The following is a 144,179-nucleotide window of genomic DNA, read 5'->3' on the forward strand; positions in this document are numbered from 1 at the left end:
TGCATTTATCGTAGAGAATATTGGACTGATAGAGTGAACCACGTTAAACTTTTCGCCGATTTAGGGCCGGTTCACACGCGGCTTATTTTGCGCGCTCGAATCCGTGTCAATGCGGGCGCGCGGCACGCGAGGTCGATGCGGTCGCGATGATCGTGCTCTTCTCTTTTTCGATCACCATCATGGCACACTGGAAGGGCTCCGCATATTAACAGCCTGAGTTGTTGGTTTTGGTTGCTTGGTAAATGCCAGTAGCGCAACCAAAAAGAAATGACCTAAAATTCAATCAAAACAAAAAGAAACTCAGAACACCATGGTATGTATCACCTTGGATACATACCGTTCAATAGTATGTTTAATTAGGTATACGCTATTTGCACCTAACAGAATGTTATTATGTTTAATTATGTTTAAAGTATGTTCATGCCATTTGCACTATGGGCAGTGAATACGCCACTGTCTGTGGCGTGTCTTACTGCTCTATTGCTTGTTGCCTCTTGTTTTTATTTATATATCTTTTATTTTTTATTTTTTTTGCACTATGTTGTAACGGAGCCTACAGCACAAGAATTTCACACGTGATACTTGTACTACGGAGTGACAATAAAAAAAATAAAAATAAATCTTGAATCTTGAATAACATTCCTCAAATGATTCTGAGAAACACACATGCCACACTGACACATGGAAAAAGATTGGTGTTGTACAGACAGTAGGCCTATTTGGCAATTCATTCTTTGAGGCCTGGAAGCACCTTTCTAAATTGTGAAAAAATGGTGTCTGAATAAGTGTTTAAATGGATATTGTGGAGATGAATCTGACAGGGATGTAACTATAGGCTCGGATGAAAGCCCAGATCCCGGATCAAGTAGAGATTGTGAAAATTGCCATTGCTACAGTAAGGTGCTGTATCTCAAATCAAGAGCCGCATGCATCAAGGGGAATTCTAAAGTCATCTTGCTTTTTAAAACCCTGCTCTATATCAGCGTTTGGAAATTACATTTCATGAAAAGGCAGCGTGAATAACTCCCTGTGCCTTTAGCTGATCACTTATCTTTCTTTATATACTTGCCATACATCTTATCTGCCCGTTTGATTTGCAAACTGAGCACACTTTTACCTCAAATAATCTTAAACAAATAACAGTTGTTGCTTTCTGCAGGCTCCGTTCGTTCTCTTTTCACGGGTGAAGTTGACTCATAAAGCTCAGTAACAAGCAGAGCCTTGGCCTCCTTGGTCTCCTCGTGTCCTCGGAAGAAAATCTGAGTGGAAAAATTACGTTTACAATTTGTGCAGCAGCACAAATAATTCAAAAATAACTGGAGTATTACTGGAGTAATACAAATAACTCCAGTTTATGACAGGATTTGGTTTGTCCCAGACCTGGAAGGACAGTCAGAACCGTAGGTCAGAACAGGCTTAGTGCCATAGGTTGAGGCCACGTCTCGTCATAGACAGTCCGCATGTCTGGGAACGCCCACAAAATGTTAAACGGCTGGCGCGCGAGTGGGGTAAAACCGCCCATATATCTCATGGGCTGACTCACCAAAAGACGGTGCTGCGGCTCTAAACTACAGGTTTTTGGGGGTTCTAGAGCAGAAACACAAGACGTCTGCTCAGATGTGCGTTTACTGTGGTGGTTAAATCCCCCGATCGTGTCTGCCTGGGCTGGGCTATCAGCTAAATTATAACTTTGCTGAATGGATAGAATGGGGGGGATTTACCCCACCCTGACCCCGCCCCCAGGCTAACCCAGCGTGTATTGTGGGCGTCCCTGTATGGGCGTTCCCAGACATGCGGACTGTCTCTATGATCTGCTCCCTAATCAATAGCATGACCCCTGGATGTGGATATATAGTTCTTCTCAGATGATATAGCATTATAATGATTCAAATTATTCATAGATAACGTAATATTTACATTGGAATGTCACTGGTTCCAAGCATTTCAAGTCTTCCCACATGCCTGCCAACTGAGCCAGACAGGGGCCAAACAACTCCTGCACAAGCAAAGACAGCTTATGAATAAGAGACAAGTGTATGGGCCATGGCATACGTGATGCTCTCCACATATTCTGACTCCTCTGCTCTGATAGAGACACTGCATGAAATAGGCCACGCCCATCACGGGGGAAAAGCTCCGTTCATTTCCACACACCAGCGTCATTTTCCTTGAATTAAACATAGCTAAAAGCTGTTGTGTGGTGGGGTTTCTGAATGATGACGCGTTACGCAGTGTCTCTATGGCGATTGCTTTCGAGTCTTGGCAGAGGTAAAGATTGTGGGATCACCCGGGTGGTGCATCAAGTCAAATGAGTTCTGTATGCTTACTGCTCAGCTTCCAAGTGTTGTGATGCTGTCCAACATCATGTCATGTTTGGGTTACTGGGTCAGCAGCATGTCCCACTCATACTGACTGTTGTCCTACTTCACATTATTATTATTATTTATAATAATAATAATAATAATAATAATAATAATAATAATAATAATAATAATATTATTATATTATTATATTATTATTATTGTTATTATATTTGGGTTACTGGGTAACTTTTGTGTATGTGAGTGGAGCCCATTTCATACAAAATAACATTTTAAAAACGTGGGCCCTAAGCTACTCTCGCACCGTAATTATACGTACAATAATTAAACGCATTATTGTATTTTTTAAACTGTAGTAGGTAATGCCAGTCCTAGGTTGAAAAAATAACTCACTCCCTCTATTTTAGAGGGACTGAATAGTGAATTTCAGGTAATTAGGTGATTATTTTCCAATTGATGATACACAGTATTTTTACTTTCTTATACTGTCTTTGGTTGGAACAGAAATAAATGGGCTATATCTGTAAGACTGGCAGTTACAGTAGGCCCTTCTTTCTCAAATAAGCGGTTGGAGAGTTATTTTGGATCTGAGCAGACGCTGCTCGATCTGGCCCAGCAGTTGTGGAAGGAAATGGGGTCATCTCGTTGTTGCCGTTATCAAACCCTCTCTTTGTCGACTGAAGATAGAACAGACCAGAGCCCTGGCTGAGGAGCATCTCCCAGCATGCATCTCTCTTTGTCGACTGAAGATAGAACAGACCAGAGCCCTGGCTGAGGAGCATCTCCCAGCATGCATCTCTCTTTGTGGACTGAAGATAGAACAGACCAGAGCCCTGGCTGAGGAGCATCTCCCAGCATGCATCTCTCTTTGTGGACTGAAGATAGAACAGACCAGAGCCCTGGCTGAGGAGCATCTCCCAGCATGCATCTCTCTTTGTCGACTGAAGATAGAACAGACCAGAGCCCTGGCTGAGGAGCATCTCCCAGCATGCATCTCTCTTTGTCGACTGAAGATAGAACAGACCAGAGCCAGGCTGAGGAGCATCTCCCAGCATGCATCTCTCTTTGTCGACTGAAGATAGAACAGACCAGAGCCCTGGCTGAGGAGCATCTCCCAGCATGCATCTCTCTTTGTCGACTGAAGATAGAACAGACCAGAGCCAGGCTGAGGAGCATCTCCCAGCATGCATCTCTCTTTGTCGACTGAAGATAGAACAGACCAGAGCCCTGGCTGAGGAGCATCTCCCAGCATGCATCTCTCTTTGTGGACTGAAGATAGAACAGACCAGAGCCCTGGCTGAGGAGCATCTCCCAGCATGCATCTCTCTTTGTCGACTGAAGATAGAACAGACCAGAGCCCTGGCTGAGGAGCATCTCCCAGCATGCATCTCTCTTTGTCGACTGAAGATAGAACAGACCAGAGCCCTGGCTGAGGAGCATCTCCCAGCATGCATCTCTCTTTGTCGACTGAAGATAGAACAGACCAGAGCCCTGGCTGAGGAGCATCTCCCAGCATGCATCTCTCTTTGTCGACTGAAGATAGAACAGACCAGAGCCCTGGCTGAGGAGCATCTCCCAGCATGCATCTCTCTTTGTCGACTGAAGATAGAACAGACCAGAGCCGGGCTGAGGAGCATCTCCCAGCATGCATCTCTCTTTGTCGACTGAAGATAGAACAGACCAGAGCCCTGGCTGAGGAGCATCTCCCAGCATGCATCTCTCTTTGTCGACTGAAGATAGAACAGACCAGAGCCGGGCTGAGGAGCATCTCCCAGCATGCATCTCTCTTTGTCGACTGAAGATAGAACAGACCAGAGCCCTGGCTGAGGAGCATCTCCCAGCATGCATCTCTCTTTGTCGACTGAAGATAGAACAGAGCGAGCCGGACTGAGGAGCATCTCCCAGCATGCATCTCTCTTTGTCGACTGAAGATAGAACAGACCAGAGCCGGGCTGAGGAGCATCTCCCAGCATGCATCTCTCTTTGTCGACTGAAGATAGAACAGACCAGAGCCCTGGCTGAGGAGCATCTCCCAGCATGCATCTCTCTTTGTCGACTGAAGATAGAACAGACCAGAGCCCTGGCTGAGGAGCATCTCCCAGCATGCATCTCTCTTTGTCGACTGAAGATAGAACAGACCAGAGCCCTGGCTGAGGAGCATCTCCCAGCATGCATCTCTCTTTGTGGACTGAAGATAGAACAGACCAGAGCCCTGGCTGAGGAGCATCTCCCAGCATGCATCTCTCTTTGTCGACTGAAGATAGAACAGACCAGAGCCCTGGCTGAGGAGCATCTCCCAGCATGCATCTCTCTTTGTCGACTGAAGATAGAACAGACCAGAGCCAGGCTGAGGAGCATCTCCCAGCATGCATCTCTCTTTGTCGACTGAAGATAGAACAGACCAGAGCCCTGGCTGAGGAGCATCTCCCAGCATGCATCTCTCTTTGTCGACTGAAGATAGAACAGACCAGAGCCAGGCTGAGGAGCATCTCCCAGCATGCATCTCTCTTTGTCGACTGAAGATAGAACAGACCAGAGCCCTGGCTGAGGAGCATCTCCCAGCATGCATCTCTCTTTGTGGACTGAAGATAGAACAGACCAGAGCCCTGGCTGAGGAGCATCTCCCAGCATGCATCTCTCTTTGTCGACTGAAGATAGAACAGACCAGAGCCCTGGCTGAGGAGCATCTCCCAGCATGCATCTCTCTTTGTCGACTGAAGATAGAACAGACCAGAGCCCTGGCTGAGGAGCATCTCCCAGCATGCATCTCTCTTTGTCGACTGAAGATAGAACAGACCAGAGCCCTGGCTGAGGAGCATCTCCCAGCATGCATCTCTCTTTGTCGACTGAAGATAGAACAGACCAGAGCCCTGGCTGAGGAGCATCTCCCAGCATGCATCTCTCTTTGTCGACTGAAGATAGAACAGACCAGAGCCGGGCTGAGGAGCATCTCCCAGCATGCATCTCTCTTTGTCGACTGAAGATAGAACAGACCAGAGCCCTGGCTGAGGAGCATCTCCCAGCATGCATCTCTCTTTGTCGACTGAAGATAGAACAGACCAGAGCCGGGCTGAGGAGCATCTCCCAGCATGCATCTCTCTTTGTCGACTGAAGATAGAACAGACCAGAGCCCTGGCTGAGGAGCATCTCCCAGCATGCATCTCTCTTTGTCGACTGAAGATAGAACAGAGCGAGCCGGACTGAGGAGCATCTCCCAGCATGCATCTCTCTTTGTCGACTGAAGATAGAACAGACCAGAGCCGGGCTGAGGAGCATCTCCCAGCATGCATCTCTCTTTGTCGACTGAAGATAGAACAGACCAGAGCCCTGGCTGAGGAGCATCTCCCAGCATGCATCTCTCTTTGTCGACTGAAGATAGAACTGAGCGAGCCGGACTGAGGAGCATCTCCCAGCATGCATCTCTCTTTGTCGACTGAAGATAGAACAGACCAGAGCCCTGGCTGAGGAGCATCTCCCAGCATGCATCTCTCTTTGTCGACTGAAGATAGAACAGAGCGAGCCGGACTGAGGAGCATCTCCCAGCATGCATCTCTCTTTGTCGACTGAAGATAGAACAGACCAGAGCCGGGCTGAGGAGCATCTCCCAGCATGCATCTCTCTTTGTCGACTGAATATAGAACAGACCAGAGCCCTGGCTGAGGAGCATCTCCCAGCATGCATCTCTCTTTGTCGACTGAAGATAGAACAGAGCGAGCCGGACTGAGGAGCATCTCCCAGCATGCATCTCTCTTTGTCGACTGAAGATAGAACAGACCAGAGCCGGGCTGAGGAGCATCTCCCAGCATGCATCTCTCTTTGTGGACTGAAGATAGAACAGACCAGAGCCCTGGCTGAGGAGCATCTCCCAGCATGCATCTCTCTTTGTCGACTGAAGATAGAACAGACCAGAGCCGGGCTGAGGAGCATCTCCCAGCATGCATCTCTCTTTGTGGACTGAAGATAGAACAGACCAGAGCCCTGGCTGAGGAGCATCTCCCAGCATGCATCTCTCTTTGTCGACTGAAGATAGAACAGAGCGAGCCGGACTGAGGAGCATCTCCCAGCATGCATCTCTCTTTGTCGACTGAAGATAGAACAGACCAGAGCCGGGCTGAGGAGCATCTCCCAGCATGCATCTCTCTTTGTCGACTGAAGATAGAACAGACCAGAGCCCTGGCTGAGGAGCATCTCCCAGCATGCATCTCTCTTTGTCGACTGAAGATAGAACAGACCAGAGCCCTGGCTGAGGAGCATCTCCCAGCATGCATCTCTCTTTGTCGACTGAAGATAGAACAGACCAGAGCCCTGGCTGAGGAGCATCTCCCAGCATGCATCTCTCTTTGTCGACTGAAGATAGAACAGACCAGAGCCCGGGCTGAGGAGCATCTCCCAGCATGCATCTCTCTTTGTCGACTGAAGATAGAACAGACCAGAGCCCTGGCTGAGGAGCATCTCCCAGCATGCATCTCTCTTTGTCGACTGAAGATAGAACAGACCAGAGCCCTGGCTGAGGAGCATCTCCCAGCATGCATCTCTCTTTGTCGACTGAAGATAGAACAGACCAGAGCCCGGGCTGAGGAGCATCTCCCAGCATGCATCTCTCTTTGTCGACTGAAGATAGAACAGACCAGAGCCCTGGCTGAGGAGCATCTCCCAGCATGCATCTCTCTTTGTCGACTGAAGATAGAACAGACCAGAGCCCTGGCTGAGGAGCATCTCCCAGCATGCATCTCTCTTTGTCGACTGAAGATAGAACAGACCAGAGCCCGGGCTGAGGAGCATCTCCCAGCATGCATCTCTCTTTGTCGACTGAAGATAGAACAGACCAGAGCCCTGGCTGAGGAGCATCTCCCAGCATGCATCTCTCTTTGTCGACTGAAGATAGAACAGACCAGAGCCCTGGCTGAGGAGCATCTCCCAGCATGCATCTAACACACACCACACCAGTGTGTTATTATATCCCCCCAGCACCCCTGCACCCTGCACCGAGGAAAAGCATTAGGAACAGGAAGTCAATTTCATCTCAAACTGACAGAGTCACCCAGCCAGGGAATTGAACCTGCGGCACCTTGCATTAGCGGTGGATCAGAATGCATTAGGTGAACGCTGCAGCGGAGCATGTGAGATCAACTTGCTCTTACCGTGTTAAAGTCAGGAGATGCCGGCTTTTGGGATTTCCCCATACTACTTGTTGCAACATTAAATGCTACAACTACATTTTAGTGTTGCTCCTAAATAAATATGACATCTGTTATGTACTGTCATATTCCTCAATACTAACAGTAAAAAGTGAGGTTAAAAAACCCCCGATATACAGTATGATGATGCAACCGTGTGATCTTGTGCATCTATGACTACAGTGAAGCCTGCTGTAAATTGACTCTACTTGGACTTGAGCACTGATGACAGACTTGGACTTCATGTATTGGGACTCGGAAGTTGGAGTCGACGACTCGGACTCGCAACAAAACGACGCATTTCTGAGCTGGTTTTCAATGTAGGGGTTTGGTCTCTCTCTCTGCTCTCCTATGAACATAACGTTTCTATGATCATTCAATCATTTCTATAATGATCTAATTACAGTATTAATTCAGTAGGCTGATAGTAACCCCCCCACTCACCCCCCAAAAAAGAAAAAAAAAAAGAAAAGCTGTGTTCACACCGAGATATTTATTTTTCTCTCTGTCGCTCGATTCAACCCTTTGGAATCGCTCTGTCACTCTGTTTAAATCGCTCGTCAACAGGCACACGAATTGACGGACATCTGGGGGCTATAACGTTACGCAATGTCATGATGTTTGTCCACTACGAGCCACCGTAGTTGTTTACAAGCTAAGCCTATCAGCGTGCTCCTAACCTGAGCTCTATACCGGTAGTGCAGACTTCACTTCATGTCAGCTGTCAGCCTGTCAATCAGCTGTCAATGTGGTTTGTTGCCACACATTAAACCAGCGGTTTGTTCCAAGTAGTGATGCGTTGGTCACCCAGAACCCGCCGGGTCCCGCGGGCTGGGCCGCCCCGCAGGCGGGCTGGGTTGGCAAATTATGAAAATATCGCGGGTGCGGGCGGGGCAGGCTCAGAACGTGACAAAGCAACATTATTAAATAATTTAGAGCAGCGAAACACGCAGAGTAATTAACCTTAAAGACGTTAACTCTCTCTCACACGTAGGTACACACAATCAGACAGACTCTTGCTGCACTCTCTATAGCCTACATGGAGTAAAGAAACGCTTCAATGAGGTAGCCTATGTGCTCTCAAAACAAACATTTTGGAAGGATTATTCGCTGTAATTATTATTTGAAGTGTCCATATAATGCCACCGCAGATTTTCTGTTCTGGACTCGACTGTGATCTATTTGTCAACTTTACTGCAACGTGAGTAGGCTGTGAACAATTGAGTGCGCATGAGGTAATTAAAAGAAATCAGACAGTGAGTCTGAAGCCGTATCTGCAAGCCGTGTGCGCACCTGCTGCACTACGTTTAGTAGCCTACTACTGCAACATGGCCAATTGAGAGCGCATGAGGTAATTAAAAGAAATCAGACAGTGAGTCTGGCCGTATCTGCAAGCCGTGTGCAGTGTGCGCACCTGCTGCACTACTACGTTTAGCCTACTACTGCAACATGGCCAATTGAGAGCGCATGAGGTAATTAAAATAAATGGGGTTAGGGTTAGAAGAATAAGAACTGTTTCTGTAGCCTGCCTAGTGCCTACCTCTACCTGCTACCTCCATTTGAAACACTGCGCGGTCACGCCATCCGCACTTTGGGGAAGCCTAGTCGGTCGCGCTATCTGAAGACCATGGATTAATTGAAGAAAGACCGACATGAAAGCAGCAGCGCAACTCATCCAGAGCAGGCCTAGGCTACAACTGTTGTCGCGCAGGCAGCATGTGAGTGTCTGTGTGTGTGTGTGTGTGTGTGTGTGTGTGTGTGAGAGAGAGAGGGGAGAGAGACAGAGTTAGTAGCTACTTTGCACACCTTGGAAGCTCTGCTGTGCTCCTCCTGAGTCCGGAGACATACATTAAATTGGCCGTTGCGGGCTGCTGGGTTGGGCTGGGTTCGGAATTTTCAGATATTTTAACGGGGCGGGCGGGGCGGGCTGGCTCCAATGATGGGTTGGGTTGGGGCGGGCCTTAAAAAACCCTGACCCGCGCATCACTAGTTCCAAGCCAGTGTGATCCTTGACTCACTCTCACACGGCAGCCAATCAGCGTTGAACAGCGAGCGACTGATGCCAGCGTAATTTCGCTCGAGTTGGGATATTTCATCTCGGGCGACGAGCGTATTTTCCCCCTATCGCTCTGTCTCTGTCGCTCGGACGCCCAGCGATTTTTCTCCCGGGCGAATATACGCTCAATCGCTCGTTTGCATTGACTTTGTATGTAAACTCGATGCCAGCGAAAAACTTTAATAGGTCAGTGTGAACGCAGCTTAAGCAGCATTTGTACACACAGCCATTACATACGGCACCACTATATATATAATATATATATATAATGGCCTGACTGATGACACAGGAGGTCGGATTTATGATCTGAAGTGGGATATCCTTATTCCCACATTACTGTACGATATGGTGACAATATGCAAACGTATCTACTCCACTAGTATAACATTAGACAGGCTTGCAGAAAGACATTAATACACATAACTGTAAATATTTACTGTAACTCTCGCTCTCTCTCTCTCTCTCCTTGTGTCTGTGTGTCTGATGTCTCTCTCCCTCTATGTTTTAGACACGTCTGTAAACGTTTAGTTAAAAAAAGTGAATAATTCATGTTTTTCCATATCCGTTTTTTCTTTCCTATTGGAAAGATAAGTTATTTATTTGTTGGCTCCAAATAATCTTATTTCTCTCAATGCCCTTTGACCCCGGCATGTGGCCTTTGTGCCCTAAACATGTTTGTGACACCAGAAGCCAAAGGACCGTTGCCCCTAAAATGACGATGACTCGGCAGGAGGGCTCGACTCGCACTTTGACTTTGCTGACTCAGACTCGAACACTCGGGACTCGAGACTCCACTTGGACTCGAGACATAGGCTACGTTCACACAGCCATCCTTAGTGCTTGAATCTAATCGTTTCCGCCCCTAAGTGACTCAGGTCAGTCTTTTTCATGACTGTGTGAACAGTACAAGTCACATTGAAAGTGACTTTTTTAAAGAAGACCTGGGCTACTTTCAAATGTGGAAAAACATCAGATTCGAATCTGATGTTTTGGAATGTGACTCCGGTGTGAACAGACATCTGGCCCATATCTGACTTAATGCTTCAATGTGACTTTTACATCATTCCAGAGCGACATTCATCACTATTCTGCGCTGGCGGGAGGAGGGAGGACCAAGCGGGCAGATTGTGATTACAAACATGGAGGACAGCTGTGAGGGAGCTCAGTGGAGAGACAGTGAGGTTTTAGACCTTATAAGTATTAGCAAGAAGTAGCAGCTATTGCTCCACAGAAAGCCATCATTAAAATGTTTTCTAAAGGCTCTCTTTCTCCTCCTCCTCGCTATCATCTGCTCCCGTATTCGCTGGCTTCCACTGCACAATAACTTGTAAATTGAACCGTAAACAACAGATGAAACAACATCGTCAGCTACCACCATGTTTACTGCTGTCTTCTTCCGGGTGTACAGTAGGTAGAACAGCAGTGTGCTGCGTGTGACGTTATTGTTGTTCTTCTGCACATGTGGGTCACTTCAGGTCCGCGACCTGTTCACACTGGAGTCTGATATGGGCCACTTTTAAAAAGTCTGTGTGAACAGCCATACAAAAAAAATCAGATGTGAGCAACAAGCCAGATTCAGGTAAAGTCCCACTGATTGTCACACAATGTGTGAAATTTGTTCTCCGCATTTGACCCATCCCCTGGGGGAGCGGTGAGCGGCAGCTAACCCCCCAATTCCAACCCTTTGATGCTGAGTGCCAAGCAGGGAGGCAAATGGGTCCCATTTTTATAGTCTTTGGTATGACTCGGCCGGGGATCGAACTCACGACCTCCCAGTCTCAGGGCGGACACTCAGACCACAAGGCCACTGAGCTGGTTCAAGCACTAAGGTTTGCTGTGTGAACGTAGCCTATAGTGCAGACCTGGGCAAAAGGCGGCCCGCGGGCCACATGCGGCCCGCGAGCGCCCCCTGTGTGGCCCGCGCTAGAATTGCAAAAAAAAAAAAATTTTTTTTTTTTTTTTTTTTTACAGTGCACCTGAATGCAACATGCAAGGTACCCGCTGAATAAGTGTCCAAATGTTCATGTTATTCTGGGCAATACTCCACTTCTGTTATAACATTTCAGTCTGGTATGGAATATCTTTCAGTAATCTTTATGACTAAAAGGCTAAAAGTAATCTAATGTGTAAGAAATGACTGTTCTACATTGAAGTAAAAATGGAAATAATTAACTTGTTGGTTTTGGATTTATTTAGCTTCAAGAGTGCATTTTTGTTCGTGTGACCCTCAACACAGGCTTTGAGAATCCCGGGCCACTTACCGATACTTATGCTTAAATTAACACTCATATTCTGGTTTATTTAAAGAAAAACATTTTGGCTAGTGGAAATTCTAATTGGCTGGTAACTTTAAAATATAGCAGCCATATTGGCAGGTGGTCAAAAAAGTTAATGACATAGGAGTGAGTGAGAAAAGGATCAAATATTGGTGTTATTTCGGCCCCCAACGCTCAGCAAAATCTGGCCCTCTGGTAGCGAGGACATTTTTTTGTAGCCCTCTCTATCATCAAAGTTCCTGGGTTACGGCATGACAATATTTGTTCGGCCCCCGGCAACAATCTGGGTTTCTCATGTGGCCCCCCATGAAAAATAATTGCCCACCCCTGCTATAGTGACTCTACTACAACACTGGTCCTATTAGATAGATATTGTTGTGTACCTAACCATGAAAAGTGATAAGAAAGACAGAAAAACAGTGTGTGTTCTGTGTTATATAGAGTGCCTAGAAAATCCCCCGTAATAGTTTCTGGCTTATCCCACTGTTGTGAATGCAAATAAACAAGTACAATATGTCATGATGATGTGCTATTAGTAGACGAGACAATTTGAGTGCTTTCTCCTTCTCCCCATTAATTTTGAGTATCCCATCTATTGTAAATATCCGCACATCTTTCTGGAGAAACATTAGAGAGTGCATTTTCCCTGTGTGCGAATCCATTCATAGTTGCATGAGTGATTTGGCGTTTTAAAGGAGATGAATCTGACCTTTGAGAAAGCTTACAGTTGCTCTCTATTTAGCTTCCTGTCGTGCTGCTGTGGTTGAATACTGCCATCTTAAGGATTGCCTGTAATGTGTTTCCATTGTGCTTCAGGCTGGCATCCAACTTTTCCTTGCTTTTTGCGAGTGTGAAAACGACAAATTAAATTCAGTCAAACAATAACAACAGAGAATGATTTGAGCTTGGCCGAGGTGGGAAATCAGAATCAGAATCAGAATCAGAAAGACTTTAATGATCCCCGGGGGGGAAATTGGGACAAGTTGCAGTTGCTCGCACTCAGGCATGAAATATCCACATAACACAACATAGCATAACACAGTATCACACAGTATCTTCCTAAACGTAAAAAACAGTCAATAAAATAAAATAAAATAAATTAGGGTCAATGGGATAGTAAAAGTAAGTAGAATTGTAGAATAGCATTCAATAAGTAATACAGTTACAATTTATGAACAGTATGTGTCAAATTGCAATTATTGCACACTGGAATTAAATGTGTAGCTTTCATTGCATTCATTGGAGTAAGATCGAAATTATTGAATTCACAAGGCTTGAAAAGAACGACGACAACACATCAAGACCATTGACGTGTATAATATATGGACGACGTCGCGTCTCCACTTCCCACGGCTCTGCAAAAACAAAGCTAAGATATCTTGTTTCAGCGAGCCGCCATCTTGCTTGTTGTGTGACGTCATTTGGGGGCGGAGTCTGCACAGTAAAGTTGGGCTGAGCCCCCTCAGCCATGCCGCTGTCTGACAGAGGTTTGAGAAAACGACCTTATCAGATTTTTTTTTTTACTTGACCATACATCATACTGCTTAAAATGACAGAAACCATCTTTGGAAAAATGTATTTGATGTGTACTTTGATTGTTTCGTTTGGCTCATGTCCCGTCTGGAGGGGGCGGGACTTATGACCTATACTGTAGCCAGCCACCAGAGGGTGATCAAGATATTGGGGCTTCACTTTCTGGAAGCTGACATGTTGTCCATATTTATATACAGTCAATGAACAAGAGGCATAAAAATAAACTAAGACAGCTGGACGGACAGACGCAAGCTTCTCCATAGTCTAGGCTCAATAAAACTAATTAAAAACGTTGCACATACACTGCAGATTACCCCTGCTCTAGTCATCAGCCTATCAGAACACAGCAGATTACCCCTGCTCTAGTCATCAGCCTATCAGAACACTTTTAGCTTGTTGAAGCAGCAGATACCCACCAATGATAGGGAGGGACAAATCAGTACAGTAGTATGTTTGATTTTGCATTAAGAGAAAGCACTGCTGATATCGATACTGTTGCAAATGAGTATGTATCCGTTTCAGATTTTCCTGTGGCGATACTACCTGTTGCAAATGAGTATTGTATCGGTTTAAAAATGTTAGTATTGATACTGTTATAGTATTAATGTAATGTTTTTATGTTACATCTAATTTATGTAACATGTTTTTATGTTACATTTATGTTGATACTCATCGATATTAGTCATACTTGACGTTAGTTATGTGTTAGTGTGGGGCTTAATTATTATGACAGTGGGTTCTGTGGATATGACAACACGTTGTCCTGTTGGCATCACTGCTTCAGTGGAACCAAAGGGGAAGGCGTGTATGCCAGGATGCAGAGAAACCCACTGCCATCTTGTGTTCCCTCTTTCCATGCAACCCTTTCCCCAAGGGAGTGATTGACGGAGGCTTTACGGAGACAATCTTCCCCAAAGAACTCCACCTCTTTCTCTCTCAGCCTCAAAGCGTCTTCAGTAGTTCCAAACAGGCCTGAGTGGTTTTTTACTACAGGTATTTACATTCTGGGGCCAGCATGTGCTTTGTGGGTCTCTGGCTGAGCCTTTGTGGGACGTCTCTCGTCTAGATCTGTGGTGGCGCAGTGTCCGGCAATTTCTTTTTCCACATTAACGAGGTTCCGGGGACGCCAAGATTTCCGATGAGCATCAAACTCACGCAATATTCGGGCAGAAATTGCACATTTAACTATGGCAGAAAAACATTTAACAGAAGGTTCTCTTGTCAGTTTGGTCCAAAACGAAATTGCACAAAGTCTCAAATTAAAAAGTCTGGACTCCAAACGGTGCTAACTGCATCACTAAAACACATACGCTCGGCAAAGCAATGCAAATCGCCCAGCCAAAATCCTTTATTTGTACATGATAGAAATGTTCTTCCAAAGGCAACGAGAGGAAAATAACTTTGACTCTGTTTTATTCCCGTCTATTCAATAGATTCAAAGCTTCATTACAACCAACACGTGAGTCGACGTTATTTGAATCTTTCATCAAAAACCCAACAGACGCATGTATTCTTGGAACTAATGCCCTGTGCAGAATGCGACATTGGTACATGTTCATATACAAGGCCATCCTGGGCAAACTACCCTCATATATCTGCTCTACGTTTGTAGCGATAAACAACTCCCATAACTTAAGATCAAATAGCTGGTTGAAATTCAAAGTGCCAATTAGGCGAACAGAATCTGGAAAAAAGAGTCTCTCCTACTTTGGTCCCTGGTCGTGGAACGACCTACAGTCCCGTTTAAAACTGGTCTCTTCCATTCCTCTGTCCAGTTTTAAACATGCTCTATCTGAAGTTCTTACTGCAAGCTGCTCCTGCAGTAATGTCTAGTTTACTTTGCCCTTTTTGACCTGTTATTCTTGTATGTTTTTACGTTCTTGATCCTGTGTTATTTATTACCCTTGGATGTGGTATTTTATGATGTACTTGGTTGTCCCTGCTTTTTGAAATGTTTCAGCTCTATAGCCCTGTTTTTATGTTTCCTTTATATGTACTGTAATTTATGTTGATTGTAACCTGGCTTGTAATTGCTGCCTTCTTGGCCAGATCACATTCGCAAAAGAGATCTTGTATCTCAAATGTCTTATCTGGTTAAATAAAGGTTAAATAAAAAATAAAATGCCAAAGTGGCAGATCATCCCCTGATTGAAGATCAGCTCTAAGTGTCAGCGAGACGTTTACTGGTGCAGCGTTGGTGGCATAACGAGGAGAGAAGCCGCTCCACCTGATGCCATCATCTTCATAGTAAACACTTCACAATGCATCCTGCATTGATTAGGACGTGTCTCTCATCAATCTTCAGCGGCTCATCTCAATGGATTATTAATTAGACCACCTGCACCACAAGAAAGTCAACAGCGTTGATTAGAGGAAGGGGAGGAGCAAAGACATAGCTCTATAGGGCTCAACAGTCGCGTCACATGTCTTGCCCCGGAAGTGAGTTTCCCATTAATTTTCTCCGATTTTAAGGCTGGAACCAAGCCAACCCCGTGAACTAAGCATGTAATCGTACACAAGGAAAACACGATATGTTACCTTCTACTGAAATGAATCTAGCGTACATGTTTAAAATCACCTAATGAATCACGAGTGACGCTAAAACATTTCACTTGAGCAAAAAAAAGATCGTTTTTCCCCCCCGATGTTATTTTTAATTTTTGCTCCCAACTGAAATGTTTTATGGTCACTCACGATTCAGTAGGTCACGGGTTGGTTCCATCCTTAAAACTCGTTATAAGGTTTTTTATATAAGGATTTTTCTAAATGTCTAGGGAGAAAATGAATGGGAAACGCACTTCCGGGGCAATAGATGTCAGGTGACTGTTGAGCTTTATTGATAATGTGGTAACGCTGCCTTTTACAGTCCCCTAATAGAGCCCTGCAGGAATGAGTCCGGAAATATACTTCCGGGTTCATCAGGGGAAAAGTGAATGGGTTTTAGTATTGGGATTTCACTTATGCATAAAATAAGGTCTGTGGTTAACAAAAGTTTATGGGAGCGCGGATTGATCCACGCAAATGGGAATAACCTTTATGAAATACGTTTCTTACGTGATTTTTAGGAAACCTTTGTGAAGATTATCCTGCTGAACCCAAATTCGCGCTCCCATAAACCTTTGTTAATCACAGACCCTATTTGATGGATTTAAGTGATTAAGTCATTCTAAAACTCCATATACTTTTCAAATGACGAACCAAAATGGCGGCGATTTCTGGTTAAGCCTACAAAAATACGTCATCCCTGCGGTACTCTGTTACTATGTATTTACCTGGTATTTACCCGGTATATACTTATTTACCTGGTACTTACAGTACTGGTAATATACCTTTAATTACCACATATTTACCAGGTAAATACTTAGTTCCCCCCCCCCAGATTTTTTTATCCTATTTTTATCCCCCACTAGTGCTAATTTTAATGTATTTATCCTGGTTGCTGCTCCACCCTCTGCCGATCTGGGGAGAGCCGAAACTGGCTCCATGCTTCCTCCGAGACATGGGCAGTTAGCCAGCCGCTTCTTTTCACCTGATAGGGGAAGCTTCACCGGCAGGACATAGCACGTGGGAGGATCACGCTATTCCAACCAGTTCCCCTCCCTCTGAACAGGCGCCCTTAACGACCAGAGGAGGAACCATATAAGCAACCAGGATATTGCATGTTTTGGTGAAGGGGTTTCCTATATGAAGGAAACCCCCGGGAGGCACGGGGAGAACATGCAAACTCCACACAGAAAGGCCCTTTTGACGACCCCACCCAGGCAGTGAGCACTCGAGGACATGCGGACGGCCACGCGCTCGTTCAGCGCTCACAGCGCTCACAGCGTCCCAGGTGGGAATCGAACCCAGGACCTTCTAGCTGTGTAGCTGGGTAAATACTTAGTTATTAGGGGACTTACCGATAAGGTGGAGGAGTGAGCTGTTCAGGAACTTCATCATCCTCTGGTTCCTTTGACGATCACTATGGGGCTTGTAAGTTTGCTTGTGCAGACATTTCTATTAGTACTGTACCATGTCTGTCCGAGAAATTACACCAGACTGGCAGAGATATGCACAAGGCCAACTGTGAGATCATTTGATTTGCAGACACATTTTATTCTCACTTGTGTAAATGTTGATTGCTGCTAGGTTATTTGTGGCCTGGCATCAAATCAGGCATCACATTGGACGTTGCATCATCAAAATGTCATGTCAATCATCAATCAGCTGGAGGCGACGCAGTAGATCAGCGCTTTTCTCCCACAGTCCAACGACATGAGCAACGCAGCACAACTCCTGCTTCAGGCTCTTGTGTTATCACGCATTGACTAGTGCAACTCCCCCTACTGGCAGGCCTCCCTCTGCATGCACCTTCAAACCGCTGCTCATCTCCCTCCACTGGCTCCCAGTGGCTGCTGCCCGCATCACATTCAAAGCCTTGACTCTCGCTTACAAAACTGCAACAAAAACAGCGTCTGCCTACCTGAACAAAAATCATAATTTGTTGAAATACATTGCCCTGCTCTCTGCCCCCATAGAGACACTGCATGAAATAGGCCACGCCCATCACGGGGGAAAAGCTCCGTTCATTTCCACACTCCAGCGTCATTTTCCTTGAATTAAACATAGCTAAAAGCTGTTGTGTGGTGGGGCTGCGCAGACAACAAATGTAAAAAATCGACAGTTGAAGTTTTTTTTGTACTCCCGAGGAAAACAAGGAAGCCATTGAGAATTGGCGAGAAGAAAAATGTGGATGTTGCTGTCAATGAAGTAAGTTGGAGTGTTCATCTTCCGTATATACGATCTTTTTGTGCCACACCCGACTGTGCACGCGACATAGAAGAACCCCAGGATTGGACGAGAGTTTGTGTTTTCCCCCGTTTTGGGCGTGGTTTCTGAATGGTGACGCGCTCCGCAGTGTCTCTATCCCTCCCCCTCTTCCCCCTCCTCTTCTTGAGTGACTAGTGGTAAGAATCCGGTCTTTTGTTTGAAGAATGTCTGTCTGTGAGTGCACTTATCTGGCAAATATTAAAAGTAGATTACGGGGGCCATTGGGAGGTAAGTGGTTCCATAAGCAGAATTGATGGTGCTAAGGCGTCATCGTGGAGACTGCCTACATCACCTTGAGGGTCTCCTCCGCTTAATGATGCCATGTGCTCTGTGCTTTCCCCCGCTTGAGGAATGGCAACCGTTCTGCCGTGGGGATCGGACACACTCCACTTAAACTGCTATTCCAAGCAGTTAATGGGAGCACCAGGAGCACCGTGCAGCAGACAGCTCCAAGACGGACAGCAGGGGGCGATGTGGAGCACGAATAAAAAAAACCCTCAGCTGTCACACACGATCAAGAAGGACAAGGGCAATGGAAATGGCTTTATTCTCCTGTAAGAGGCACGTTTTGGTGGCAGTGGTTTCATACGTCAGCCTGTAGGGGTGGGGGGGGAAATCGAAACACCATAGTATCGCGATATTTTGCCTGACGATATTGTACCGATATTTGGACGCCAAGTATCGATATAATTATTTTTATTTTTTTGCAGGCCATGCCATGCCAGGCCACCGGGCATCTGCCCGAAGCGTCCGATGTTGCAGTCCGCGCCTGCAGTGGCGTATTGAGTCCAGAGAAGCTTAATAATGTAGCCTACATTTTGGGCAAAAACAAAACAAAAAAACACTGCATGTTTTACTTTCCGGTGAGGTCAAGGAAAAGGTAGGAAAAAGAGTTAGACAATATATCGAAATATCGCAATATTCAATATATCGCAATATCACAATACTATCGTATCGTGACTCAAGTATCGTTTTAGTATCGTATCGTGGGCATCTGGTGATTCCCACCCCTGTAAGCCAGTGTGTTGAACAAAGTGTTGAACATTTGTTATATCCTCACACGAAATAAATTATTCACAGACTGTCATCGCAAAGGTGGTAATTTTGCGTTAGTGCCGTACGACGATAGGGCCCTAAGAACGTTGTTATCTTGATTTTTTTTTAAATACCGTATGGAATCACAATAGTCATTGTCTTGTATTATACATAATATGTGACTTTGTTAAGATTTAAAACAAATTCTCTTTGAGTGTTTTCATTTTCAGGCAGTTTGCGAATTAATCTGAAGTTGGAAGGGAGCAAAAGAGAAGAGACAGAATCAAACTTCAGGTGGAGTTTGTGAAAGCCTTTGGTTTGTGCCCACAGCACGATTTGCATACGAGTGATGCACTCCTATAAGCCAGCTCAAGGGAAAGGTGTGGACAGCTGCCAATTCTGTGGGGTTTGGAGATGCCTTGTGCGCCGTCCGTAAAACACTGGCGTGCCGCTGCTGCTGCCAGGCCCCGGGCCGCTTCTCTCTCCCAGCCAGCCCGTCAGCCCGTCAGCAGACGAGGTTGAAAGGTGGCATTTGACCACGGAGATGCAGGGCTCCTCTTCCCTGCCAGCAAGCTTCTGAGCCGATTTGAAGGTGTGTGTCCCTGGACTGGAAAATCTTCCCTATCCGAAAAAGTCGATTAAAGCCAACAGCTGCGTTTCAGGCTCTGCCAGGTATGCCTGCAATGGACAGACAGACAGACAGACACACACGCGCGCACACACACACGCGCGCACACACACACACACGCACACACACGCGCAGACGTTCTATCCTGACATGAAGAAGGGGAGGAAACTGTCCAGCTGTATAACCTAAACATGAAGGCAACTTACACATAACCACCCTTCAACATCATGACAGGTGGATGGATGTCTGTGGCCTGGTGTGTGCAGGTTGTGTTTAGTATTTTAGTCAACTTCATCAGATTCATTAGTGAGGCACACCTGGTAGTAGCCTAGGGGTGGGGGGGAAAAATCGATACACCATAGTATCGCGATATTCTGCCTGACGATGTTGTATCGATATTTGGACGCCAAGTATCGATATTGCAAAAAAAAAAACTAGAAACTTTAGTTCCAAGGCCAGCAGTAAACAAACGGTAGCATATTTTCATTTTGTTTGAACAGTAACAGTTTTGTCATAACAGTAATTTACAAATTCCCCAGTTACTGAATGGGCTGCACAAGATGTTTTGTGCAAGTGAAGTGAAGTTGCATTGTTCAAAAACGACCTAAGTACAGTAGTCCACACACACACATCCAGTTAAGGTGGACTGTAAGTAGACTGTAACAGTTCAGTTTGTCAGGTGCATGCAACTATGACATGACTTTATGAAAGTTGTTGGTCTGTCTACTTGGCAATGTTGCTGCAATAAAATGGTTGAAGTCAGATGTACAGACTGGAAAATTGTTCTTATATAAACCAGATGTTGACAAAGTTTTCCTTTGGGGACATCATTTGCAGTTGAAAAAGTAAGAAATCGCAATATATCGAAATATCGCAATATTCAATATATCGCAATATCGGCGATATCGCAATATCGCAATACTATCGTATCGTGACTCAAGTATCGTTTTAGTATCGTATCGTGGGCATCTGGTGATTCCCACCCCTATAGTAGCCTATAGTGCTTAAATCAAATGCCCTACTGTGCACCAATTTCTTTATTGTTGGCTCTCTGCTTCTTTACCCTGGTGAGATTTCTTATCTAAATAAAGTATGAAAAATTGAGTAAAAAGAGACATTTGGGGGACTGGAATCCCTAGATGGCTCGAGTACATTTTTAACAGCAAAACCAGAAGAAAAAGTGTTTTTCCTGTGCCGAATGGGTCCGAAACAAAACCGAATTTCCTTTTCACTTTTTCATGAAAGAGTTTAAATATTGTGTAATAACGCGGTGGCAATAACTGATGACACCATGGCCTAGAGCATACATGGGCAAACTACGGTCTGTGGGCCGGATGCGGCCCGCGGGCGCCACCTGTGTGGCCCGCGATGGAATTGCAAAAAAAAAAAAAAAAATTTTTTTTTTGGATTTATTTAGCTTCAAGACTGCATTTTTGTTCTTGTGTGACCCTCAACACAGGCTTTGAGAATCCCGGGCCACTTACTGATACTTATGCTTAAATTAACCCACTCATATTCTGGTTTATTTCAAGAAAAACATTTTGGCTGGTGGAAATTCTAATTGGCTGGTAACTTTAAAATCTAGCAGCCATATTGGCAGGTGGTCAAAAAAGTTAATTTCAAGCCCTGAGAGCAGGTGGTGACATAGGAGTGAGTGAGAAAAGGATGAAATATTGGTGGTTAAGACTGAATAATGACATCACAACTGTTAATTTAAAATGAGTTATTCCTCTAAACCTGGCTTCAAATTCACCAAATTTTTCACACTGGCGCCGTTCGGCCCTCAGCAAAACCTGGTAGCGAGGACATTTTTTGTGGCCCTCTCTATCATCAAAGTTACCCATCCATGGGTTACGGCATGACAATATTTGTTCGGCCCCCGGCAACAATCTGGGTTTCTCATGTGGCCCCCCATGAAAAATAATTGCCCACCCCTGGTATAGAGCTTAAGGGTTCGGTCTATTTCAATATAATAGTTCAATAAAAAACCATGTGGCTTTTTCTGCAGCGCTCTCACTTGCAATGTAGAGTTTCAACTATTTGTGTCGGGAAATTGAACACCGGCAATGGCTCCCATTGCTCAGCAGCCACCAAATAAATTCCCATAAGGGGGATGTGAAATCGATACGTGCATTCTGTCTTCCGCCCCTTTTAGGGTCCTTGCCGACTCTCCCTTGTGATTTTGAAAGTATGTTAATGTAATTTATTGAACCTCTTACCCTAATCACACACATTGCCTATAATTACATACCTTGACGGCTGCTGGACGTCTAATTGCTAATGCTTTTTCCTGGAATTTGTCCTCTACTCCTTCTTGTATGTAATGAGTCTTAAAAGAAGAAAAAGTGCTTTGCTGCTACTTTTAGCTGCTTCCCGACTCCAAGGGCAGCGTGGTTCAGCTTGTCTTTCATGTCATTTAAGATCTTGTTTGTCACTGTTGGATGGAGAGCAGGGACGTGTGAAAGCTTTGGCTCTCTGGGGTTTGGCTTGAAGTGCAATTTCTTTAGACCTTAGCAGAAAGGAGTGTTTTTGCATATTACTCAGCTGATTAGCAGAAGTACTGGACTGATCGCTACCTCGGGTTAACTTGCACTTATACCGTAATTTAATCATCAGGAAGTACAACATTAGTGCAGCATTGCAAAGAAACACACTTAACCCGTTGATACCTGATGCGGCATTTGTGTGTGTATCCCTTTAAGACCGCGAACCGCGGTCTTAAAGGGATACGCACACAAATGAGGGATATACACGCAAATGCTGCATCAGGTATCAATTAAAAATTTGACCTCTGGCTTAGATACTTAGTTTGGAAAGGCTACATTTTGTTGAGCCGGTGTTGACTTAGCTTGGTTTAGTTGTCATTTATTAATTTATTTATTCATTCATTTATTCATTTATTTACTTTTGAACTTAAAGGTCAATTTTGCTACCTGTGATAAGAGACTAATCCATTTTCCAAATGACAACTTTATAAAATAACATGTTTAATCCACTAATCAACTTTGAATGTTGGTGGCTCCAAATGGCAGCAAGAGGTAACTTAAAAACAAAAGAAAATATCGGCAATATCCCACATAGATCCTGTAACGTGACGTCAGTAAACTAAACACACAGTCACTGCAGTTTACGACTTAGAAATTCCAGTGTTTGTGTGACATTGTTACACAGGGCCTTCAGGGAATGTTTATAACTTACTGTAATGCGGCATAGATAATAAGATAGGCCCAAATCCTAATCCTAACATGTACAAAAAAGGATACTTTGCAAGACTTGAAGACGTATTTTTCATTTTCACATTGATTAACATAACTGTTCATAACAGCATGTGACTGCTAACATGTGTTTACTTTGCAAAGTACATCTTACCGATATAAAAATGATTTGTACGGTTTGTAAACTGTGGAGCAAAACACACTTTTGATTTTGTAAGTAAAAGAATCACAAAGCCAACTGATTGAATAGGGATAAACATAATGCTTGACTGTAGGTGCTGTGATTGCCACCTATCATTTGTATGTAGCTTCCGCTGTGCTCCTTTCAGACAATATGCCAATTTCAGAAAATGTTCCACGAGACAAAAGATCCTGCCGGGTAAGACGATATCTCCCTCCTTCCTGAATCCCCCGTCTCAGTCCGCTCACCCTGCTGAGAGGCTAATGTCTTCCTCTCTGTCTGCTCCCCCCATGTGGCCCGAAACCATCCAGCAACACAATGACATCCATCCAATATGACAAACAAAAGAGCTTGTTTTTCCACACAAGCTGCCAGTACGCTAATTCTGTGATATGTTTTGTCATTTGCACTTGAATATCATTACTGCAAGAATAACTAATATCACACCACCATTTGCCTGCCCTGTTTTTATTGCACGTGTACCGCCTCCGCTAGCCAATATTTGATAAGGTGTACCTGTATCTGTACATATATTGAACATACAGTATAGCTATTCACTCTGGAGCAAAGAAATACAATTTGTCTGGAGAGGTATGCTGTGCAATCTTACATGAACTATATTTTCATATACAGTATATATATATATATGTGTGTATGTGTGTATATATATATGTGTGTATATGTGTGTATATGTATGTATGTATATATATATATATATATATATATATATATATATATATATATATATACATATATATCCACATTGGGAAATTTCCCTCTGACAATAGAAAAGAATATATATATATATACATATCCACATTGGGTAATTTCCCTCTGACAATAGAAAAGAATATATATATATATACATATCCACATTGGGTAATTTCCCTCTGACAATAGAAAGGAATATATATATATATATACATATTCACATTGGGAAATTTCCCTCTGACGATAGAAAGGAATATATATATATATATACATATTCACATTGGGAAATTTCCCTCTGACAATAGAAAGGAATATATATATATATATATATATTCACATTGGGAAATTTCCCTCTGACGATAGAAAGGAAATTAAATTAACCCGAAAGCAAACATCAGGCCTTCAGCACTGTGTTATTAGCAACGTCGGGTGATAGCCAACTGAAATGGACAGTTGATCGGACAAAATGCTGCTGCACCTCCAAGCCAAGAAGGGCTGTGAGAGCGGTCCCAGTGTTCCTCTGGTCAGTCGCCATGCACGTCTCAGCCTGCGAGCCCTGCGCTGACATGACACAGATCGATGGGACTCCCCCATCAGTGTCTCCAGCCTGCCAGATGGCTGCTGGGCTTCAGTCTCCTGACATTCATCAGTGTCTTGCAGTCAGATGCTCCCACAGCAGTGGTCGTCTGACCCTGGGACGGAGCCCAGCAGACCAGTCTTTCAAGCCCATCCATAGGAGCCACGGGGGGGGGCTTGGTCTAATGATGCCCACCGAATGAGGTGCCATCGCCTGGAAGCGGTTGGAAATTTGGCCCAATATGGCACAGCTTTCCTTCCCATACAGCTGTGCAACTCTGTTCCCTTAGTCACTCTGGTCTATGCATTTCACGGAGAGAGAGAGAGAGAGAGAGAGAGAGAGGGGGGAAAAGGTACGGCTTACAGCAGCACAGTTTCAAAGTCTGAAACTGTGGGCCTCCCCTCAGACAGTTTGGAAAAAGGTCACTCAACAATTGAGACAAGATAGCCTGATATTGCTTTTTGACATAACTTCAGACTACACCAAATACACAAAAGGTCTGTCTACTGAAGGCATTTGTTTACTTCTGACTCTGGGAAAGTGGCGAAAACAGTAAAATTCCCCAAAACTACTGTACTGTATCTCTGAACTATCTCTTTCACCCATTGATACCCTTATGCAGCATTTGTGTGTGTATCCCTTTAAGACCGCGAACCGCGTTGACACGGTTCGCGGTCTTAAAGGGATACACACACAAATGAGGGGTATACACGCAAATGCTGCATCAGGTATCAATGGGTTAACCAAATCACCCACATTTAGGCTATTCTATGCCATCTTTTGATAACTAATGTAATAACTAATGTCATGTTTTTTCACGTCCACTCACTGAAACTGTTTGGAGCACCCCTGGGTAAGCCCGCCTCCCACGTTGAAAACCTCTGGCTTACAGTAACATGTGATATTTCACGAACCTCAAGGGAGCTGGAAGGTGGGTGCTGAGGGTGCTGCAGCACCCCCTGGTGGCAAGAGATGGGATTTTCGAAATTGTTGGATTTGGCTGTCTTGTGTTTATACCACCAACAAAATGCATTAAAAAACTGTGTGCTTCCCAGCTCTAATCTTATTTCATACGATCTCTCTTCAAAAGTGTTTGATTTTCATCATAATCTGGTTTTCCATAATAATAATAATAAGTTCAGTGTTTATGCCTGTGTTGCTGTCTGTTGTAGTGTAAAACGACTAAAGGGAGAGCAGGTGCTTACATGAAAGTGAGTGAGAAAAGGAGAAGATACTGAATAATGACATATAACAGTATAATCCTAATGTTAATTTAAAATTAAATATTCCTCTAAATATGGCTATTATAACCTATTATACTCTAATATAGGCTTACTTTGTGGTCTCAGCTTCCTGCTAGACACAGTTGCATTCCCCAGCGTTATCATTGGAAACTGATGTAACCATATCCTTATGACGCGGCTAGCCGGCTCACACCGCCACGGTGGCGTCTCATGTTATTCCAGCACCTCCTCTCTGTCCACAAGTGCTCCTCTAAAAGGGAAAAGCAATCGTCCCACTAAGTGATTTCCTCCCACTCCCCAGGGTGATAGTGGCGCTTTGAAGCCCACCCACAGCAGCTTGTCCCTTAAACACCCGGCAATTCACAACAGTGGCGTTGACAAGCGAGCGTTTTTTCCCCTCAACAAGCGAAGTTAACGTCTTTTTCTAATGGACCCAACAGCACCACCGTGAAATCCAGCAAGAGCCCCCTCGGCACCACGAAATGAGCCTCGTGCAGCAGCACTGGAGAGGGAAATGCCACAAAAATGTAATTTTGTCTCATGTAAAGGGCTCTCCTGGCTCCCGCTCTTCATTCCTACTGGCATGTTATTTGTAGTCGTGCAATTCTATAAAGGTTCCCACATACTACGCATGCTATTGATCACAATTTGCTGCTGTCACATCCAGCCAACCTGTGCTGTATTCAACGTTGTATTACAATGTTTACAATCAATACGGTTGTATTTTTGGGTGTAGTTTTTTACTACACTGGACTATTTGCCTGGCGTTCTTTTTCCTCTACGAGTGGTGAAAGTCAAATTGTGCCCTCGTGATGGTAAATAATTTCCGCAAAAATGAAAGAAAAAAAGCACATACGCCTGCATTGTCGATTAATCAGTTGATTGATCAAATTATTAACAATCGATTTTTGATATCCAATAAAAATGCTAGTTTGGTTACTTCTGCATCAGCGGCGCACGTCATACTACAATGAATGATCAAATTGTCCAAAGGTAAAAAGTTAATTACCGTAAAAGCCATTTAAGTCTCCATAACGACTCTTAACTACAATTATCCTATGGTGTCTAGTACACAAATCATCACCAACAGATAAAATAATATGTCAAATGCCTCACCTATCCACCTTATTTCTAGCTTCTACCATGATGCCTGATGGGTGCTTCTTTGGTGTAATAGACTGTTTTACAGTCTATGGTTTTAACTTGACAAAAAAAACGTCTATGAGGATTTTACCCTTTTACAGCAGAGCCATTCTACTCTACAGCCGTGTCGTTCGGGTGCTGGGATAACCTAATGCATTGTGGGTAATCGGCTACTGTGGCTAATGTTAGCGGCTAGCTAGCTATGTTACATGGCAGTAAAACGCCATGTAAAACGCTTCCGTTTTATAATTCGGGTCTGCAGCCGAGTATAACAAAGCAAATGGCAAGCTGCAACAATGAGTCACGTTAAACCGGACCTTGTACCCACGATTATTTTTTACAGTGCGGCATTCAAAAATAAGGTGGATACCACACTAAGCTTCCAACGATAGACTATAAAAATAATGGACATAGCCACCGTGACATCACTCAGTGGTTTGTGGACTCCTGTTTTGAAGCCTTGCGTTTGGCATTTTGACTGTTGCCATCTTGGTTTTTTGGAGCCAGAAGTAAACAGAAGCTGCCTAGCAAACAGCTAGCAGCTAGCCACCTGCTGTCATTCAAAGCAGCCACGCCCTTAACTATGTATAACTTTAAGCCCTAATACAATTCAAATGGGTGAGTTATATTTAAATTCACCCCCTCTACAGTTTGTCATGAACGAGGAAATTAACTAAAGAGACCAAACCCGTTTTTAGTACCAGGCTGTAAACATGTTTCATTTCTGCTCTAAAGTTGGGCATTTTAACATGGGGGTCTATGGTCATTGACTCGCTTTTGGAGCCAGCCTTGTGGCCATTCGAGGAACTGCAGTTCTTGGCACTTTCGCGTTGGCATCATTTTTCAGTCCCGGAGGTTGCCGCTTGCCTCCAACATAATTGCCATAGCAGGTCTCTCCCTATATAATTATGAAGTTATCCAGGTACTGATAATGCCAGTGCCAAGCTAATCTACAATTAACAAACAGAGAGAGTTTGCAGCCTGCACACTCAAAGTGAACCATTATTTTTACCCAAAGCATCAAAGAAGCTAAACAGAGGGAGGGAAAAAGGCAGATATGTACTTGGTTTAAATTGATTTGATTCTTTTGTTTGAATATCAAGGTTTCATTCTCTGCTGTTTTCCCCCTCACTCCCCATGGTAGAGCGTATTCATTGGGATTGCTGTTCCGACCAGATAAACATTTTTTTTTTTGTTTATGGCAATTATTGCCGGAGGATTGTTTCAAATGTGACTCGACTGACAATGAGGAGGCAGGAAGGCAGGAAGGAGGGGAGATGTGATGAGAGGGAATTTAGACCAACCGCCAGAGCACATGCTGCTGTAGCTCTATGAACATCTGTCACAGATACAGTACTGTACAGTATGGCTGCTGCATATGGACTGGAGAAATATACATATTCCTATTGTGCTTCAATATTACCACTTACTATAATTGCAGGGTGGTTCTGGTCTATGTTGCAATTCATCTCTTAGGAGCACAATTTGAATTGCATTAGAATCTGTCATTTCTTGTGTTTCTTTGGGGATCAATACTAAATACTACTGTACTTGAACTATCTATATATCTATATATATATATATATATATATAAAATAAATAATATAATAAATAAATAGAAAAGGGCGCTAGGACGCTGTTTGTTTGTCCCACTGATGAGGACATGAGTGATGTCATAAATTCACTCGCACACAAAGTCCCAGTGATGATGTCATCAGTGATGTCATAAATTGTGACATCGTCAATGATGTCAGATGCATTGTGACATCATCAGTGATGTCATAAGAGGTTGTGACGTCATAAAAGCAGTAGTGACATGGACAGCTGTATGTTGCCAGCTCCAGGACAGGTGATCCAGCATCCCTGAAGTATGCCATCAAGGAGCAGCCAGGGCGAGGCCACGCAGCGGCCGAGCTGCGTATGCGAGCTGCAGGGCCAGCTCGGCGAGGTGCAGAGCAGGCGAGGCCGCACAGCGGGCGAGCCTAGTTATCGTGCCTAGTATATATATAAAATTGAGTATGTGGGCTCTGTCCACTGTTTACTGATCCGTCAGAAAATGGACAGAACAGATAGACGGATAGATTTATGTCCGTTGCATGTACAAGTAACCTACTTGTACAGCAGGTGGCGGTAAGCACCTTGAAGGTGTCAGCGACCCGCCTATAAACCGAGAGAAGAAGAAAGCTGGCGTCAGCTAGCTGTTAGCTCTGTGTGCTAGGTTACTTATGTGGCAATAAAATACCACTGAATGACCAGATTAGACGGTGTGAAATCAGACTGTGACTATCCGACCATCCGTCCATCCGATACGTCCACGCAGAAAAAGTTCATCCCTCTTGAACTTTCTGTCCATCAAAACGTTTATGCAATTTTGCTGGATACGTACGCTTCATCAGTGCTCCACGGACAGACGGACAGCTGTGTTGAAAATGAATGGAGGTGAACAGAGAAATGAACGCAGACAGACAGACACCACGGATCAGTGTGGCCGCCCGCTAAGGCTATAGTTCAGTGATGTCATCAGTGACGCCATCAGTGAGATGCCTAGTATATATATATATATATATATATATATATATATACACACACACACACACACACACACAGCATTGAGGCCAATGTACGTGACGTCACTTCCGGACCGTGACGTGCGCCCCCTTCAGCCTTTCGAGAGAATGACATTTCAGGACTGGCCTCATAAATGTCCCCATTGTGTTGGCCACTGGCTAGAAGTCATATTTGCATTAGCATCAACGTTGTGCAGCATGATGGTCCTGTTGGGACTGTTTTATGTTGCAGTACAGTTATGCAAATGGTAATCATAATATTCACCTCCACCCATCTTGCCTACAGGGGTCTGCATCTCCAGGCACAATATTGTAAAGAGTGAAAGGAACTGTTGAAAGAGGAAAGAGGTGATTTCTCTGAAAAGACCTTTTAAATCGACACTTTAAGTCAAAAACACTCAAATGCACAAACACAAATCATGTCATAATGAATGTCAGCACTTTGTTGAAGCAGATGGGTTTTGACTGGTTTGAAGGCTGTAGAGGGAATAGACTTATGTATGTTGAATCTTGAGGCAGAACCTTTAGACAGTTGCATCATTTAGGGGGGAAAAGCAGGGGAGGGGGTTGCTCTTAGAGTCCCTTTCTGTGAGAACGCCTAAGATGGTGTCATTAAGCGATACTGTAACTCACGACATGCTGTGATATATGTCACGCCCCTTAGCTGTGATAGAATGACCATAAATGACAATAATAAGAAAAAATGAAACGGACCCTAGCTGCCTGCACATAGAGTGAGGCGGTTGCTGTGCAAGATGGGTAAGTTATAGCTAGCTAGCAGCTCGAAAAGCAGGCTATCTCCGGTTTAGCTAGCCAATTTTGTAAAAAGACAATAGAGACCCTCTTCACGGGGGCCATTTTGTGTCGAAAAGGCAGAATAAACACACAGGCGCGAGCAAAACACTAATGAGGTTTTCCAAATTCCAATCATGGAAGTTTGAAACCCTCATTAGGGTTTTGCTTGAACCTGTGTTTACCCTGCCTTTTCGACACAAAATGCCCCCCCGTGAGAAGGGTCTTCCCAACAAACGAGCAACAGATTTCAAAATGAATTTTTACCATTGACTTGTACATGTTAACAAGCTAAGCTAGTGTTTTTCAGTCATTCAGTGGTGTTTTGAGAGTAGTTGCTACTACTACTAGTTGGTAACTATGAACTAGCCTGCAGCGCTGCTTGAACGATGAGTGATACTGGAGTGATACTGAATTGTGCCTCGGAATGACATCATAGCATAGTGGTATATGCTCTATATACCCTGGCTATGACATCATAGCATAGTGGTATATGCTCTATATACCCTGGCTATGACATCATAGCATAGTGGTATATGCTCTATATACCCTGGCTATGACATCATAGCATAGTGGTATATGCTCTATATACCCTGGGTATGACATCATAGCATAGTGGTATATTTAAGCAATATAGCATGAGAGCAAGTGTGTTGTGGCGAATATATCCCGCTGATAAGCTGTTATCCCACGAGGCCGCAGGCCGAGTGGGATAACTGCTGAGCAGGGGGATATATGCCACAACACCACGCAGCTCGAGTGCTATATTGCTTTTATAAAACGGTTTCCAAGTATAATAATATAATAATAATAATACTATAAGTCCGACTGGCATGGTATTCTGATAGAGTCAGTTGAAACACTACTGTAAGGCGGGACCGCAAGAACGTGCGGGTGATTTGATTGGATCGTTCTGGAGACTGAAGTTGACATTGGCCAATCCTGGCGCTTGCTGAGAAGCTGAGAGCTTTCTGGAAAGCCGACAGGCAGCTCGAGCGCAGCGCTGCATTCTCAGCGCTTGCTGAGAAGCTGAGTGCTTTCTGCAAAGCCCGACACCAACTAACGTTACAGGGTTAAATGCGGGGTTAAATGCGGGGTTAACAGCCTTTTTTTTGCAAAGAAGACATTAGCCCGCATCTATTCTTGTACAAAACATAATTTTCTGCGAAGTATTAGTAAAGTTATAAGCGAAGATCGATTCACAAGGATCTGACAGCTGTCTCCGCCATGTTTTTTTTTCTACGTTGTTATTTGAGGTAAGCCTTATTATTACTCTCTTAGTAAGAGAGTTGCCATGGCAACCAATAACCCATGGCCATGGGTTATTGAACTCGGTTACTGGAATTATACAATGGCTGTGAACCAATCAGATTGCTTGATTTGAGAGAGCCGTTTTATACTCTATATACCCTGGCTATGACCCAATCAGATCATTTGCTGTGAGGTAAGGTTCTATGCACTGTGCCTGTGGTCCTGTACCTCCTCTGTAGCTCTCCATTAATTGAACAGACGCAGCCATTCATCACCTCAAACTATTTGACCCGGCTTGACTCACTATAGCTCATTTCCACTCTGACCTCCCAGGAGTGTCATTCCAGTGCAGGCCACTGGGAAAACAGCACATTTCTCAATAATCACACTATTATAGACGCTGTTATTATCGTTCTTTTTGAAGGGCTATTTGTTACAAATGTAACAACACTATAGAGGCCATTTACACCTGGCGTTAACATGCGTTTTCTGCCATCAGATTGCATTCAGATTGTATTTTATCACTTCAGCCTGATTCCATTTACACCTGGCGTTAACATGCATTTTCTGCAATCTGATGGCAGAAATGGTTGTCCTCTCAATCCACATAAAGTTGGTGTATCCAGATTGAGAGGACACATTGCATTTACACTTGTGTTCAATGTGTACACAATGCATCCCTGACCACCTCCCGGAGGTGGTTTGGCCGATCAGATTGCAATCCTTCTTCAATGCGTTCTGGGGGTGTTTTACACCTGGCATTTCAAGTGATAAAACACAATCTGATTGCAATCTGATCACAGAAAACGCATGTTAGCGCCAGGTGTAAATGGCCTCCTAGTGGCTTCCCGGACTATTCAGTGCTGAGATCCAGACTTCTCTGTAGGCTCTACGTTTATTTTAAAATAAATACTTCGTGTTTGAAAAGCAGTTGCACAAAGCCTGCGTGACACTGTGTTAATAAACGGTTGTTATCTGGGTGCTTGTAAAAAGGGCTCCACATGTTTGACAAATGATCTGGAAGCCTTTAAACACATTCTTGACACGCTGCAATAATGACATAGAAAACACATCATTAAATCAGTGTGTTTCCCTGACATTTGTCAACCTGTCAGGACACAGCGAGCGCTGTCGCAATATGCAAAATGCAGACGCCACATGCATGTGCCAAACCTGCAATCAGATGAAAATGAAACTCCTACCTGGAACTTCTCTGTTTCTTAACCCATTGATACCTGATGCAGGATTTGTGTGTGTATCCCTTTAAGACCGCGAACCGCGTAAACGCGGTTCGCCGTCTTAAAGGGATACGCACACAAATGAGGGACATACACGCAATTGCTGCATCAGGTATCAATGGGTTAATCTTTTGATTGCATTCATTTAAAACACCCCTTCTGAAACGGCATTAGTTACAGTGTTTCCTCGAAGGTTCTCTTGTTTTGGTGAAGAGCAAATCAAACAAATCATCGAGAAAGTTCACAATAGTGGAAGCTATGATGCTCATAACAAACGCAAAACACATGGGCGATTCTGGATTCTACTGTTATAGTTTACATTAGAAACTGATTGAAAGTGCCTGAAAGGCAATGACATAATTAGACCGCCGTTTTATTTAAGCTGAATTTGGAATTGATTGTACTGTAACTGTATGTACCACCGAAGAAGCCCCAAGCCACAGGAATGCTAAATTGATTGCATCAAAATTAATTCAGCACTAAGGTGTATTCCAACACGTTGAATTGAATACAAAATTGCCTATTACTTCCCCCCTCCATTTTATCCCTATTTAAATAAACATAACTGTGACATTTAATCAACAAAGGACACTCGGTGTGAATTGGATTTCCCCCCCCCCACCGACAAAAAGGGCACAATTGCCTGTACACCATATAAGTAATATGTAAATGATGTGTATTTACATTAAACTGGTTCAATCAAAGCTGCTGAGGAAAATGTCAATGTTTTTTTTCCTCCCTTTTTGTCTCCTATTTTTTGAAAAACATTTGAATTTTGAGACGCGAGAATTTGTGGATGGGGGCTTGTGCTCATATTTTAAATAGGGATGGGGCCGATCCGATCCAATATCGGTATCGGGTGCCGATATTGGCACTAATTCTCGGATCGGATCGGAATCGGGGATTTTTTTTTTTTGCAATTCCAGCGCATGGCTGTAATTTGCCCATGTATAATAGTATCCTTCTTTGCCTTGTATATTTTCTGAATTTTGTCTGCTTTTTGCAAGGTATATTTTAAAAAAAAAATCTTTAATTGGCCAAATCTTTGCCTATACTGTATATTCAAGAAAAATATCGGTGTCGGCATAATATCGGTATCGGCAGATATCCAAATTCAGGTATCGGAATCGGATCGGAAGTGAAAAAAGTGGATCGGTGCATCCCTGATTTTAAACGCATCCACCTCTGTGCATTTGTGCTTAACACATTAAGTGCCAGAGACGACCTAACTCGTCTTACATAATCCAGCGCTTAAGTGCCAAGGACGACCTAACTCGTCTTACATGTTTTTTTGACGGTGGGACATCAATCAACCCCTTTTACATCTTCGAGATAACTATAGGAGCAAGAGCATGTGTGTACGGTAATCTATTTTACCGACCACTAAGTGGCGACAGATACAGAGAGAAGCCACAGCCACGGGACCCGTACACCAAAAGCAGCCGCCTCCCGCGGAAATGGCTTGGCGATTTTACAGTCAGGAGCCCGGAGACACACACACAGAACGGACAGAGATCCCCTCCCCCCCAGAGCCGCGGAGCAACGCGCGAACACACACACACACACACACACACACACACACACACACACACACACACACCGCGGGAGCAAGCCATTCAAGGAAATGGCTTGGCGATTTTACAGTAATCCATTTCAGACTCGTCCCCGCACGCAGGCACGCAGACAGACAGGCAGGCAGCACAACGCGCTTCTGACACGCCCGCTGTTAGGAGGAAGGAGGAGAAGACACACGGAGGGAGGAGTTTGAATGAGAGGGGTGTTTCCTGTTGTTATGGAGGAAATTACTGTTCAAAACTATTGTTTAGAATGTCTGACGGTCTTACTGATGCCAAAAATGAATGGTTAAAGTGACTGTTTCACAAAAAGCCATTTATCTCTGAATAAATTTCCAGACGCTGAAACCATGCTGTACTCAACGGCTAATATCTACATAACTACTAACTCTGCAAACTAACTCTTTTAGACAGAGAAAGCACACATTCTATTAGTTATTTTTAGATGATTGGTGTTCATGAATTCTTAACAGAAAAGAATCCTCGGCTGTTCTAATATGAGCCAGAATCGTCAAAAACACCCCTGGCACAACTTACCTACAGGAATGAAAACATGGCTGGCATTCAATGTGTTAATGTACAATCATCACTCCCGTACAGTGTTGGGAAAGTTACTGAAAATTGGTAATTAGTTACAGTTACTAGTTACTTCTCTCAAAAGGTAATTTAATTACTTTAAAGTTACCAGTTACTTCAAAGTAATTAGTTACTAGGGAAAGTAACTTTTGTGTTACTTTTAAAAGTCCACTTCGATTGTTATTAATGCACACATTATGTTGCATTGAACATTCGCTTATTGGGGAGGCTTATAGCCTATCAAGGTCATTAGCCTCTGGGGCTCTGGCTGCAGCTCTTTCCCCGGACTAGGTCTGAGGATCAGAAACTGGGTAATCCTCTGAAGTTGTCCGTTATTTTCATGTCCTAAAGTAACTAGTAACTAGCCCAGTTACTATTTTAGTAACTGTAACTGAGTTACTGAATTTGAAAAAGTAATTAGTTAGATTACTAGTTACTGAAAAAAGTAGTTAAGTTACAGTAACTAGTTACTTAGTAACTAGTTACTCCCAACACTGCTCCCGTATTATCATCGGACAAACATGAACAGCTGCTTTTGCCAGTAGTAGTATGTGAGCAGGCATTAAGCCCCCGGGATGCTTTGCTGGGCTTTGTGGCTGTAATGCCTTGGAGCTGCATGTGAGGCTACAGCACTCACTAGTCACTACTGGTGGCATCTCACTGTAAGCCAGAGGCACACTGCAGGCTTTCCTTAGGGGATTTGCATGGGGGGAAGGGGGGTGACTCGGGTTGGTTTGGTACAGTAACCCCCTGGAAGTGGCAGCAGAACAGAGAAGAAAAAGTGAAATGAAGCCATGAAAAATCTATCACCTTCCACTTTGCAATGCATATCATCATACAGTTGTGGAGGAATTGCTTGCGGTCAAGAAACTATATGGCTTTCAATATGATTCCCTCTCTCTCTCTCTCTCTCTCTCTCTCTCTCTCTCTCTCTCTCTCTCTCTCTCCTGTCTGCCTCTGTCTCTTTCTCATTTATGCACTCAGTCTCATTCCCTCTCTCTCTTATCCACCTTATTTTTTAATGCCCCACTGTAAAAAAAATAATTGTGGGTACAAGGTCCGGTTTAACATAGGGATGCACGATATATCGGCAATCATATCGGTATCGGCCGATGTTGCAATGTTAATATCGGTTATCGGTATCAGCCAAATTCTTCACATTGAGATGAAATAATAAATAATCAAATGTTTTTGAAATAAAGAAATGTATAACTTTTTCAAATTCAGTGTTTACATGTGTTTTTCAGTATGTACAAAATTTTATTATCATAGAAATGTGGTTTTATACAGATCATATCGACATCGGTAAATATCGGTTATCGGCCATAACAGCAATCTTAATATTGGTTATCGGCATCGGCCAAAATTTTCATATCGGTGCATCCCTAGTTTAACGTGACTTATTGTTGCAGCTTGCCATTTCCTTTGTTATACTCGGCTGCAGACCCGAATTGTAAACCGGAAACTGGAGGACGTTATAAAAGTTATAAATATAGTCACGTTATAAACAACTAACAATTTGGTCATTCAGTGGCGTTTTACTGCCATGTAAAGCAACTATTACGCTAGCCGCTAGCATTAGCCACAGTAGCCACAGTAGCCGACTACCCACAATGCATTACGTTATCCCAGCACCCGAACGACACGGCTGTAGAGCAGAATGGCTCTGCTGTAAAATCCTCATAGACGTTTTTTTTGTCAAGTTAAAACGGTCTATTACACCGGAAACGGAAGAAGCAGCCATCAGGCATCATGGCAGCTAAAGTCTCTCTCTCTCTCTCCCTCTCTGTCTCGCTCTCACTCTCTCACACACACACACGAACACAAAGTGCCAAAGTGATTCTTTTTGTCATTCTCCACACCATTAGCTCAAACCTCCTCCTGCGGAGGTGACAGAGGTTGGTGATGGATCGGCCGTTGTTGACATTTTGGTGAGCGGCTACTGCCCTTGCTTTCATTCCGCATGTCTGTTGCAATGGGCAGTGTGGTGCGATATAACACGGGCAGAATGCTGACTGGCTGCTGGGTGTGTCCACTGAGGATGGAGGGGGCGGGGCGTGGTGCGATACTGTAGTCCACCAGGAGGAGGAGGACCGCAGCAGCTGCTCAGATTGCATCAGCGTAGGAGCGGACGGAACCCTATCAGACAAGTCAGTGAAGGGAGAGGAGTCTGCCGTCACAGTGGGCCAGGGAAGGGAAAGTGAAAGTTAATGAACAGAATTCGGGTCACAGTGGTACAGAGAGGCAATCTCCAACAGATGTGTCAGAGGGAAGGAGTGATAGATGGGAGTTAGCAGAGAGAAAGGGGTGACCCGCTCGTTCACGGATGCTGCCGAAGGTTGTAGTCCTCAAATAAATGAAATATAATAATAATATATGAAATATATAATAATAATATATATATATATATAAATAAATAAAACACTGATTGTGTTACTGTGATTCAGAGGCTCTAACAATACTGTACACAAGAAGCTCAATACATATTGTATATCTTTAGGAATCTGTGGACAATATTTTATTTTTTGTCGTTTGTTTCTAATCTAGAGTGAACAGATCAGGACATCAGGTGACCAGCCATTGTCATTGAAATGTCAATCAAGTGCATTCCAATTTGGGGAGAGCAGAGCTCTTTCTGTTATTGGTGAGTGCCATTCATTTGAATATTATATATTTTTTTATTATTATTATGGGTGATCAACGTGGCAGTCCTCTCTGTCAATGAGACAGGAGCAGAACCATCCACTAGCAGCTGTCGACACCCGGGCAGCTCAGTACGGGAGCTCTGAGTGTGCTGATTAAAACCAACCAGGTTAATGAATTGAATTGATCAAATTATGCACTCCCTCTTTCCTCCACTGAAATCTCTGATGCTGTGGAAAAACATCACAATGTCATCCAGACAATTGTGCCCTCTTTTTTTTCTCCCATTCCAGCAGATGTTTAACGATATTGAGTGTGGTGATATGTTTTAGGGTGTATGACTGTCTGTCTGTGTGTGTGTGTGTGTGTGTGTGTGGGGGGGGGGGGGTACCTTCATTTAAAGGGTCATGTGACCGCACGTTTGCTCTTCATCAGCATTGCCCTGTTACATTTGCATAATTACAGTAAAGCACACATGATCAGTTTTCTCAATTGGATCCAATTTCAGTTTTCAAACATTTGAAAATAGAGGTTACGTATGATCAAACTGGTAACTGTTAAAAACAGCAACAACGACAAAAACACTCACTACACTACATGCAAGGCTAACAGTCCATGCTTGTGTATTTGTGTGTGAGAGAGAGATAGAAGAACAGAGAGAGAGAGAGAGAGAGATGCAGTGCAATCATAAACAGTGAGTTCCAGCCTATATATACTTCTGCAAGAACTAAGACTCATATCACATCAACAATGATATACTATCATCCTCCAGTCACACCTTTTTACTCCTACTGCACTGCACCTACTGCTTTCCTACATCTAATTCCAGGCATGATAATGCTGTGGTGCCACCCAGAGCCATGTAGATAGAAGAGTCCCGACATCTCCAGTCACTCCAATGGACCAGTTTTTTTTCCAGGAAGTAAGGTCCTGGAACTCTTGAGTAAAAAAAGCAGCACTGTCGAGTTTCAGCAAAATAGACAGTTTGTGTTGTACTTTGAAAGGGTTTTTCATCCCTTGAATCAAATTGTACATTATCAGCTTTATTTTAGCATGCAAAAGTAGCGCGAGACCCATTCCTGGCTGTTCATTGGCTAATGAGTCTCGCATTTTGGTCCTCCGCTGACGCCACTCTCTCTCTAGAGGACACTAGTGCCACCTATTCCTGCGCCTGAAGAATGCAGGAACGTGTACTTGTTTTGTTCAAGTATCATATTCACACATTCATACTGCACCTGCTACTCGCCAGGTCGTTGTGCGAAGAGTGAACGCATTCAAACCTGTGGCACGATGTCCATATTCAGTATAAAACAGATATGGAGCTATAGGGAACAATAATGATCATAATAATAATAATTACAATAATAATAATTCATAGCTATGACAAAAGCTGATATTTTTCCTTTTAGAAATGAGGTGTCACATTCCCCTTCGATTAAACAGGATTTTCAGCAGTGCTCAAAGCCAGATTGGCAAGAATTGATATCAAATTAGGCTCGTCTTACCTCCAGCTCTGCTTAGACCTTCTCATTAACTTTACTGTAGGAAGGAAATGATATCCAGCAGAAAGTATGAACACTGGTCATCATGCCAGTTATTAAGGGCATGGGTATGTGTTAGCCTACCAATGTGGGACTAGCACTACTGTAGTATTATCCAAGAATAAATATTCTCACTCTTGTTCAATAATACCCCTTAAGTAACGCACTACAAAACTGTAGTTCATAAAAGCACCCTCGAGGTTTTAGTTCAATTTACAACTCCGAGATTTGAACAGATTCAAGAAAAATCATTCATATCAAACATTGTTATATGGTATACCTTAATCTAAAACTGCTGCAATTTCAGTAAATGGCTCACATCACAGTTTTCACACAATATAGTGTAAACATTTAGTTGTTAGATTTCACTTAAACGGAAAAGAAATATAGACAATGCGATAATCTTTATTGAACGCAAGCACATTTTTAGCTTCTGCGGTTTGAGACTATAAGACATACAATACGATGACAACATCTCCACTGACAAGAAGAGAGGCACAAAGGAATATGAGCAATCAATCAATCCTCCTCATGGAGAGCAGAGCCATGCGAACGGTCTTGTGATGTCATCAGGGCACCTGCGGGTGTGATGTCATCAGGGCACCTGAGGGTGTGATGTCATCAGGGCACCTGCGGGTGTGATGTCATCAGGGCACCTGAGGGTGTGATGTCATCAGGGCACCTGAGGGTGTGATGTCATCACTCCGCATCAAACTCTACTGATGAACAGGGAGCGTTTTGCACAGTGCCTCATCTGTCGCCTGTCATATTGGCTCACCTTATCCTTTCCAAGATCAATAAAAATAGCACGTTTAATATTTGCAGTTACCCCCGTTTTCATTCAAATCGGTTTTGACCCGCGTGGGTTTTCGGATTTAATTTCAACCTCAGCACCAAAACCACCCTCGTTCCCCCTGAGCAGTGTATTTACACAATGACAAGGTCTTTGACATAACCCTCCCCGTCTGTATAAGCGATGTGTCATTGTGTGGCAGTAGACATAATGACTAGCGCTTTTCTTCTTGCTGTGCAGAGAGTCTGATGGAAAATCTCAGAGCAAAGCGTAGAGAGCCAAATCAATAATCTATTCTATTTAATGGGCTGGAGAGTCACAGTAACGAGATAGGAGTGGATGAGGCGAATCGTCCATTGCAGAATCTGAACAGAAGGTTGCACACACAGACTCTCTCTTTTCGTTTCCATCTTTACCCCTCTCTGTCTCCTGCTTCCTCTGTTTGCCATGCGCCCTCTTCCATGTATGTACACTTCCTTTCACGCACAGACACGCACATGAATACACACACACACACACACACACACACATGCACACATACACACACACACACATACACACACACACACACACACACACACACACACACACACACACACACACACACACACACACACACACACACACACACACACACACACACATACACACACACATGCATACATACACACACACACACACACACACACACACACACACACACACATACACACACACATGCATACATACACACACATACAGTACATACATACACACACACACACACACACACACACACACACACACACACACACACACACCAGTGTTGGGCAAGTTACTTTCAAAATGTAATATACTACATATTACTAGTTACTTTCATTTGAAAGTAATAAGTTACTTTACAATATTACTGTCTGTGTAGAGTAACTCGTTACCTATTACACTACTTTTGCATTACTTTCACCAAAACAACAGCAGCAGCAGAATGACATCGCCGCCCCGGAACCATCCCGACAAATAATTTCAACCACCTTGAAGTCAGTGTAAACAATCCAAAATTCTAAATGTTATTCTTTTCCTTTGTTATTGTCATCTATAGTGGTTATTTGCATTAAACAAAGTTTGATTAGGAAATTATTGTATCTTCATTTAAATAATGTGCTTTGATTAAAAAAAAAAAATTGCTCAATTTGTAACTTGAGTTACTTGACAAAGTAACTGGTATAATATTACTGAAATCCTATAAGTAATAAGTTATATTACTGAGTTACTGCTAAAAGTAATATATTACATGTAATATGTTCCCCTTTGTAATGAGTTACCCCCAACACTGACACACACACACACACACCTTCCAACTGAATCCCTGCAATAATTGTGCCTCGTTTCATTTATCATTTATAAAGCCTTATTTATGAACAGTATTGGGCAAGTTACTTTCAAAATGTAATATACTACAGATTACTAGTTACTTTCATTTGAAAGTAATAAGTTACTTTACAACTGTCTGTGTAGAGTAACTCGTTACTTATTACACTACTTTTGCATTACTTTTACCAAAATAACAGCAGTAGCAGAATGACCTCGCCGCCCCGGAACCATCGCGAAAAATAATTTCAACCGTCTTGAAGTCAGTGTAAACACTGCAAAATTCTAAATGTTATTATTTTCCTTTGTTATTGTCATCAATAGTGGTTATTTGCATTAAAAAAAGTTTGATTAGGAAATTATTGTATCTTTTTTAAATATGTGCTTTGATTTAAAAAAAAAATAACTCAATTTGTAACTTGAGTTACTTGACAAAGTAACTGGTATAATATTACTGAAATCCTATAAGTAATAAGTTATATTACTGAGTTACTGCTAAAAGTAATATATTACATGTAATATGTTCCCCTTTGTAATGAGTTACCCCAACACTGACACACACACACATGAACACACACACACACACACACACACACACACACACACACACACACACACACACACACACACACACACACACACACCTTCCAACTGAATCCCTGCAATAATTGTGCCTCGTTTCATTTATCATTTATAAAGCCTTATTTATGAACAGTATTGGGCAAGTTACTTTGAAAATGTAATATACTACAGATTACTAGTTACTTTCATTTGAAAGTAATAAGTTACTTTACAATATTACTGTCTGTGTAGAGTAAGTATTACTTATTACACTACTTTTGCATTACTTTCACCAAAACAACAGCAGTAGCAGAATGACCTCGCCCCCCCGGAACCATCCCGAAAAATAATTTCAGCCGTCTTGAAGTGTAAACCCAAATTCTAGATGTTGTCCTTTCCTTTGTTATTGTCATCTATAGTGGTTATTTACATAAAAACACACACTTTGATTAGGAAATGATTGTATCTTTGTTTAAATATGTGCTTTGGGGGAGGGGGGGGTGTAACTCAATTTGTAACTTGTGTTACTTGACAAAGTAACTGGTATAATATTACTGAAATCCTATAAGTAATAAGTTATATTACTGCGTTACTGCTAAAAGTAATATATCACAGGTAATATGTTACTTTTTTAGTGAGTTACCCCCAACACTGTTTATGAATAACATGAATTTGTGCAGTGTGTGGTGCTAAGATTTCTTACTCTCTCAATCTTAGCTGCAGCTTCAGCATCAACACACGAAACCCTCATCATCCCAATAAACATTTCACAGCTTTGAGATACAGCATTAGCATTTCACTCGTGTCACAGACACGCGCTCTCATAATATTTGAAAAGGACTGACACCCCCTGTTTACCTCCTTTGTAGCACTGAGTTTAAATAGAAAAACAGCGGCTGCTCCACTTCAGGCTCACTTGTGTTTCCAAACTCACGCATAGGGAATGTGATGACTTTGATGGCTGTTTTCCCCGCGCCACGCCGCGCTCTCCTCTTCTGCCCGTGACACGGCTTCTAAATTAATCTGTGTGATTAAGCCATACAGGGGAGGTGACACTTTCATTCCTTGTTCTACAAACAGAAGATTTACTTGTGGTTTCTCTGTCGCTCCAACTTGGCAGGCGGCGAGATATTGGCAGCACAATGATTTCATACTTGGCTGATGGAAATTGGAAATCATCTTCTGAAACGAGGGGTATCGTCTGCTGCCTCTTCTGAATGCAGGGCCACTGTCGAGCAGCGTGATATGAGTTTCAAACGGCTTCGCCTGCCTCACCAAAAGCCTGTTAGTACTATTTTTGTGAATGCCTTGACCTTTGGTGGATATTTCTGTCTTGTAACACATGAATTGCAGTGTGTTTCACGAAGCCATTGCTGGATGGTATGAAATGTCTCGTTAATAACCACCCCATAATTAACACGCAAAAAATAATAATAATAATAATCGACTAACTCTGTCCACTTGTTATGCTGAGTGGTTCTTTCTAAATAAGTCTCCATATTCAAGTGCCATTAGGAATTGGAAATTTGGAATGCATTTTGCTCTACATTTAGCGTTTTGAGTTCAGAATAGGGTTGTCGCGATACCAAAATTTTGACTTCGATACCAAGTTTAGTATCACGATACTCGATACTGATACGATACTCGATACCTAAGGGATAAGAAACAGAATGTCCACAAGGTTGATCACATTCACACATTCAAGGTTTAGTAACACCCTGAACAGTCACTGTGGGATTGAAGGACACCTTTTGAAATGTTTCTCTCATGGTGTTAGAACACCAGCATATTAACTGAATGTTTCTGTGTTAGAAGAACTAACAGAATATTTCTGTGTTCGAAGAATAACGCCATATTAACTGAATGTCTCTCTGTGTTAGAACAACGCCATAATGTAGGCCAGTGGTTCCCAAATGCTGTGCCTAGGCACACTGGTGTGCCTTAGGACAAGTCCAGGTATGGAAGAAAGAAAAGGAACAAAGAACTGGATTCTGAGAGCACACACATTTCATACTGTATATAGTTGAACAATAAACCAAATAGAATAGTTCAAATAAAGTTAAGAAATGTTCTTCGGTTCAAGCACAGCTTCTTAGGCACAATTTAATACTAATGTAATATAGATAGTGTAGTGATGTCTTAGGCCCCGTTCAGACTGGCAGGCCAAATCCGATTTGTGACCTTTTTTTGACCAATCCAGATTATATCCAGGTTGGTTTTATGAGTCTGAACAGCAACAAATCTGATTTGTGTCACTTGTCCCAAACCACATGTGGAGGTAGTTTAAAATGTGATTCCAATCTACTTTCGACTGATGTGTCTGCAGTGCGGACACGCTGATTACCCAAATCGCCTGCAGTGTGAACAGGGCCTGAAGACTACCTCCCAGCCAACGCCCGACTCATCATTGCTATGCACGCCTCCTTTTATTCATGCCTCTGCCCTGGCCATTCACAGTCACCCATGCTTTCCCTTTTTGGCAATAGCCAATCAGTTCAAGCCATTCCTTTCCCTCACTTTTCCGCTGAGCCAATCACCTAAGCAGTTGAGTATATACTTTGTTGTTACACCTCACTTACGTACTCATAGCTTCAATTTGAGATAGAATAGATAGACATGTTGAGATGTAGTCTTCGATCGATCAAGATTCATTACTGGCTTACAGCCACTCTTGAAATGAGAATTGTCTTGGTCATTTTATTGGTATACTATATGGTGCTCTTACAATAGTAAATGGACTATTCTACAAACTGGTATAATAGCTTAAATACCAAAAATGTGAAACTGTGCAACAAACGTCTGTATGCAGCCGCGCTGGAACTATTATTAAGAAGGGGGTGCTGTAAGGAATGGAATCTCGAAGAAAATTTGACGCTTTTTGGACTTTCATCCATATTTAGAAGAATATTTAATTTTAAATTAACATTAGGATTATACTGTTGTGATGTCATTATTCAGTATCTTCTCCTTTTCTCACTCACTTTCATGTAAGCACCTGCTCTCCCTTTAGTCGTTTTACACTACAACAGACAGCAACACAGGCATAAACACTGAACTTATTATTATTATTATGGAAAACCAGATTATGATGAAAATCAAACACTTTTGAAGAGAGAGTGTATGAAATAAGATTAGAGCTGGGAAGCACAAACTGTTTTTTAATGCATCTTGTTGGTGGTATAAACACAAGACAGCCAAATCCAACAATTTCGAAAATCCCATTTCTTGCCACTAGGGGGTGCTGCAGCACCCTCAGCACCCACCTTCCCGCTCCCTTGTCTGTATGTGGTCAAAATTAGTTCTGTTGATGAAGCCCTGCAGAAGGGAGTAGTTTATCATGGACGTGATTAGTTAGGATGTGGAATAAATGTTTTAATATGTGGGCTGATGAAACAAGCTTTGAAATGACTGAGTCAAAGTTCAACGACTGTACAACACAGAGCCCTTTACTTTGATTTAACCAAGCAGCACATATCATTGAATGACTCATACTCGTTACTGAACGACATCATTAGTTCAGTGGCACCTCGCTCTGCTGCAAGTTTCAATGAGAATGTCTGTGCTACAAAGCCAAAGAGGAGGCATTGCATGAATAGTGAAACTGAGAGAAATACTTCAGTGTTTATGTTTTGCGCCCCAGATTGTTGCCACAAAAGTGAAATGTATATAATTTAAAAGCTCTTAAAACCTTTGACGTTGGAGTGACAAACAGTTACTCAGCCATTGGCAGTTTGCTTTTGTACGGTGTGCGTACGCACAGTGCATCATGTGCAAAAGCCCTGTTGTCATTGAAATCACAAGGTTAGCAGGTAACAAGCGCGCACACCTTGAAGCCCACAGAGCAGTTGGTGTGGCCATTCAGCCTTATGGCACTTTTAGGCAATGTTTTGGGGTTACCTCAACAACACGGCTACCGGTAATTGTTTTCAACATGGAAAATGGTCCTATAGCCCTAACTCTAACCCACCCACATCCCCCCAGTCACCTTCCTATCCCTAGCTATGGCCCCTCTTACCTGCCCGCGGCCCGCGGGTGCCCCCTGTGTGGCCCGCGATGGAATTGCAATTTTATTAAAAAAAAATTGCACCTGAACGCAACATGCAAGATACCCGCTGAATAAGTGTCCAAATGTTCATGTCATTCTGGCCAATACTCCGCTTCTGTTATAGCATTTCAGTCTGGAATATGGAATATCTTTCAATAATCTATTATTTAGCTGCTAAATTGTCAAATACTGACGTCTGCTCGATACCCAGGCACTTATGTATGTACTTAACCTAACTAACTTAACCTAACTAACTATCCGGTGTGCACAACATTGTCAGACTAAACTCCAGCTGACACCCCAAAAACCTACAATCCGCTACAGAAAAATGTATATTGTTTGTTTATTAACTGGCCCCTGGCCTTCTATCATTTCACGAAAGTGGCCCCCGGGCAAAGCAAGTTGAGTTGAGCCCTAGGCACTCCCCCTATCCACCCTTCGATTCCCTGACTCTCTACAACCTTCCTATCCCTAGCTATGGCCCCTCTTACCTAGCCCCGCCCCCTTCACTATGTCCCCGTCCACGAGTGAGTGAGTGTCTTTGCTTTTGCATCTTCTGCCCCCGGCCTTGCCTGCTACAAGTGCCGTGGGAAAAAACATGTTAAGTTAGCACATGGGAGCAATATTTACCATTGTATGTGACATACCAAATTAAGTTAATGGAAGATAAAAAACACAGATATTTCTTTGTCTTTTAAAGTTACAGTCTGTTGGAAGATTTACAAAAATGTGTGACCTGAATGTAAACCGTTTTAGCAAAAGCACAGCAGCAGTGTGGCAGAACACTGGTACACTTCTGACTTGTGTAATAAATGTTGCAAGCACAATAGTATAGTATAATAGTATTGAGGCAGCGCGGACTGAAGCGATCGTTTTGGCGTCTGGTCTATTTTTTGTGTACAAGTGCGCTGGTGTGGAGTATGTGAAGTACAGATGCGCGGATGAGCTTTTATGGCATCCTAATCCGCGTGTATGCATGAACCATGCATCCACCCGCCATAAATCCGCGCAAATTATTTCATACTATTTATAGATCCGCGCCCGCCATGCACCCGACGCTATAAACGCTATAAAAGGAGCGAATTTACGGTTTCTGCTTCCGTTGGTGCGATCGCTGCAGTCCAAGACTCTAAATAAACTTCCATGCTGTATTATGTCCAGTGCACCACTTGCCCTCATGTAGTTTACTCGGCTAACGCTATAGCTTTAAGTTTAGTTGACTTGATTGCCTCATTGTATGGGAAAATACGAACGCGTCTTCTCTTCAAACACGTCTTCAGTGGAGACTCCTCTTTGAGGGTGACATCATTGACCATATATGGACGAAAAGTGGAGCGTAGCGACCTAGCACATGGCTATTTGGTTTACGGCCGTGGGTCCTTTGGGGGATCTACAATAGGCGACTAAGAATGTGCCTGACGAAAAATGTAGCTTAAAATACGTTCATAGACTAGAGAACGTAATTAATATTATTGTTCCTCATTAATGATACATCGTTTCAACCGCCCACCGTTTCAACCGCCCAACCCATCCGCTATTAATCAGAATGTTTATTTTTATGATCCTGCCCGCCCGCGGGGCGGGATATCCGCGGTCAGCGCGGTTATAACTGCGGCCCGCGCATCACTAATGTGAAGTGTGTTTCTTACTGGGATGGTGTGTGTTGTTGGCTTCACATGTATTAATGACAAGTATGGAAAAGCTGATCTTCAAAAAATCCAAGCCCTGCACTTACTTATATTACATATACTTCCAGGCTATGGAGTGATTCAACTTGGAGTGGAGACATTTTTTGATATTAGTTCTTCCAAGAGCATTTCCTCCTTCTCTTCTCTTGTTCCCTGGGCTAAAACTAGCAGAACAGAACAGATATGAGTGCAGTTCTTGTCAAGGTTCCGGTTACATCCTCCCGAGCCAAGGTTGCCCCCACAGTCAAATGCAGATGGGGTAACTCAATTCCAAACCTCCCTTTCATTGCATTCCATCTTATTTACAGTACCAATACAGATGACCATACATATGTTTTCATATCAATGTTCAATAACGGGGCCTTGTGGAATCGTGCGTGCGTGCATGCGCGTATACTGTAGGTATACGCATCTGCGCGTGTGGATTGGGGAGTCTGGTTGTCAGTCATGGGGAGTTGACTGCCCCTGGTCTTCCTGGGGGTCTTGTTGTGTTTCCACGTAACCTACAGTATTCATACTTAACACGTTCACTGCCAACGACGTATTACTCCGTCAAAAAAAATCCAACGGTTCACTGCCAATGACGTATTACTCCGTCAAAAAAATGATTTTTTTTTTTTGACCGTGGGATGTGCATCTAACCCTTTTACATCTCTTATATAATTATTGGAACCACCAAACGTTTACAACCCATTCCACTGACCCACTAAGTGGCGACAGTGCTCTCCTGACTAGAGGAAGGCAAGCATTTTCATGAGAATGGCTTCCTCGAAGCCATTCTCATGAAAATGGATTGGCGAAAACGCTTTCGTTTTCGCGCTGATTGCTGGCGGTGCGGGATTGCAAATTTGCATAATAGATTACGGGTGGAACACACTTTGAAACACGCAGCATAAATATGACCAGAATCGCAAAAGCTTCATCAAAGCTCTCAACCAAAACTCCAAGAAACGAGTGAGTCCATCCAGACTTCCTCAAAGAGCGGCCGCGCAGACAGGCACAGCAGCAGCAAAGCAGTGAGACTGGTGACAAGCTTGTGACACGGCCGCTGCAGCCAAGAAGAACGCCCACGGAGGGAGGAGTTGGAAGCAGAGGGGGGTTTCCTGCTGTTATGGAGGAAATTACTGTTCAAAACTATTGTTTAGATGTCTGACGTCTTACTGATGCCAAAAATGAATGGTTAAAGTGACTGTTCTATCGAATTTCACAAAAAGCCGTTTATCTCTGAATAATTTTTCAGACGCTGAAACCATGCTGTATTCAACTGCTAATGCTTACATAACTACTAACTCTACAAACTAACTCTTTTAGACAGAGAAAGCACACATTCTATTACCGTAGTTCTTTTGAGATATTGTGTGTTCACAAAATCTTAGCAGAAAAGAATCCTCGGGTCTTGAAAGATGAGCCAGAATCCTCAAAAAAAACCTCTGGCAGAACCTACCTACAGTAAAAAAAAAAACGGCTGGCAGTGAATGTGTTAATGATCTGTGTTCCATAGTAGGAATTGTAATACCTCCACTACCCATGTGTGTGTTGTGGACATCGTCAAGATGACTCTTTGGTACTTATTAGCTGATTAGGATCATGGTTAGTGAATAGTTTAGAAGATACTCCTACATGTATTGCATTTGTGATGTTGCATCGCATGAATACTTTTTGATTACAGGCAGCAATGGAACGGAAATAATTGAATAATTTTTGCTTTGAGTATGCTTAATATGCTGCTAATCATTCATAACTTGAGCCATGAGAGAAGGCAAGTTTGGATCAGGACAGTATCACCCTACTATCTTCTCGAAAAGTGAGTGATGTATAATTTAGGGCTGTCAAACGATTAACTATAGTTAATCGCGATTAATCGCATCTTTGTAACGCATGTTTAAAATGCCATTATTTTGCATTTCAAAGCATTTTTAATTAGATATTAATCAGTCTTACCAGTGTGTCGTGATTGGGAATCAAATGAATGCAAATAAATGTACTTTGTGATCTTGAATTTTAGATTTATTTTCAATTCAATAGAAGTGGAATGTAGACCGGAGGTAACAATGTCTACAAAATATATCTAGAACCGATACTTCCGGCGGCGGCGCTGTGGAGCAGTCGAAACCCAAAATGACACAGCCGAAGAAGGCTGTGTCTGAGCTAAAAACTTTGGCACTTCCATGTGAATAATGGCTCGGTATTGGAAACTGTGTATTGATAACGTGTATATCGCGTGAAGCCATTGGAGCCGACCTCCCAGTGGTTAGAGGACCCTCTGAAGGAAGAATGAGTGATGAGTCTCGCGCTAGCTAGCTGGCCGCTACTAGGCGCTAGCTACTTTTAGGTGATAGCTCAAACTCGATGTACTTCGGTGATATTTTAATTCCGTTTTACACAAGGTGCAAACTACTGCTCTCGACTTGTCCACTGTGGCACTTGGGGAGTTATTTTAAAGTAAAACGAGCCATTTAAAAGCGTATTGCTGTCGTTCTCTTCCATGCCTGCCTGCACAGGCAGGAGACAGGAAACCGAACGGCTTGACTACAAGTACGGGTGCGACGAAGGGACAAAATAGCGGCATGCGATTAACGCGATTTAAAAAAAAGCGCGTTATGGCCGGCCCTTAATCGCATCGCGATTAACGCGTTAACACTGACAGCCCTAGTATAATTGTTAAAGAAAAACAAGCACATCTCTTAACTGGCATTCTCAATTGAAGCCTGTGTAAATGGTATCAGTTCCCCATGATAACAGTGGTCAGACTTGAGGTTGGAAAACAGACTTGGGCTACATACAGTAAGTAAAATGGCTGACTGACCATGCAACTCACTGAAATGCCTGTGTGCAAGCAGCAAGCAACACACTGCCCACGAAACTCCTTTCCCTTTCTGTCAATGAAAACCATTTTTAACAGTTTTATATTATTATTATTATATTATAGTTTAGTCAAATGCTCTTGCATACTGTAGCGCGGAGGTTTTCAGAGTCTGACACTGCGGGCGTCCCCTTGGCCCGCAAGCCTGGAAGCCCCCCGCGTAGTTTACTTGTTTAGTTTCGCTTAATTCCTAGATGCCTATGGGATCGTGATTGTTAATTGATCCGATAGACACTCAATAATTGAGCCAAGATAGCCTGATATTACTGTTTGACTTCAGACTACATCAAATACATAAAAAGGTTCTGCTGAAGGCATTTATTTGTTTCTGACTCTGACTCAAACATTTCAGCTATTCTGTCATCTCCTTTTGTAAAGTAATATTTTTTCACTTCCATTTATCTATCTACACAGATAGATAGATAGATAGATAGATAGATAGATAGATAGATAGATAGATAGATAGATAGAAAGATAGATAGATAGATAGATAGAAAGATAGATAGATAGATAGATAGAAAGATAGATAGATAGATAGATAGGTAGATAGATAGACAGACAGACAGACAGACAGACAGACAGACAGACAGACAGACAGACAAGACAGACAGACAGAAGGAGGAGCTACAGACCGTGGAGGAAGACTGGAAACGACGAGCGGGTTTATTCCCTGCCACAGCAAAACGCAGAAGAAGACTAAAACAGAGCGTTTCAGACAGAGGGTGAACTGAAGGGGGCCGTGAGAGCCAGTACAAGATAAACAATGAGTTTTTTGAACTATGAATGATGCAATAAGTTACTCTAGTGGAGGCCAACAATAAAATAATAATACATTATATTCGCAAAATATGGGCCCTTTAAGAATGACAAGTGACTGGGGTTAGGGCCGACGGGTGATGGGATCCCATGCACAATATATTTTGTAAGCATAAGCACCTTATGTGGCTGGTAGAACCATGTTGGAATGCTGAATGTCCATGATGTACATGCATGTATGTTCTTTTCTTTTCTTTCTTTTCGTTTCCTGTGTCTGAGCCTGTTCGTTTCTCCCGTACGTATATTTGTTCTTGGGGGAAAAGAAGCATGGACAACAAACCACAGTCCTATTTGAAGGCAAACTGTTATGTTTATGTGGACATAAAAGTATAACACTTACTGTATATGTCGTTGTAATTGTATGCTCTTGAAATTCATAATACAATATTCTTCAGTATTTTGTCATATCGCCAAGATCGCGTTATAGCAGAAATTTCCTGAAATATCGCCCACCCCTAACACGCACGCACGCACGCACGCACGCACGCACACACACACACACACACACACCATATCAGTTTCTGAGCGGCTGTCCAGCTCTGTAGGCTATAGCTGAGGAGCGTGGTGAGACTCTGTACTGATTGACAGCTTCCATTTCTTTGGACTTCTCCTCCAGCTTTGCCATGCTGAGGTTCTCTGGGTTCTTCGCCCGTGGATCGTTCAGGACGAGGAGGTAGAGCAGCTCCGAGGTCACCTTGGCCCAGTGCCACACTACTTCTTCCCAAACTGCACAGGCGAACGAGCCAAAGCCCACACACAGACGCACACGCACACACACACACACACACACACACACAGACGCACACGCACACACAGACGCACACACACACACACACACACACAGACGCACACACACACACGCGCACACACACACACACACAGACGCACACGCACACACGCACACGCACACACACACACACACACAGACGCCGCACACGCACACTAACACGCGGCCCACATTTCACTTGAGCAGTCTTTCCTAATGAATATTATTTTCAGAGGAGTTAAAGGAACATTCCGCCCATTTTCAACCAGCTTTGTATCATTAGAACATCAGTAGTATATCAGAAAACTGTAAACGGTTTTGAAGTCTGTCATTTAATTTGACAGTTATTGAGTGTTAAAGTGTGGACCAGTGACATCACTGGTCCACACTAACTCAAATTAATAACTCATTAACTCAAATCAACTCTCAATAACTGTCAAACTATTCGTCATTCATCTAGTTTGACAGTTATTGAGAGTTGATTTGAGTTAATGAGTTATTAATTTGAGTTTACAGTTTTCTGATGTACTACTGATGTTCTAATGATACAAAGCTGGTTGAAAATGGGCGGAGTGTTCCTTTAAGGCAGGGAGCGGGTTTTGTGCCCGACGACAAATATTGATAGTTTAGATATTTAATGACGACATTGACTCAACTTTGCCTCGTTTTTGGACCGTGTAACAGTGCAACTCGATGAAATGAAACCGTGTACTGGTCTGTTAATTGTGTCTGTTGGTCTGGAGATCGCCCCAGCAGTCTTCCTTGTATACAGTAGCTTAAATTGTTTTTTTTTGATTAGTGAAACATCTAAGATGCATCATGGCTCTGAAATGGACCCACAGGATTGAAATCCATGAGTCCAAAATCCATCTTTATCACAGTGTGCCCTTGGCTCTGATTTAACCAAGCAGCACACATTTACTGAATGACTTACATTCTTTAGTGAACTGAGGGGAGAAAGTACATTGGGGCTGATATTTAAGCACTATTACTTCATTACTTTCAACTGACACTTCAATCTATTGTGACTTACAATGTGAGCCTGTGCACATTTCCAAAGCCAGTCAGTTGGTAGATTAGTCCAACAACGCGCAGTAGCCAGTATAGTAGGAGGGGGTCGTATAGTCTATTATAGCATGAACCTATTTAACTTTTGGAGAGAGAGAAGTGAGTTGCATGGCTGAGTTGAAGCCTTGCTATCAGTGAGTCAGAGGGCAGAGCAGCTGCAGACACCTCCAGCTGGTCTGGAAGCTCCGAGCAGCCAAACACTGAGGACACGTTCAGCAGCAACACAGAAGAAATCAGCCCGTTTCATCAGAGAGAAGGCAGCGGCTGAATGGCCTGGGATAAAAAATGATTTTGAAGAACTGCTGGCAATGGTGCAAACCCATTGCATACATTCCCCATTTTGCAACTCATTTCCTGCTATTTATGTCCAACAAAGACCATATTTCTAAGATTTTGGTTGGTAGCAAGAATCGTTTTTTTTTTAATATATCTGCACAAGGCAAGTTCTTTAGGCAAAAAGACAAAATCACAAAGTGCCTGCAACAGAAAAATGCATCCCATATTTGGCCAAATTATTATTATTTATATTATGAATGTGAAAAAACACATTCTTTTGAGCATTCGCAAAATTGTGTAATGTGTTAAAGGAACACTCCGCCCATTTTCAACCAGCTTTGTATCATTAGAACATCAGTAGTATATCAGAAAACTGTAAACGGTTTTGAAGTCTGTCATTTAATTTGACAGTTATTGAGTCTTAAAGTGTGGACCAGTGTAGAGCTGTCACGATTCCTCGAGTACCTCGAATAACTCGAATAATTAAATTGATCGAGGCCAAAATGATTCGCCTCGACACGCATCTGAGTAATAGAAGAGAGTGGGTAAAATAGAAATTCCGACGGAACCTTAAGGCAACACGTGAGAGCGCGTTACGTCAGTCCGTTACTCTACCTGAAACGTCAACAAACGGGAGCAGCCGAAAATGTGGCTACACTTTCCCAAGATAGACTCAGACAACACTGGTTGCAACATTTGTGATGTGAATTGCAAAGCTGGCCAGGGAAACACCTCAAACTTGAGGAAGCATGGTCAAACACAAGATATATTTACAGTAGCTAAATGCTGAAGACTGTAACGTATTACTAGATAGGCTGAGGGTGAATGAAGCAGGCAGCGCACCGCAGCTAATGTTAGCAGCACCTCCACCGCCTTGAGCTGTAACGTTGAGAGAGGCATCGACTACAACATCAGATAACGTTATTTAATTAGCTAGCGTTAGCTGGATAAGTTGTTTCACTGCAGTTGTAGTTGTTAGATAACGGGGCTTTTCACTGTCTTCACAACGACTGCAAAACAGAGATCGCTAACGTTGACGTTAACGCTAACGTTGCTGCAGTAATTGTCAAGGGTTCAACATAACGTATTTCCTCAGCCTGTATAGTAGCTATCAACATGAAATAAAAAGCATTTGACAGCTTAAACCCGTGGCTTTTTATTTGGAAGGGTTACATTTGCCGAAATCTTTATTAACATGTCTTAAAATGCATTAGAATCTTTTTATTTTTTATTTTTTGGGGTTAAAGATTTTTAAGATTTTTTTTAATGAACATTAGAGCAAATATAATACGAAAAGCCAAAGGGTTAAGCTCTCAAATGCTTTTTATTTTTATGTTTCTATGTACTACAGAGCCTGAGATATGAAGGCTTTAGTGAATACCGACCGCTCTCTCTGAGAAGTTTGGACCGTTTTCTGTGAGAAATACAAAGCTCAACCTAACATTAACGTTAGCGGCTAATTTAACAGCGTTTTGTGTGTGTGTGTGTGTGTGTGTGTGTGTGTGTGTGTGTGTGTGTGTGTGTGTGTGTGTGTGTGTGTGTGATCACACTAGCCTGTTGGTGTGTGAGAGAGAAAGAGAGAGTGAGTATGTGTGAGAGAGAAAGAGTGTGTGTGTCATGCAGCTGTAAGGTAAATGAAGGATGTAAACTAGCTAGTAAGCCATTCATTCATATTATTTAACAGTTGCTGTACACTGGAAGAACTCAAACGTCAGGTTGAAAAGATGAATGGTGCCACTGCCAGTTCTATGCAATTTAAAAATCAAAATGTTGTTTTTTCTAAGAAAGAAACTAATGTAGTTGTTTATTTGAAGAGATTTATCTTATTTTTTGGTGTATATTTACGATAAGCCTTTGAAAACACAAAAAAGGGTTCTTATCCGATTACTCGATTAATCGATGGATTATTCGGTAGAATACTCGATTACTAAAAGAATCGATAGTTGCAGCTCTAGACCAGTGACATCACTGGTCCACACTAACTCAAATTAATAACTCATTAACTCAAATCAACTCTCAAACTGTAAACGGTTTTGAAGTCATTAATCTAGTTTGACAGTTATTGAGAGTTGATTTGAGTTAATGAGTTATTACACGTGTGTGTGTGTGTGTGTGTGTGTGTGTGTGTGTGTGTGTGTGTGTGTGTGTGTGTGTGTGTGTGTGTGTGTGTGTGTGTGTGGGTGTGTGTGTGTGGGTGTGTGTGTGGGTGTGTGTGTGTGTGTGTGGGTGTGTGTGTGTGTGTGCGTGCGCGTATGTACGTGCGTGTGTGTGTGTCTGTGTGTGTACTTATGTGTACTGTGTGTGTACTGCGTCTGTTTACTGTATCTCACAGAGAAATGTAAAAAGACATAATCCTTGTCTAAATCCTTCCTTGTGGCTCTAAAGAACTTTTAATCATATTGTATCAAATCGAACTTTTCCATTTAAATGTGGTTATAATGTACATCTTGTGTTGCCCTGACTGAACATTTACCAACCAGTGAAGACAGAAATAAATGCTCTATGTGGTCTTGTTGTTTGGTACCCCCCCCCCCCCCCCCCAAATACATCAAAACAACTCTGAAATCCATTGGGAAGTGCACATGTTGCTAATTTGGACTGATAAGTGACTGATCCTGGAGTATGAAAAAATATATAAATAATATATAAATATCCTCAAAGAGTGTGGCATCAAAGTGAATGGCTCTTTCAGTTACAAGAAAGAGATTGATTGAAATGGCCCTTTGTTGGTAGGTAGAAAGAACTTCCTCAGAAGGAAGGAAGGGAACTTTAAAAGCACACCCACCATCGTTTCCTTATCTACAGCCTTCTGTTTAGAATTTCATACCAAAATAATGCGGGAGCGATTGGGGGGGGGGGGTGCATCCTCGTACAACTCCACACTGTCATTAATAAAAAAATCTTTTCACCGGGACTTTAATTTGTATTTTGAGAAAAACACCAATTAACGGGGCTCTCGCAAATTGTAATTATCTACTGTGTGCTGGAGTTCTTTGTAATTTGGTTTGAAAAGAAGGCAGAGTAAAGTACGGATTCAGGAGAGACCAAACTAATTTGTATCTTATCCATTATTAAGCAAAATGTATTTTCTTTCAACACAAACAGTAATAAATCAGTTGCTCTTCCTTTTTGTAACCTCCTTCTGCTAAAGCAGAGCAAACTCACAAGTATTATGTTGACGGGGTAAAAGGGAAGGTAATGCTGATGTTCATCTCAACCTCAGGGAATGACTCTGTGCAGCTGTTACACAGTCTTCTTTTCAGATCGTTTTCCTTTTTTAATCAGATTCATGGTATTTTATGCCTCAACAGAGGCTTAGTATGTTTCCGAGGAGCTTGGAACCATCTAAACAGTTGCTCATTGGCCTACTTTTGAATTCCATCGTACACTTAGAGAAGTAAGATGGAAAAATAGTAACCATTCAGTGCATATTGCCTTGTATTACATGTAATGGGGGGATACACAGTGCTGTATGTGTCACTTCTACTTTACCTGAGGGAGCAGCTTCGCTTGGTCGCAATGGACACCAATGCGGAAGGAAGTAAGAACTGCAGTTCCTTGAATGGCCAAAAGTGAGTCAATCCCCATAGACCCCCATGTTAATATGCCCGAGTTCACAGCACAAATAAACATCTTTACAGCCTGGTACAAAAAAACAGTTTTGGGCTCTATAGCTAATTTTACCTTTCATGACATTTGTCCGGGGGGCGACTTTTTACACAACTGTCACAGCTCGCATTAGGAGCACGCTGATAGGCTTTAGCTTGTAAACAACTACGGTGGCTCGTAGTGGACAAACATCATGACATTGCGTAACGTTATAGCCCCCAGATGTCCGTCAATTCGTGTGCCTGTTGACGAGCGATTTAAACAGAGCGACAGAGCGATTCCAAAGGGGTGAATCGAGCGACAGAGCGAAAAATAAATATCTCGGTGTGAACACAGCTTAACTCATTCCACTACACACACACACAAACACACACCACGTCATGCCCAAAAGGACCGTGAAGGTGAAGCAGTGTGAGCGCAGCATAAACACAAACAGAGTTTGACCTTTGACACCACCCCCCCCCCTTCCCCGCGACTAACTGACCAATGAAAACTTGGCCGACAAAGACTCTTCTCGTCTACCAACAGTTGGTCGACTGTTAGGGGGCAGCCCTAAGCAAAAGCACTTCTCCAAACAGTCATGCTCCTCCTTCATGAGCAAGTCTAATTGTTTTCTAGCATCTGTGACAGAACATCTGCTGCTTACCAAGGACACAATTAGCAATCCATCAATCAACTCTCGCACGTAAAGCAAAGTCCGTTCAACTCCCGCCAAAAGGCACGGGCATTAACAAGGAACTGTCGGTTCCTGGTGTCCTGGGCCACGCCGTGGCTTTGGACTCACACAGACAGGTGAGTTTGTCAGCTGTATTAGTATTGCCAATATACTGTGACTGTTGTTGTTGATGTTTTCATAAAGGAGAACGCCAACTCATTTCAGTCTTAATTTTTTTTTTTTTTTTTTTTTTATGTTTATGAAGACACCTTCCATTGTGAAAACGTTTTGCCAAACAACAGAGGATGCATTGGAAAAGATAGAAAAGGTGATTCTCACAGCACAAAGGAGTGATTTTTAGAGCATCAGACCATAATATCTCACAGCCCTGCTATTAAAGGAACACTCTGCCCATTTTCAACCAGCTTTGTATCATTAGAACATCAGTAGTATATCAGAAAACTGTAAACTGTTTTGAAGTCTGTCATTTAATTTGACAGTTGTTGAGTGTTAAAGTGTGGACCAGTGACATCACTGGTCCACACTAACTCAAATTAATAACTCATTAACTCAAATCAACTCTCAATAACTGTCAAACTATTCATCATTCATCTTGTTTGACAGTTATTGAGAGTTGATTTGAGTTAATGAGTTATTCATTTGAGTTTTAGTGTGGACCAGTGATGTCACTGGTCCACACTTTAACACTCAATAACTGTCAAATTAAATGACAGACTTCAAAACAGTTTACAGTTTTCTGATATACTACTGATGTTCTAATGATACAAAGCTGGTTGAAAATGGGCAGAGTGTTCCTTTAAGCGTATTGAGATGTTGAAGTTTAGACCAGCATTCTACAGTGTGAAACCAAAGCGTCAGAGCTGCAGTCAGTGTCGTTCAAAGTAATGATCGCAGGTCGCTTATTCCTTTTCAGTGTCAATGGGTGTTGGAACGTATCCCGGCATGCATGTGTGTGTGTGTGTGTGTGTGTGTGTGTGTGTGTATGGGCATGGGCGTGCGTGTTTTAGCAGGTTTGAGCCGCTCTCTCCATAGCATGGCAAAGTCTCGCCATCGCTAGATTGCCCATGTGGACGTGAATTCTCTTAAAATCCCTATTCAAAGAGTTTTACTTGGACAAACCAAGCGATTCAATTCTATTTAGAATCACGAGAGACACACGGCATAGAACATTTCACATGTATTGCTTTTTGTAGTTTTTTGGTCTGAGTGAAATGTCTCGTGATTCTAAATCGAGCTGAGTCGAAGTAAAAGTCTTTAACTTTACAGCGAAATGAATGAATAGGGAATGAAATCCTGGAAGAGGGCGTGACTTAAGCTTAATTTATACTTATTATAAAGTGTCGCTCAGCACATGGTCGCAGACGAAAAATAAAGTGTCGCTCATGGTGTTGCATTTATACTTCAGAGGACGTTCGCCTCGGTTCAACGGTCACGTGACACTCGAACGCAGCCAAGGCAAGAGAGGGAAGGGAATGCACAGTGAAACCACCTCGGAGGCAAGACGTAACGTACTTCGACTGCAGCCGCATATAAACAACACACAACCACACAACTCACCTCCTCTCTCTCTGGGAAATTGGTCACGACGTTCTTTGTGATTTTCACGAAGTCATACATCAAGGACAGGCTGATCAAAATTGCGGGGACACGTTCATTCATTTCAATCGAGCGAAAACTAGCGGGTGGACCTCAACCAAAACAAGGAAGCGCGTGCCGTCTATATAGCCAATCAGACTTGTGCGATACTATGACGTAGTCAGCGACACTAGACATTTCACCAGGTAGCAGACACTGCTGCTCGCCGACACTTGAAAGTGTCGACTCAAGTCCTCATTTCTGTCGGCGGCCGTTTCAAAAGTGTCGGCAGACGAAGCATAAATTGGGCTTTAGGCACTCTCGACCTTGACGACCGAAATGTGCTGTTTTTACCGGAAAGAGACAGTCTTATCACTTTAGATATGAAATTCCTGTCAATATCTTGGCATTGTCAATTTTGGTCATTTTGTTTTGCTCTACAACATCAACAAAACGGTGTAAAAGAAAATAGAAAAGGTTAAGTCAGGGATGTAAATGAGAGTAAAAAGCAAAGTTAACTCATTGAATGCCATGGACGTCCTTCGACGTCCAATTAAATAGTGACGTAGAGTGCCACGGACGTCCTTCGACGTCCAATGCGTTTTTTGACGGTGGGACGTCGATCAAAGCCTTCCGCAGCTCCTGTACAACTATAGTAGCTATTGGAGGTGTATAACCTATTTTACGGACTCATTAGGTGGCGACAGTGCTTGCTCGGTGCAGTCCAGATTAGAGACAGGTCCGAGAAACAGCCTAAAAGCCGTGGATCAAAGACAAACCGATGCATGCTCCCAGAGCCATTTGCTCTGTCGCGGGAGCTGACATTGGCTCCGAACAGGAGTCAATCCGCGCTCACAACTGAGCCCCTCTGTCCCTGTCTGTCTGTCTGTCTGTATAGTTTCTCCACCCGATTAGCAGCCAGGAAAGCAGCCCCTGACGCCAAACCATTCAGCAATCCGGGTTGGCTCTTCCCTGCTGTGGCGCTGAGAGCCGACAGCAGCACACAAACGCAGCACTCCGAAAATATAATGGTTGCGTGAGGCTGTGTGCAGTGTGGGGAGGAGTTTACGGGGGGAGGGGGGGAGGGGGGTGGTGCACGCAGGGCATCACACAACAACTACGTCACTACATCAGAAAATATTATCTTCAGACTCAGTGAATGTGCTTGAAATGCTGCATTTCACAAAAGGCGGATTATCTCAGCTAATAATTTGAAAAGCCTGAAAACGCTGAAAACAACCTATCTTCTCCGGCTCATAACTAAAGAACGGAAAATGGTATCAATAAACTTTTTTTTGCTGATGATACAATAGAGCCAGCTCGTTCTTGTGCGTGTTCGGTGTTTACATAGTAATATCACACAATATTCTGTGGGCCTCGAGAAATCACTGAAAACGCTCTGAAAACTCTGGCACTGGGAGCATCCGTTCTCCAAAAGTGGCTGGCACTCAATGAGTTAAACACAGGGGTGAGTAACCCCCCCCCCCCCCTGCCCAGACACACACACACACACACATACACACACACACACACACACACACACACACACACACACACACACACACACTCCCCACCCCTCCCACCCACTCCCAGCCTGCCAGCCCCCTGACCCAGCTCTGAAGGTGTGACCGTTGCTGTGTGTGAACTGTGCTTGTTGCAGTTGAGAGCTCCCCGGTGGCCGCGCAGAGCGAGGTCACACGGCCATCGCTCCCTATAACGCCTGGAACACAGCATTCCTCCACACCGTCACCATCAGCCATCCTGACACACCCCCTAACGAGCTCTCCAACCAATTAAGAGCCCCCCCCCCCTGGAGACAGTCCCCTCCTCTGCACCCCACTTGCATATACATACAATAAATAGCTCTCCAATGCATAAAATTGCTCTGGGGACCGAAAGATGGATTTGCTACGACTGGGTATTTTCCCTCCAGTATATTATATCCCCCCTTCGAATAAGAACGACCCTCCCCGTGACTCCCTCTATTGGGACAATCTGCAGCATGACGGAGTCCAATTATCTCCCGCATAATGTGCAGTTGGAACCCTAACCCTGTCTAAAACATGAAGGGCAAAGTGAGACCCTGCAGGACACGCCGTGACTGTGGAGAATGAGGAAGGGGGGACTACGCGTGACTGTGGAGAATGAGGAAGGGGGGACTACGCGTGACGCATCGAGCGAAAAAGCTAGCGACAATAGGCTAATAATGGAAGGTCATGCCTCTCTGCCTGACATCACCGCGGAAGAGGCAGCTGCTGCTCGTTCGGGATTTCTGCCTCCGCTTATGGTGACAGATACACAGCAGCAACATCCCAGCTACAGTTCAGCATAATTGCGGTGGTTGTCAAAACAGACGTCTTGGTGGATCGTTTAGGTGTTTTCTGGAATCTGTACAGTATCACACTAGAGTTTAGGGGGGAGCAGTCGAGCGGTGGCCCTTGCAGTAGTAGTCTGGTTTGAAGAGAAAACCTGATTTTGGCGTTAATATGTTTTGTCCTGGTGTTAGCGCTGTTGCTGTTGTATACTGGATGTGATAAAACACAATTATACAATGTTGTTCCTAATGCCATATGTATGTACATTTCCCCTGGGACTCACCTATAGTCAGAGGAGGAGTATAACATCAGATTTGATTTATTTCCTGAGAAATTGACAATCCAAAAACTATGACCGTGTTGACAATGTGGCCCCCCTGCCCCATATCCTCCTGGGGATAACCCCCCCTCTGTTCCCCCCCCCCCCCCCCCTGTTATTATTTTATTTTTTATACCACTGTAAAATTATTTCCATCACTTCAACTTAAGTGACATTTACAAATGAGGGTAAAATCACGAAGGCAGTGGATCTCAAATTGGAAAAGGCATTGAACTGAGGATAATACCACCAGACTCCATGATATCAAACCAAACGATATGAAATGTCAAATTGTCGCAGAGGAGGATTTTCTGCTCCCCGCCCTCATCAATACAGACGTGTTTATCACCTCTTTATTTGTGTAAAGGATATATTGGATATGATGTTTGAAAAATATATCCATACATTCAGCTGCAACATAAACCAACAAGGATTGGGGGGGAGATAAAAGTAAAAAAAAAGTTGGTTTATGCAAAGCTTCATTTAAGTAGTAATAGGACAATTTGGAACTCTCAGTTGAAGTAAGGGTTAATGCACGACGAAGTGCATTAACCCGCTTATACCATGGTCACTTGCCAAAGAAACAAAACAAGACCATTAATTTATATTTTCATGCATTTTGCAATCAAAATCTAGTTTTCATTACCTTGAATATGAGTTGAGAATCGACGAGACAAGATAGTCCCCTCGGCTGCTGAAGATTAGGCTATCATTGGATAAAATGGCCGCTTAGTGCACCACAAAATCTGATTTCTAAATAGCCGTTATTTTAATAAACTGAGCACACAGGGGTGTTCTAAATAGTTACTTTGTTACGTGAGTTACTCTGTTACTTTGTTAATAGTTACTAAAAAAAAATCTAAACTTATAAAAGTGCCATATTAAGCGTTAATGGTGGTATAGAGCTCAAACGGCTCTGTCGTGATCCTGGCGCATTGATATGAACGGTGAACAGACCATTTAGCTAGGTGTACATTATCACTGTACATTTTCACGTGAAACCACCTCGGAGGCAAGATGTAACGTACTTGGCTGCAGCCGCATCTAAACGACACACAACCACACAACTCACCTCCTCTCTCTCTGGGAAATTGGTCACGACGTTCTTTGTGATTTTCACGAAGTCATACATCAAGGACAGGCTGATCAAAATAGCGGAGACACGTTCATTCATTTCAATCGAGCGAAAACTAGCGGGTGGACCCCAACCAAAACAAGGAAGCACGTGCCGTCTATATAGCCAATCAGACTTGCGCGATACTATGACATAGTCAGCGACACTAGACATTTCACCAGGTAGCAGACACTGCTGCTCGCCGACACTTGAAAGTGTCGACTCAAGTCCTCATTTCTGTCGGCGACCGTTTCAAAAGTGTCGGCAGACGAAGCATAAATTGGGCTTTAGGCTACCCGTGTTATGATGGTGATGGCTATTTTTCAGTTCCCCTTCTTTCCAACGGAGCCGTTCTGTTGCTGCTCGTCACGGTCTACTTTCAGGGTTTGTTGCTGCTCGTCACAGTCTACTTTCAGGGTTTGTTGCTGCTAGTCACGGTCTACTTTCAGGGTTTGTTGCTGCTAGTCACGGTCTACTTTCAGGGTTTGTTGCTGCTAGTCACGGTCTACTTTCAGGGTTTGTTGCTGCTAGTCACGGTCTACTTTCAGGGTTTGTTGCTGCTAGTCACAGTCTACTTTCAGGGTTTGTTGCTGCTAGTCACGGTCTACTTTCAGGGTTTGTTGCTGCTAGTCACGGTCTACTTTCAGGGTTTGTTCTGTTGCTGCTCGTCACGGTCTACTTTCAGGGTTTGTTGCTGCTAGTCACAGTCTACTTTCAGGGTTTGTTGCTGCTCGTCACGGTCTACTTTCAGGGTTTGTTGCTGCTAGTCACAGTCTACTTTCAGGGTTTGTTGCTGCTAGTCACGGTCTACTTTCAGGGTTTGTTGCTGCTCGTCACGGTCTACTTTCAGGGTTTGTTGCTGCTCGTCACGGTCTACTTTCAGGGTTTGTTGCTGCTCGTCACGGTCTACTTTCAGGGTTTGTTCTGTTGCTGCTCGTCACGGTCTACTTTCAGGGTTTGTTCTGTTGCTGCTCATCACGGTCTACTTTCAGGGTTTGTTGCTGCTAGTCACGGTCTACTTTCAGGGTTTGTTCTGTTGCTGCTCATCACGGTCTACTTTCAGGGTTTGTTCTGTTGCTGCTCGTCACGGTCTACTTTCAGGGTTTGTTCTGTTGCTGCTCGTCACGGTCTACTTTCAGGGTTTGTCCTGTTGCTGCTCGTCACGGTCTACTTTCAGGGTTTGTTGCTGCTGGTCACAGTCTACTTTCAGGGTTTGTTGCTGCTCGTCATGGTCTACTTTCAGGGTTTGTTGCTGCTAGTCACAGTCTACTTTCAGGGTTTGTTCTGTTGCTGCTCGTCACGGTCTACTTTCAGGGTTTGTCCTGTTGCTGCTCGTCACAGTCTACTTTCAGGGTTTGTTGCTGCTCGTCACGGTCTACTTTCAGGGTTTGTTGCTGCTAGTCACAGTCTACTTTCAGGGTTTGTTCTGTTGCTGCTCGTCACGGTCTACTTTCAGGGTTTGTTGCTGCTAGTCACGGTCTACTTTCAGGGTTTGTTCTGTTGCTGCTCGTCACGGTCTACTTTCAGGGTTTGTTGCTGCTCATCACGGTCTACTTTCAGGGTTTGTTGCTGCTAGTCACGGTCTACTTTCAGGGTTTGTTCTGTTGCTGCTCATCACGGTCTACTTTCAGGGTTTGTTCTGTTGCTGCTCGTCACGGTCTACTTTCAGGGTTTGTTCTGTTGCTGCTCGTCACGGTCTACTTTCAGGGTTTGTCCTGTTGCTGCTCGTCACGGTCTACTTTCAGGGTTTGTTGCTGCTGGTCACAGTCTACTTTCAGGGTTTGTTGCTGCTAGTCACGGTCTACTTTCAGGGTTTGTTGCTGCTAGTCACAGTCTACTTTCAGGGTTTGTTGCTGCTAGTCACGGTCTACTTTCAGGGTTTGTTGCTGCTCGTCACGGTCTACTTTCAGGGTTTGTTGCTGCTCGTCACGGTCTACTTTCAGGGTTTGTTGCTGCTCGTCACGGTCTACTTTCAGGGTTTGTTCTGTTGCTGCTCGTCACGGTCTACTTTCAGGGTTTGTTCTGTTGCTGCTCATCACGGTCTACTTTCAGGGTTTGTTGCTGCTAGTCACGGTCTACTTTCAGGGTTTGTTCTGTTGCTGCTCATCACGGTCTACTTTCAGGGTTTGTTCTGTTGCTGCTCGTCACGGTCTACTTTCAGGGTTTGTTCTGTTGCTGCTCGTCACGGTCTACTTTCAGGGTTTGTTCTGTTGCTGCTCGTCACGGTCTACTTTCAGGGTTTGTTCTGTTGCTGCTCATCACGGTCTACTTTCAGGGTTTGTTGCTGCTAGTCACGGTCTACTTTCAGGGTTTGTTGCTGCTCGTCATGGTCTACTTTCAGGGTTTGTTCTGTTGCTGCTAGTCACGGTCTACTTTCAGGGTTTGTTCTGTTGCTGCTCGTCACGGTCTACTTTCAGGGTTTGTTCTGTTGCTGCTAGTCACGGTCTACTTTCAGGGTTTGTTCTGTTGCTGCTAGTCATGGTCTACTTTCAGGGTTTGTTCTGTTGCTGCTCGTCACGGTCTACTTTCAGGGTTTGTTCTGTTGCTGCTAGTCATGGTCTACTTTCAGGGTTTGTTCTGTTGCTGCTCGTCACGGTCTACTTTCAGGGTTTGTTCTGTTGCTGCTCATCACGGTCTACTTTCAGGGTTTGTTCTGTTGCTGCACGTCACGGTCTACTTTCAGGGTTTGTTCTGTTGCTGCTCGTCACGGTCTACTTTCAGGGTTTGTTCTGTTGCTGCTCGTCACGGTCTACTTTCAGGGTTTGTTCTGTTGCTGCACGTCACGGTCTACTTTCAGGGTTTGTTCTGTTGCTGCTCGTCACGGTCTACTTTCAGGGTTTGTTCTGTTGCTGCTCGTCACGGTCTACTTTCAGGCTTTGTTCTGTTGCTGCTAGTCATGGTCTACTTTCAGGGTTTGTTCTGTTGCTGCACGTCACGGTCTACTTTCAGGGTTTGTTCTGTTGCTGCTCGTCACGGTCTACTTTCAGGGTTTGTTCTGTTGCTGCTCGTCACGGTCTACTTTCAGGGTTTGTTCTGTTGCTGCACGTCACGGTCTACTTTCAGGGTTTGTTGCTGCTGGTCACGGTCTACTTTCAGGGTTTGTTCTGTTGCTGCTCGTCACGGTCTACTTTCAGGGTTTGTTCTGTTGCTGCTCATCACGGTCTACTTTCAGGGTTTGTTGCTGCTGGTCACGGTCTACTTTCAGGGTTTGTTCTGTTGCTGTTAGTCACGGTCTACTTTCAGGGTTTGTTCTGTTGCTGCACGTCACGGTCTACTTTCAGGGTTTGTTCTGTTGCTGCTCGTCACGGTCTACTTTCAGGGTTTGTTCTGTTGCTGCACGTCACGGTCTACTTTCAGGGTTTGTTCTGTTGCTGCTCGTCACGGTCTACCTTTAGGGTTTGTTGCTGCTCGTCACGGTCTACTTTCAGGGTTTGTTCTGTTGCTGCACGTCACGGTCTACTTTCAGGGTTTGTTGCTGCTCGTCACGGTCTACTTTCAGGGTTTGTTGCTGCTCGTCACGGTCTACTTTCAGGGTTTGTTGCTGCTCGTCACGGTCTACTTTCAGGGTTTGTTGCTGCTCGTCACGGTCTACTTTCAGGGTTTGTTGCTGCTCGTCACGGTCTACTTTCAGGGTTTGTTGCTGCTCGTCACGGTCTACTTTCAGGTTTTGTTCTGTTGCTGCTCGTCACGGTCTACTTTCAGGGTTTGTTCTGTTGCTGCTCGTCACGGTCTACTTTCAGGGTTTGTTGCTGCTCGTCACGGTCTACTTTCAGGGTTTGTTGCTGCTCGTCGCGGTCTACTTTCAGGGTTTGTTCTGTTGCTGCTCGTCACGGTCTACCTTTAGGGTTTGTTGCTGCTCGTCACGGTCTACTTTCAGGGTTTGTTCTGTTGCTGCTCGTCATGGTCTACTTTCAGGGTTTGTTCTGTTGCTGCTCGTCACGGTCTACCTTTAGGGTTTGTTGCTGCTCGTCACGGTCTACTTTCAGGGTTTGTTCTGTTGCTGCTCGTCACGGTCTACCTTTAGGGTTTGTTGCTGCTCGTCACGGTCTACTTTCAGGGTTTGTTCTGTTGCTGCTCGTCACGGTCTACTTTCAGGGTTTGTTCTGTTGCTGCTCATCACGGTCTACTTTCAGGGTTTGTTCTGTTGCTGCTCGTCACGGTCTACTTTCAGGGTTTGTTCTGTTGCTGCTCGTCACGGTCTACTTTCAGGGTTTGTTCTGTTGCTGCTAGTCACGGTCTACTTTCAGGGTTTGTTCTGTTGCTGCTCGTCATGGTCTACTTTCAGGGTTTGTTCTGTTGCTGTTAGTCACGGTCTACTTTCAGGGTTTGTTCTGTTGCTGCTCGTCACGGTCTACTTTCAGGGTTTCGGAAATGCAAATGATTTAGGTGAATTTGTGAAAAGGAGGATATAGAACGGAGCGCCCATGGGTCCATTGTTTAATGCGAGCAGTCTATTACATTGTCTCTAATGAGATCAAACAGATGAAGGCCATCGAGAATAACGTAAAGCCTCATCAGTCACAGATTAATTGAGTCCATTTGACCATTTAGTGCGTCTGAATGAAATGAAGTTTGGTCGACTGTACCCCCCCCCGCCCCCCCGCCAAGTCGACGATCTTCAGGTCGCAATCTCTCGACCCTTCGCAATCACGTGACTGCGTTTTTAGAATAATGATCGATACTCAATAACGTTTTGAAATGCATGGGTTGTCAGCGTCGTACGGACAGGCGCGTTATCTCATTAAAGGCCTCTCGACCTCACGGCCTGTGATATGTTACACAGGGTTGGGGATGAGCGGAGAATCCCGTTGTTCGAATGCATTCTGCACCCCTCCGCTGCACCCCTCTGCTGCACCGTCTTCCATTACATTTTGATTTGGAAAACCCATTCACGGTCCAGTGACTTCCATTTTCTCGTGGGATTATCGACGGGGGGGAGCCTCCGTTTGTTCTAATCCATATATTTGTCATTCAGGAATGTCGATCCCGTAATTATCTTTCCATCTTCTTTTCCGGATCTGGCTGGAAAATATCTTATGTCAAAACAGCGAGAAACCCCCGAATGTACCATTTCGGATAGTAAACGACAGAATTCACGGGAGTATTTTAACGCCTGCCATTTAGACTATCGCTGCTGTCGGGCGGAAACCTTGTATCTCCAGATTTGGCCATTTTCTTTTTATTTCATAAATGGATTTAGGGGGTACCCAAAAATAACCTGTGAAAGTTTCAGGTACTTTGGACCAGTGAAAGATGTTATTTTACTGATTATTAATGTTGTTATTACTATTACACTGTATATTAAAATGTGAATGTTTTTTCTTCCTTGTGAAAAATAGCTTTTGTGGAGATACAAGGTTTCTGCACGACAGCAGCGCTAATATGTTTTGTTTCCCCCCTCCGAAGAGAATTATCGTCACTGATATGGAGTCGGAGGCATTTTGTGGTGCAATATTCTTCTCTTTTCAGGGTCATGTATTTTGTGCTTCTTGGAGTGACTCCATGTCGTCTTCCACAAACAGATGTGCAACAACCCACGGCTCTGGAGGAGCCTTGGTGTTTGGTGATAAGAGGAGAGGTGAAGGCAGCTCATGTTTACGGCGTGGCAGTGATGTACTTCTATGTGACACTGAGGCAGATGAGCAGATGCTTCATTAAACCTCTCCGTGGATCGCCAGGATTATAACAACACATAAAGCCTTTGTGGATGCCATAAGGGAGGAGGAGTTACACTATGAACACGGACCCACGCGAGTTAGTCCGGCATCCAAAGGGGGGGAGGGGGTATATTATTACTTTTCCCACGTCACTATTCTCTGTCCGTTTCGCAATGTTGTTGCAAGTCATCGTTTGGTTGTTAAAGCAAATGAGTTTCAATTAGTGATGCACCGATATGAAAATTTTGGCCGATGCCGATAACCGATATTAAGATTGCTGTTATGGCCGATAACCGATATTTACCGATGTCGATATGATCTGTATAAAAACACATTTCTACGATAATCAAATTTTGTACATACTGAAAAACACATGTAATAAGTAATGCATTTCTTTATTTCAAAAACATTTGTAAAAGCCCATAAATCATAGATTTACTGCATTGTTTCCTCTCAATGTGAAGAATTTGGCTCATACCCGATAACAATATTAACATTGCAACATCGGCCGATACCGATATGATTGCCGATATATTGTGCATCCCTAGTTTCAATATGTAATCAAATAGAAAACATCTAGATTCAAGATCATTTAAATAGCCATAGTGAGTCATGTTACAAACGAGAATTGTTATCTCTGTGCAGTATGCATCTCTGTGCAGTATGCAGCGCAGCGAGCTCAGCAATAGCAGAAGATGGAGCAAACAGAACAATATCAAATTATAAAGTACAAAGTAAAAGTCCTTTAAAGCAGCTACGAGCAAGATTTTCGATTGTTATTAAACAGTATAATTATATACAATATACAATATTGATGCATCACATCATATCATACGTTTCTTGTTGGTTTTCCTTGACATTACTTACTTATTTATTTATTTATTTACTTATTTATTTGCACATATAAAAAAAAAGACAGAAACAAAGAAAGGAAAATAACAAAAAGCATGTGCCGGTAGAGACAGGGAACCTGGGCTTATTCTGGGTCTCTACCTCAGAAATTAAAACCAATATTCAAAATAATCCTTACAAAGCATAAAAGGGAGCATGTGGGCAATGTTTCTCTGTTTCCACTATGATGATATAATAGTGACATCACTGATGATGTCATCAGTGATGTCATAAGATGCAAAGTTGTGACATCATCAGTGATGTCATTCATCAGTGATGTCATAAGAGCAGGGGAGCCCGTACAGTGGTTGAGCTGCAGGGCGGGCGAACGGTTCAGCCTAGTATGCCTAGTATAAACAAAAACAAGAGAAAATAAACCAGCAAACATCAGCTGGTGTGATGCTGCCCTCCATATGTCCTCAACTTCATTCATCTTAGCTTCTCCTTTCTGTCAGTTTGCATTAAGCCCAGCGGCACACACCTGTGACCAATAAGACCTTGTAGTTTGTATCCAACTCAGAGCTTTCACCTGACTTTTATTGTTTTTGTAGCAGTCCCCAAAGCATTTGCTCTCTGAACCCAAAGTCCAAAGAGATCTCAATCCCAAAGGAGTAGAGAGGGACTCCGGAGAAGCCAGAGGGCAGACTATCAAAATCCAAAACACTTTTCCATCCAGAAACATAAAATACAGGCCTTGGAGAGTGTGTTGTATTAGATTTTGAGGAGGCTCTGATGAATGGGATGCGCTGTAAACATGCTCACAGGGGAACAGTATTAATGCTGGAGCGTATGACACGGGGAGGAGGCACAGACAAATGCAGGAGGTGTTGTGGAGGGAGATTCTGGTGTCGAAGGTTTTATTTTCTTCTTCTGAAGGTGCAGTGTCAGCTCACTTCCTGTGCTTTCTGCTTACAGAGCCAGAAAGACCTGGGTCACCTGGTGAGGTCGCAACAAGCCGCGCGCATTCCCTCGGTTGCATAGCGACGGCTTTCAATGTCATACCCGATGCTTTTAGAAAGGCGGCCTTGGTTTGCACATCAGCGCATCACTTAAAATCTCTCCGATAATGACCAGTGGGATAAAAGTGAAATCATTTCAACTTGCCTGAGGTGAGGCTAAATTGAAACAACATGGCGGATTTTGCGAAGAGGTCTGCACAGTTGGGGCTTGTGTGTGCATTGTACTTGATTTAAAGCAGCTACGAGCAAGATTTTCGATTGTTATTAAACAGTCTAAATGTAATATCGATGCATCACATCTTACCTCTAATAGTAGACGAGACCAACGCAGAGTAGTCTCGCTTGAACCCCGAGTGAATCGGCCAGTGTTGTCTTGACGATTAGTCTGTCTGCGGCCCGGGGCAGATCAGGAAGTGAAATGAAACGGTTTGCGGCAGCCACTTCGGCCATAACCCCCAAATAACAAAATTACTTCCAAACAAACTGTTAGAATATAACGAGAGATGTTCGCGAGAGTAGCGAGCCCCTGCATGGCGTTCTCCGTGTTTATGGTCTGTTGCTAGGCAGAGCGAAACGGTTGAAGGCAGGCAGCTGCCGTAAACCGTTTCGTTTCACTTCCGGGTTTATCCAGCTGGCCGGCAGACAGACTCGGAGAGCAATCTCCGATTCACACGGCTTTGGTCTCAGCTACTATTATAGGTAAGATGTGATGCATCAATATTATAATTATGCTGTTTAATAACAATCGGAAATCTTGCTCGTAGCTGCTTTAAGAGGTTCAACGCAATCGAATATAGACAAACATCGCGTTGCACACAATAACAGCACAGCCTGGATAGTGGATAGTGCCAATTAGAACATATTACAGGTGCTTCGACGACTACAGTATAAACACCCTCCAATGGCCCGTTTATTGAGAAAAGCCCACTTCATTTGGAAGTGGAAAAATCAGTGAAGAGGCATGAAGATGAGATATGAGGGCCTCTTTAGTCCCGAGCATAGACTGCTGATTATCATTTATGCTGCCTGCAGGACTAAACCCATGGTCCTCAGAAACATGACAACAGGCCCCATGCAGAAATGGAAATTGGGAAGTATAGCCGTTTCCAGACAGGTCTGCCTCTCTTATACAGGAGAAAGTGCAAATTCAATTACTTATTTGTGCATGTATCTAGCCTGCGGGCCGAGGCCGCACAATCTAAATGGTAATCGCGAGCCTATTTATTTTTGCAGCAGCGGTGTTATATTGGCACCTTGTGAGGAGGCTCCTCCAACCAACATATCTTCATTACCTTATGGAACGCTTGACATGATGATTATGTTTAATCCCCCAGTAAAGCAGCCATAACATAACATAGAGAGACATTTAGAGATACATTGAGACGTGGTGGTGACCATAGTTTATGCTCCAATTATTTTTGAGTTTTTTCTTCGAGTATTGGTCAAAATTTTGTTATATTCTTCACACGGTTATTGCAAAGCTGTCAGTCATCCGGTGCCGGGAAATTTTGTAACATGTTCTCTTATATCCACTCATGTTTTGTGACTCATTGAACATTCATCTTCACAACCGGGTTTGACTGAATGACAAGGTGTTCATGGATGACATAAAGAGGAATAATTGGTTTGAGGCGTTTTTTTTTTTTTTTTTGCCCCCGACTTCACCCCCGTCACGCTGAATACGCTGAGACATTGTTTTGATTTCTAAGCCCGACTACTGCCTGCATCAGATTGTCTATGGTGGGATGGTGGGGGGGGGTGGGGGTACTACGCCCTGCCCTGCAATCTCCACTGGGCTGAAGTAAATTGCTTTCATTTTGGCTGGGCTCCCCTTTTGTTATAATGTGGCACAGCTACTGATTAGACGTGTGGGAGATCAATAAACTGTCAAGCTATGTGGCTCAAAAAACCAGTGCAGGGAAATCAAGAGTGAGACTTTCGGCGGCCGCCTGTCGCATGGCTGTAGTTCACAGTCACACCGAGGCTCCAGTCTTGAGGGTTTGGCACCCCCCCCCCATGCCGACCGGTGGGAGTTCCATATAAACATTGATGACTTAACCAGTTAGCCGTGGATAATGATGTGCCGACTGTTTCAGTTGTGCTATTATTTCATCACTGTGTTTTGATCACGTTGCGTCTGTATTTCATCATTGTGCAAATAAACTCGACACGCAGAACTGGGTTTGGCAGATGTTGCTACTCTGGCCAACCTGATCAAAGTCACGTTTCAAGTGTGTAGGTGTCAGTGAGTATAGTATATTAACAATAAACGAAGATAGTGTGTAAAAACGATTTATTTTTGCAGATGCGAATAGTGCAGCACGTTATACATTTCAGTGCAGTGAGTCTTGTTTCTTGTCGTCTTGGAATGCAATTAAACTTGTTTCTTGTAACAAATCTCTCCTCCTTACTTTTTAATGGTTTACAGCAGGGGTGGCCAAACTACGGCCCGCTGCCCATTTTTAACACATTCACTGCCAGCCGTTTTTTTTTTACTGTAGGTAGGTTCTGCCAGAGTTTTTTTTTTAGGATTCTGGCTCATCTTTCAAGACCCGAGGATTCTTTTCTGCTAAGATTTTGTGAACACACAATATCTCAAAAGAACTAATAGAATGTGTGCTTTCTCTGTCTAAAAGAGTTAGTTTGTAGAGTTAGTAGTTATGTAAGCATTAGCAGTTGAATACAGCATGGTTTCAGCGTCTGAAAAATTATTTTGAGATAAACGGCTTTTTGTGAAATTCGATAGAACAGTCACTTTAACCATTCATTTTTGGCATCAGTAAGACGTCAGACATCTAAACAATAGTTTTGAACAGTAATTTCCTCCATAAGAGCAGGAAACACCCCTCTCATTCAAACTTCTCCCTCCGTGTGTGTTCTTCTTGGCTGCAGCGGGCATGTCACAAGCTCGTTGCTGCTGCTGCTGTAACCTTGCGTCACCAGGCTCACTGCTTCTGCTGCTGCTGCCTGTCTGCTGGCGGCCGCTGTGCAAGTCTGGATCGGCTCGCTCGTTTCTTGTGGTTTGTGTTGAGAGCTTTGATGAAGCTTTTGCGATTCTGGTCTTATTTATGCTGCGTGTTTCAAAGTGTGTTCCACCCGTAATCTATTATGCAAATTTGCAATCCCGCACCGCCAGCAATCAGCGCGAAAACGAAAGCGTTTTCCCCCATCCATTTTCATGAGAATGGCTTCCTCACACATGCTTTTTGCTTGCCTTCCTCTAGTCTGGGAGAGCACTGTCGCCACTTAGTGGGTCGGTGGAATGGGTTGTACATGTTCGGTGGCTCCAATAATTATATAAGAGATGTAAAAGGGTTAGATGCACATCCCACGGTCAAAAAAAAAAAAAAAAAAAAAATTTACGTAAAAACACGTCATTGGCAGTCAACCGTTGGATTTAGTTTGACGTAAAAACACGTCATTGGCAGTGAACGTGTTAAGTGGCCCGCCGTGAATTTAGCACCTTTTTTTTTTTTTGCTAAAAACGTTTTTCCGTTTTAAATTTTAAAAATGGAAAACAAAAAACAAAAAACAAAAACAAAAAACAAAAAAACTGATTACAATTTTTTTTTTTTTTTTTTTAAATAATCGATTTTTGACATTTGTGAATCGATGCAGAATCGTGCATCGCGATACTCCTGCACTGCCCTGGCAGCAGTGAGCATTGTGTGTGTGTGGGGGGGTCTTTTACCGCTGCCAAACAAAGAGCAACAACTGTAACTCGGTTAATAAGTAGACTAATAAAGTACAGTAGAAGTAAAGGGTCAAAACAGAACGGATTCCAGCAGTCGTCTGAATCTATACCATTTTCACATGTTGAATTGGCAGCCAGAACACGTGGCTGACGGTGACATGATCGATATCAAATAAATGATCTTCGCTCAGTATGTTTTTTTCTCCTTTTTTTCTGGTGAGCCACCTCAGCCGTCCACGCTTTCTTTATTGTAGGGAATGATTATCATTGACAGTGAGGCTGATAGGATGGAGCAGGTGTCCTTTTGATGTCCTCAGCACAACTCTTAACACGTCATATTGTATGTGAAAAACCAATCATAAAGGATAACAGGCAGTAATAGCTGTTGTTTCAGCATAATTGTAGTTTAGGAGCAGAGCCGCGGAGAGGAGGCAGGTGGCTGAATGAAACGCACAGCAGAGACAGGTTTGTGTGTTCGCCACCTTTGAAGATTGTCCTTATCCACGAAGGGAAATAGCATACAGGTAGCTTATTACCGTCCAATTAGGCTTGTTCACGGTGTAAAACACACACACACACACACACACACACACACACACACAGTACGGCTGAAAAGTGTTTTTCATGAATTTCCAATACTCCGCTTTAACGATAACGAGAGCGGGGATGGCTAATGAATGTCGCACGCCCAGACACAAACCACCAGGACGTAACGAATGGCCAATCACATTACAGATCTGTTTGAGTGTTTAGTTCGTTAAACCTGAAGCGTGGTGGAGCCGCTTTGACGGCATCCAACATTGTGCTCTTAACCCATTGATACCTGATGCAGCATTTGTGTGTGTATCCCTTTAAGATCTTAAAGGGATACACACACAAATGCTGCATCAGGTATCAATGTGATGGCTGTGGATCTGGGGGAGGGGAGCTTCTCTTGCTGTTGTCATTGCACAACAGGGGGTACTGTGTTTTTATCAAACATGTCTCCCAGGGAATAATGTCGGGGACTTGGATACGGTGACAAAACAAAAAATGCCAGCCATCTTGTTGTGCTCATCTGTGGTGTCTGTTCAGCCGGAAATAAATGACATCACATCAGGTACAGTGCACACACCGCCGGATGAAAAACACGCCGGTTTCTGTGCTGTCACTGTTGTCGAAACGCACAATGCTCGGAAGTGCGTAGCGTTTTGCTCGTGGCGTGTGGTTTATCGAAGGTCTTCAAGGGAAATGACAGTATGCCGCCAGAATGGCGTGGCGTATATAATGCTGTACCTTACAGATGATTCTCTTTGAGACTTAAAGAGGTGCTGATTGAAGCCACAGGGGGCCTAAGACACATCCACTTCACTTTGATCCTGACAGAACGATGGCTGCCTCCCAAAAATAGCATCCCTCCTCAGCTTGACACAGTTGTTTGCACTGAGATGCTATTGCTGGTCGAATTGGATTGGACAGTGATTTATGACATCATCTGTATTCTATGACATCAGTGACGTGGCCGTTTTAGGATGATAATGATGACGACGATGATGATGTCTTAGGTGCACATTCCACAGCAGTATTTTTTTATGATGTAATGAAACTGATAATTCGGCTATTTTCAAATGCCTCGGTATAAGGTATTATTACCTTATTACCCGCCCAACCCTACTGTCGAGAAATGAAGCTTGCGTTAGTTAGTAGGGGCACGGTGGCTCAGTGGTAGAGCTGTCGCCTCACAGTCAGAAGGTCCTGAGTTCGATTCTCGCCTGGGACACTGTGGGCGCTGTGGTTGTGTTCCCCCCCATATCTTCAGTGCCTACTGCCCAGGTGGGGTATCTCGTCGTAAGGGCCTTTCTGGTTGTGTGGAGTTTGCATGTTCTCCCCGTGCTCCCCCAGGGGGTTCCTCCGTATATAACCCCCCCCACCAAAAACATGCAGAAGATCAGATCGTCATCGTCATCCGACCAGTGACGACAACATCCGAAGTTGGTCCCCGGGCGCTGTACGAGAAAGCGACCACTGCTCCTGGCCTGCCCCCCGGAGGAAAGGACATGCCTGGATGGGTTAAATGCAGAGGACACTTTCCACCGGCCACCGTCAGCATGAGTGTGTTGTGGTGTTCGTGTGACAATAAAAGACGGGGCTTGTCCCGTTACGAGAGTTTTTTTTTAAAAGTTCATTCGAGACACAGAAGTCATGCGCTATGCTCCAGCTGTATCCAGCTGTCAGCCGCTGATTGGATCATTCATTCACCAACCACAGCCATTCTCACAATAAGGTCCGTTTAAATACGGCCTCCTCTCTCACTCTGATCTGCTCCACCCATACTGCCTCACACTGCTGCTGCTGCTGGCAGTGCTTTGCCTCCACCACCCCAGCCTCCACCTTTCTAGCTCAGAGTCTGCATGGCTCAAAGACTAAACATGTATTCTAGCTCAGAGTCTGCATGGCTCAAAGGCTAAACATGTATTCTAGCGCTAGGGTCTGCATGGCTGAAAAAGTTGAACATGTATTCCATGTTTTGCTTAGGCTCCCTCTGTTACTCACTATGGCTTTAAATTAATCTGGCATCTTGTATCCTCATGGGGGGATTTTTGCGGCCCTCCCTGCTCGGCGTAGCATGATGCTGCTGGGCCGGTTCAGGGAGGAGCATCTTCTGTAAAGAGCGGAGCCTTCAACGCCAAACATAACTGTATTTCCATTTATGCAATATTAAATCTATGACGAGAATGTTCTTGAATGAACTGTATGACATCAGTGATCACTGATTTATGACCGCCTCACTGTCCTCACAGTGATTTATGACATCATAGTAGTGACCTCTGGCCGCCAGGCCGAGCCGCCTAGAATTGTATGACATCAACAGTGATTTATACGACCTCATCAGTGATGTCATAGCAGCGTAAGCTGTGATTGGTCTATGTAAAATATTGCTGTAACGTTCCTCAGGGGCGCCCCCCCCCCCCACACACACACACCAAATTCATGCCAGAACAGTGAACAGCAAATTTTGGAGGCGATCGGAGCACCGGCACACGATTCCCTGTAGGGAAAGAAAGGTATGCTGGGTTAGTAGATTCAGAGTAGAACATGATATATGCTGCTTTGGATGCTCTTATCCAAACTGACTTGTATAAATGAGCCCAGGCAGAGTATGTCCTTTAGCTACTCTACACATTGAGCTACAACCACAACCATGAGCGTATGGATGAGCTACAACCACCACCATGAGCGTCTGGACAGTAAAGTCACTCATATTGAAGGCTGGAAGCAGATAAGAGCAGCTCTTATTCACCATGGAAGCCATAAAGTCCGTTCTGAAGCATCTAAACTGCCTGTGTCTGGGAGAGAGCTGCAGGATGTATATGACGACAGGTCCCCACCGTGTCACGACTCGAGTGTGGCTAGATCACTGACTAGATCACTGAGCCGTGTCACGACTCGACTGTGGCTACAGATCACTGAGCCGTGTCACGACTCGAGTGTGACTAGATCACTGAGCCGTGTCACGACTCGACTGTGGCTACAGATCACTGAGCCGTGTCACGACTCGACTGTGGCTACAGATCACTGAGCCGTGTCATGACTCGACTGTGTGACTACAGATCACTGAGCCGTGTCACGACCTGACTGTGGCTACAGATCACTGAGCCGTGTCACGACTCGACTGTGGCTACAGATCACTGAGCCGTGTCACGACTCCAGTGTGACTAGATCACTGAGCCGTGTCACGACTCGACTGACTACAGATCACTGAGCCGTGTCACGACTCGACTGTGACTACAGATCACTGAGCCGTGTCACGACTCGACTGTGGCTACAGATCACTGAGCCGTGTCACGACTCGAGTGTGACTAGATCACTGAGCCGTGTCACGACTCGACTGTGGCTACAGATCACTGAGCCGTGTCACGACTCGACTGTGACTACAGATCACTGAGCCGTGTCACGACTCGACTGTGGCTACAGATCACTGAGCCGTGTCATGACTCGACTGTGGCTACAGATCACTGAGCCGTGTCATGACTCGACTGTGACTACAGATCACTGAGCCGTGTCATGACTCGAGTGTGACTAGATCACTGAGCCGTGTCACGACTCGAGTGTGACTAGATCACTGAGCCGTGTCACGACTCGAGTGTGGCTACAGATCACTGAGCCGTGTCACGACTCGAGTGTGACTAGATCACTGAGCCGTGTCACGACTCGAGTGTGGCTAGATCACTGAGCCGTGTCACGACTCGAGTGTGACTAGATCACTGAGCCGTGTCACGACTCGACTGTGGCTACAGATCACTGAGCCGTGTCACGACCTGACTGTGGCTACAGATCGCTGAGCCGTGTCACGACTCGACTGTGGCTACAGATCGCTGAGCCGTGTCACGACTCGACTGTGGCTACAGATCACTGAGCCGTGTCACGACTCGAGTGTGACTAGATCACTGAGCCGTGTCACGACTCGACTGTGGCTACAGATCACTGAGCCGTGTCACGACTCGACTGTGGCTACAGATCACTGAGCCGTGTCACGACTCGACTGTGGCTAGATCACTGAGCCGTGTCACGACTCGACTGTGACTAGATCACTGAGCCGTGTCACGACTCGAGTGTGGCTACAGATCACTGAGCCGTGTCACGACTCGAGTGTGGCTACAGATCACTGAGCCGTGTCATGACTCGACTGTGACTAGATCACTGAGCCATGTCACAACTCGACTGTGGCTACAGATCACTGAGCCGTGTCACGACTCGAGTGTGACTAGATCACTGAGCCGTGTCACGACTCGACTGTGACTACAGATCACTGAGCCGTGTCACGACTCGAGTGTGACTAGATCACTGAGCCGTGTCACGACTCGAGTGTGACTAAATCACTGAGCCGTGTCACGACTCGACTGTGACTAAATCACTGAGCCGTGTCACGACTCGAGTGTGACTAGATCACTGAGCCGTGTCACGACTCGACTGTGACTACAGATCACTGAGCCGTGTCACGACTCGAGTGTGACTAGATCACTGAGCCGTGTCACGACTCGAGTGTGACTAAATCACTGAGCCGTGTCACGACTCGACTGTGGCTACAGATCACTGAGCCGTGTCACGACTCGAGTGTGACTACAGATCACTGAGCCGTGTCACGACTCGAGTGTGACTACAGATCACTGAGCCGTGTCACGACTAGACTGTGGCTACAGATCACTGAGCCGTGTCACGACTCAAGTGTGACTACAGATCACTGAGCCGTGTCACGACTCGACTGTGGCTACAGATCACTGAGCCGTGTCACGACTCGAGTGTGACTAGATCACTGAGCCGGACAAATTCATGTCTCAGGCAAGGTGACTTGTCATGTGTGTAGGGTCCTTGCATAACCCCCATTCCATTCCATACCCTTGCTTTTGTCCACACAGCCACTAACTTCATCACTGTCACCGGCCCCAGCTGTGCTTTCTGTCACCCGCTTAGCTCTCTATTCTGCTGGGCTTAATGACCCATGACGCAAAGCCTGTACAATCCTAAGGACAACCATTATTAGTCTTAGTTAGATTGCGTTTGTCAAAGTTCTAACGTGTGTCAGGATACATGTTGTCGCTAAGTGTGTGCTGTCTGTCTGTGTGTTGTCACATCGCAGCAGCCTGATTGGACGCTCTTATCGACGGCAGCAGAAGCACTCTGTTGTGATCTCTGATAATTGATTCCGCAGAGTGACTGCTGCACGCCTTCAGACGAGACACTGAGAGACATCATTAAAAAAGAACTATTCAAAAAAATAAACAAGGAAATCTTCTTTCCCCGCCATTTTTTTTTTTTTATAATCCATCGTTGTTTAACAAAGTTTTCTCTTTTTCCACTTTTAACCGTCTGGATTCTTACAATAACAAATTGTTATATTAATTAAAAAAAAATAGCCACTATGCCCCACAACCCCCTCCCCTCCCATATAAGGCAAGGAAGGAAGGAATGCGAGTGAACAAGGAGTGTGCCAGGAAGATAAGGTGTAGTCTCTCAGACCGTCTTATCAGTATCCTCTGCAGCCTTAGTACTGCCACAGCTCCAATGGGAATTGACAATAACAACCAAAATGTTTTTTTTGTTGTTGTTGCTTTTTTCACAGATGGATTTGCAGCATCTTAAAGTATGAAAGCCTTTTTCCAAGTTCTAGTATTAAACAATATCTTCTCACATTTTAGTCAGAGAGAACTCTACGGAGAATCTTACAGGTGTTATTGAGACGGACACACGAGAAGGGCATTCTGTGTTGATTATTCTTGGACTGTTCCCAGCGATTCAAAACGTAAATGTAGGAGCTGAAGTTGTGACATAATATTGTCACGGTTGAGAGAAAGGTGAAGGGAGGATAATAATAACATCACATTTCTATTCACCTTATGTAGCCACGCCCATTTGATCCGGTTGTGTGGGCGTGTCACAACTTCCGCTAAAAATAAAATAAAATGGCTGGCTGCTCCAATATCATCTAACTCTGAATTAACTAATAATTTGGCCGTTAACGCCTGCGGGGTCTTATTGACGTAAGTGGCTCGAGCGCTCGGAGGAGAGAAAACTATCTGAAGCTTTCTTTGTTGGAGTCCAGGTATGTTTTACAAGAAAGTGCTCGTCATTGTGGACGATAACGTTATCTGACCTGGCTAACAGTGGATACTCGCTTGCTTGCTGTGTACCGGCTCAAAGTAGTAGGCTACGTTCTTTGTTTTACCCCCTGCACTGTCCGCTCTAAAAACAACTCTCTTATTTTGGACCCGGAAGAATTTGGCCCACTGTAAGGTCTGAACATAAGGTGAATAAGCTTGTGTGTTACTTGTGTGCACGTTGAAACTTATTGGTTCATGTGTGAGTTATTTTACCATTACTAAGGAACATGCTGAAAGTCCCATACTGTTAAATCTGGCACAGCCACTGAGGGATATCAGCCATTAATATATGCATTCAGATGATAATGCTGAGATGCAATGTGCAATGCTGAACCAGCAGGGGACTTGATTTCATAGTGAATGGAGTAGAGCTACATTATTTAATAACGCTTTAGAATACAGCCCACAAATAACCATATAACTACAGGGTAACAAGACTGTACTTATAGTGTAACTACAGGGTAACAAGACTGTACTTATAGACTGTACTTATAGTGTAACTAACAAGACTGTACTTATAGTGTAACTACAGGGTAACATAATTCAGGCCGGGCATTAGATACCAAGCAGGCCAGGCCGATATGGGCCAACGCGCGTGAAATTTGGGCCGTTTGAAGCCAGATTTGGGCCGTTTGAAGTCCAATTTTACAATGAGATGCACCCACTTTAACCCTGAAGTGTAATTATTACTTCAGACTAATAAAGTAATAAAACCACTAGTAAACCAGTAGGCGGCGCCTGGCCTGCTGTTCAGTGAGTGGCCTGACTGCAAGCACCCAAATTTTTTTTTTTTTTTTTTTTTTTTTTTTTTAATTTGCGATTATCGATTCTGGAATAAAAGATCGATCCAAAAAATCGTGACATTAAAAATCGCGATACTTAGGCGATTTTTCCCCCCACCCCTATTAGATAGTGGAGTGCATGTGGAGCATGTGACATACTTTGGCCTACCGTCATGGCAGATACAAGCCTTGGGCACAATCATTCATATTACGACTTGTTTGTCTATAGGCCGGGCTTCCAGCGGCCCTATCCACCAGGAACATGTATACAAGAGAAGGGGTTTTGGACTGAGTAAGGTGTGTGTGTCTGAGGCTGAGTAAGGTGTGTGTGTGTCTGAGGCTGAGTAAGGTGTGTGTTTCTGAGGCTGAGTAAGGTGTGTGTGTGTCTGAGGCTGAGTAAGGTGTGTGTGTCTGAGGCTGAGTAAGGTGTGTGTGTGTGTCTGAGGCTGAGTAAGGTGTGTGTGTGAGGCTGAGTAAGGTGTGTGTGTCTGAGGCTGAGTAAGGTGTGTGTGTGTCTGAGGCTGAGTAAGGTGTGTGTGTGTCTGAGGCTGAGTAAGGTGTGTGTGTGAGGCTGAGTAAGGTGTGTGCGTCTGAGGCTGAGTAAGGTGTGTGTGTGTCTGAGGCTGAGTAAGGTGTGTGTGTTTCTGAGGCTGAGTAAGGTGTGTGTTTCTGAGGCTGAGTAAGGTGTGTGTGTCTGAGGCTGAGTAAGGTGTGTGTGTCTGAGGCTGAGTAAGGTGTGTGTGTCTGAGGCTGAGTAAGATGTGTGTTTCTGAGGCTGAGTAAGGTGTGTGTGTCTGAGGCTGAGTAAGATGTGTGTTTCTGAGGCTGAGCTTACAAGTCGCGCTAGCTTCTCTGACGCCGATCCAATCACTTGTCCTCGGCCATCCCACTCCTCTGGGATCCACCGGCCTCCTCGTCAGTGATCGTTTGGCAGTTCAGTTGACAGACACAGACACACACAGTTCAGTTGACAGACACAGACAAACACAGTTCAGTTGACAGACACAGACAAACACAGTTCAGTTGACAGACGCAGACAAACACAGTTCAGTTGACAGACGCAGACAAACACAGTTCAGTTGACAGACGCAGACAAACACAGTTCAGTTGACAGACGCAGACAAACACAGTTCAGTTGACAGACGCAGACAAACACAGTTCAGTTGACAGACGCAGACAAACACAGTTCAGTTGACAGACGCAGACACACACAGTTCAGTTGACAGACGCAGACAAACACAGTTCAGTTGACAGACACAGACAAACACAGTTCAGTTGACAGACGCAGACAAACACAGTTCAGTTGACAAACACAGTTCAGTTGACAGACGCAGACAAACACAATTCAGTTGACAAACACAGTTCAGTTGACAGACGCAGACAAACACAGTTCAGTTGACGGACGCAGACAAACACAGTTCAGTTGACAAACACAGTTCAGTTGACAGACGCAGACAAACACAATTCAGTTGACAAACACAGTTCAGTTGACAGACGCAGACAAACACAGTTCAGTTGACGGACGCAGACAAACACAGTTCAGTTGACATCGACGCAGACAAACACAGTTCAGTTGACAAACACAGTTCAGTTGACAGACGCAGACAAACACAGTTCAGTTGACAGACGCAGACAAACACAATTCAGTTGACAAACACAGTTCAGTTGACAGACGCAGACAAACACAGTTCAGTTGACAGACGCAGACAAACACAGTTCAGTTGACAGACACAGACAAACACAGTTCAGTTGACAGACGCAGACAAACACAGTTCAGTTGACAGACGCAGACAAACACAGTTCAGTTGACAGACACACACACACAGTTCAGTTGACAGACGCAGACAAACACAGTTCAGTTGACAGACACAGACAAACACAGTTCAGTTGACAGACGCAGACAAACACAGTTCAGTTGACAGACGCAGACAAACACAGTTCAGTTGACAGACACAGACACACACAGTTCAGTTGACAGACGCAGACAAACACAGTTCAGTTGACAGACGCAGACAAACACAGTTCAGTTGACAGACGCAGACAAACACAGTTCAGTTGACAGACGCAGACAAACACAGTTCAGTTGACAGACGCAGACAAACACAGTTCAGTTGACATCGACGCAGACAAACACAGTTCAGTTGACATCGACGCAGACAAACACAGTTCAGTTGACAGACGCAGACAAACACAGTTCAGTTGACATCGACGCAGACAAACACAGTTCAGTTGACATCGACGCAGACAAACACAGTTCAGTTGACAGACGCAGACAAACACAGTTCAGTTGACAGACGCAGACAAACACAGTTCAGTTGACAGACGCAGACAAACACAGTTCAGTTGACAGACGCAGACAAACACAGTTCAGTTGACAGACGCAGACAAACACAGTTCAGTTGACAGACGCAGACAAACACAGTTCAGTTGACATCGACGCAGACAAACACAGTTCAGTTGACAGACGCAGACAAACACAGTTCAGTTGACAGACGCAGACAAACACAGTTCAGTTGACAGACGCAGACAAACACAGTTCAGTTGACAGACGCAGACAAACACAGTTCAGTTGACATCGACGCAGACAAACACAGTTCTGTTGACAGACGCAGACAAACACAGTTCAGTTGACAGACGCAGACAAACACAGTTCAGTTGACATCGACGCAGACAAACACAGTTCAGTTGACAGACGCAGACAAACACAGTTCAGTTGACATCGACGCAGACAAACACAGTTCAGTTGACAGACGCAGACAAACACAGTTCAGTTGACAGACGCAGACAAACACAGTTCAGTTGACAGACGCAGACAAACACGGTTCAGTTGACATCGACGCAGACAAACACAGTTCAGTTGACAGACGCAGACAAACACAGTTCAGTTGACAGACGCAGACAAACACGGTTCAGTTGACATCGACGCAGACACACACAGTTCAGTTGACAGACGCAGACAAACACAGTTCAGTTGACAGACGCAGACAAACACAGTTCAGTTGACAGACGCAGACACACAGTTCAGTTGACAGACGCAGACACACAGTTCAGTTGACAGACGCAGACAAACACAGTTCAGTTGACAGACGCAGACAAACACAGTTCAGTTGACAGACGCAGACAAACACAGTTCAGTTGACAGACGCAGACAAACACAGTTCAGTTGACAGACGCAGACAAACACAGTTCAGTTGACATTGACGCAGACAAACACAGTTCAGTTGACAGACGCAGACAAACACAGTTCAGTTGACAGACGCAGACACACACAGTTCAGTTGACATAGACGCCATTGTGTTGTCCATCTCACAACATTGAGCCAGATGTCATTTTGCTGGCAGAGAGCGAGGGGCTTTCACTGTCTCTTCATACACAAAATGGCTCCTCACAGCCGTGAGCTCTCATCCGTGCGACCTAGCCGCGCTCGAGAGCCTACGAGAGAAGTCCATCTAGACGTCATCAATAGCATAACCCTATAGCTTGCAACCACGTGATTCCGATAATGTCGAAAACAGTGCTGGAGGGCAGCCCTCGTGCTATGGAGGATGGATGAAAGCGAGTATATGCAAGAGGGTTGGATACTGCTCCACGCTGCAGGTATCGTCAGAAGATTGCAAAACATCTCCAATGAAGCCAAGCGATTTCCCCAGCATCTTGTCCCATTCGCCCGGTGTGGAGGCGGTGGACATTACAAACGACCTCATCCTCCAGACCTCGGTCTAAACATCATGGTTTTTATCCGTCTCTGCCGCTGTTTTTTAGTTCGTTTTTTTTTTACTTGTTTGTTTGGACTTTAGGGATTCTGCCGGTTGGAACAGCCATAAACAGTGCAAACCATAGGCATTTTGCTAGTGCTTTCCTATCGTTTCCCATCATCATCATCATCATCATCATATAAAAGGGAGTAAGTGGGCTCTGTTTATTTAAATTTTTCCCCACATTAGATGTCATCAGTTAGTGACATCACTGATGATGCCATATGCATTGTGACATCATCAGTGACAGCAAAATCATAGAGCTAAAATTTCACGGTACACAATGTCCAATCATAACAACCAACCACCCAATCCACCGACTCAGGGTGGAGAGATGTTCAATCCATCCAGTGCTCTAACCAGCAACCCCCGAGCAAACCGCTATGAAAGCAGAACCCGCCGGGTCCCCTGCGGACCAGACCGCCAACTACCCACCGGGTCCTCTGCGGCCCACCAACCACAAACCCTAAACAGATCTACATTGGAATCAGAAGAGCAACTCTTACTAGTATCCTCAGGGCCCCCTATGGGCTATCGACAAACCAAACCTTCAAATGAATCTGAGATGGAATCTGGGATGGAGTTGGCAGGAAGGTTGAGTCCCGCTGAGCCTCCACAACAAGAGAGTGAAGATGACGAAGAGAAACCTCAGTCCTCACAGCTTCACCAAAGCCAAACTGAGGAGAACAGAGAGGAAGAGCCTCTAGCTAACAGCTCAACTGATGGAGAGGACTGTGGAGTATTAGAAACAACCAGGAACTTAGTTGCAGCTAGTCATTTACAACCAGCTAATGCTGGCAAGACTCCACACTCTTCTGAACCTGAGACTGAAGACAGCGATGATTTGATGGAAACTAGTGAACCCCAGTCAGATTTAGACTCACATAAAAACACTGAAGTACTTGGGGAGAAACACTTTAGTAGCTCAGTTTGTGGTAAACTATTTGACACCAGGGGACTGCTGAGACACATGGTAGTCCACAAAGGAGAAAAACAATTTAATTGCTCAGTCTGTGGTAAAAGTTGCAGTCAAAAAGGAGATTTGAAGAAGCACATGAGAGTCCACACAGGAGAGAGGCCGTTTCATTGCTCAGTCTGTAGTAAAAGTTGTAGTCAATCTACAGACCTGAAGATACACATGAGAGTCCACACAGGAGAGAGGCCATTTCATTGCTCAGTCTGTAGTAAAAGTTGTAGTCAATCCTCAGACCTGAAGATACACATGAGAGTCCACACAGGAGAGAAGCCATTTAATTGCTCAGTCTGTGGTAGAAGTTTCAGTCGAGCTAAAAACCTGAAGAGACACATGAGAGTCCACACAGGAGAGAAGCTGTTTGATTGCTCAGTCTGTGGTCAAAGTTTCAGTCGAAATGACAGCTTGAAGACACACATGAGAGTCCACACAGGAGAGAAGCTGTTTGATTGCTCAGTCTGTGGTCGAAGTTTCAGTCGAGCTAAAAACCTGAAGAGACACATGAGAGTCCACACAGGAGAGAAGCTGTTTGATTGCTCAGTCTGTGGTCAAAGTTTCAGTCGAAATGACAGCTTGAAGATACACATGAGAGTCCACACAAGAGATTAATTGCTCACAATTTGGAACCAAACACCCACGTTCGACAATGACCTCTGCTTCGAGATACCTTGTGGCTTCAGCGTAGTGTCAGGGTAAAATAATTGATTGACTGCTTATTGATTGATTGTTGATCATTGTAGACTCTGTTTAATTATGATCTAGTAGTTGACATGCATGGCTCACATGTGAGACACTCAACTTGAGTGTCTCTTTTGCTGGGAAGCAGTTATGTTGAAAAGGCAAACCCACCTGGAGAGGAGGGGATAACGTAGTATTTTGTCTTCCTGGCGAATAGAAGGTTTTGTTTTGGTTTGTTGTGAAGATCAGCGTCTTATCTTGTCTCCATGGGAAACATCCCATGGAATTGTACCAGTCATCTGAGGGAGGGGGCTGGAGCTGACTATATCTGACATGTAATGTTTATGATCTGGGCACTTTGACATTGTGACCCTCTGTACAGAGTTCCGATATTGAAATAAACAAAACCTTATTCATTACAAACGAGCAACAAATTTATTGGTGAATCAACAAGGCATTTCATTTATTTTTTATTTCATATATTTTTGCATAGCGTGCAAGATTTCTAGTCATCATTAAATTGCCTATGTGGGCTGGTGGTGTCTGTCTGTCTGTTAGTCACAGTGTCTGTTAACTCATTGAGTGCCAAGGACGAGTATAGTCGTCAATTCGAATAGTAACGTAGAGTGCCAAAGACGACTAAAGTCGTCAATTGCGTTTTTTGACGGTGGGACGTGGATCAAAGCCTCGTGCATCTCCTGTAAAAATATTGTAGCTATTGAAGGTGTATAACCTATTTTACGGACCCATTAGGTGGCGACAGTGCTCTCCAGATTAGAGAAAGTTGAGGAAAAACAGCAGAAAAAGCCCCGTGATGAAAGAGAAACCGATGCATGAGCCAGAGCGGCACAGATTGCTCTGGCTGCCTGGAGCCAACGTTAGCTGCAAACAGCAGTCAATCCGCTCCCACAAATGAGCCCCTCTGTCTCTGCTGCATAGCTTCTCCACACGATTAGCCGCCAGAAAATAAAACCAAAGCCAAACCATTCTCATGAGCGGCCGCCATCTGAACGTGGATCCGTAAGGCAGCAGAGCCTGCCATAGCAGGCAGCAGAGACTCGCCTGACACACGCAGCAGCCAGCAGAGCGAGCAGAGCCACCAGAGACACTCCCACGGAGGAGGAGTTTGGAGTTGAGGGGGGTGTGGGTGCTGTTTATTGAAGGAAATTACTGTTCAGATGTTTCAGGTCAGAAAATATTAGCTTCAGAGTCAGTGAATGTGCTTGAAATGCTTCATTTCACAAAAGGCTGAATATCTCAGCTTCTAATTTGAAATGTCTCTTTTTGCTCAAAACAACCTATCTTCTCCGGCTGATAACTAAAGAACGGAAAATGGTATCAATAAACTTTTTTTTGCTGATGATACAATAGAGTCTTCTCGTTCTTTGTGCGTGTTCGGTGTTTACATAGTAATATCACACAATATTCTGTGGGCCTCGAGAAATCACTGAAAACGCTCTGAAACTCTGGCACTGGGAGCGTCCGTTCTCCAAAAGTGGCTGGCACTCAATGAGTTAATCACAATTTTCACTTTTTCATTGGGACATCATCAGTGATGTCATAAATCAATTGTGACATCAGTGATGTCATAAATCAAATCGACGTGAGTGACATCATCAGTGATGACACTGTCGTACTAACCCTACTAACAAGCAATTCCAGCCTTCTCAGCCATACAGAGGGAGTGGACAGGGTTGACGAGTGGTGTGATCAGAATTACCTGATCATAAATACAAAAAAAACAGAGGAGATGGTTATAGATCCCAGGTCCATAGGTGACCACACTATTATAAGTGTCCATAACAATAACATCAGACAGGTCTCCTCATATAAATATCTAGGAGTACATATTGATAAGGATATGAATTGGCACACGCATGTCACATCCTGCTGTGCAAAGATACATCAGCGTTTGCACTTTCTTCGCAGACTCAGGTTGTTTGGAGTCAGTACGAGTATCATGTTGATTTTCTACAGGGCGAGCATAGAATCGATCCTGAGGTATGGTATAGCCAGCTGGTTTGGCAACCTGACAGTCAAATTTAAATCCCAAATTGTAAGGCTTGCAAAAACGGCCGGGAAGATCATGGGCATGTCTAGCCCCCCGATCACCCTCCAAGCCATTTTTGACCAGGAAGCTGTCAGACAAGCTCGGAACATTACTTCTGACCCTTTGCATGTACTGAACCCAGAATATATGCTCATGAGGTCCGGTAGAAGGTATAGAATTCCAAAGTGTAAATACAATAGATATAAACACTCCTTTGTCCCTCTCTCAATTAAGCTACTCAACGATAACTAGATGCTCCTTCCTAAGGGACTTAAAATGCACAAGGGTGTATGCAATTTCACGTTGCAACTATGCAATTATGTCTTATGTTTTTGTATCTGATGTATCTGTGTTAAATGTCTGTACGCAGCTTGGATCTCTGTCTCCAAGACAAATTTCTCCCAAGGGAGACAAATAAACTTGAACCTTGAACCTTGAACCTTGTCATAGTGTGCCCATGGCGCATCGTCTCCAGAGTCTCCACCCTAGAGCTAGCACTGCTACTACACTAGCACCTTCCTAGTGTAGCTAATGTAGCCTGCTGCTGGTTGCCCTCCAGTATGATCTGCACATGTCTTGCCCACTGCAGTAAATGGTCTCGCCGCTTGACGTGACGTCCTCGTCGTCACCTGATAACAAGCTATAAGCAGACCGAAAACCAATCAGAAGCCGCAAGGGCGTATATCCAGCTGCGACACTACTAATTACAATACAATACATACATAAATAAATTACTCCTGACGGATTAGCTCTTGGGGCGCCCCTGTGGCTGAAAATGGAGGCTAGCTCTGTTGCACGCTCCTCTCTGGCAGCCATGTTGTTCTCTAAGCTAGAGGCCTGGGACTTTACAAAATTTAAATCTTTAAAAGTTTTAAATCTACCAGTTGTTTCTGTCCATACACCGATTTGCTTCAATCACTCTTTTTTGGCTCCATGGTCAGACAAAAATGACCATGCATGGAGTGAGATGGGGCTGGTTTCCATCAGAGACCTATACATAGACGGTCATTTTGCATCTTTTGATCAACTGAAGAGGAAGTTTGAGTTGCCCGGCACAAACTGGTTCAGATACTTGCAAACCAGAAATTATGGTAGATCTAAGATTCATACCTTTGAAGCGCTCCCAAATGAGCATGCTTTTTTCGAGGTATTGCTGAGCCCTCCTCACTCCAGGCATCTTATCTCTTGGTTTGGATGTCTGTTTGACAACCGCAACACAGCCTCTACTGAGAGGATTAGAGAAGCGTGGCAGGGGGAACTTGGTATTGATTTATCTGACATTACAGGGCTTAAAATTCGGCGCGGGATTGCGGGAATCCCGCACACTTTCCCGAATTTCCCGCATATTTTCAATTTATAAAGGGGGAGTAATCCCGCAATGGTTTGTGCAGTCCCCTTGTCTGAGAGGCACCGGTTTGGCATTATCAGCTGAAGCGCGTTTTTTCGCAGATCTATGTTTGTGCGGAACGGTGCTTAGCAAGCGAAGCGGCTGTCTGTCTGTTTGACCCACTGAGTCTCTGAGCACAGACTGTAGAAAGAGATGCAAGATAGCCAAGCGAATGTGATTGGATGAACGTTTGACACTAGGCCAATCAGAGGCAGAGAGGGGCGGGTCATGCCTTCGCCATCATGGGGGGAAAAATATCGCGTCCCTCAGTCCGCTCTCGACATCAAGATAGATAGATAGATAGATAGATATATCTTTATTTTTGTGTCACTCCTCAACAAACAAATATGGTATAAAAAACAGCAAAAAGTGCATTAAAAAGTTGGGGACCACTCACATAGAGTTGTGAGACACAATACAATTCAAAACAATAAAAGATAAAAACATACATACAAGTACTATTACACAGAAAATACAGTTGGCAATACAATTATGTAAAAGGAAGGGGCAGTTTATTGGGCGGTGCTCATGAAGGCTACTCTTCTTTTTAGGATGAGGTGGCAGGCCTTGGCACATTCATTTATACCGTGTTCACCAGCTAAAATTTTACGCAATTTATTTATGTCATCAAGGTCATTAAAATTCTCATAGTGTTTTGATAGAAAAATAAAAAGATCAGCGCGAATGTCGTTGTAAAGTTCACAGTGTAATAGAACGTGGGCTTCAGATTCAATAGAACCACTGTTGCACAGTGTGCAGAAACGACTCTCAACTGGGGTGTTGGTGTATCTGCCGGTTTCCAGAGCTAAGGGAGCGACTCCACATCTAAACTTTGCAAGGGCACTTCTATGCTGCCTGGGCATAATGCATTGTACATAGGGTTCTGATTCAAAAACATTCTTAAAAGAACAGTAAGTACGGAGTTTGTTTCCGTCTGGCCTGTTAATCTGCAAGAGCCATTTCTCCTTGTCTGCCTCTGCAACTGCTTGATCAAGACTTCGTAGATCAACGCTCCTCTGCTGATTTCTCGGTGGATACAGACAGCTGCTTGCAAACATGATAGATCGCTGGCTAAAAAGGAAAACTACGTCCTCAGAAGGGGGACCCGCTCAGAAAAAACAAACAGGACAAGTCGAACAACAAGGCACTTCTAGTTGAAACGTCACCACCGAGTAACGTCACTGTTAGTGATGTTTAGTGTTACGTTATTGACGATGAAGAATCTGATATCGATAATGACGTTAAAACGTTAATCCTCCTTATGCCGAGTGCCAGTGATGTCAACGTTGTTGTCGCCACTCAAATGACATTTCTCATAAAGCAGCCGTGAAAATCTGGTGGAAGCATTTTCAATAAAAAGTGAAACGACACACAGATGGTTTATAGCAGTGATACTCAACTGGCGGCCCGCGGGCCACATGCGGCCCGCGGGCGCCCCCTGTGTGGCACGCGAAGGAATTGCAAAAAAATACAGTTTTTTTTTTACAGTGCACCTGAATGCAACATGCAAGATACCCGCTGAATAAGTGTCCAAATATTCATGTCATTCTGGCCAATACTCACACTTCTGTTATAGCATTTCAGTCTGGAATATGGAATATCTTTCAATAATCTATGATTTAGCTGCTAAATTGTCAAATACTGCCGTCTGCTCGCTACCCAGGCACTTGTATGTACTTAACCTAACTAACTTAACCTAACTAACTATCCGGTGTGCACAACATTGTCAGACTAAACTCCGGCTGACACCACAAAAACCTACAATCCGCTACAGAAAAATGTATATTGATTGTTTATTAACTGGCCCCTGGCCTTCTATCATTTCACGAAAGTGGCCCCTGGGCAAAGCAAGTTGAGTATCCCTGCTTTATAGTCACTTCAATAGAACTCTCTCCAATGCAAAATTCGAACAGGTTTAGTTGCCAGTAATGACAATAAGAAAGGCAGATGTAGTGAGCAAAGATGGATGATTTAATACTCCATAGCTCTGACCTAAACAAATCTAACTGACATCACTATTGTGAACACAGAACAAGGAACACTTCTGATATAATATGATATTAGTGTTTTAGTGTATCAAAAAATAAAGGCTTTCATAGAACCAAAAGCCTATGGCTTATAGTCTTCAGAAAAAACATGACAAAAGCCATAGTAATTTAGACTCAGGTGTGCATAAACTACTTCCTTTTTTAAATGCAAAAATGTGAAATTGTGAAAATTACAGTATTATCGCTTATTGGACAGGAGAAGCAGGTATTTGTCGGTTATATCGCCTGAAAAAAATCCCCCTTAAAGTCTATAGATCCCCCCGAAAATCTATAAATCCCCCCTATCTGGGGGGAATTCCCACCTAGTTTGCAAAGTGAATTTTAAGCCCTGCATTATATGGGAAAGGAGTCTGTCTGTGGTACAACTCTGCTCAGTTAATAGTAGACACCAGCTGATTCAATTTAAAGTTGCTCACCGTCTTCACTACTCCAAGCATAAATTACACAAGATCTTCCCTTCTGTCTCACCGCTGTGTGACAGGTGTCAGGTGTCAGAGGGCACTCTGTCTCATGCCTTCTGGTTCTGCCCTTCATTAACGAGTTTCTGGGCCAAAATATTTGACTGGTATTCTAAGGCCTACAAAATAACCCTGCAGCCGGAGGCAGAACTCGCCATCTTCGGCTGCTCGGAGTCCTCTCTGAACTTCCCTACAGCTGTGCAGCAATCTCTGACACTGGGGACAACTGTCCCCAAAAGACTTATTTTGAAGGAATGTAAGTCCTCCTCTTCACCCTCTTTCCAGGTGTGGCTAACGGACATGGTCTCTGTAATACAGATGGAAAGACTCCGGTTCCTGAGAACAAATTAATTTGGAAAGTTCTCAACTATCTGGGATCCGTTTTTAGCCTACTTTGACAAGGTTAAGAATGACTAGTGACTCAGGTTAAGGGTAACTGACGGCTTGCCCAGCTGATTTCCCACAGACCCCTTGTATAAGATCCCATATACGCAATATCTCTTACAAGCACATAAGCACCTTATGCGTTACAATGTTAAATGTCAAAGATGTTTTTTGTTTTGTTTTTATATTATTGTTTATTATTATTATTCTTTTTACTTTTTATTATTATTACTTATTTTCCTGTGTCTGAGCCTGTTTGTCTTGTATGTTTATCGTTCTATAAAAAAATTGCAAATAAAGTATTAAAAATAAATAAATAAATAAATAAATAAATAATAAATAAATAAATAAATAAATAAATAAATAAATAGGACCGGTCCAGGGTGTTTACTGTTTGACGTCTCTTATTAAATTCTATTTTGTCATGTGAAACAAGATTTTTGAAAATGATCTACTCTTTGTTTTATAATGGGCCGTAAGGGACGCCATGCATTTTATGGACCCTCTTACACATGTCCTAAAATATTAACAGCTGACAGAGATATTATAAATGATTCATTTCACTAGGGGAGATGGTGTCGTGGTGGCTCAGGCTTCTCCTGCCTGCTTGCATCGCTCCTTCTTGTCTTTTATGTGACATATCTAGAGATGAGGATAGACGGGCTGTGGAGGGGTGACTAATGTATCCAGGTGGGTCATATCTAGCCACCTGTATAATAATCAGAATGGAATCAACTTGTGAAAGTGGAAACTGATCTGGTCCAGTATCCTACCCTCTACGTAATGTAGTGACCTTGACCAGACTTGGAACTGGGATTTGGGTATTTTGCCAGAGGTTGCACCAAGGTTACTTGGCTTAACCTTGCTAATGTTTCATGTACCTTTAAGATGAGTGCTGCAGAAATATGAAGACAATACGTCGGTCATTATCATAACACAAACCGTAGGCGTACAACTGACAGAGGCAGCTGATCAGACTGAAAATGTGCATTGCAGTAACTTATCTGTTATTGACCGCACTGGATGACCAAAGCACCATTTTCTCTAAGCACAATTGTGCAGTGAAAATACCACAAAAGAAGAAAGAGGGATAGCATGAGAGCGAAATGAGGCATTCAAATGCCTCTGTGGACACAGCAGTGGATCCAGACGCCAAAGCCAACCTGCTCTCACATGCAGAAGCGTCATCGCTCTGAAAATGCGTTTCAGAAACAGCTGCACAGTGCCATCTAGAGGTGCCTGACGCAACAGCGCCGAGAGTGAAACAGGAGAAGGAACCTAGAGTCCAGAGAGAGTATAGCGGTTGGAGCAGGTGTCACCCACCACATTTGTGCAGGTGTGCATTCTGGGGTATCAGATGGTGAGAGAGGTGATATCTGTCTCCGTACGCGTGCACACCCGGGTCCTCTCCAGGTGGAGGGAAGGCAACATGTCACTCTGATTGCTGATTCGGTTTTTTCTCCACATAACTAATCCCCCACTGATCCTATTTGGAAAATATGTGAAGCGGCCGGGCCCAGCCTTTCAGCAGGTGTGGAGTACAGAGAAATGAATCGAGATTGTGGAGCTGCCAAAAATGTCATGTTTGAAAGTGCTCGGTATTGTATTGAGGAGCAATTGCTCGTTTTCTTCTCTAATCAGCAGTGCTCAACTCTCCCCAATAGCAAATGTGACATATTTAACATTGCAGGTATAAAACTATTCTAGATGGCTAATCCCTGAGCAGACACTAGTTTATCCTTGCCGCTAACCTCACTACACCTGACTGTTCTGTTGTTTCCGGGCAGTTAAAAAAATGACTATTCACTTGACCTGACGCGTATAGCTTCTGTCACTGCCGAGGGATTTGACAACAAACACCACTCTCTCCCCGTCGATTGCATCCAGAGCTGTTTGGGGGGAAAGACAGGCTTAAGAGATGACATTTTTCTTCTAGATTTTATTTGTAATTAGGGCGTTTGAATTCTGAAAACGCGAAAGGTTCGGTCGGCCCTGCTGCGACAGTGGCATTTGAGCGATAGATTTGTTTCGTTTTGCCATGAAATGAGTTTAGTCTCGCATGGGCGGCGCTCGCAAAGAATTGCCAGCTAAAAAAGCTGCTTTCCCCCCACAGACCTGCACCCAGAAGACTGTCATCCAGTGTCATCATCCATATGCTGTGCTTGAGGACTTTGAAAGAGAGAGACGGGGAAACACGGAGAGAGAGAGAGAGAGAGAGAGAGAGAGAGAGAGAGAGAGAGAGAGCTGAGTGTGAATTCATGCAACCGTTTGAGTGCATGCTTTTGTGTCTTTTCATGCATACAGCTGCACACAAGCATGTGCGTGTGTTCATGTGTGTGTTCATGCGTTGGTTGGTGTGTGCTTGCGGGGAAGGGGACCATGGTGGGAGGAGGGTTATATGGGGCACCATCATTTAGAGGGAAAATGGGGGCAAGAGTCTGGAGTGAGCCCCAGAATGTGGGGAATTAATTGCCAACACCTAAAGCAAATATGACCTCCATTTTGCCACCCCGATGATTACAGAGGTCACCGGAGCTCTAGGAGTTCTTGTCCTAATTCTCGTCTAAAAATGTGTTCCTTCTGGGCTTATTGTGACTTCTACCAATGTCACAGTTACAATTATATTCAAAATTTGGGATACTTCCAGGGCCCTTACATCTGCTATAACAAAATCATGTGTGTACATGAAGGTGTAGGGGGTTCCTCCGTACATAACCCCCCACTAAAAACATGCAGAAGATCGTCATCCGACCAGTGGACGACAACATCTGAAGTTGGTCCAATGATGGTCCAATGAAGGTCCCCGGGCGCTGGAAAGAAATAGCGACCACTGCTCCTGGCCTGCCCCCTGGAGGAAAGGACAAGCCTGGGTGGGTCAAATGCAGAGGACATTTCACCGGCCACCGTCAGCATGAGTGTGTGTTGTGGCCGCATGCATGTGTTGTAGTGTGTTCGTGTGACAATAAAGATGGGCTGCCGTCTGAAATCGTGTTTTTATCGTGTGTTTTTAAATCGTGTACTGCGGTCGAAATATATCAAGTCTATTTCCCTTACATGCTTTTCCATAAGTTTCCTTCTTAAATTAAACTTTGTGCAATATCACCATAATTATTTGCTGAGCATTACATCCATTCATACTTTTTAAAAGATGAAACAGAACTTCATAAGGCCCAAGGCCCCCTGTCGGACAAGGCCCCAGCCTGCCTATACCCTATGGTAAAACCGCCTGTGCTTGATGGTGGCAATGCAATTCATTGCATTTTCCACTACATTTTGGAATCATGTGAATATGCCATTAATATCTTAGCCTAATCCCACAAAGGTCTTAGCCTCATATTGCCACAAAGGTTTGGCTTGTACTGTCTGTGTTGACTATGCCCGAAACCAAATTGCCTCGGTGGATTAATAAAGTTGTATTGAATTCAATTAATAATATTTCCACGATTTGGTTTGAGATCAGAATAACACATGTTCCAGACTATTCTTGTTTGACGTATGTCAGACAGATTATTCCAGTCTGTTCTTTTATCATAATTATAAGATCTATTCTCATTATTATGAGAGCTTGTTGTTATCATGTGATCTTTTCTCATTATGATGTTTATGACATACTAATATGAATGTGGATATGAACCGTAGTTGTCATATGAGAAAATAATCACAACGCTGAAGTCAGTTTCTGATTGGCAGGTTCTTATTTGGGGGGGAACCTAAATCATGTTTCTGATGCCATAAAACATGTCAACACACATTTTTCACTTAAAGGAACACTCCGCCCATTTTCAACCAGCTTTGTATCATTAGAACATCAGTAGTATATCAGAAAACTGTAAACTGTTTTGAAGTCTGTCATTTAATTTGACAGTTATTGAGTGTTAAAGTGTGGACCAGTGACATCACTGGTCCACACTAACTCAAATTAATAACTCATTAACTCAAATCAACTCTCAATAACTGTCAAACTATTCATCATTCATCTAGTTTGACAGTTATTGAGAGTTGATTTGAGTTAATGAGTTGATGGCTGATGTCTCCCTGTAGCCTACAATATAGAACGTTAACGTTAACGTTAGCGCCACGCCTCTTTGGCGTAAAGCACATTTCGGGGGCCTAAAAACATGATGCTATCTTCCCGAGTCAGGCGCAAAGCGTGTTACGCGGGGTACGGTGGCGCAGTCGGTAGCGCTGTCGCCTCACAGCTAGAAGGTCCTGAGTTCGATTCTCGCCTGGGACGCTGTGGGCGCTGGAGTTGTGACCCCCCCCATATCTTCAGTGCCTACTGCCCAGGTGGGCTATCTCGTCGAAAGGGCCTTTCTGTGTGGAGTTTGCATGTTCTCCCCGTACCCCCCGGGGGGTTCCTCCACACATAACCCCCACTAAAAACATGCAGAAGATCGTCATCTGACCAGTGACGACAACATCCGAAGTTGGTCCAATGATGGTCCAATGAAGGTCCCCGGGCGCTGGAAAGAAATAGCGACCACTGCTCCTGGCCTGCCCCCCGGAGGAAAAGACAAGCCTGGATGGGTCAAATGCAGAGGACATATTTCACCGGCCACCGTCAGCATGAGTGTGTGTTGTGGCCGCATGCATGTGTTGTAGTGTTCGTGTGACAATAAAGACGGGCTGCCGTCTGAAATCGTATTTTTTGTTGTTGTTGCATTTAACGCCAGTTTAAGGCCAGGGGGAAGATAGGGCCCGTAGTGCCTGCAGTGTGGTGAGGGGGCACTGATGCAACAACTGGTTTATAACACAGGGCATCTGTCATATCAGAGGCCCTCAACCATTTAACCCTGGTTCTGATGTCACACATTTGAAATTGCAAGCATGAGAATATAGAGTAAAGGTAGCATATTTAACAATGTGTTGATGAGCGAATCCAGGTTATCAGCTGCTCTGACCAGCATGAAGCCTGCTCTGGGCCAAAGCCTATTACTTCCTTGTAGAGTACACACATCCTGTTTGACCTAAAAGAGTTGTAGTTTTCCTCGCCCCAAAAAGAAAACTTTACAAAAAGATTGCTTACAACACAATTTCTAGCCCCAGATTTGAGAGAGGAAACCTTAATGGAGAAGTCTGGAACCAATACTATCCAGCTGTGCTTGAGTGTTCCTCTGTAAGACATTCATCATGCGTTTCCAAATGATTTAGTCTTACAGTAATGTACATCTGAGAACAGTTTGATATTATTTCAGTTTGATGTTATGACATTCGGCTTTCAAACTGGTAGCGATTGTTCAATTACTACCGTGATTGTACATTTTGGACCACTGTTTCTAGGTCAGACATTCCTTTGGGACAGGATGGAAATATTTGTTTGAAAATATATGAGCTTGCAGGTGTATATCAGTTTGATGTATCAGTGGCCTAAAATGATATAACCCATTGTGGAATTATGTTCAAATATGTTATTATACACATCGTTAAAGTAAGTGTATTGGCATGTATTATTATTGGATTATTAGAAATGCCATGATCTTACTAATATAATAGGGCAGCCTTCCTATAATAGAGCGGCGTTCCGGGCATCCCAAACGAACCGCCCACCGACTGATGATGTCATAGCCACTGATGATGTCATGCTTGATAGTCACGTGACTCACGTAGGTAGATAAGTGTGTGGGGGAGTGAGTATATGTTCCAGGAAGTATGTTTGAGTGCATAAAATAAAGCTGAGATACTATTCAATTTGATTATTTAAATGCCTTTCAAAATACATCATACATTTCAGTGCGAGACCTTCCCGTTTCTACCCGCTAGCCACATTAGCAAATACCATACATTTTGCAAGCTATGTTTTGCAAGCTATGCATTTTGCAAGCCATGCCGGGCTATGTCGTTTTGCAAGCTATGTTTTCTTTTTTTCTTTTTTTTTAGTTTATTTGGCAAGGACATATACAAAAAACATTAAGCCCCATAGGGGAAGAGATGCTTTGCAACAGATTTAGCCATTGGCTACTTTCCATCTGGCTACTTTCCATCTGGAGTCCCTGTAGCCAGTATGTCGGGAAAATGACATTAGCAAACATACTAAACATTGATGCCAAACAACACAAACAAGCCGTGGAAGCACAGAGCGGAACTTCTACCATATTTCCATATTCACTGACACTCATTTTTGTGATGTCAATTTTAGATGCTCACTTCTGCTCACATCTTTTGTACATGTTGTATGTTCATTATATTTGATCATTACCGGTATTTATTTTACTTTGAGTTATGAGTTTAACACTGAAAAAGTAATGTACTATATACATCCTTGCATTTATTCTATACATTCTTTTTCAACCTGGAAAGCATGAGTGACAAATTATCTTCGTGGTGAAACAGCTTTTATAATACAGTAAGTTAAGTTTACTTTATTTATCCCCGTGGGGAAATTCATCCTCTGCATTTGACCCATCCTCTACTAGGAACCTTCCTAGAACTAGGAGCAGTGGGCAGCCACAGTGCAGCGCCCGGGGATGCCCAGTAGTACATAATAATACAGTAATGTGTAATTTACATTATAACTAACTAAGATAATGTAAGTAGACAACAAAAAGTGTATGATATAGGTCTACACATTTTTAGATAATTTAATGTAATAATCTTACATAAGTTTACATATTGCATCTCTAAAAGGATTTTTCTAAACATGATTGGCGATATATTGAATATTGCGATATTTTGATATATTGTCTACCTCCTTTTCCTACCTTTTCCTTGACCTCACCGGAAGTAAAACATGCAGTGTTTTTTGTTTTGTTTTGTTTTTGCCCCACACGTAGGCTACATTATTAACACTTTCAGTGCCACGGCCCTTGGGCAAAAGGTTGCTTGCTGTGCCACATAGGCCGCAATGCATTGTAATATAGCCATATCATTTTTTGTGTTCCTCTTATATGGACAACCAATAGCCTCAATGAAACTTTGAACCCTTCTGTTTCATTTAAAAAAAAAAGTTTGTTTATAAACCATTTCCATTTTGGAAATACACCCCTCTGAAAAAGAGTGTTTTCGACCGAAAAAAGCAGGGTGAAATTAGTTTCTGAGATAATCACATCTTTATGTTAGAAAGGGCGACAGAATGAATTCTGCTTTGAGTTGAACAAAATGCTATAGCTAAAATGAAAGGTTAGAATGTCTAGTTCACCTGCGGGAAAAAGTATGTCAAAAGAATGTGTTGTTTTTTTTCTACAAATTTTAGTTTACAGCTTGGTCTAACATCAAAATGTTCACTTTCATGGGGTCATGCTGGATAATGAAGTCCATATTTCCACAAAGAAAGAAGATATCAACTTTTATTTTTTATTTTTATGAAACTACACATTGAAAGCTTTCATTTGATGTGTAACATAATAACAATATTCAAAACACAACATGTCCTGCACTGTTTTATCTTCTTCACATGGACCTTCAAAATATATGGAAATCAAGACAAGTTTATGTAAACATAGGCCAAATAATGAATTCTCCTTTGAGTTGAACAAAATGCTATAGCTGAAATGAAAGTTAGAATGTCTAGTTTACCTGCGGGAAAAAGTATGTGAAAAGACGACAGCCCACCGGACTATAAACAATAGACCTCATCTACTTTTTTTTTTTTTTTTTTTTTTTTTTGGGGTTGGGGGGGTGAGGTGGGGGAGGGAGTGGGGAGAGGATGAAACTGTCACTGGGAATGATACTCGAAGTAGCAGGGGTACAGGCAGAGAGGGAGGTAGTCACATTTGGGGCAAACGTATTTTGTCTCTTTTCTGAGTCCTTTCTCTGCGCAGTGCACACATCGCCTGTAGGCCTTGTCCTTCGTGGGTGGCACCTCGATTGGCTGTGGGACATGTCCCTCGAAGTCCACAGTCGCGGAAGCGGAAGCGGACCGTTTCCGCGGGTGGATGGGCGTGGCTTGGCGAGGAGGAGGTTGGTCACCTGCCGCCGGAGGAGGAGGGGGGGGGGGGGACAGATGCCTCCGTCCAGGACTTGATCACCGACAGGGTGAAGTCTTTGAGCGTTTTGCAGCTGGCCGTTGGGTTGCGGTTTCTGTAAAGGATGAAGGCATTGCTGATCGCAATCTCAATCAGGTACGCCACGAATTTGGAGCTCCATTTCGCCGTCTTCCTGATGAATGGGTAATAGCTGATCTTCTGATCTAGCCGATCTACACCATTCATGTACTGGTTGTAGGCCACGACGCATGCTGGTTTTTGTTGGGGGACTCTCTCACTTTGGCCTTTCTGTCTCACCTCTACGGTCTTCATGTCATCCGTGTGGAAGGTGGTGATCATCCTCACGATCCGCTTGTCTCGCCACGCCAGGACCATCACTGCGTCATTGTGGAGAGCGCGTCGTTCACCGACTGCCAGATCCGACATGCTGACCTGCCGGATTGACGGTGGTTCTCCCCTGTTCACACGGAGTGTGCCGGCTGAGTCTATGTGGAGGCTGAGGAGAAGTCGACACATGGACTCACTGTTGTAGAAGTTGTCCATGTAGAGGCGGTGGCCAAAACCCTCAAGGCCGTCGACCAGGAAGCGCACGGTGTCCTGCAGTGTGTTGCTTGTTCCACAGTAGGGCTTCATGGAGTAGCAATAGCCGTTTTCAGAATCGCAGAGTATGTAGCTCTTGATCCCGTACTTGACTGGTTTTGCCGGGTTGTACACCTTGAACCGCAGTCTCCCGCGCCAGAGAAGCATGCCTTCGTCCACACTGATGTTCTGTGAGGGCCGGTACATCTCCCTGAATTTGCAGAGCAGCAGGTCCAGGACGAGACGCACTTTGTGCAGCGGGTCGCTGCCATCGACCTCCCGGTTGTCACTGAAATGAATAAAGCGCCAGATTATCTGGTACCTGTTCCGTGGCATTGTTCTTCTGAAGTAGGGCGTTTCAAGTGCATGTTCAAGAGACCAGTATTCCGCGATGCTGGGTTTCTTTATGAGGCCGGTGAGGAAGAGCAAACCCAAAAACCGCTTCAGCTCTACCACCGTCAGCGGAACCCAGGCATTTGCCCTGGAGAAGGGGAGACGCAGCTGATGGAGGACAGCAATGCACTGTTGTGCATAAGTGTTTGTCTGCTCAACAATGAGCTGCAGCAGCTCCTCGCAGAGGTAGAGCTCCACGAAGTCGACAGGCTGGTCGGACTGGATGGATGCTGCCGCGTTGCTAGGACCTGCCACTCCCGTGAACGGCAAGCTCTTGGGGCTCCAGTCACCCGTTTCCCGCCAGCTTGGCGGGTCCTCCTGATGGCGAGTCTTGCCAGCTGAATAAAAATAAAATAAAATAAAAATAATATGAAATAAAAGGTTTTTCTTCAGACAATTGTGATATGTAAACAAGCTGTCTTTTTGACAAAATCCAATAATTAGAAGCCTTGTGTTGACAAAAATAAACTGAATAAAAAAGGTTCCCACCTCTTTTGCGCCCAACTGCACTTGAAGAAGGTGGTGGTGGTGGTGGTGGTGGTGGATCCTCCGACTCTTCTGTCGTAAAAGTGAATTTATAAAAATATGAAATTGAAATTTCTTGAAGGAAAAAAGTTTATGTTTTCATTCACTATCAGATTGAATTGGAATTCTAAAATGGCATTGATCTCACCTTCATCACTGGACTGCAAACGTGCAACACGTGGGAAGCTGGAGGAAGCCCCTTGGTTTTCGTCATCCTCACTGTCCTCCAACTCTGAAATTGTATATTTTACATGGTATTAGAATAGGCTAAATAATTCAGGATTGTTATTCTTACCAAGCTTTTATTTACGAAAATAAATGGCTGAATAATAAAAGGTGTGTGTGCGTGTGTGTGTTTATTTTTTTTACATTTGTACCTCTACTTTTCAAGAAGCCAGTCTGCCAAGATCTACCAGTCCAGTTTCAACATTGCAAATGCACACACGTATACTACACAGACACAGTTTCCAGCCTGCATAGTAAAGTCGCCACAACACACTCCCTCTTTGTTTGTTTGTCTGTCTGTCTCTCTCTCTCTCTCTCTCCCGATCTACTGGTTGGGCATCACTGCTATATACTGTAAGTCACTTTTAGTAGGCTACTTTTTGCTCTCCTATGAAGATGATGATGATACATTGTTCTGTTTGTCCTGAAATGTAGATTTAGCTGTATACCTGACACATGAATTTCCTGCAAAGGATCAATAATAACGTATATATATCTAGGTTCTTACCTCTAGAAGACGACGCCACGGGCAACTCAGGAGTCTCCTCCTCCTCCTCATCTGTATCCAAAGTGAGAGTTTATAAAAATATGATATATATGATTGAAGGAAAAAAGTGTTTTCAATATCAGATGATCGTAAATCGATCTCACCATCGCTGGAGTCCAAAAAGGCACCACTCGGTGCAGGCGGTTGCCAGTCTGAATCCCTAGCATCGTCATGTTCAGAGGAAGAGACCGGCTCGTCGGAGTCCGTCTCCGGGAGACCTCTCGACTCAACAGCGCGGTCCAGGGCCTGCTGTAATGTGAGCTGCCCGGCAGCAGGCTGGGGACGCTTGCGCCTAGGCATCCCTACAGCTAAGCTAGCTCTAGACTAGCCAACTAGCCAACTAAACACACACACACACACACACACACACACACACACACACACACACACACACACACAACACACAACACACAGAGACAGACACAGACAGACAGAGACGCACAAACACGTATTTTTTTGTTTTTTTTGTTTGTTTTTTACACACACTACACTAACTAATAACTATACGCTAACGCTACTACTGCTGCCTGCTAAACTAATCGACCTAACGCTATCACAAACACTCACACACACACGCGGCCCTCACACACACACCTCAAACACCCAAGCACTCACCTGAAATACACCAAACGCTCAACACTCACCACAATCTCACAAACTAATCTATCTGATGCTATCAATCTATCTATCTACCTATCTGATCTAAATATACCGCTAATAACTATCTAATGCTCAATGCTATTTCTCAATGCTAATTCTCAATGCTATCTATCGTATGCTACCATCTGCTATCACCAAGGGACTGAAGCGATTTCCCAAACTCAGTCAAGACAAAGGAGTCGGGGGGGGCGGCGCGCTCTGATCGCGTCCATTTTTTAAGGTGGCGCCGTGAGATCCATTGAAGGAAATTATGTTGACAGGCTGCGTACGACCTTAAGCTGCACAAATATGGAAAAATATGATTTTGGATTTCTTGACGCCATATGGCGTCGCTGGCACTGTACGGTAAATTTCTCTTGACGCCATATGGCGTCGCTGGCACTGAATGTGTTAAGCTTCTCTGGACTCAATACGCCACTGCAGGCGCGGACTGCAACATCGGGCGCTTCGGGCAGATGCCCAGGGGCCTGGCATGGCATGGCCTGCAAAAAAAATTAAAAAAATAATATCGATACTTGGCGTCCAAATATCGATACAATATCGTCAGGCAAAATATCGCGATACTATGGTGTATCGATTCCCCCCCCCCACCCCTAGAAGTGACCATGCTATAAGCGGGTGAATGCCCTTTGAGCCGTCCATTAACTGGGACCCCTCGTTGGCCATTAACCCTTACATAAACACTGTGAGCAAAATTTGATTTAATTCTTAACCAAAATGGAATATAATTTTGAGAGCGGAGCATAACAACAGAAATAGGAGAATGAATTTCCGTTCAGAACAGAACAAGTTACATAACTTTGGTGAACTGCACTGTGCTTCAGGCATCCAAATAATTACCCTGCAGATAACCTCCATTCTGGAAGCGGTTGGAGTGAGTTCAAAGGCACGTTGGTGGAGGATGGGGTGGTGTTGCTGCGTGGGGCTCAGGGTCACGCCTTCCCATGGGACCCTAATTCCTAGCAATGCCCCTGCTGTTGCTGTGCAAGCATGTCGGTACAGTAGAAGATATGGGTTGTTTTTATTGACATTTTGACTCAATTGTATGTCGGCGTTTCATCTGAAATGTTGCTGAAGTTCAGTCACAGCATGCTCAAGTTAATTCCCCCGGGGACCAGCCATGTTCTTTGTCTCCCGTGTCGCTATCACAAAGCAGGGAACGTATTGATCCGTTCTGCAAATCCCTCATATGCTATGTCTTCCCCTCAAACAGAGAGAGCAGGCAGCCTTGGTTCACACCGGGTGCTATTCAGAAGCAGAGCTGAAGCAGAGCCTCGCTCGGCGCTGCCTTCTCCCCCCGCCCACAACTTGCATTGACTTCATGCCCGGCAGCTCGGCTTCAGCGCGCTGCACGCTTGGAAAATAGAACGGAAGCCTGAGCTACCGCTTCGGCGCGGCTTCGGCGCGGCTTCAGCGCGGCGTGGCGTGCGGCTGGTGTGAACGGTCTCGCCTGTCAACGAGGATGCCGGAATGAAACGGCGCGGCTTCAGCGTGGCTTTGGCGTATGGGGTGAACGAGGGCTAACAGTTAAGGGCTTTGCACACACAGTCCGAAATCTTAAATGACGGACGTAATTGTCGGACTCGGTGTGTCAATGATGATTTTTTTTTCTTTCGTGCCTCAATTTCGGACGAAAATACGGACTTGGTGTGCAAAAAACTATTAGTGTATACGCTGCCGTTGTCGGGTAAAGCGGCAATTTTGGTGTTTTATTTTGTCTTTTTGTTTCCATGCCCCTTGGGCGTGTGAAACATGTTGATAACCCGTGTATAATTTCAAAAATACATTGGCATCAATGAGAAAAGAAAGATTCTTATGTATTAACAGCTTACTTTCTGGAGATTTGGCGGGGGGTGTTGTCCGACTACAGTGATATACATGGAGGTCACCACGGTCTGATTTATTTATTGTAAAAACCACGGTGCAGAGAGGGAGCGGAGTGCTGTACCTCAAACTTTGTGTTTACCGTTTCATGGGTGCTTGCTGCTCAAGGAATTGTTTTTGATGTGTGGAAAACTGAGGTGGAGAAAAGTGTCTGCTTGATATGACAGATGTTTCCTCGGGAGCTTCTCACATTGCCCCAGGCTAGACAGCAAAGAGACACAGAGAAGAAGTTCATCGAGTTTGTGATGTTGTCTCCACTTCCTCAGCATGGAGCCTTCTTGTGTTGACGTTATTGTTACACTGTCTTAGCTTTCACATACAAAAATGATTTGGTGGAAAGCTATTTGCCAAGGAGAGAATATTGAAATGTTATTTTCCTCAGCAAAGACTGAAGTAAGTGCCATCGAAATCTCTCACACACTCTCACACACACACACACACACACACACACACACACACACACACACTCACGCACACAAACACTCGCACACATACACACGCACGCACACGCACACAAACACTCTCATACATACATTAATATACCGTAATCTGATCGTACATTAGCTGGTTCAGGCATTAGTGCAGTGTGGTGTATTGTAGTTTTACTGTAGAATGTATTAAACATGTTATGGCTTCAGCAACAAAAATGATAAACGTATGATGAATTCATGCAACAATAGCTTCAATGCAAATTTGTGTGGATGGATGGATGGATGGATAGATAGATAGATTGATAGATAGATAGATAGATAGATAGATACGATAGATAGATAGATAGAGCAATCTTCAATTGGCTCTGGGCCATTCGGCTGCCAGCCAAGATACTTGGGAGATTAAACAAAGATAAAGCAGACACTTCACTTTAACATAACACAACACAACATAACATATCATAACATACCATAACATAACCAATGCAACCTCTCAATAAACAGCATAGGTATTCATTTCTCTAAAGCAGTGGTTCTCAATCTTTTTTGGCTGGGAGTACCAATTGAAGATTGCAGAAAGAAAGAAAGAAAGAAAGAAAGAAAGAAAGAAAGAAAGAAAGAAAGAAAGAAAGAGAGAAAGAGAAAGAAAGAAAGAAAGAGTGATGAATGTTTGGACGGGTTCGCTCAGGGTGTGAAGGTTTGCATTGACATGCCTGGAGGGGGCAACAGTTAACAGAGAGTTCAGTTGTCGACAGCGGCAGACTGGGAACCAAAACACAGCCAAGGACATTTGACTCAGTCAGAAATATTGCGTCATGTTTACAATCTGTAAAATGAAGTTGTGCAAATTCAAAATCTATAAATAATACATCACTTTTACAATTAGCTGTTGACAAGGGTTCTCTCCGTAAACATCACAACATCTCCGCATCTCTACTCAGCGGAAAGTCGTTGTCTGTTTTTTGCTCATGTGCACTCAACTCGCATAATAGGGCTGTGAATCTTCACTGGCCTCACGATTCGATTACGATTCAGAGGGCTACGATTCGATTCGATTACGATTATCGATGCATCTCGATGCATCACTTTTTTCCGCAATACATGATTTATATTTTCTCACTTTCTTTTTTCTCACTGTGTGGCTACTTTTAAAATAAAAGTGCATTTGGAATTGCATTGTATTATGATCCATAATTAAAATACAACTGCATGTACTTCCATTATATTTTACTTGATTATAAAAATATATATATATATATATATATATATTTTTTTTTTAAATAATCGTTTTTTGACATTCGTGAATCGATGCAGAATCGTGCACGTCCGCATCGCGATGCATCTTATAATCGATTATTTTTGACACCCTTATCGCATAATAGCTCGAATTTATGGGCAACATTATATCTGTTACTGTAGGACTGACGCATGTTGTTGCACTGTCAGTTTTTTAATGCGTCCAAATGAATTAAATCAGTTTGTGGCATTTAGTCACATCTGGCCCAATGGTCTGTATTCAGCCACACTTTTGCATTTTTTTGATCTGTTGCTTTTCCAATTTGGTTCCACTCAGAATCACCGATCAAAAGGTTGACTCGTAATTTACATACAACACAAATCAGTGTTGTCGCTGTCAGCTCAGCTTCTGAGAGGGAGGAGAAGTCAAGCTGGCAGGGGGGTGAGAGAGATGGACTTGTGAGATGTGATGAACCTCGTGCTATAGGTGCCAGTGAGGAGACCTCAACACATCATTCCTTTCCACTCTCCAGCTCCCTCATAAATATAGCATCAATGGAGAACATCATGTCTGGTATTTGGGGTGAGAATGAAGTAACTCCACCTGACTAGTCAGTTGATCTTAGATGAATGGGGAGGTGTCATTCATGGGAATAACCAGGGCAGAGAAGGTGGATCTGAAGCTATGGGTGCTGCTGCTGCCTGTGGAGGTTGTTCAGCTCAGCCTCAATCACTTTTGAAGGCCTCACCTATCTATGTGCTGCGGAGGAGGGGCTTTTCATGAGCTCCTCCACTGTTGTAGTTGGAGAGATGCTCAAGCTGTCTTGAAAAAGGGAACTTTATCTAGCGCCGCAAATATCTTGTACCCGTTTTACGGCTCGACATTTTTCTCTTCCCAACACAAAGAAAATCCCACAATTTCCTGGAGAAATTTGAAATGTTTAAATGAAATTCAGCTGAAAATCATTCCCTGTTTTAGCTATCTTGTGTTGTGTAAAAGCAATTTAGGGCCTGAATACAAGACACATACCAAATCTGTAGGCTACTGTTAGAACTGTTTTAACCCATTGATACCTGATGCAGCATTTGTGTGTGTATCCCTTTAAGACTTAAGTCTTAAAGGGATACGCACGCAAATGAGGGATATACACGCAAATGCTGCATCAGGTATCAATGGGTTAAATCGTGAAGCCCCTTTCTTCATGTTTCTTTGACAGCCCGTGACTTTGAAGAACATGAGGGGAAACCAGAAGGTAGAAGCACTGCTGATGTGGCCTGTTGTTCAGCCCTGCAGCTTTCTTCTCAGAAGGGTCAGGAAGAGGCACATGCATGTGTCTTCAACACTTCAACATAGATTTCCCTTGAAGGGGAAACAGTATCTGCTGTATGTGTTTACAAAAAAGCCATGAAAAGTAAGGTCAAGCCTAAGCCAGGTGAAATGGGTAAGACACAACAACAACATTCTTTGACACTCACTATTAGGGATGTCACAATATATCGTCCCACAATATATCGCCATATCAAAACGTGACAATATGTATCGTTGAGATGAAATCTCATATCGTGAGAAAAAGAAGCTGAACATGGTGGCACTGATCTGCATCTGATTGCATGCTCGCTCTCCTTTTCATTGCTTTGTTTGAACAGACGAGGGATGTTACAGAGACGGAGGATGAAAATGGTGAAATGACTCAAATTAGCGTGGAGGATATGCCCCCTCAACTACAAATCGATCGCAAAAAAATATTGTTACAATATCGTATCGTATCATTATCGTGAACCCAATATCGTGTATCGTATCGTGAACTATGTGTATCGTGACACCCCTACTCACTATGGTACAAATGATCCCCTGTGGACATAACCTGATTATTTTTTTTGCTAGTAGCTCCTAATAACGCAATATTTTCTCCAGCCAACAATCACCTCTGATTTATTCAAAACAGAGCCAATTAAAAACTACAGTGCAGGTTAACAGCTCAGGCAGCATACATTAACCGAAGCGGTAATGGATGATGAAAAACAGCATGGCGGTTTGTCAAGAAAATAAAAAAAACTACAGTGAGTATTATCATGCCAGCTAGTTTCACAGGCAAAGCTGCGGATGTCTAACTAAGGTATTCCCACGAGAATAGTTTTTGACTATGCACAGGTGGACCTATCAATCTAGTGCCTGTTTACATGGTTGCCAGATGTTAGCCACCGTGACCAAGAGCAGACTTCCATGATGCTACACCTTCACTTAACACATGTTCGACAGGCCCCCGCAGGCCAATTTACACCGGATAGCGCACCCGTCAAGACTAGCGTTAATTTCACAAATATTTGTATTATTGGTGGGTCATTTGCCCACGTAATGTGGGGCTAGAGCTGGGATGATATACACAAGGCAATAACCCTGACAATTTGAGTCAGGGAGCTAGGAATGCTGCTATTTCAGTGCAGTGTGTATCGGTGTTGGTTTTTTTCTTTCTCTGGGGCTTGTGTTTTCCAATCTGTGCTGCTTTAGCTGCCATGTCGTGCATACTGATGCCTCCTGCAGGAGGACACACCTGGCCTCCGCAGCTGAAAAACTCCACCAACATGCTGACTTTGATGAACAGAACTTCTGTGATTTAACTTTGGGGAGCTACATTCATTGCCCAATTAAAGTTTGGTTTGAAACAGATTTATCTATGGGACATCTCACAATAAAATGAAATCACCCACGCGCGCCCCTTCCCCCAGTCTATGGAGGGGGGGAAAAATAGTTTTGGATGGTTTTGATTTAAATCCAGCGTTCAAGCTCGATATCGCTTGATGCACCCTCTGCAGGAGATCTTATGTTGAAGGTTTTTTTTTCAGATGATGGGGACCCGCTCTGTTCTCACTTGGTTGTAATTTAATTACGGTGGACCCTTGGCATGCCCAGGCAGTGCCCACACAGAGCGCTGCAGCGATGCCAGCCGGGGACATCCTGTCTCGGGCGACAGGAGCATCAGAGGCGACAGATGGCTCATAAATCATGGAGGTGCGTGCACAGTGTCGATGGGAGGCCTTCCTCTGGAGAGCCTCGCCGAGAGCAGGTGGGGAGAGGGAGCAGCAAGCTCAGCAACACAAGCCCTGGACACATTACCACTCTGACTGACTGACTGACTGGCTGGCTGACTGGCTGACTGACTGACTGACTGGCTGACTGACTGACTGGCTGACTGACTGGCTGGCTAACTGACTGACTGACTGACTGGCTAACTGACTGACTGACTGACTGGCTGGCTGACTGACTGTCTGACTGGCTGGCTGGCTAACTGATCGCCCAGCCAAACGACTGACTGACTAACTGACTGGCTGACTAACTGACTGACTGACTGACTGGCTGACTGGATGGCTGGCTGACTGATCGCCCAGCCAAACGACTGACTGACTGACTGGCTGACTGACTGGCTGACTGGCTGACTGATCGCCCAGCCAAACGACTGACTGACTAACTGACTGGCTGACTAACTGACTGACTGACTGACTGACTGGATGGCTGGCTGACTGATCGCCCAGCCAAACGACTGACTGGCTGACTGACTGGCTGGCTGACTGACTGGTGTCACTGAGGCACAATCAAGTAGGGGTGTCAAAAATAATCGATTATAAGATGCATCGCGAATGCGGACGTGCACGATTCTGCATCGATTCACAAATGTCAAAAATCTTTTTTTTCTTTTTTTTTTTAATAATCAAATAAAATATAATGGAAGTAGTACATGCAGTTGTTTATTTTAATTATGGATCATAATACAATGCAATTCCAAATGCACTTTTATTTTAAAAGTAGCCACACAGTGAGAAAAAAGAAAGTGAGAAAAAAAAATCATGCATTGCGGAAAAAAGTGATGCATCGATTTAAGATGCATCGAGATGCATCGATAATCGTAATCGAATCGAATCGTAGCCCTCTGAATCGTAATCGAATCGAATCGTGAGGCCAGTGACGATTCACAGCCCTACAATCAAGGTGGAAAAACTGTTTTGTCTAGATCAGGCCTTTTCACTTTCAGACAGTTCATATCTTAGCGTTGTTGGTTATTCATTTGATCTGATTAGAGTATAAGATAAAGCACTGGTTGGATCAGATTAGAGATCTGATTAGAGTATAAGATAAAACACTGGTTGGATCAGATTAGAGTTATGCAGAGATACACTGCGATTGGTCTCACCGCATATAAACAGTAACATATATATGCAGGGGATCTCACCAGACAAGTGTTCTGCTTGTTATGGACCAAAATTGATGTAGAAATGTTTTTGTTTTGCAGGGGGAACTTGGTATTGGTTTAGCTGACAGTATATGGGAAAGGAGTCTGTCTGTGTTACAACTCTGCTCAATAGTAGACACCAGCTGATTCAATTTAAAGTCGCTCATCATCTTCATTATTCTAAGCATAAGTTGCACAAGTTCTTCCCCTCTGTCTCACCACTATGTGACAGGTGTCAGGTGTCAGAGGGCACTCTGTCTCATGCCTTCTGGTTCTGCCCTTCACTGACGGGATTCTGGGCCAAAATATTTGACTGGTACTCTAAGGCCTACAAAATAACCCTTCAGCCAGAGGCGGAACTCAGATCTTCGGCTGCTCCGGAGACTTCTCTGGGCTTCCCCACAGCTGTGCAACAGCCTCTGACACTGGGGACAACTGTTGAAAAAAAAAACTCATTCTGAAAGAATGGAAGTCCCCCTCTTCACTTTCTTTCCAACTGTGGTTGACGGACATGATCTCTGTTATAAGGATGGAGAGGCTGAGAACCAACTCACTTAAAACGTTTCTAACTATTTGGGACCCGTTTCTAGCCTACCTCGACGAGGTTGGGGGCGGTGGGTGACTTGCCTGGCTGGGTCATCTTGGACCCAGCCAGGAACAATGTCAGATAGCAACACAGGCTTGGTGACAAACAGCTGTACTTACAGTATGTCCAGCACCTAATATTCATTGCGTTTGGATGTGCGTGATTTTGTCTACTTTCTGGCATTGATAAAGCCACATTTTCATAATAATATAGACGAGTACGGTAAGCTAACTAAATAGGACAACGATCCAACAGCAATGTATAGAAACGTAGTACAGTATGTCACAATGGAAATTACTGTAGTACAGGGATACTCAACTTGCTTTGCCCGGGGGCCACTTTCGTGAAATGATAGAAGGCCAGGGGCCGGTTAATAAACAAACAATATACATTTTTCTGTAGCGGATTGTAGGTTTTTGGAGTGTCAGCCGGAGTTTTTAGTCTGACAATGTTGTGCACACCGGATAGTTAGTTAAGTTAGTTCGGTTAAGTACATACATAAGTGCCTGGGTAGCAAGCAGACGGCGGTATTTGACAATTTAGCAGCTAAATCATAGATTATTGAAAGATATTCCATATTCCAGACTGAAATGCTATAACAGAAGTGGAGTATTGGCCAGAATGACATGAACATTTGGACACTTATTCAGCGGGTATCTTGCATGTTGCGTTCAGGTGCACTGTAAAAAATGTAACCGAGTTGAATCAGCGCGGATTCCTCGTGAGTCCCGAGTGGTAGCGAGTGGATTGGTTAAACTCACTCCCCAGGTATAAAGGCATGTCAATCAGCTCCGCCAAGGGAGCTAGCTCTCTTGGCGTTGCGGTTAACATGTCGGACTCCGAAGCCGAGGATCGGCAGTTCGAATCCACCCCTGGACAAGCCCTTAACATGGGTTGCTGCAAATACCACCTACACAACGCCGTTACATATATATATATATATATATATATGTTTTGCAATTCCATCGCGGGCCACACAAGGGGCGCCGGCCCGCGGGCCGCAAGTTGAGTATCACTGCTGTAGTATGTGTTTGTTTTTTTGGCTGGAGAACAGCATGTCTTGCTACAGTATGCTGCTTGCTCACTTGTAGTACCGAGCAGAGGAAAATGTGAGTAGGTGGAGGGGGAGTTCTTGCTCCAAACAAAAGTGCGGGCTGGAGAGTGAGTTTTGGAAGTGCCTGGCAAAGAACAACCCCTCCAGATATATGAGGGTCAGTGCTACTGGACAGTAAAAATTGTAGTTATTGGCACCTTCAGGCAGCGTAGACTTTATGAATATGTATGGGGTGTGAAATAATCATACCTGGGTCAAATACTATTTTGCAAATTATTGGTGTTCATAATAACCTGCTTGGTGAAGCAGATGAGTTTGGTTTACTGAATCAGGACAATTTATAATAGTCAGATAAATTGTCAGTGACATAAAATAATAATACTTTCTTTGGATTGTTTGGATTTAAAATGTGATACGTATTAATATACACTAACACATAATATTATACTGCCACTTCTTAATATGCAATGTTATGTGTAGCAAAGCACAATCACATCTTTTATACAACGCCCAGTGCTGATTCAGATGCACCTCAGCATCGACAGTAGCAGGGATACATTTGGTCAGGAGAGAGGATTTAGGGAAAAGAAATGAAATCCCAGAAACTGTTGTCATGAATTATGCAGCAGGATGCCATACCTTCAACATCTAAACACATGTGCATCTTTTGTACCGTGTCCAGAGCCAGATTAACACCCCCAGGGGCCCCTGGGCACTGAAGCTCCCAGGGGCCCCCCTACCCATCGTCTGGATGTTTTGATGTTTTTTCGCCATATTTAGAGGAATATCTCATTTTAAATTAACGTTAGTATTATACTGTTATTATGTCATTATTCAGTTTCTCAGATTCAGTTTCTCACTCACTCATAGGCGATTCTAGGCTTTGCAAACGGGTAGCACCAGCAGGATAAAAATATTAGTCTGACTAGGGGGTTTGTAGGACAAAGAAATTTTGTACATTTTAAAGTAAAATGCATGAATCTGATGCACTCTGAGAGCAAAAGGAAGAGGCTAATCTTCACATTAATATCCTCTTCACTGTGCTGTGGCTTTACAATGATGAAAAAATAATTGACATTACATTTCCAATACAAAACAGCAGAGGGTGCCGCAGCACCACAAGCACCCCCACTTCCCGCGCCCCTGGTCACCACTTGCCCACAGGCATCCAATGAGACTAAATCATCAGACTTAATCTTCTTGGAAACAAATTTTATTTTGTCCTGATTGGTCTTAGATTTGTGTCATAGTTCTGTGGAGCCCAACATGAGCCCGACCATTTTTTTTTTTTTTTGGAGGGCCCCTTCACCCCGAGGGCCCCGGGGTGCCCTATGGTTAATCCGGCCTTGACCGTGTCATGCCTAAACTGAAATTGTTTGTGATCTCTTCTACCAAGAGGAGATTTGTGCGCTCGTCTTGACACACTGACTCTTTTCCTTTCTCGTTATCACGGAGGCCCTACAATTAACTACTTTCTACCGGCGGAGTTCAGGAAGGTCACATTGCTTTGATGAGAGAACCGGAACCTCAGCGAAAACTCTGCACCCGCTTGACCAATGGGGGGTCACACTGGGCAGGAAAGAGGCAACGTCGAGTGAAAAATAAAAGGTGATTTCAGACGGGGGAAAATCCATTGATATGTGGACACCTGCAAGATGAACAGAGTGACAGATGAAATGATGAATAATACACCGAACAGACTTCATGAGTGAGATTGATTCCTTCTCAGATCGATACTCCTCATATTTACCTTGAGCTGGAATAGCAGGTACAGCCATTCGGAATCAGAGCACATCCCCGGCGCTCGATCTCCGGGGGGAAATCCTGAGTGTAAAAAGATGAGCTGAAATATTCAACATTAACTCCACTTGTAGCCAATGTCACTGGCTCTCCCTTCTCCAACATGCACTTTTGCAAAGCTCCTGTGCATGCTAATGCCTGTATGCTAAACACCTCTCCATCATTCCCTCTGATGAAATCTCTAAGGCGAATACATGTAGATCCGCTGTTGTTTTGAATTGTTTTGTTTGGAGTTTGTTATTCGACTTATTAATGAAACACACGGCATCTTGGGTGAAGTCACCCAAAATAGGCAGATCAAAACTTTAAAAAAAAATATCTCTCGTGACAGCTCATCACGGTGAAAGATGAATATGGATTGAAATACGATGCGCGGCAAAAATAAGCATGTGGAGTGACTTCAGACTGAATAGCAGCACTTTCAGCACCGGCCCAGTCGACATGATTGTACTGTCTTTGTTCAATGGGGGGCTTCGTGTTGAAGAGGCTATTGTCCTGCGATGCTGAATAGAGACGGAGAACGCCAGAATGGCTCATCCCATTCAAACCCGCACTTTTGTCATTTTTTGCTTTGCTGGATGGGAGAGTTTACAGTCACACAGAGGTGCTCGAATGCAATCGACATCTCGTCTCTTTTGGGTTTTGAGGTAATTGGAGATGCTTTATCACACAGTGACTGCGAAAGTGGCAGCTGTAGATTGAGCTCCAATTGAAGGCGTTTGTACTGTTAAGGTGCTCTTTTAGCAATCAAGGTCTCTTCTCATTGTCTGCAGTATTTTTCCTCTTTTTGTTTCTACAGGCGTGCGGAGGACAAGTAGCCATATTTGAAGTGTTGATTTGAAGTGTTTGTCTTTTTTTCTGCCCGGGCCTCTTTGTTCAGGGTTAGCGCAATTTACCACAACAAACGCCTGATTAGAGATGAGAGAGGCATGTGGGAGTATAGAGAGACTAAACTTGTTTGGGTCATTTACGGTTTAATTAACTTCATTATGTGTGTAGTTGCATGCTTTGTCTGATTGTACAATAGGCCTGTGCGGGTAGGCAAAGTTTACGTAGCACGAGTGTTTTGCTATCCAAAGATGTGACTTTTTGTATGGGGTCTCACTTCTCCTCCCCCCAGATCCCATCTCTCTCTTTCCACCGCGTCTTTGCTTATGGTAATTCAAAACCTATTCAATTTAACGCTTCGGTAAACAAGTATGATGCCGGCTCTCCACGTTTCAGCGTATGAAAGAAGAGCTGTGGCGGACATGATGCCACACATCAGTTGTAATGCCTAACTCACGGCCGTGACAACATTTCCCACGTCGACGCGAGTGCCCCTTCGCGTGAAAAGCGCGGCTATAATCCCTTTGTCGTATCTTGACAACCCAGAAACGTGCGACATCCAAGTTCAATTCCCAGGTTGAACTCTTTTTCTCAGTGGGGGTGTAAGACCTTTCTTAATCAACCGTAAGCAGTAGATTTACATTTCGACTTACACATTTTGACGATTTGTTGCTTAGGGAACATCAGTCCATCGGAGGAACCTTTTGCACAGGTCCTTCAGCTGCGTTGACATTGCCTGTCAGCACAGATAAGGCATTGGCCCCCATGAAGCCGCGGTTGTTCTTGGAGTTTTTCCGCTGTATTTGCAGTACTGTCTCCTTTCACTGCGAGGACGCCGGCCAATTAAAAACTCTAAATCTGTGTTATTCAGCAAAACCAATTGACTGTCGACTGCTGTGCAGCAGCGTTAGAGTGTGGGGAGCTTAACTTCCTCTGAAAAGTTGAGGGTTGCCTTCCAGATGGTCGGCACATCTCTTTAATGCACCATAGGGGGAGGATGCGAGCACTGCAGCAATAAAATTCCTCTAGTCACATATGACACTTGCTAAACATTGATAGAGTTATGCAACTATATATTTTTAAGGAGAAATTGACTACATTATATGTATTAATACCTTTAGTCCGATTGTTTTCCGATTGTTCTGATTATTATTATATTATAATTATCTATTAAAAAAAAAACTACTAATGCTACATGTTACTTATTCCTTCTCAAACTACTTCCTACATGGTGCTAGTCTATCAAAATATCTTAGCTGTCATTGATTGTGTTGCATAGTGGTTTTCTGTACTGTTGACAAATTGTGATATTGTAAGTCGCTTTGGACAAAAGCGTCTGCTAAATGACGTAATGTAATGTAATGTATGCGTGTTTTTAATCCATCATCTGAAAACAAGGACGGGTCCCAGCTGGCAAAAATCTATTGACCGATGCGGAAAAACGCAGAAAACGTCCGAAAACTTAAATGACGGACGTAATTGTCGGACTCAGTGTGTCAATGATGATTGACACAGTTGAGGTCGTATTCTTTTTTTTTTCGTGCGTCAATTTCGGACGAAAATACGGACTTGGTGTGCAAAAGCTATTACACATGTTTTTGTTACCCAGGAAAGCAGCAGGGGTTAGCAGCAGCAGCAGCAGCATCACCTTTTAAACTTTGATATCGCACTCTCAACCCGCGTTTCTCTGCACGTTCCCCCTCCCTTTTCCCTTATTATCTCACTGCCCAGGTGCAGTGTCAGGCCAGCCAAAACAAAATGGAAACTTCCAGGTAAAAATGTCAAACTAATGTAATTTAAACAAGTAAATAGCCTCACTGATGCACGTTGGAGGAGAAAAAGGTGTTTCAACAAACGAAGAAGAAAACGTATCAAAGTACTCGTTTTGATGTTAAGATTACATAATAGTTCAACTGTGGCTGTAAAGAATTACTCAAAATGTTCACATCAGAACGAGGGTTTTATTTTGAAAGAGCTAAAGCGGACAACCTACTTCTGGCTGACTTGACGCAGTCTATGCGCCTGGGCTGTGTGGGTGTGCACTCGTGCATGAGAGGTGCTTTTTCTCCCGGCATATTCCGTCATGTAAAGTAATCGACTGTTGAGAAAGTCGAATTTCAGCCTGTGGGAATCACTGAATCTCACGGACTCATCGATAGGAGGAGAAGCAGGGTCGTAAAATAATGTGTTGGACCAACGCCAAGATTTATATCGCCATCGGCGTGCAGAGCCGTTGCGTAAAAAACCCACCTCACTTGCAGGGTCGCTCTGTCGGCTAAACGACCCAGCTTTTTAGACCGAAGAAAATACTAGTGGGATTTTTGGCCAGTCTAAAAGGGGCTTAAAGGAACACTCCGCCCATTTTCAACCAGCTTTGTATCATTAGAACATCAGTAGTATATCAGAAAACTGTAAACGGTTTTGAAGTCTGTCATTTAATTTGACAGTTATTGAGTGTTAAAGTGTGGACCAGTTACATCACTGGTCCACACTAACTCAAATTAATAACTCATTAACTCAAATCAACTCTCAATAACTGTCAAACTAGATGAATGATGAATAGTTTGACAGTTATTGAGAGTTGATTTGAGTTAATGAGTTATTAATTTGAGTTAGTCAGTGATGTCACTGGTCTACACTTTAACACTCAATAACTGTCAAATTAAATGACAGACTTCAAAACAGTTTACAGTTTTCTGATATACTACTGATGTTCTAATGATACAAAGCTGGTTGAAAATGGGCGGAGTGTTCCTTTAAGTATAATAAACAAGTCATAGATTTTCACGTATAGCATTCAAAGCAAAGTGTTACATTTACACACTTGAAACCGTCTCGTCTCGTTTCAATGGGAAAAGCTGTGCTTGAGTTCCTTTCCCTTTGACAGTATACCGTCTAAGTGGTAAAAGATCATATGGTGCCAGGTCTACCAGGCAGAAGGGCAGGTGGGTGCTGACAGAGATGGGTGCACAGACACCATGAACAGAGGGATGGAGCCAGGGCCTGCCAAGCATACACAGACACCAGCAAGCCCCAAACGACACAGCATATGGAGTACAGCTGAGAAGCCCCCTCCACCCTCCTCCACCCTCCTCTCATCGTCTCCTCCTGCCACAGCAGCTCCCCCGAAAAACACAGGCGCCGATGCTGCAAAGGGAAGCGCAGGCCTTCTGTGTATTCTAATCCTGCTTATTTGAATACCTATTCTTGTAACAATGGCAATGATGTTGATCTCAGCTACATTTATTTCATTTGTTTCATATTGATATTCCCTCTGTAGAAAACATGCTCTCTATAACCTGTATAATAAGTGAGGCAGTGGAGATCATAAAGCAATAACATTGTGCCCGTGCTCATATCAAAAAGTGCGCTAGGTTACGTGAGACTCAGGGGCGGCTTTAGCTCAGGAGGTAGAGCGGGTCGGCCAATGACGCAAGGGTTGGCGGTTCGATCCCCGCTCCCTCCCAGCTGCTGTCGTTGTGTCCTTGGGCAAGACACTTAACGCTCCTTGCTCCCGATGGTGCGTAGGCACCCTGCGTGGCAGCCTGCCGCCATCGGTGTATGAATGGGTGGATGTACCTACTGATTGTAAAGCGCTTTGGATAAAAGCGCTATATAAATGCAGGCCATTTACTCACAATACCCGAGGATCGGCTCCCGGCGAATATGGCAAAGTCTAGCGTAGCTGAATATTCAGAAGCGCAGAATAGGAGCGCGATAAGGTTTTATGTGATGCATGTTTCTCTTGATGCGATCAATATTGTTGCTCCTCTGCGCTCCACCACACCAGCTGTCCTCCTCTCATTAAGGCACACCCTCCTCTCTGCAGGCCAAGAGAGCGAGAGTGGAGGCTGACTGATTTGTCCTCGTCCTGGCAGAGTTTTTGACAGGCCAAAACTTTCTTCTGGACTTTTGCCCCCCACACTGGTGGAATATTTGTTCGTTTTTTTTTTTTTTTTTAACCTTTATTTATACAGGGGGAGTCTCACTGAGAGCAATGCTCTCTTTTTCAGGAGTGCCCTGTTCACATTCACGCACACATTCATACCTGGAAGCTGACCAGTACAACCACAGTCTGATCTGCTGGCCACTGATCAGCTCCACTGGAGCGGTTGGGGATAAGGGCCTTGCTCAAGGGCACCTCAGTGGTGGTAATGAGGGAGGGGCAAGCGCTGCCTTTTTCACTTTCCCCACCCAGATTTATCCTGCCGGTCCCGGGGATTGAACCGACGACCTTCCGGTCACAAGCTTGCTTCTCTAACCATTGGGCCACCACTGCACCACTTTACAGTCAGATGGAGTCATGATGGGGGAAATGAAGAAATGCACGCTGGTAATCTCTGGGATCAGACAGAGAGCTGCACCGCCTACTTTCATTTCAAACGTGTTCCTCTCTCTTTCTTTCCAGCCCTCACGCTTCCTCCCAGGGCCGGTTCCAGAACAAGATGACTAGGGATGCATCCTAGATTCGGCCGGCCCGCCCCGAAAAATTTGACATGTTATTTTACTAAAAATAATGCATTTGACCATCATTTCAAGTAGAATGATACCAGCCAAGCAAGAATATTTCAAGTGTTTCAAGTGCTTTACTAAAATAGTTGGACCATATATAATGATAATACAATTATTGATTGATTGAAAAGTTTATTTCTATCGGGACGGATACATAAACATAGAGCATTCACATGAAACAGTCTTTGTTATATATCCTGACATTTATAGCCTAAGCTAGTTTGCAATGTTTGTCCCTAGATGTTATAAGTTATATGTTATGTTATTATCTCAACCTTAAAAGGTTACATGTACTGTAGGTGCCAAAAAGCTATAAATTCACATCAAAGAACAAAGAAAAACAACAATTATAATTCAAGTTTAAACGGTAAGTCTGCAGCTGCAGCATTTATTAAAAAAAAAAAAAAAACATTTACCACTCTTTTCAACTGAGCATGCAGACAATTAAAATAAGGGTGCAATGCATGCTTTTGCACCCCTGTAAAACCGGGCCTGCTTCCTTCCTATCCCCCCCTCTCTTCTTCGCCCGCCTCCACTGTGCAGCCAGCAGGAGCTCCATAGTGAAAGCAACGCTTCACCACTTCCAGCAGTCCAGCAGCGTCGTGGCCATGGCTGCGGGGCGTGTCCAGATGTGTGGTGGACGGAGGACCATGTTACCAGCAGGCCCGACACCCCGTAGACATGAAGCTGATTCAGGGTGTGCCACAAGCCAGCCAACCCCCCCGCGCGCTCCGACCGCCGGGCTTTCCCAGTTATGGGGGCTTTCAACGCTGATCCGTGTCCAAGTCACTTCCACCCGACTGACTCGCTCACAGGAAGTGCATAGCCTCTTCCATCCACACAACCAAAAATCGGATCCTATCGCCTAGGGGTGTCACGATACACTCAGTTCACGATACGATACGTATCACGATACTGGGTTCACGATAACGATACGATACGATACGATTTTAACAATATTTTTGTAAACTTGAATAATGACAATATATGACTGGAAAAGTAGTATTTTATTTGAAATGCACAAATACAAAACATGCTGTTGTGGGAAATTATTATTACAATAACAACTAGAAAAAACATGAGATTGGAGATAAGGCTTATCTTGAAATAGAATGAGTTACACCGTCACTTAGATTTACTTTGAACTAAAAGGTTTCTCAGCAGTATAAATTCTCATTATGCATCTTCAGTTTTTCTTCAAACTCAAACAACAAGACTTTTCTTAGTCTATTTTTTATGCATCTTCAGTTTTTCCTGTCAAGTAAACAGTTTTGCCAGAAACTCAATTGAATGGTTTCTCTCCTGTATAACTTCTCATGTGTCTCTTCAGAGACTTGTTCAACTGAACTACTTTCCACACATTGAACTTCAACAAACAAAGACGTTTCTTTGTCTACTTTTGAAAAAAAAAAATTTTTTTTTTTTTTTTTACACGATATGAGATTTCATCTCAACGATACATATCGTGACGTTTTACTATCGCGAAATTTCGTGGGACGATATATTGTGACACCCCTACTATCGCCTGGACCCTATTAAATCAGTCTTTCACAGATGGGAAGCTCCATGGTCGTAGTAACACACCGGATTGACGGTAGCCGATGCATGCAGTGCCAAGACATGCCCCCATTAAGGCCACTTCATCATCGCTGATGTTTTTGTTGTGTGCGCGCAGGAGTCACCATCTGTCGTCACGCCTCGGACACGAGCGCCCGTACAGCGGCTTATGGAGAGGAATTTGAGAACAGAGAAAAAATGATTTTTTTTGCAGCATAGGCTATAGATAATTAATTTGGAATACTTTTTCGTAGAATCTAGGAAGGAACACATCGCTATATGTAGAGACAATAAACAATGTTAAAATGCATTGCCCAATAGAGGGTATGCACGTGATGTCACAGAGGCAGAAGTCACTGTGGGGTCACGCCCACTGAGTCACAGCAAGACTGAGCTTGAATGCAGTAATCAGCCTAGATAACTGACACCTGCTGCTCAGGGAGGAACTTGACACTCATTTTGACACTCATTCCTGATTGAGGGGGCGTGTTCCAGTGGGTGTGCATACCCTCTATAAAGTGAAGGAAGTATAAACATTGGGCATATAGGAACAGTGGCGACGTTGTAACACTATGAATGGACTTGGAAAGCATTCACGACACCAGTTACATGATTAATAATAATACTCTTTATTTTATTTTTTTATAGCACTTTTCAAAACAAATGTTACACAGTGCTTAACAAGGCAATAAAAACAAGCAATATTACAAATATTGGAAAATAAAAATAGAATGAAATGTGAAATATGAATGAATATAATTCACCAGAGACTTAAATCTTGGTGTTGCATAGGGATTTCAGGTAAAAAGAGGGAGATTATACGCACATCACGGAAAAGGTGCAATTAAGGCTGGAGCAAAAAACGCTGCGTAAATGAAAGAAGGTAGAGCCTGCACACTTGCTCAGAATGCCAAAAGTTTAATTCAAAGAGACAAACGTTTTCGATCCACACTGGATCTTTGTCAGGTGGTCAGCAATGTTTGGTGGATGAAGATTGCCCATATATATAGTACACCACAGGCGCAGTCATAGGCTGATGGGTTCTATGCTGATAGGTGGGGGTGGCACAATCACCACCGTACTATGTTGTACTATGTTGTAAACGGAGTCCACAGCACAAGAATTTCACACGTGATACTTGTACCACGGAGGGACAATAAAAATCTTGAATCTTGAATCTTGGAGCACATCCACGCATAATTGATACAATTAACCATGTAAAAAAGCCCAGGGAAATAGATAATAAAATGGAACAAAGTGGGCTTAAAAGGGAGAACAATATACAAACAACAATATAAGAATATAATGCAAAATACACAAATTAGAGTCTACATTACGCCATTATACGTAATATAAAGGTAGCAATAGAAGTTTTAAATTGAAAAATAGAATAATTTGGAAAAGGTTTAATTTTATAAATGTTTTAAAAGGGGGGGGGTGTAAATATATTATACATATCTAGATGGTTCAAGGCACAATAAATAAATAAATTGAGGGATTTCACCCACATCACTTTATTGCTACAGTTCAAACGTATCCGAATTTCCTGCTAAGCATCATGGGAATTATTGTGCGGCGATGCATTTTGCTTGGATAGCAGTAACGCTGTGCAGAAGACACCGATGTTGATTCATCATTACTGCCTTTTTTATTTGTCCCATGCACTCCCTTGTAAAGTGACTATAGCCTTCTTGGGTTTGCGTGGCCTCTGTAGAACGAGACATAGCTAATTAGTCCCTGATGCTGAGCAGAGCTCGGGGAGATGGGCGAGGAGGACGACACCATGCGAAGTGGAATCCACAACATCTAAACAAGGCCTGACAGGTGACTGTGTCCCCGACGCAACCCCTCGCATGCCGGAACCAGCCACAAGGGGCATTTGTTTGGGGATATCACCGGCGATATTTGTTGACTGCTCCTCTTCCTAATTGGCACGGAATTAAAAGGAACCATTCCGATGTCACTGTTAATTATACTTTGCAGCGTCTTACTGTCTGGGCTTTTCCCCCCCCTGTTTTAGAAAGCAGGGACAGATTGAAACCGATAGTCTTTCTTCAGTTAGTTCAGAGATGAGAGAGGCAGGCTGCAAAGAAACCCAAATTAATTGTCTGAAACCGCAGGCTCAGCAAAGCCTGGTGCAGGCGAGCTAATATAATGAATGTTGTTTGAACAGGAGATGAATTGGAGGGCTTGTTAATTTGGTAATGTGGAAACGTAATGGATTGCTTTGCCGTGATGCTCACTCATTCTCACTCTCTCATTCTTTGCTCTTCAAATCTCACTCAGTGTGTCATTTTGACCGCTCCTCCCTTACACAAACTATCTTTGCTATTCGTATCTCACTCAGTGTCATTTTGACCGTCCCTCCCATTGACATATATATATAATGGACCAACGGAGCTCATTGACTTTGACACAGCAAATGAATGAAGCTCACTTCCGGATATTGTTTGATTACGTTTGATTGGTTGAATGGATTAATGCTACACGGAAGTACGAGGGGAGGGGGCGGCTGCCCCTAGTGGCTGCCGGGGGAGTTTCCGTATTTGCCCTGTCTCCAGGGGTGTAGTGGTAAATACAGAGGTGGGTGAGCTATCCAAGGTGAGTAGTTTACCCACCTCATTGATTTATATAGGTGATCTGATAATAGGTGAGTAAACTATCTGCCTCGTTTCAAAAGGTGGGTAAACTGCGTTTACTCGCGTTTACCCTCCACTACACTGTCTCTCTTATCGCCGTAATGCATTATGGGTAGTCCGCTACTTTGGCTAATGGTAGCGGCTAACGCTACTTACTTTACATTGCAGTAAAACGGCACTGAATGACCAAATTGATTTAACTTTTTACCATTTCGAGTAACACTGTTTCCATACGGACCCCCAGCGTTGGTTAGTTGTTTATAACGTGACTATATTTATAACGTTATAACGTACTCCGGTTTCTGGGCTGAATCCAATGGTCTGAATACAGAGAAGGCTTAAGGCTTTATCTAACGGTATAGATAACGTTAAATGGTCTGCCATGTTATGGACGTTAGATGTATGGTATCTATATAGTTACGTGTGTCTACTAACATTATTAAAATATCATAAAGTAACGCTATTTTCTGATAATTTGCTCAACTATTTCTTGAACCTGATGCCTTGCGGCACATTGCTGCCTCTACCGGTCGGAAGTATTACTGTTCTTATTATCCGATGTTTGTCGTCAATTTTCCTCGAAATGGGGCTATAATTTGGAAAACGGAGCGCGTTAGAGCATGAAAAAGACTTGAAATTGTTTTTTCAGACCATAAACTCATTTGGAAAGTGTTTATTTAAGACATAGACCGAGAGAGAAGTTGGCTCGTTTCCCATAGAGTTGAATGGATGTTCCCGGGGAGTGCTACACAAACTGCGACCCCCACTGGCCATTTGAAAGAATGCAATTTCCGCATAGGCATCAAAGATAGGCAGGCTGAATTGGCCACTGGTTCCTCCCTTACATAAACTATTCCTCTCTCTCTCTCTGTGTGTGTGCCTCTCTCTGTTCCTCCTTCGTTTCTCTCTCCGTTTCCCTCGCTCCCTCTGCTGATTGCTATTCGTGCTTTGGGGGCCAGCCGGAGTCCTAGAGCTCAAAGAGTTTGGTATCTGTTGACCACAGTGGTGGGAGGAGGAAGAGTGGGAAAAGGATGTACGACGGAGATGGAGAGGATCCATGTGAAATATGAGCCTGAGATTCGCTAAAGCAGTTCTCATGCAGCTAAGTATGGGTCAGGCCATTGACAAAGCAGGTCATTGGAGTGGTGTGCGCTTACCTATTAGTTACACAGGATTATGCTGTGTTTACATCATACTGACTGCACAGTAAGCTTTTGCACACCAAGTCTGTATTTTCGTCCGAAATTGAGGCACGAAAAAAAAACAAAAAAAACACACCTCATTTGTGTCAATCATCATTGACACACCGAGTCCGACAATTACGTCCGTCATTTAAGTTTTCGGACGAGGTTCGATTTTCTGCGTTTTTCGCATCAGTCAATAGCTTTTTGCGAGCTGGGACCCGTCTGTGTTTTCAGATGACGCATTTAAAAAACACGCATACGAAAACAATCGGACTGTGTGTGCAAAGACCTTAGTCTGCTCCTACTGTATAAGCTTACCTGATGTCATCGCAATGTGGACACTGGAGACCAGGTGTAAATGTAACCAGGTGAATGTGGTCAAGCACTATGCGATTGCAATCTGATCACAGAAAAGGCATGTTAGTGCCAGGTGTAAATGGCCTCTATAGTTTGTCTTGACATTCCCTTTGCACTCTGTGTGAGGTGCTGCTGTCCTGGAGAAGAAGTGAGAGAAACGCGTCATTTATGCATCACGTTGTCACTTTGCTTTTAGCCATCAGTTGTCTCTGCGAGTCTCTAAGGCAAATCCCTGTACATCTATTATAGTTTATACTTGCAAAATAAAATGGTTCTAATCCTCGACTACTTAGTCTCTTGCGGTCCTCAGCCTCAGCAGTGGGGATGGAGTCTGAAAGATAATGCAAACACAACACAAAAACATCGAGAGATGGCACCGCTGCAGGTACTTTCACCCTTTATCTGTATCATACACACATACACACACACACACACACACACACACACACACACAACCACTAGAGAAGACATTCTGTTTACTGATACGTGAACTGGGCTTAAGAGGGGAACACAGAAAATCTCAGTCTTAACCGTAAACACTCTTAATTGGCTTATGTGCTTTGATGTGACTCCTCTGAGGACTGTGTGCACTCACTGAGCACTTTATTAGGAGCACCTGTACACTTTACTTTACTCTACTTTACTTTACTTACACCTTCATATTCATGCAATTATCCCATCCAAAGACAATCCTGTGGCAGCAGTGCAATCCACAAGATCTGTCTGAATTGTACAACCGGTCAGTCATCAGGAAAGCCACCCGCATCACACAGGAGCCCTCTCACCTCCTTCACCAATCCTTTCAGTTACTCCCCTCAGGTCGACGCTACAAAGTCCCACTGGCCCGGAAAAACATCCACAAAAAATCATTCATCCCATCCGCAATCACCGCCCTCAACCTTTTAAAGTTGGAACTGCACTTTAACTTAAAAAAAAAAAAAAAAAAAATTAACTACTGCACCTCCCCTCTAGTACGGTGGCGCAGTCGGTAGCGCTGTCGCCTCACAGCTAGAAGGTCCTTAGTTCGATTCTCGCCTCGGACGCTGTGGGCGCTGGAGTTGTGTTCTCCCCATACCCCCCAGGGGGTTCCTCCGTACATAACCCCCCACTAAAAACATGCAGAAGATCGTCATCCGACCAGTGACGACAACATCTGAAGTTGGTCCAATGATGGTCCAATGAAGGTCCCCGGGCGCTGGAAAGAAAAAGCGACCACTGCTCCTGGCCTGCCCCCCGGAGGAAAGGACAAGCCTGGATGGGTCAAATGCAGAGGACATATTTCACCGGCCACCGTCAGCATGAGTGTGTGTTGTGGCCGCATGCATGTGTTGTAGTGTGTTCGTGTGACAATAAAGACGGGCTTCCGTCTGAAATCGTGTTTTTTTAGTATTGGAAAGGAAAATGATGCTGGTGTGTGGAAATGAACGGAGCTTTTCCCCCGTGATGGGCGTGGCCTATTTCATGCAGTGTCTCTATCACAACATTGTTCCAGTGTCAGAGTTCACCGCTCGTTTGGCAGTGAGGCTCCTCCGTCTCAAAGGGACCGTCTTGTGGAAATGACATCACGCACAGACCTCCAGCTCGTCGCAAATGAGCCCAGAGGGAGGTGAGGGGAGCCAAGGGACGCCCCGGAGGTGGAGAGGTGCTGACCTCTGACCCTGTTACCCTCACCTGCCTGCAGAGGGGGCCGGTCAAGGAATTCAATCGCTTTCCGCCTCTCGCGGAGGCCGATCTGTTTAACAGTCCCCAGAAATGTCAGCCAGAAGAATGGAAGTGGAACTGTAAGGTCTCTCTGTCAAGCCAGATCTAAGTGTGTGAGAGAGAGAGAAATAGAGAGCATATGTGTGTCTCTGAATGTGTTCTGTAGTATATTCTTGCAAACCTTAGTGAATTATGATAATGTGCCGTATAGCCAGCCGCATTTAGAAACATTCAAATCTAGTCAAGCTCTAACCAGTTACCAGGGCCGCTGGAAGTCACTTTAAGCAGGGGGTGCTGGGAGGAAGGGACTCTCGGTGGAAAAAAAATTTAAGTTTTTTTTAAACATTTTTTAGCCATATTTAGAGGAATATCTCATTTTAAATTAACATTAGGATTATACTGTTGTGATGTAATTATTCCGTATTTTCTCCTTTTCTCACTCATTCAGAGCAAAGAGGGAGATATATAGCATGATGATAATGCTCTATATCTCCCTATTTGCTCTGAATACACCAGTTAACATGACACAGAGTTAACAATTCGTATACAATTCGTATTGGTTGTTGATTGGTTCAACACATGTGCACGCATGCGCGCTTCTTCTCTAGCCTAAGCATGTAACTTCCTTGATTGTTATTGTTGATAATTCTATTTAAATAGGCTACATTTTCAGTATATCAATAATGCAATCATTTCCCGAAACATTCCCAAACAAGAAAGGAACATAGTGCACTGCAAAATATTTTTAATTACATTTGTAAAAAAAAAAAAAACTTTTTTAAATCATCTCGCCACTAGGGGGTGCTGCAGCACCTGCAGCACCCGTGCTTCCCACGGCCCTGGCTCTAACGGTAACAACAGACAGATGGTTTCTAAGTGCAGGAGCAGAGTTTTCGGTCTTTGGTCTTTGGTTGATTCTCACCCTGCAGTGACGATTTGGCAAGAATAAAAAAAGGTGAGCTTCTTGGTTTGGCCGGCGTTCACATCTTTGCTTTCACATCACCTTCAATTTGAATTCCATTACACTTCAAATAATGCCGGGCCCTATTAATTACCAAAGTACGGGTTCAGGGTAAAGGTCAACGTGCAATTACAGAATTAAATCAAGGCCCCGTTTAGCTTGTCAGTCCTGACAGAAATAATTTGGGTGAATTATTAAATGCTTCCACCGCTCCGCTGCTTCATTGTTGGCCGAGACATACTCAACTGTGTAAATCAAAGCTGCAGGCCTTTCTCTTTCCTTAATGAAATAAAAAATATTAATTGTGCCTTTTCTCTCTCTCTCTCTCTCTCTCTCTCTCTCTCTCTCTTTCTCTTTATATTCAATTGGTTGTATCCCCGCATGCTTTAGATTTTAAAATGAAATATGACCCACTGATGTCGCTGTGTGCTTCCGAAGTTTCTTTATATTCTTTGGTCCTGTTAATAAAATGGCTCTAGTTTGATTAGGTCATTTTTCATTTGTGCTCGTTATGGCAGTCATGGACAAATTGCAGAACATTATCATGATTTTCCGTGTAGTTAATGTTGTAATTAGCTCTCTTCAGGTAATCGAAGTTCTGAGGTGATAAATAACAACAATAATACTTTTATTAATATAGCAATTTTCTTACAATACGTTACAATATGATTAAAACAGACAGATGGTCTGGTGATGCCAGGATTTAAAAAGAAAAAATCAGACCTACTTATACTGAACACAAATATAAACACATTGTCTTTGTTTTTTCTCACATTTTTCACAAGTTGAAATAAAAGATCTATGCAGACAAAAGGCTAAATTAGTTTAAATCCGTGTTCCTGAGCACTTCTCCTTTGCCAGGGTATAATTCCTCCACCTGACAGGTGTGTCCACCTGACAGGTGTGTCATGTCAAGATGCTGATTAAACAGCATGATTATTGCACAGGTGTGCCTTGGGCTGGTCACAATAAAAAGCCACTCTAGAATGTGCCGTTTTATCACCAGATACTGACTGATCTTCAAGAAATGCATATCTGGGGGGTACGGTGGCTCAGTGGTAAGCGCTGTCGCCTCACAGCTCGAAGGTCCTGGGTTCGATTCCCACCTGTGAGCGCTGAAGGAATGCGTGCCCGTCCGCATGTCCTCGAGTGCCCACCGCCCGGGTGGGGTCGTCAAAAGGGCCTTTCTGTGTGGAGTTTGCATGTTCTCCCCGTGCTTCCCGGGGGTTTCCTTCATATAGGAACCCCTTCACCAAAACATGCAATATCCTGGTTGCTAATGTGGTTCCTCCTCTGGTCGTTAAGGGCGCCTGTTCAGAGGGAGGGGAACTGGTTGGAATAGCGTGAACCTCCCACGTGCTATGTCCTACCGGTGAAGCTTCCCCTGTCAGGTGAAAAGAAGCGGCTGGCTAACTGCCCATGTCTCGGAGGAAGCATGGAGCCAGTTTCGGCTCTCCCCAGATCGGCAGAGGGTGGAGCAGCAACCAGGATAAATAAATTAAATTAGCACTAATGGGGGATAAAAATGGGATAAAAAAGAAAGGAAAAAAGAAAGAAATGCATATCTGTAGCCCTAGTCATGTGACATCCATAGTTCAGTGCACAACAATTCCCCACGCCAACCCCCAAAATGTTGGAGATAAAACTGCACATTTTTAAGACTGGCCTTTTATTGTGACCAGCCCAAGGCTAATCAGCACCTTCATATGGCACATCTGTCAGGTGGATGGATTATCTTGGCAAGGGAGCTCACTAACATGGATTTAAACTCATTTGTAAACCAAATTTGAGATAAATGAGCCTTTTGTGTTGCATAGAAATTCTTAAATCTTATTTCAACTCGTGGAAAAATGGGAGCAAAAACAAGTGTTGTGTTTAAACCTTATTTTGTTCGGTTTCTTAATAGTGCAATTCAGCGTGTGATGCATTTAAACAACTGAACATAAGACTTTTGAGTCACATCGAACCATACATATTTGCATGACTTTCATCCCCACTGCTCAAGTCATATTTTAAATCTTTCATTTTTCACTGTAAGCATAAATAACGAAAATGTTTTGTTGAATTCTGATGCTAGCCAGCATTTTAACTAATTGGCTGTAATGAAGCAATTTGCCAAATGACTGACTGGATTCAGTGGTTGAGACAACCAGCTGTCTTTAATGAGTCAATCAAGCCAGAGGAAAGTTGTGGGTGGTTAGAGAGTGGCTGCATAGAAAGTCAAGAGTGGCCAAGTGCTTCAGTGCTCACAGAAACACAGGAATGCATGTACCTCTGCTCATCTGTCTCAGGTATGTTCATCCTATGGTCTCTTTTGAGAAGTCATGACTATTAAGTACAGTGCGCTTGGGTGACAATGTTATGGTCTTTTTCAGTGCGATCATGGTGCTTCGCTCCGTTTCAGCTGGAGGGGTATACTGTGCTAAAACCGCAGCAGGTAGAGTACACTTTGAGGCCATTTACACCTGGCGTTAAGTCACATTTTCTGTGATCAGATTGCAATCGGATTGTGTTTTATCACTTGAAATGCCAGGTGTAAACACCCCCAAAACGCATTGAAGAAGGATTGCAATCTGATCGGCCAAACCGCCTCCGGAGGTGGTCAGGGATGCATTGTGTACACATTGAGGCCATTTACACCTGGCGCTAACATGCGTTTTTTGTGATCAGATTGTGTTTTATCACTTGAAAGTACAGGTGTAAACGCCCCCAAAACGCATTGAAGAAGGATCGCAATCTGATCGGCCAAACCACCTCCGGAGGTGGTCAGGAGGGATGCATTGTGTACACATTGAACACAAGTGTAACTGCAATGTGTCCTCTCAATCTGGATACAGCAACTTTATGCGGATTGAGGAGGACAACCATTTCTGCAATCTGATTGCAATCTGATCACAGAAAACGCATGTTAGCGCCAGGTGTAAATGGCCTCTTTGGTGTTTTACAGACAAGGTGTATTTGTCGTTTAACATCAAAACACGGTCTGGTGGAAGGGGGGTAACAAGTAGCAAACGTGAAATCGCACAAATAAAGATAAAAGCTTGTTTGATTTTTTTCCCCACTTTTCTACATATTACGCAAGTTTAGATGTTTTTAGGATCACTAAATACTTGTATTTTGTTAGCAAACTATAGCTTGTTCAGGGTAGACCAAGCTTGTTCATCATTTTCTCTCAATGTTGTAGAACATTGGAATGACAGTCTGCTTACAGTCTGCACTTTCATTACCTGTAAAAAAAAAACTGACATATGACCTTGGCCTACTTGTTACCCGAAACACCAGTCCCTGTCACAAATGGCGATGTTTTTCTTGTAGCCCGTGCAGCTGCCAGGGGTTTGGATTATCCAGGGGTCCATGGAGCCCCCAGTCTGCTTGGACCAGACCACCACGGGATGTCCCCCCAAAAGATGGCTCACCTCGATGAAGATGACCCTGGAGGGACTGAGCCTGACGTGGCCTATCTGCGCCGAATCCAACCAAGAGCCAGATCCCGGGGTGACCAGACACACAAACAACCTTACACTAGAGAACATGAATCCACCCCGTTTCTACTGAACCATGGTAGCTATCCAGTCCAAACTGAATACCAATTGCTCAGCATTCCCAGAGGACCGTCTGTTAGCAACCGCCAGCCCGATTTTGAGCAGGTCAAGCATGTTGCCCCTCCAACTAGGGCTGGAGCCCCAGGACGGTCCGACCTTGTGAACGGGAATCCTCAAGGTCGCAACGATCCGCTCTCAATTGTCTACAATGAACACAACCGTGTTGCTGATGAGCCCCGTGCCCATCGTACCCCGTATCCCGTACCCATCAGACGTGACGTGTCTCTGGGTGTCTCTGCACCTCGGCGCAGGGGTCACGGCCCCTACCGGAGGGGTCGTGGTCCAACTGAGAGGAGAAGGGCTCCTGCCTTTGGTCCCTCTCGAAAGGGCCGCGTCGGCGCTGCTGTGCCTAAAGATCCTGCTGGTGGCAAATGGAAGAGGATTCGGTTCCCGGGCCCCATCGCTCCGTCCCTGCTCAGAGGCCTCGACGTCAAGCGGTTTGTTTAAAGAGCCGCTCTCTTTAGACGTCGTCTGAAAGTGGCGTCTGTCAGAAGTTCCTAAATGCTCTTGAGACTTCCAGCGCCTGCCTTGTCATGTCCCTGTGAAGAGTTCTTCAAACAAACATTTTTGTGAAATAAAAACATGCGTTCACAACATGTCATTTTATGGTTTCCTGCCAGAAGAACCTATGCTCACCTCATCTGTATACAAGGAACTACATTCTTTCTTTCCTACCTGTACAAGAAAATGGCACTAAAAACAGGCCACAAGTATGCTCCATCAATATACGATTAGCAATGGTCATAATTTGTTGTTGATTTTCCTCCCCAACACCTGAAGAGGACTGGATGTTACCAGAGTGCCATCTATTGGTGCTAATGGGTAGATGTCCTGTTGTTGGCTCGACATTGTTGTACACAGGTGCTGCAGAACAGAAGGTCAACCTTTAACAAATCTTATAATCTGTTTACAATCTGTTGCTCGCATGTACTACCATGTACTACCACTGGAGGTTATGACAATTCCCCCATAATAGCCTTGATCTTTCAATTGCAGCGTTGTTTAGCTGGAAAAATGTATTCAAGCATCTTTTTGAAAAGCAGTTGGCTTATGGTGAACGGCAGTGTTGGGCAAGTTACTTTCAAAATGTAATATACTACATATTACTAGTTACTTTCATTTGAAAGTAATAAGTTACTTTACAATATTACTTTCTGTGTAGAGTAACTCGTTACCTATTTACACTACTTTTGCATTACTTTGAGCAAAATAACAGCAGTAGTAGAATGACATCGCCGCCCCGGAACCATCCCGAAAAATAATTTCAACCACCTTGAAGTCAGTGTAAATAATCCAAAATTCTAAATGTTATTCTTTTCCTTTGTTATTGTCATCTGTAGTGGTTATTTGCATAAAAACAGTTTGATTAGGAAATGATTGTATCCGTTTCAAATATGTGCTTTGATTTAATAAAATGTAACTCAATTTGTAACTTGAGTGACTTGACAAAGTAACTGGTATAATATGACTGAAATCCTATAAGTAATAAGTTATATTACTGAGTTACTGCTAAAAGTAATATATTACATGTAACTTTTGTAATGAGTTACTACCCCCAACACTGGTAAACGGTGTCTACAAATGGAGCACATTCATCCATGCGCAAATAATGAGTCAAAAGGAGAACGGGCACTGGCAGAACAAGTGGATCTAGTATTCACAAGATTAATGTGACACAGGTTTCTCTTTGCTTACATGTCAGCCCGTGGCTTTCATGCCTCTGCCTGCATGGTGTTGGAGGAGGGTGTGACGGAGAGAAGGTTACCCACCAGCTCGGCCCCATAAATCAATCGGGTCGCACACAGAGTGACGGAGCTATGAACACTCATCCGGAACGCATATAGGGAAATAAGTGACACAACAAAGTAAAGCAATCAACTGTTTGGAAGGAGGGGATGTAGGGAGGAAGGCAAGTCAAGAGCAGCTATACATCATGGATGTCAGGTTGGGGGTGGAGGTGGAGGTGGAGGGGGCAGGAAAGGGGCGGAGGGGTGTTCATCAACAGCTGCAGTTTAGCTATGTCGGAAGAGGCCACCTGCAGCCTACCCATCTGGAACTAGGCATGCTGAATTCAAAAACGCAAGTGAGATTGCATTTTGGCATAAATGAATGTACAAGGAAAAAACTGCAGCAGCTCGCATCACACAATACTCTGAAATAATGCATACTTATGTCCAGATTTTATTTTTTCCATCTTTTCCCCCCCCGCCGCAGTTGTACCGGTCGTTGCTCCACCCCCCTCTGTCGATCTGGGGAGAGCCATAGACTAGCATGTGCTTCCTCCGATTCATGTGCAGTTACCAGCCGCTTCTTTTCACCTGACAACAAGGAGGGGGAGGACGTAGCACATGGGAGGATCACGCAATCCCCCCCCCCCCAGTTCCCCTGCCACCAAGCAGGCACCCCACCGACCAGAGGAGGCACTAGTGCAGCGACCATTACTCATACCCCACCGGCTTCCCACCCGCAGACACGGCCAATTGTATGTCTGTGTAGGAACGTCCGACCAAGCCGGAAGTACCGCTGCCTGGAATTGAACCCGGGCCTCCATGGTGGTAGGCGGGTGCTTTTACCTCTACACTACCACACAAGGGAGCTGGAAGGTGGGTGCTGAGGGTGCTGCAGCACCCCCTGGTGGCAAGAGATGGGATTTTTGAAATTGTTGGATGTGGGGTGTCTTGTGTTTATACCACCAAAAAATGCATTAAAAAAACAGTTTGTGCTTCCCAGCTCTAATCTTATTTCATACGCTCTCTCTTCAAAAGTGTTTGATTTTCATCATAATCTGGTTTTCCATAATAATAAGTTCAGTGTTTATGCCGGTGTTGCTGTCTGTTGTAGTGTAAAACGACTAAAGGGAGAGCAGGTGCTTACATGAAAGTGAGTGAGAAAAGGAGAAGATACTGAATAATGACATCACAACAGTATAATCCTAATGTTAATTTAAAATTAAATACTCTTCTAAATATGGATGAAAGTCCAAAAAACGTCACATTTTCGTCGGTGCTGCCCGCCCTACCTTAAAGTACTTTGAGCGCCACTGCTACCAGACGCCCGTTCTGTCAAGATTTTCATTATTTCCACGCAGCAAATTCTCACTGTCACTGCTTGCCACACACAGACACCCTGCGGTTGCCTCCTTAACCTCGATCAATGACTTAATGACCCCTCGCACGGCTCCACAGAGGAGGGGGCGGGATAATCAACTGTGTATGAACGACATGCGGGCCGCGCGGCCGACCTACGCTGAACCCACACGATCTTAACGGACCGTGTGCGTATCCGGTGACGGCGTGCAGGTTTGACGTCATTGCATGCGAGGCAGAAGGTTTATTAGCATAAAATAAAGTGGCAATAATCTCACACTTTGTCATCTTCTCTTCCATCTGAACCCTCTCAGAAATGCTTCCGAGACAGTTTCACTCGGCTCCAAAAGGAAATTGAGCCCCGTTTATTTTTTTCCTCGGATCAGACGAACACACGAGACTTAACTGCAAAATGTGGAATGAGCCGATTCAGTCAGGGAACACAACCTGGGTGATTGACATGCCATGTCAACATGATCTGTTTAACTCCCTTAATAGAGGGTATGCACACCCACTGGAACACGCCCCCTCAATCGGGAATGAGTGTCAAAATAAGTGTCAAATTCCTCCCTGAGCAGCAGGTGTCACTTATCTAGGCTGATTACTGCATTCAAGCTCAGTCTTGCTGTGACTCAGTGGGCGGGACCCCACAGTGACTTCTGCCTTTGTGACATCACATGCATACCCTCTATTGACAAAAACTGAAGGCTAATAAACAATCTAATTGTTACATTGGCGTTCCAGGGCTTAAAATTTGGCGCGGGATTGCGGGAATCCCGCACATTTTCCCGAATTCCCGCATATTTTCAATTTATAAAGGGGGAGTAATCCCGCAATGGTTTGCGCAGACCGATCTATGTTTGTGCGGAACGGTGCTTAGCAAGCGAAACGGCTGTCTGTCTGTCTGACCCACTGAGTCTCTGAGCACAGACTGTAGAAAGAGATGCAAGATAGCCAAGCGAATGTGATTGGATGAACGTTTGACACTAGGCCAATCAGAGGCAGAGAGGGGCGGGTCATGCCTTCGCCATCATGGGGGGAAAAATATCGCGTCCCTCAGTCCGCTCTCGAGATCAACGCTCCTCTGCTGATTTCTCTGTGGATACAGACAGCTGCTTGCAAACATGATGGATCGCTGGCTAAAAAGGAAAACTACGTCCTCAGAAGGGGGACCCGCTCAGAAAAAACAAAGGCACTTCTAGTTGAAACGTCAACACCGAGTAACGTCACTGTCAGTGATGTTTAGTGTTACGTTATTGACGATGAAGAATCTGATATCGATAATGACGTTAATAATAACGTTAATCCTCCTTATGCCGAGTGCCAGTGATGTCAACGTTGTTGTCGCCACTCAAATGACATTTCTCATAAAGCAGCCGTGAAAATCTGGTGGAAGCATTTTCAATAAAAAGTTAAACGACACACAGATGGTTTATAGTCACTTCAATAGAACTCTCCCCAATGCAAAATTCAAACAGGTTTATTTGCCAGTAATGACAGTAAGAAAGGTAGATGTAGTGAGCAAAGATGGATGATTTAATACTCCATAGCTCTGACCTAACCAAATCTAACGGACATCACTATTGTGAACACAGAACAAGGAACACTTCTGATATAATATGATATTAGTGTTTTAGTGTAAAATAAAGGCTTTCATAGAACCAAAAGCCTATGGCTTATAGTCTGCAGAAAAAACATGACAAAAGCCATAGTAATTTAGACTCAGGTGTGCATAAACTACTTCCTTATTTAAATACAAAAATGTGAAATTACAGTATTATCGCTTATTGGACAGGAGAAGCAGGTATTTGTCGTTATAGTATCGCCTTAAAAAAATCCCCTTCAAAAATCTATAAATCCCCCCTATCTGAAGAACATAAGGGGGGAATTCCCCAAAGTGAATTCCTACTGGGTGTTCCCCACAATACTAAACTTGTATGCACTGTCACTGCAAGGCACTTTTGAGTCCACCAAATGGCTTCTCTGTTACTTAGAAGTTAGAGGAGACAACAACACAGGTGTCCTGCACAACTGCAGTGCATCTGGCTCCCCTACTGTTTTCTCAGAACTGACTTGCAAAAACAAACAGCACACGTACGGCACTGAGCGTGTCAGGGCCTGAGAGCTGTGCTCAACAAAACTAACGCTGTGAACGGCGCTGTCTGACAGCCAAACCAAACCTGCTTCATAATCCTCTCTACTGTAACGCGAGCCGAGGACATTCTCTCTCTCTGCACTATTTGAGAGAGTAATGTTTACTCGCCTTTTTCTGTCTCAAAACAAATCCTACCACGTTTAGAATATGAAGCGCTGTGCCCTAGTCCACACACAGACACACACACACACACTACTCTAAGGCAGTGGTTCTCAAATGGGGGTCCGCGGACCCCCAGGGGTCCGTGGCTCTTTGCCAGGGGGTCCGCGAAAAGTTTTCAGGTCAAAAAAAATAAATAAAAAAAAATGCTACATGTTACTTATTCCTTCTCAAACTACTTCCTACATGGTGCTAGTCTATCAAAATATCTTGGCTGTCATTGATTGTGTTGCATAGTGGTTTTCTGTACTGTTGACAAATTGTGATATTGTAAGTCGCTTTGGACAAAACAAAAGCGTCTGCTAAATGACGTAATGTAAATGTAATGTAATAAAATAAAATAAATTTTTTTTTTTTGCAAAATCTTCATAGTTCAACGAAAATAGTGTATGCTTTAAATCTAAAATGGTTCATGGATTACATTCTAATAACAAACCTATCAAATTAAAAGTCAAGCACGTTACCGTGGAAACAATTAAGCTTAGCCCAAAATCACAAATCAGAATGAGGGGGTCCCCGGTATATTTTCTGTAAGGGGTCCTTGGCTGAAAAACATTTGAGAACCTCTGGTCTAAGGTGAAACGTGTTAACTGTGCACTAACTGTCTCAAAGCTTTGCTTAGATTGGTAAACAACTCCTTGTTTACAATCCAGTGTGGTTTGCATATAGTTAGACTATACATATATATATATATATATATATATATATATATATATATATATATATATATATATATATATATATATATATATATAGTTAGGTATACAATTATTTCCCCCCCGTATCCACCTTATTTTTGAATGCCCCACTGTAAAAAAAATAATTGTGGGTACAAGGTCCGGTTTAACGTGACTTATTGTTGCAGCTTGCAATTTCCTTTGTTATACTCGGCTGCAGACCCGAATTATAAACCGGAAACTGGAGGACGTTATAAAAGTTATAAATATAGTCACGTTATAAACAACTAACCAACAACGCTGGCGGTCCGTATGGAAACAGTGTTACTCGAAATGGTTAAAAGTGAAATCAATTTGGTCATTCAGTGGCGTTTTACTGCCATGTAAAGAAACTATTACGCTAGCCGCTAGCATTAGCCACAGTAGCCGACGACTACCCACAATGCATTACGTTATCCCAGCACCCGAACGACACGGCTGTAGAGCAGAATGGCTCTGCTGTAAAATCATCAGACGTTTTTTTTGTCAAATTAAAAGAGTGTAAAAATTACACCGGAAGCGGAAGAAGCAGCCATCAGGCATCATGGCAGCTAGAAATAAGGTGGATATACATATTTATAATGGTCACTCTACATCACACTTATTTTAAAATAATATTATATATCTTCTAAATAGCAGTCAACTTGTTTTATGTACCTCTGTCAACACACACACATGCACACGCACACACACACACACACCTTTTAAAAGTAATGTTGATTCTTTTCCTTAACACACAATCCCAGGGGACGCTGGTTAATAATAGTGTGTGTGTGTGTGTGTGTGTGTGTGTGTGTGCGTGTGTGTGTGTGTGTTGCTAGGCTCTCTCCCCTCTCTCAGGCTCCTCTCCTCGCCTCTTGTGGTCCCACACCAGGCTCTCCTCAGCACCACTCCAGCCTGCCAGCTCACTGACCTGTGGTAAGAGGGGAAATCAATAGTCAATTCCATTTTGCAGCCGGCGTGTGACAGGTACTAGATAGGAGTGGATTGGGTGCATGTACGGAGCAGGAGCGTGAGTCGGAGCTTGTCTGACCCCCTCCCCTATCTCTCTCTCTCTCTCCATCTCTCTCTCTCTCCATCTCTCTCTCTCCATCTCTCTCTCTCTCTCTCCATCTCTCTCTCTTCCCCACAGCCTCTCTTGGAGCCGGCAAATCAGGTGCATGAAGCCACCCTCCCTCTTCCTACACTGGTGGTGTATGAATACAATATAAATGAGTCCAATTGAAAAAAGGCAAAGTTATGTCTTAAGATATGCAGTGTCTTGAGCACACAGAACATCTTATGTCTCAAGACGTGCACTTTCCTTTTCAACAGAAGTGAGCGAGCATGTGTGCGTGTGCGTGTGCGTGTGTGTGCGTGTGTGTGTGAGTGTCTGTGTGTGAGAGTGTCTGTGTGTGAGAGTGTCTGTGTGTGTGTGTCCATTTTGAACCAGCTAGTAGCCTTATATTGTTATTTAGCCTTTCTGCTGCTATTGCATGGTTAAATCAGCTAATCTTATTTTATTAGATTTTATTTTTATTAGAAATTTGATTTTTGTGATTTTGTTTTGCATAGATTATTAAATAGGTGCACTGCATACCCAGGTATTTGAACTAAAAGAAGAGAAAAGTCATTTTTGGGTTCAGCTCGACTTTAAATATTTTTAGATTTGAATTTAAATGTCTATGATTAGCACGAGCCATGATTACAATGGCCATGATTGCAGTGGCTAATTCTCCCCATAATACTACAACTGGCTGTTGGAAAATAGATAGATGGGAGATGATGATATTTCCAGCAGCATCTAATTTGTGGGTTAGTCACATGACTAATATGAGTGAGGATCTAAAGAAGGAGACAGCATTCTATTAAGTACAGTACAAGAACCAGGCACGTGCACACATAGACATGAAAGGGGGCTTGAGCCCCTGCCTTTTTTTCAGTCTGTAAAAAGTGCCCTTTTTTTTTTTTTTTTTTTTTTTCATTTTCATTCCAACAACACATGAACAAAACAAACAGCTCAGACACATGAAAAAATAAAATAAAAAGTGCCCTTTCCTGACCATGAATGCATTTTTAATGGTGCTTTGTATGGAAATTGCCCTTTCCATGTCATCACTGAAGGCAGCATTCAAAGAGAAATGCCTTTTCCGAGCTCTCTTGGCCTTGAATGCACCATTTGTAATAGGCCTCTGCATGGAGCAGTGTTTTTCTAAACCGCCCCTGAAGGCACCAACCCAAAAACGCACGTGGCCCGTCCCCACCCACTCCAGCAGTGCGCACTCCACTCAGCCAGAGCAACCATGCAGACGGACAGCAGCAGCACAGGCGCACACAGTCTGACAGATATATCAGTCAGTCAACGTGAATCAGGTATGTATGTTTGTCAAAGTCTCATCCTAAAATGAGATATTCCTCTAAATCTGGTTAAAATCTGAATATTTAAAATGAGTTATACCCCTAAATTGGCCTTCAAATTGCCTCAAATGAGGGCGGCTGTAGTGCCCTTTTATGAATTTGAGCCCCTGCCCCTCTAATGTTCTCTGCACGTCCCTGACAAGAACTGTAATCAAACGTAGAGCTTCATCGGCTCCAGTTTGCTTCAGGGCCCTCAGCTCATTTGACTGCTCACCGAGATGTAGCGTGTAATACCCGGTGGATGGAGAAGACTTCGTTCATTATTGCTGATGAAGAAAAAAGAGATCAAGCAAAAATGTCAACGCGTGATAATCGGTTAATGTCTTTTTAATTAGTGTCTACTTCTCTTTTCTCTGTTGCTTCCTATTCAAAAACCTACCAATGCATGCGTTTAATTCATTCTCCGGCGGCCTGTGATTAGCGGTTAGGTTTCCATGATGTTTTGGAGGCTAGAGTGAGCGAGCATGCGCGTGTGCGTGTGTGCGTGTGCGTGTGCGTGTGTGTGTGTGTGTGCGTGTGTGTGTGTGTGTGTGTGTGTGTGATACGGCTGTTGGATTCAAAGTTGAGTGGGTGAGCTCACGCGTTCGCCCCGGCGCATCATTTGAAATGAGGCCTTAGCCAGAGAATCATTTTACAATTTAATAAGCTAATAAATGTGATATGACGGCGAGTCGTTTCCAGTGCCCTTGGATGGGTCAAGGCACAGTTTACAATCCCGTTAAAGAGCCAGTTCTATTACCAACGCCGGCGAAAAAGGTTGCACAGCCACAGAGAGAAAGATGGCAGTGTGTCGAGGCAGTGTCAGTGTGATACAGCAGATCGGCTACTTCAAGCGGTCACACACTCGACAGCCAGAGGTCAGCCGGTACCAGACTCTTGACGTTCTTCAAGAGAGACTTGCAGGGGGTACTGCGGGGCATTTGACAGCCGCCATAGAGACACTGCGTAACGCGTCATCATTCAGAAGCCACGCCCAAGACGGGGGAAAACAGATCCTGGCGTTCTCCTATGTCGCGTGCATGGTTGCGTGTTGCACAAAAAGATCGTCTATACGGAAGATCCACACTCCAACTTACTTCCTTGACAGCTAGATCCACATTTTTCTTCTCGCCAATTCTCAATGGCTTCCTTGTTTTGCTGACGGTGCAGCCACATCTACGCGTCATTTGACGCGGGCTGACGCTTGGCTGTATGGACGCTTGACGCTTGGTGGGCGTGGAAATCCGGAAGCAGCAGCTAGCTCCCAAGCTAGCTGCTGCTAGATTTACTTTGCTTCTTTGGTGTTAGAGAGGAAGTGGAAGAGGACAGGAAGGGTAGGGTAGGTCCTAGGAGGAGCTCAATTGGCTAGCTTTGTACTTTGTCAAACTCCACCCCGCCCCCTCTGTTGCCCACTGTCGCTTCACAAGCCTGCTATGCGTCGCTTGGTCTCCCAGCATGCTTTGCGAGGCGTCGAGCAGCATGTTCCAATACAAAGTGGATGGGCAGTAGCGTCAGCCCGCGTCAAATGACGCGTAGATGTGGCTGCACCGTCAGGAGTACAAAAAAACTTGAACTGGCGATTTTTTTACATTTGTTGTCTGCGCAGCCCCACCACACAACAGCTTTTAGCTATGTTTAATTCAAGGAAAATGACGCTGGTGTGTGGAAATGAACGGAGCTTTTCCCGTGATGGGCGTGGCCTATTTCATGCAGTGTCTCTATAGGAAAACCTTTCGGGAAAGGAGGCTCGAATCATGGTGGAATACAAACATACTGCGCAGGCATTAACCGCATGGATTTGCTTCGACCAATCATAGATTGATCTGTAATTACTTTACTTTGATGTGTAATGACTGTTCCTGTAGTGGACCACATGAAGAAACGCCATTTATTTTTTTGCTATCGTTCCCCATTCCTCCTCTCAGACTTCTGACCCATTTTCTGCCCAATTGTACTTGGCCAATCCCCCCCCGCTGCTGCCCCGGTCGCTGGTCCACCCTCTGCTGATCCGGGGAGAGCCGTAGACTAGCACCATGCTTCCTCCGACACATGCGCTGTCGCCAGCCGCTTCTTTTCACCTGACAGCACGGGGAGCTTCACCGGCAGGACGTAGCATGTGGGAAGATCACGCTATTCCCACCAGTTCCCTTCCATCCCGAACAGGTGCCGCGACCGACCAGAGGAGGCGCTAGTGCAGCGAGCAGGACACATACCTCTAATCCGGCTTCCCACCCACAGACACGGCCAATCGTGCCTGTGTGGACGCCCGACCAAGCCGGAGGTAACACAGGGGCGCGAACCTGTGACCCTCGTGTTGGTAGGCAGGGAATCTACTGCTACACTACCCGGACGCCAGACTTCTGAATTTTCAAATAACTTTATGTCAATGACTATTTATATATTATTGAAAACATTAGTTATACAGTAAATGTCTTATAACTACAGTAGCCCACAGTCCATATCAGAAATATTGAGATCGTTCTAGAAGATGTTACTTTACAGCCTCATGGTAAAGTACAGCAACGAAGAGAAACAAATTGTATATTAATCATAATACACCACTTAAAGCAGCTACGAGCAAGATTTTCGATTGTTATTAAACAGTCTAAATTTAATATCGATGCATCACATCTTACCTCTAATAGTAGACGAGACCAACGCAGAGTAGTCTCACTTGAACCCCGAGTGAATCGGCCAGTGTTGTCTTGACGATTAGTCTGTCTGCGGCCCGGGGCAGATCAGGAAGTGAAATGAAACGGTTTGCGGCAGCCACTTCAGCCATAACCACAAAATAACAAAATAACTTCCAAACAAACTGTTAGAATATAACGAGAGATGTTCGCGAGAGTAGCAAGCCCCTGCATGGCGTTCTCCTTGTTTATGGTCTGTTGCTAGGCAGAGCGAAACGGTTGAAGGCAGGCAGCTGCCGTTTCACTCCCGGGTTTTTCCGGCCCGCCGGTAGACAGACACAGACTCTATAATCATCAAGAGAGCAATCTCCGATT

Source organism: Poromitra crassiceps (assembly GCF_964638095.1).
Source record: "Poromitra crassiceps genome assembly, chromosome: 26".
Classification (NCBI taxonomy): domain Eukaryota; kingdom Metazoa; phylum Chordata; class Actinopteri; order Beryciformes; family Melamphaidae; genus Poromitra; species Poromitra crassiceps.